General features: G+C 45.5%; 2 protein-coding genes across 5 annotated transcripts; one reads left to right on the top strand and one right to left on the bottom strand.

Annotated features, from left to right (window-relative positions):
• The first annotated feature begins 5,305 nt into the window (after positions 1–5,305).
• nipsnap2 (nipsnap homolog 2) lies at positions 5,306–65,171 on the top strand. The gene is made up of 10 exons (XM_072469438.1): positions 5,306–5,477; positions 34,306–34,445; positions 34,533–34,578; positions 37,724–37,818; positions 38,468–38,538; positions 40,531–40,671; positions 43,559–43,590; positions 59,428–59,522; positions 63,228–63,311; positions 64,175–65,171. The coding sequence occupies exons 1-10, from the start codon at positions 5,359–5,361 to the stop codon at positions 64,237–64,239; spliced, it is 888 nt and encodes a 295-aa protein (XP_072325539.1). The 5' UTR covers positions 5,306–5,358; the 3' UTR covers positions 64,240–65,171.
• Positions 65,172–80,141: 14,970 nt separating this feature from the next.
• psph (phosphoserine phosphatase) lies at positions 80,142–114,327 on the bottom strand. 4 transcript variants are annotated; one of them, XM_072469435.1, is made up of 8 exons: positions 114,062–114,327; positions 108,464–108,640; positions 102,005–102,160; positions 98,977–99,111; positions 95,632–95,777; positions 81,402–81,550; positions 81,087–81,190; positions 80,142–80,965 (listed from the first exon to the last, which is right to left on the bottom strand). In XM_072469435.1, the coding sequence occupies exons 2-8, from the start codon at positions 108,481–108,483 to the stop codon at positions 80,962–80,964; spliced, it is 714 nt and encodes a 237-aa protein (XP_072325536.1). In that variant the 5' UTR covers positions 108,484–108,640; positions 114,062–114,327; the 3' UTR covers positions 80,142–80,961. The 4 variants fall into 4 exon arrangements, with proteins under 4 accessions (XP_072325536.1, XP_072325534.1, XP_072325537.1 ...); XM_072469433.1 differs by lacking the exon at positions 108,464–108,640 and having other exon boundaries at positions 114,062–114,326; XM_072469436.1 differs by lacking the exons at positions 108,464–108,640; positions 114,062–114,327 and adding an exon at positions 113,724–113,876.
• Positions 114,328–118,587: the final 4,260 nt, after the last annotated feature.

The following is a 118,587-nucleotide window of genomic DNA, read 5'->3' as shown; positions in this document are numbered from 1 at the left end:
ATAACTGGGTGGCTTCCATCCAATCCATCCTTTTCAACCCCACCCTGACCTACACGGACAGTGACATGAGATGAATTGAAAATGTTAAAACCGAGTGATAATTTTGTCAGGCAGGATGTTAAGGGATTTGAAACCAAGCAGGTCAATGGAACTGAAGTACAAGTCAGCCATGGTCTAATTGAATCGTGGAACATGCTTAAGTGACTGAATGGCCTACTGTTACTGCTGTAAAACAAAATTTCCCATTTGGAAATATCCATCCTTCATATTCTTTAAAGCCCAATTGCAATGGACTTTAAATCCTAGAAAAGAGACCGCACTACAATTGCAATATTAGAAACTCCAAGTTACTGTAATTATTTGGAGTTGAAAATCAAATGGATAACCATGTTGATCCAACATTTAGAAAAAAAAAAATATGGCCGAATAGCTAAAGATCACAAGCAGTAATTTAATCTGAGTTCAGATACCTAGACAACCATTTATGTTTTCCTCTTTTGAATATGTGAATAGAAAATGTCTCCAAAGGACATGGCTGGTTAAATCACTGGAGAACATGATGTTCAATGATGTTTTAACAAACCAGTTTATTTGAATAAAAGCTGATTTACCAAGTGTGGGCAAACCTTTGAAAGTTATTTTTCCCCTTTAAAATTTTCATGGGCATTAGTGTTGGTTTCAGGTTTGCTTTTAGGTGCGTAAGAGAGGGATGAGGTTTTACCTTCATAATTGGGAAGCAGTTGGCCACCTCCAACACCATATATATTGTCAACTCAAGGGTGACAATTTGTGTAAATAAACTTTGTTCACTTATGAGCCATTAACTATTGCATCATCGTGCTACCAAATAAATCTCTTTACAATTAGTTAACTTGGAAATTTGCATCAAAGAAGCTTCTCCCTCAAACCTTCATCGTTGACAAGACTTGAAGTATTTTGTAACATTTTGTGTAGCACTGAACTCTGCTTTTATTAACTTTCAATCAAAATGAAATATTAGGTAAAAGCAAAATACTGCGGATGCTGGCAAACAGAAATAAAAATAGAAGTGCTGGATATACACAGCAGGTCTTGCAGCATCTGTGAAGAGAGAAACACAGTTAATGTTTCAAGTTGAATAAGAGTCTTTTTCAGAACTCCTATTCGTTTCAAATTGTTAACTCTCTCCAGAAATGCTGCCAGATCTGCTGAGTATTTCCATCACTTTCTATGAAGGCGAGTCTTCATAGCTGGAAAGGCTGGAAACAATTATATGTGAAATTACTATTACAAAATGGCCAGCACAAGTGGAACCATGTTTCGAGCGGTCATCATCTGCAAGCGAAGCAAAGAAAGTTGGAGGAAAGCAAAAGCCTGGAGCAGAACTTACGCCTGAGGAGTCACATGCTGATTTATGAAACTTTCCTGTTATACTGTACTCCAATTTAAAGATCATGAGAGGAAAAAAAACACCATTCATCACCCCACTTTAAGTATTGTGCAGTGTGTATTTTTGTGTGCCTACGTAAGTGTGCATGCTTGTGCAGGTTACTTTGGGCTTTATTTCTCAGTGAACAAAGTAGATTGAAAAAAATTATAGTGACAACCGGAGAGCCAATTTATAACTCCTAACGTGTGAAACCACTACATGATGTAAGTGGGAGGTTTCAAAAAGCACCAGGAAAATAAGATACTTGATTAATCAGCATTTCCCTTCCTTCGCTAAATTGCCTTTTTGATCAGAATGTACATAAGTTCCAGGCCATGATCTAATAGAACAGTGGAAAAGGCAAATGAGACTCGATTGCCTAGTGCTATATCTACAAAGCAAAACTTAATTTCAGCGCTCCGAAAGCTTGTGATTTCAAATAAACATGTTGGACTTTAACCTGGTGTTGTGAGACTTCTTACTGTGCCCACCCCAAATATGCGCCGGCATCTCCACATCAAGTTTACTACAGGTTAACGACAATGTTTGACAGTTTAGATTACAGTATATGAGAGACCAAGTTAGTTATTTTCTTGCAATGACACCTGTATTTTCACATTGAGTCAGAAGGCTTTGGGCTCCAATCCCATTCCAAGACTTCCATGCAGAATCCATAGAATCTCTAAAATGAAGGAGGCCATTCAGCCCTTTGAGTCTGCATCTATTCAAAACAAAGCACTCTAGCTTGGCTCATGACTAATCCACCTAACCAACAAATCTTTGGGAGGAAATTGGAGCACCTGGAGGTAACCCACACAGACACGGGGAGAATGTGCAAACTTTATGCAGTTACCCAAGGTCGGAGTGGAACCAGGTCCCTGGCTCTGTGAGGCAGCAGTGCTAACCACTGTGCCACTCTATTGCAGTTCAGAGTGCAAGAGGTGGTATCTTTTCAAAGGTTTTCCAGGTGAACAATAAAGATTCTATGGGCTTGTAGAGCTTCAATACTTCTGAAATTTTATGTTATCTTCTTAGACAAATCTGTAGCTTGTGTCAGGCTCTGGAATGTTCAAAGTGAAGGCTATGGTTGCTGTAATTATTAATAGTTATTTTATCTTACCAATAAGCTAAGCAAATGATGCACCTCTGTCTGAAAATTCTGTATGGTGACAACAAAAAACTTTTTCAACTGTATTATTGAAAATAAGCACTTAGCTTCTGGACCATAAGTGGTAAACTAACTAAGACCTAAATCTAATCAGTCAAATCTTCATTTTTATCTAAGAAACCTTTCATATCAACTTGAGCATTTGTACTATTTTCTTTTACAACACAATTGTACTACATTTTTAATTACATACTTCTACTTGATCCAACATTCTTCACACACATCTGTCTTTAAAACTTTTCAAATAGTATTTACATCTGTTAAACATTCCCCTCACTTCTGTTCAAACCTTTCTCAGACGCACTTATGCAAAAACCTTCCGTTTTAAGTTATTTTTCTGAATGAAAAAAATGAATTTAATAGCCAATTAAGCTTTCTCCTCAAGGCTAAGATTTTAAGTTAAGCTTTCAAAGCCAAACCACAATTCATTAGCATTTTAATGTCAACAATGCACTAGCTGTTTTTGATAGATTCAAGTTCACTTTATCTTGTCCTGTGCAAAGAAGTTAACCCAGCAGTGTCCGTTTTGCTACAGTCCTCTTGCTGCTCAGACTTGAACAACTGTAAGTACAATGGAGATGTGTTTGTTTGATGACGGGAAGGAAATACATTTTAATTTCAATAGTAACAAACATGATTGATGCTCGATCAATAACTCCAAAAGTGAGATTGGATGACAATTGAAGGCTTTATTGGACTAGATGTTTCCCCCAGCAGCGCAGGTACAGAATGCTGCTGCTAGGGAGACACAGACTCTTATACTCCGCCTTATTGGGCGAACCCAGTAGGCAGGCTTCACCAATGATCTTCATGCCTCAGGTACCTCCCACACCAATGGCCTTACAGCCTCAACCTAGGTACTGTAATATCCCTAATACAGACTACCACAAATTGTTTTTGATTCTTCTTGGATATTTTAATGATCAGGAAGTCAGCAGTTGGAAGAACATCAATTTTAATTAAGTTAACATAAAAAGTCTGCCCATGGCAGCAAACTATTTACACTTCACAGTCCCTGCTTGTGCCGGCTTTTATACTGAATCTTACGATCCTCAGCTGGGTGGGCCACTAGTAGGGAAGCTCGTATTCCACGAGCCCCTCGGGGAGATCAATTACAGTTTCCCCATGGGTCTCGTGGGGGTTATTATAGATATAATAATCCTTGTATTATTACAGTGCCTCCAATGCAGTAAAATATTCCAAGACACTTCACTGGGTGTCAAACTTATCAAAGTTTGACACTGAGCTATATAGAGGAGATATTGGGACAGATGACAAAAACCTTGGTCAAAGAGGTAGATTTTATGGAGTGTCTTAAAGGTGGAAAGAAAGAGAATTCTAGGGCTTAGGGCTTTGTCAGCTCATCACATCGCCACCAATGGTGGGATGATTAATATGGATGCTCAAGAGGCCAGAATTAGAGAAGTACAGATACATCAGGCGGTTGTGGGGCTGGAGGTAATTACAGAGATAGGGAGAGGTGAAGAACCATGGTGGGCTTTGAAACAAATTTTAAAATTCTCCAATATTAATCTAATCATCATCATATTTGTGAGTTTTGAGATTTATGATCAAAGAGGAAGCGAGATTGTAAACCTAAAAAGCAATATATTAATGTTGAAAATCTAATTTAAAGCCAGAACATTTTAGCAGTACACAGACTAGTTAGCACCTCAAGAAAGACAGATTATGGTTTTAAATAGGTCTGTTCATTAGCTACTTTGTAAACTCACTTAAACATGTGTAGTTTTTATTTACTGTAACCCAAATCGATCTTGGTTATGTTTTCAAACAAAATAATGTTACCTCTTTTTGCACCCTTGGTGGAGTATGATGCTCCAAAATGTCTAAGATGTAAAGCAAACGGCAATTTAAAAATATGAGTCAGTGTTTCCAATTTACATATACAGTACACCTTATGTTGCGATGATATTGATTTAGGTTTGAATGAATTCTCATCAACAAAGGAAACAGCAGAACTTAAACAATAACACTACTCTCTGCTCCTTGCCCCTTCTAGTTTTGCATTCGGCAACATTGAACTAAAACAAATGACTTCATAGTCCTGTAGTGCAATCTGGTGCTCAAACCAATAGTCCTGTAATGCAATCTGGTGCTCAGAGCAATAGTAAAACATAGCATTCTTAGTGCAGAAGTCTACTTGTCCCATTGAGCCTGCACTGACCCTCCAAAAGAGCATAGCACCCAGGCGCACTCCCCCACCCCAAACCCATAACCCCATATAAACTGCACAGCCCCGGACACCAAAGTACAATTTAGCATGGCCAATACACCTGCGCATCTTTGGACTGTGGGAGGAAACCCATGCAAACACGAGAACAGGAAAAACTCCACATGGACAGTCACCCGAGGCTGGAATCGAACACTGGTCCCAGGCGCTGTGAGGGCAGTGGTGCTGACCACCGTGCTGTAACACAATCTGGTGCCCAAAGCAAAGGCCATCACAGGCTGGCCTGAGTTTTATCTGGTTTGAATTTTTAATGCAGATTTTTGACAGGGCCCAGCCATAGGGGACAAATCTTCAATCAGAGCACGGAAGGTCAAATGCCAGCAACTTGAAATATGCACAGATTTAATTGTTCCTCCCCCCTCCCCGTGGAGATGAACAGGGAACCTATTCCTGGAATAAATGATGATGTGTTTTTTTTTTAGCCGAGCAGCCAAGGCCTGGAGCCACTATTGCTAAGGGCGGCAGGCGGGCGAGCCTGCGGCGCATGCGCACGTCACTCGGCGCCGGGGTGAATGTCACCTCCACAGCAAGATGGCGGCCAGAGTTCTTGGTAACATTGTGGCCGCTGCGAGGAGGGCCGCAGCCCGGGCGCAGGGCCGGGCTCTGGCAGCAGCCGCTGCCAAGAGCAGTACAGCAGCCATAACCACCAGGTCAGTGTCCGCGCGCGAGGCCTCGCCCTTCTTTGGCTCCAAATGTTGCCGGAGGTGGGTTGAGGTGAACTGAGGTAAAGTTTCTGTCCGCCGGGCCCTCGCTTCCTTCCCTCTTCGCGGAAAGTCATGTGTCACAGCTGCTTTCTGTCTTTTAGTTCCACAACGCAGTTGCCAGCGGAGCACGATTTAGACGTCCCGCTTAGCAGGTGTCCTGAGTGAACTGCTGGCAATTGGCCGCAGATCTTTTTCCAGGCTCACCCCGAAGTTTATTTTGTGTGGAAAAACTCGCACTTACGGATTTGCATGTTTGTCAAGGTTTTATCTTTAGCCATTTTAATAACTGCTCAAAGTGTTGCTCGGGTTGTTCGTTTATCCATTCTGCTTAACGTGAAATAAATCTTTTGGGTAGGTATGGCAATTGGATCTCGAAAAACTATTTAAACATGTCTCTGAATTTGTTCATTTCGAACAAAAAAAACAGACATTGGTTGGAATGTATGGCGACCAAAATTGCATTAATGTATTACTATCAGAGTAGGGGTAAAGTAAGACAATTACTAACATTAAACCTTAGGTTAAAATCTTCCACAAAAATGCCATTTTTTTGTATGTTTTCAAAACTGAATCGTAGTATCGAGTTCCATTGGTGGCGACAACAGAATGATGAAATTCTGGTCTTATATGACAATTTGTTGATTGTTTTAGCAAGCAATTGTATGTTGCCAAAGTAACATCCTAAGATGGGACAGGAAAATGTTACTGCTGAGAAATTGGAAAATCTCTAAGTGTGATCATGAGTTTTATTTTCCACCAATGTTGGAAGGGAGCACAACCTTATCTGGTTGTGATGAAATGGCACAATTGTACAATCTAAAAAATATTTAGAAATATGACCACAAGGCAATTTTGCTCCATGTGAGAATAGGAATGTAAAATTGGGTACCTAAAATGAAAATTCCATAAAACCAGTGCACTATACAAACTCTGAATCACTTCTTGAATGTATGCTCTTCTCTGACTAAGCATTTAAATATCCTGTTTACTCTCCTGTTGTTCCTACATTATACTAATAAATTCAGTTGTCCAAAATGTTCGCGTGAAAGTGAGAATACTAGCCATCAGGTTAAACATGGGCAAGGAACCATCCTGCTGGTTACCACCACCACCCCCCTTAGCTGATGAATCAGTACTCTTTGAGGAAGCATTGAGGGTGGCTAGGGCACATAATGAAATCTGGGTGGGGGACTTCAATATCCATCACCAAGAGTAGCTCAATAGCACCACCTGACCAAGCTGGATGAGTCATAAAGTAAGAAGTCTTACAACACCAGGTTAAAGTCCAACAGGTTTGTTTCGATATCATTAGCTTTCGGAGCGCTGCTCCTTCTAAAGGGCAGAACTGCAAAACCAGGTCTGTGGCAGGGACACCTTGACTTTGTCCTCCCCAATCTACCAATAGCAGATGCATCTATCCATGGCAGATTCCTCATGGAGACAAGGTCCCATCTTTACATTGAGGACCTCCTCCATCCATCATGTTGTGTGCACTACCACTGTGCGAAGTGGGATCGATTTTGAACAGATCTAGCAACTCAAAACTGGGCATCCATGAACTCCTGGGGGACATTAGCAGCATCAGAATTCTATACAACCACAATCTAACCTCATGGCTGGCATATTCCCTCACTCTACTGTTATTATCAAGCTAGGGAATTAACTCTGGTTAGATGAAGTGTACAGGATGGTATGCCAGGAGCAGCACCAGGCATATCTAAAAAGTTGAGGTGTCAACCTGGTGAAGTTACAACACAGGACTACTTGCATGCCAAACTGTGGAAACAGCATGAGATAGACAGAGCTAAGCAACCCCACAACCAACAGATCAGATCTGAGCTTTGCAGTCCTGCCACATCCAGTCAAACAGTGATGGACAATTAAACAACTAAGTGGAGGAGGAAGCTCCACAAATATACACTCCTCAATGATAGGGGGGTCCTGCACATCGGTGCTAAAGACATGTCTGAAGTATTTCCATTCATCTTCAGCCAGAAGTGCTGACTGGATAATCTCAGCTTCTTCCTGAGATCCTCAGCATCACAGATGTCAGTCTTCAGCCAATTTGATTTATTCCATGTGATATCAAGAAACAGCTGAAGGCACTGGTTGCTACAAAGGCTATGGGCCCTGCCAATCCTGACATTCCAGCAATAGCACTGAAGACATGTACTCCAGAATTAGCCATGGACCTAGCCAAGGTATTCCAGTGTAGTTACAACACTAGCATCTACCCAATAATGTGGAAAATTTCCTAGGTATTCCCTGTTCATGAAAAGCAGGACAAATCTAACCCAGCCCAATACCACTCCATTGGTCTCATTTCAGTCATCAGCAAATGATAGAAGGTGGCATTGACAGGTGCTATCAAGTGTCACTTACTCAGCAATAAACTGCTCATTGACGCTCTGTTTGGGTTCCACCAGGGCTACTACTCACCTCCCAACCTCATTACCACCTTGGTCCAAATATGGACGAAAGAGTTAATCTCGAGAGATGGGAGTGATTACCCTTGATATCAAGGCAACATTTGACTGAGCGTGGCATCAAGGAGCCCTGGCAAACGAGTCAAAAAAAAGTGGGGAAACTCTCCGCTGGTTGGAGCCATACCTAGCGCAAAGAATTTGATTGTTGAATGCCAACCACCTCAATCCCAAGACATCACTGCTGGAGTTCCACAGGGGAGGATCCTAGGCCCAGCCACCTTCAACTGCTTCATCAATGACCTACCCTCCATCAAAAGGTCAGAAGTAGGATATTCGCTGTTGGTTCAGTGATGTTCAGCACCATTCAAAACTCCTCTGATATGGAAGCAGTGCCTATGTGCAGCAAGACCAGGAAAACATTCAGACTTTGGCTGATGTGTGGTGCGAGTTACTTGCCACTTAAGTGCTCGGCAATGACCATCTCCCAACAAGAGAGAATCCAACCATCTCCCCTGATATTCTGGGGAGACAGTGGTGTACTGGTATTGTTGTTGGACTAGTAATGCAGAGACCCAGGGTAATGCTTTGGGGACCGGTTTGAATCCCGCGTGGCAGATGGTGTCGTGGAAATCATAATAACGACAAATTCCTCGAGGTTCGATTTAAGGAAATTTATTATCACAAATATATTTGCGGAGAGGGAGTGTTCTAGCTGCAAAGCCAGGGCACCACACTTTAAGATTCGATTGAAGACAGCATGTTTTTATAATCTGAAGTAAACAGGCATGTTTATATTAAATAGACCTTGGAAAGTACGTACGATGAAATACGTAATACATATGTTCTTGCCCTTGGCTTTGATATCTTTCGGAGGGCAATGTGTTTTCATAATAAGGCGGAAATCAGAATATTTCAGCAGTATTTCATTTATGTTAATTTCTCTTCCACAATTCTCTCCGTTGATCTTTTGATCAACACCTTTTAGTAAATTATCGTGTCCTCCGTAGAGAAGGGTGGTTTATAATGTAAGGAGAACGGACATATAACAGTTCCCTGCGTGTTATGAGTCTGGTGGCAAGGTGGCTAGGGCTGTTCCCATGTTCGTACAATAAAAATATCTTGCGCAACATTAAAACAGTAACCATACGACAATCAAGATTACAATGGCGATTATAATCCAGAACATAATCCTCTGCCCTGACAATCCTACCATCCAAAGCAAAAGTCCCATCCCTCATTTTCATGTTATCTTGTCACCTCTCTACGAATGTGATCCATCAGATTATCAATTTTTCTGAGTTATCAGGGATGTACGTGCAACAGTCACTTCCTATCAGGGCACACGTTCCTCCCTTTTCAGCAAACAAGAAATCAGGAGCCATTCTATTCTGCAGGGCAACCGCTTTTACAGCAGTCATTGTGGGCAGCACGGTAGCATGGTGGTTAGCACAATTGCTTCACAGCTCCAGGGTCCCAAGTTCGATTCCCGCTTGGGTCACTGTCTGTGCGGAGTCTGCACGTTTTCCCTGTGTGTGTGAGTTTTCTCTGGGTGCTCTGGTTTCATCCCACAGTCCAAAAATGTGCAGGTTAGGTGGTTTGGCCATGCTAAATTGCCCTTAGTGTCCAAAATTGCCCTTCGTGTTGGGTGGGGTTACTGGGTTATGGGGATAGGGTGGAGGTGTGCGGTTGGGTAGGGTGCTCTTTCAGAGAGCCGGTGCAGACTTGATGGGCCGAATGGCCTCCTGCACTGTAAATTCTATGATAATCTATGATCTCAGTTTCTATCTGGTTTACAGCTTCTGCAGTGTCATTAGCTACCTACTCAAGGATGTCTCGTTCACGTAGTTTGTATGCATTAGTGGCTATTCCTAATGGTGGTATTATTCCCAGCATTTGTGCCCATGTCATAACACTTTGTGTCGTCCTGTGATGGGGATGGCCTGCAGTTGCTTAATGTGATGCACATAAGGGACTACCTATCCCAAATAGGAGGAGCCTTCCCAATTTTCTGGTATGGCCACAGATAAAATACATGCCGTTATATGCGGTCACGTTTCCTTTACTATCAGTCATCATTCATCTAATCAGATCCCTTCCCAGGAACCTCCACTAGTTCGATTTTCAACTCTTGACTAATCAAAGATGAATAATCCTTTAACTGTAAGGTGGGACATAGGGGGTTGCCAATTCAAGGTCTGATCACAGTGACTCGTGCCTACTGAGTGGGTCTCATATGTTTTATGATTCTTAAAGCATAGACTTCCTTTTGGGACTCCAGTATAATTGGGAAGGATCAACCAGGACGGTTGATGTGTTACATTAAACCTCGGCCCCCACCATTCCTCAAACCTATTCATATCCTATCCAGCTAATCTCCAATCTAACATATCCTGTGTGTCTTCACCACGTCCTGTACTATTTTGTCTTCGAGCCCATTCTGCTATCTCTTTACTGATGAATGGGATAGGTCGCACAGAGAAGCCCTCTCCTGAGCATCTGGGAATTTGTGTACAAACCCAACAACTGAATTTATTTACCCTCTCTGTGTATGAGTGAGACATGTATATTAAAGTGTTAGTATGCAGTTTACCCTCTGCATGATGTTGGATTAATATGATAATATAAAAACATCAACGCCGTCATTCTTTTCAGGTTTCGTTTGTACTCTCAAAGTTCCGTATGATGTCGTTTACACGAGTTGCGTGGATCCCATCTGGCTTTTCTTTTACTTTAACGGCTGTTCGGGTTGTTAGCAGCACTTGATAGGGTCCATTCCACCTAGGAGAAAAATAATCTTTGTTTAGTGCTTTCACATATACTTGATCTCCAGGTTTAAAGGGTGTGTATTTTCCTCTTTTGGATGTATCTGAGCCTGTCGCACCTTTTCATGCTTTTTTGTTTTCAGCGGCTTCACACATGGCCTGGGCATATTTTAGTGATGCCTCATCTGCCCATATTAAGGCTACTGCCGCTGGAGTCATTGGGGTTTAGTTCCAGTTGTCATGGGACGTTCCATTAATATCTCATACGGGGTTAAGCCCGTATTACGGTTTCTCTGATTTATCAGTGCATACATTACTATGGGTATGGCATCTGGCCATAGCAGCCCATTTTGTTGACACACTTTTGTAACTGCAGTTTTAATTATTCCATCCGTCCTTTCCACCATTCCTGAAGATTGTGGCTGATATGGGATATGCAATTTCCAATCAAATCCCATGGCTTCTGTTAAGGCTTTGGTCAATTTGCTAGTGAAATGAGTTCCCCTGTCACTGTTAATACCTATTGGTATCCCAAACCTAGGTATTATTTCCTTTAACAGAATATTTACCACTGTTCTGGCATCATCCTTTTGGTTGGAAAAGCCTCTACCCACCGTGAAAACATGCCCACTATCACCGATTATTCCTTTGACAAATCATACATGCACTTCAACTTCATCTTCACTCTTTGATTTCTCCTCTTATCTTAACCTGTGACTTTGCGACCTTGTTACTACACAGTCCGGAAAAATCCCAGGATATTTGTCCTTCAACACTTCAGTTGTCTGATTTTCCACTGGCTTATCAACCACAGTAGGCATCACTCCCACCTGCGATCCAGCTATATCATTACCCAAGATAAACTGTATTCCTGGACAAGATAGTTTCTCTATTACTCCTACTACCACTTCACCACTCTTCACTGGACTTTACAACCGTACCTTATTCGGCCGCTTGAGCAGACGTTCCCGAAGGCAGAGCAAAAGCTTCCACTATCTTGAATGCAGTTACTATTGCATAGCCAGCCAGGAGGGTCATATCATTTGGTCGGTTTGCTGACCCTTTGGTGAGAAAGTTGATGTCTGGATTTTCTCGTGGGTGACTCAATAAATCAGGTCGAGGGGTTGCGGTGGCTTCAACCAATTGTAAACCGCCATGATCATACATATGTTCTGCTTCCGAAGGCGCGGGTAAGAGTGTTGCAGGGTTGACAGCTGGCGCTCGCTTGTAGGCAAAATTGGTTTAAGAGAGGATTACTTCGTACCCAGTGTGTCGAGCTGCAGTAAAATGCTGTGTTGCGGATGAATTAAGCAGCAGCAAAACTGATTTTTTTTTCTACTATGGCCGCTGTGGCTGCCTACTGCTCTTAAGCAATTTGGCATACCCTTTACCACAGCACATAGGGCCGCCAAGTAATAGGCAAGGGGTCTTTTCCCTCCTCAATACTCTTGCACTAGGACCCCTGTTGCAAATCCCCCTGCTTCATTCACATAAAGAGTAAAGGGCTTGCTGAAATTAGGAAGTCCCAAGGCAGGGGCGCTAATCATGGCTTGTTTCAAATTACGAAATGCTTGCTCCCTCTCTGGGATCCAGGTAACAGCTGAAGGGGCATCCTGTAGGGTAGCCTTGCGCAGTACTGCGTCCATCTCCTATAGTCCGGTATCCACTGCCTGCAATAGCCCACCATTCCGAGGAAGGTAAAAGTTTCCTTTTTCGTGTGTGGAGTTGGAACCCTTGCTACAGCCTGTACGCTTTCCTTTGCAGCTGAAATCCCAAATACTGAACTGTCTCCTGACAGAATTGCAGCTTGTCCATTGAGACCCTATGCCCTCTTTCGGTCAGATGTGATAATAACAAAAGGGTATTCTGTTGACAAACTAACCCTCCCTCTGAGGCTATCAATAAATTGTCGTCATATTGAGGGAATGTTGAACCTGCAGACAACTGGCACTCGTCCAAGTCTCTTTTAATACTGTTAATTCTGATATGTAAAGGCAAATAGATATTGACTTTCTGGGTGCAAAGGTATGGGGAAAAAGGCTGAGAAAGTATCCGTCGTTGGTGGTATAGAAGACAAAATGACATTTGTGTCCGGCACCAATGGAGCAATGGTGATAACAATTTTATTGATGGCTCTAAGATCTTGCACAAACCACCACTCGTTGTGTGTTCCTACCTTTGAAATGGGGAGTATAGGGGTGTTACAGGGGCTTTGTGTTCTCTTCAGCACCCCTTGCTAAAATGATGCATTGATCACTCCCTCTATCTCTTTTTCAGCTTCCGATGCCAACCTGTATAGTTTTAAGCAGGGCAGGGCAACTTTCTTCTGTAACTGCAACCTATGTGCTGGAGCAGAATGTACTTTTCCAACATGATTTTTATGTTGGGCCCATAGATGTGCCAGTACCTGGGCCAGGATTGAAGGGAGTAAATGCTGGCTCTCTCGGGGAGGTTGTTGTCTTTCAAATATAGCTCCTCATTCCAGGTCGCTTTGCCCTCCTGTTTGCCATAAAATTCTATCAGGCAATTTCGTCCGTCCATTTCAATATAAATCCCATGTATTTTTTCCTTTGGCCTCTTTGATCACTTCCCCTATTTGCTTTGCCTTAGCGGGGTGTCTTACGGCCAATGTTAAATGAAGTTAAACCCATCCTAAAAAGGTTCCTCTGTCTATGGGTCAACTGTACTAACATTCCTAATCTCACAACACCGAAAAATGAAAACGAATGACAATGCAATGAGGTCTGCTTTCCTAAGTGACTTTGTGTTTGTAAATTGTTTGCGTGCTCATCCTCACGAGCATACCAAGCCATGCAATAGGTCACCATATTCTCTCATCTGGACTCTATCAGGTGTTTTAATAGCTGTGCCCAAGGGTGGATAGGTACATGGATTACGGTTAAATGATATAGTGTAGATTTATTTGTTCTCAAGGGCAGCATGGTAGCATTGTGGATAGCACAATTGCTTCACAGCTCCAGGGTCCCAGGTTCGATTCCGGCTTGGGTCACTGTCTGTGCGGAGTCTGCACGTCCTCCCCGTGTCTGCGTGGGTTTCCTCCGGGTGCTCCGGTTTCCTCCCACAATCCAAAGATGTGTGGGTTAGGTGAATTGGCCAATGATAAATTGCCCTTAATGTCCAAATTGCCCTTGGTGTTGGGTGGAGGTGTTGAGTTTGGGTGGGGTGCTCTTTCCGGGGGGCCGGTGCAGACTCGGGGGGGGGGGGGGGGGCTGAATGGCCTCCTTCTGTACTGTAAATTCAATGATAATCTATGATTAATCTAGGACAAAGGTTCGGCACAACATCGTGGGCCGAAGGGCCTGTTCTGTGCTGTATTTTCTATGTTCTATGTCATTAATCTTTTGTAAGACTTCATGCAGTTTAAAAAAAAATTTTTTTAACAGTGGTACTGTGAGGGTTAACATTCAGCTGCCAGCATACAACATAGACACAGAGCGATCGGGCGCAGGCTCAGAAGTTATTACATTTTGCAGCTGGTGAGCTCGTTTTTGAGACAGTTCTATAAACATTCCATTATCAATGCAATGTATTACCGCTCCTAATTTGCAGAGTGTCTCTGCCTAATAGAGGAAGGTGTCGCGAGGTGGAGTACATCCTTCCTGGGGGTTAAGTGCTTCTTGGCCCCTTGCATGATAGCCCCTTTCCCTCTATTTTCTAACCAGTGTTCGAGGGACTCATTTCCTTCATTCAAATGGGATTAATTCAATTCAAATTATTGGGAACCCAGCCCCCATTTATGCCTGTTGGGACTGTAATACCAAAGCTTGAAAGCTGATCAAGATGCACCATAAGAGTATTTTAGAAGCAGCAAAATATCCACCGGGAGGGAGCTATAAATAGCACACATTTAAGTTAATTTCCAATGATTGATTTTATCGGTGTTAGCTATTCTTAGAGACGTATATTTTTTCTTTGTCAATTCAGAAAAGATCAAATGTCTGCTGAAATGGTTAATGTTTCCTGCAGAATCTAAGGGACGGAGAATTATGCATGATGCCATTTACGTCTTTTCACGTAATCTCAAAACTTATATTCAATTACTTTTATTCGTAAAGGCACTTTCTTTTAAACTGATTTTAATTTCCAATGTTTTCGTTCATTAGAGAAATCTCAACAAAAATCACTTAAGTTATAATCTCTGACTCACAATGACAGACAATAAAAAATACAACCCACTTCATGCTTTGACTAAAATTAATTGGTTAAACAAAACACACAGATTCTCACAGCTCACAAATCTCACAGTTAACAGTTAGTCTTATCTCGCACACACATCTGAATTTCCTTTTTCTATTCTGTTATGCTTTTACTTTAATCTTCTATTTACTTTTACTCCTCTTTTTTTTTTCGAGAGGGGGTCAGCTTCATTAGATTCCTATGCGGGACATATAGGTTTTCCTACCTCGTGGATGAAGGTAAAGCAGTGGATGTAGTGTACATGGATTTTAGTAAGGCATTTGATAAGGTTCCCCATTGTAGGCTTATGCAGAAAGTAAGGAGGCATGGGATAGTGGGAAATTTGGCCAGTTGGATAACGAACTGGCTAACTGATAGAAGTCAGAGAGTGGTGGTGGGTGGCAAATATTCAGCCTGGAGCCCAGTTACCAGTGGTGTACCGCAGGGGTCAGTTCTGGGTCCTCTGCTGTTTGTGATTTTCATTAATGACTTGGATGAGGGAGTTGAAGGGTGGGTCAGTAAATTTGCAGGCGATACGAAGATTGGCGGAGTTGTGGATAGTGAGGAGGGCTGTTGTCGGCTGCAAAGACACATGGATAGGATGCAGAGCTGGGCTAAGAAGTGGCAGATGGAGTTTAACCCTGAAAAGTGTGAGGTTGTCCATTTTGGAAGGACAAATATGAATGCGGAATACAGGGTTAACGGTAGAGTTCTTGGCAATGTGGAGGAGCAGAGAGATCTTGGGGTCTATGTTCATACATCTTTGAAAGTTGCCACTCAAGTGGATAGAGCTGTGAAGAAGGCCTATGGTGTGCTAGCGTTCATTAACAGAGGGATTGAATTTAAGAGCCGTGAGGTGATGATGCAGCTGCACAAAACTTTGGTAAGGCCACATTTGGAGTACTGTGTACAGTTCTGGTCGCCTCATTTTAGAAAGGATGTGGAAGCTTTGGAAAAGGTGCAAAGGAGATTTACCAGGATGTTGCCTGGAATGGAGAGTAGGTCTTACGAGGAAAGGTTGAGGGTGCTAGGCCTTTTCTCATTAGAACGGAGAAGGATGAGGGGCGACTTGATAGAGGTTTATAAGATGATCAGGGGAATAGATAGAGTAGACAGTCAGAGACTTTTTCCCCGGGTGGAACAAACCATTACAAGGTGACATAAATTTAAGGTGAATGGTGGAAGATATAGGGGGGATGTCACAGGTAGGTTCTTTACCCAGAGAGTAGTGGGGGCATGGAATGCACTGCCTGTGGAAGTAGTTGAGTCGGAAACATTAGGGACCTTCAAGCAGCTATTGGATAGGTACATGGATTATGGTAGAATGATATAGTGTAGATTAATTTGTTCTTAAGGGCAGCACGGTAGGATTGTGGATAGCGTAATTGCTTCACAGCTCCAGGGTCCCAGGTTCGATTCCGGCTTGGGTCACTGTCTGTGCGGAGTCTGCACATCCTCCCCGTGTGTGCGTGGGTTTCCTCCGGGTGCTCCGGTTTCCTCCCACAGTCCAAAGATGTGCAGGTTGGGTGGATTGGCCATGATAAATTGCCCTTAGTGTTGGGTGGAGGTGTTGACCTTGGGTGGGGTGCTCTTTCCAGGGGCCGGTGCGGGCTCGGTGGGCCGAATGGCCTCCTTCTGCACTGTAAATTCTATGAACTATGATTAATCTAGGACGAAGGTTCGGCACAACATCGTGGGCCGAAGGACCTGGTCTGTGCTGTATTTTTCTATGTTCTATGTTCTATTCCGTTGCTTTACAATTGTTTCTTTTCATTTTCTTACTCATTTTGACTCTCTTATCTGTCCTCTTTAAGGATATCTTTACCGAGGCTTCGACCTGGTGAGGGGGCGTGGAGTTTATTGCAAAATACTTCAGAATATATACATAACAATAACAACGACTGCGGAAATCATTTGCAAAATACTTCAGGGAGCGCACACCGGTGTTTATCCTTTCACGAACCTCAAAAGCTTTAAAAAAAACTTTAGTCTCGATGGCACCTTTTTCTTCCCATGCACCTATCATTAATTTATTAATTAAGATAACTCTCAGCATGAATCACCGGCCAGTAATTAAGGCTACCGAGCCGCAGACCCCCCCTTTCAGCTGGGGTCGCGCTATGGCTCTCTCCCTTTCAGCTGAGAGAGTCCTGTTTAGAAATTCGTTTCGGGGTTCACTTCCCGTTAAATTAGGGAAACTGCAACGACTACGCCAATTTGTCGTGGAAATCATAATAAAGACAAATTCCTCGAGGTTCGATTGAAGGAAATTTATTTACACAAATATATTTGCAGAGAGAGAGTGTTCTAGCTGCAAAGCCAGGGCACCACACTCCGAGATTCGATTGAAGACAGCATGTTTTTATAATCTGACGTAAACAGGCATGTTTTTATTAAATAGACCTTGGAAAGTACGTACGATGAAATACGTAGTATGTATGTTCTTGCCCTTGGCTTTGATATCTTTCAGAGGACAATGTGTTTTCATAATAAGACCGAAACCAGAATATTTCAGCAGTATTTCATTTATGTTAATTTCCCTTCCACAGATGGTGAATTTTGAATTCTATAAAAATAAAATCTGGAATTAAAAGTCTAATGATGACCATGAAACCATTGTCGATTGTTGGAAAAATCCATCTGTCCTTTAGGGAAGGAAATTTGTTGTCCTTATCTGGCCTGGCCCACCTGTGACTCCAGATCCACAGCAGTGTGTTGACTCTTCATTGCCCTCAGGGATGGGCAATAAATGCTGACCCTGCCAGCAATGCCCACATCCCATGAATAATTTCTTTTTTTAAACATCAGTGGCGTTAGCATCACTTAATCCCCCACTGGATCATTGAACAGAAACTCAACTGAACCATATAATTACTGTAGCTACAAGAGCAGGTCAGAGGCTGAGAGTAATGTCAAGAAACTCACCTCCGGATGCCCCAGAGCCTGTCCACAATCTACAAGGCACAAGTCAGGAGTGTAATGGAACACTCCCCACTTCCTGGATGAGTGCAGCTCCAACAATTGTCATGTGAAAGTACCTTTAAGAAATGGGTGTTTATAAATGGGTATGTATAAACATATCCGTAGTGAGAGTACCTTTAAGAAATGGGTGTTTATTACTGCAGTGATAGCAGAGAGTGGGTGGAGCTGGGCTGTCTGTCAGCTTTTTACTTTTGTTTTAGGCTGTTTGCTGCAGGGTGTGTTTTAGTTTCGGTTTCAGAGCTGGATAGCTGCATTCACAGCCAGAAGGTGTATTAGAGTCTCTCTCTGTAATCTAAAGACTGTAAATCGATCCTGGTGATTTAAAACTAATAACAGTAGTGACTTTAACCTGATGTGCTTCTGGTAAAAGGTGTTTTAAGTCTTATGGATGTTAAAAGGAAAGCTTAAAGGATTACTTAGTGTTGTATTCTTTGGGGGTTGTATTTGAATTAATGGTTGCTAAGATATTCACTATGTTTTAAAAAGGTTAACTTGAGTTCATAGAATAAACATTGTTTTGCTTTAAAAAATACTTTTCCATTTTTGCTGTACCACACCTGTAGAGTGGGCCGTTTGCTCCCCATACCACAATCTGTTAAGAGTTGTGGGTCAGGTGAACTCCATGATACACTTTGGGGTTCTCTAATCCCTGGCCCATAACACAATACTTATGCTTAACACCACCCAGGACAAAACAACCCACTTGATTGGCACCCCACCCACTGTACATCATCTATTCTTTTTTTGAAAATATTTTAATTCTGTTTTTAACATTTTATACATAAAACAGAACAAGCCACACCTCTCATCAATCAAGCAACACACCAAAACACTGAAAGAATAGCCCCCCCCCCCCAAACTAACCCTCCTCCAAGAGCTGACCGTAACCAACTCTTCAAAATGAAGAATAAATAGATCTCATCTCTTGTGGGACTCCTCAATCATCCCCTCAAGGTAAACATAACCTTCTCCAAATGCAAAACTCCGCAATCGAGAATGCCGCGACTGATTGCTCCGTGACCCTCACCACACCCGCCTGCAAGTGGTGGCCCATTTGAAAAACCCAGATCTATAAGATGCACTGTAGTAAGTCACCAAAGCTCCTTCAACAGCACCATCCAAAACTGCAACCTCTACCACTTAGGAGGGCAAGGGTAGCAGATGCATGGGAGCACCACCATCTGCACATTGCTCTCCAAGTCACTTACCATCCTGACTAGGAAGTATATCACCATTCCTTCACTATAGAACATAGAAAAATACAGCACAGAACAGGCCCTTCAGCCCACGATGTTGTGCTGAACCTTTGTCCTAGATTAATCATAGATTATCATTGAATTTACAGTGCAGAAGGAGGCCATTCGGCCCATTGAGTCTGCACCGGCCCTTGGAAAGAGCACCCCACCCAAAGTCAACACCTCCACCCAACACTAAGGGCAATTTTGGACACTAAGGGCAATCTATCATGGCCAATCCACCCAACCTGCACATCCCTGGATTGCATTGCAATATGAACAATTACAACCCCTCTCTCTCTTCCTGAGTTACCTTTCCAACCACCTGATACTTGTCTTCCATGAGATCCATTAGTTAGCTTTACCTCTTTATTGTTCTTGCTATTATTCTCTTGCCTTTAATTCTATTTCCTTTGTTTCCTTATACAAATGCTGATTTTGATATTCTCATGGTTTCAACTTAATGTTCAGCTTAATTCTAAGCATTAGTCAATGGATCAAAACCCTGAAACTCCCTCCCTAACAGCACTATGGGCGTTTCTACAAGACATGGACAGCAGTGGTTCAAGAAGGCAGCTCACCACCACCATCTCGAGGCAGTTAGATTCTGGCCTTCCAAGTGATGCCCACATCCCATGAAAGCATTTTGAAAACCGTGCTATTAGAGCAGTTGGGCAATAAGTTGAAATATAAAGAGCATCTTGAGGTAGAGTTGAAGAGGTGCAGGGAGGAATTCAGACTTTAGAACTTAAGCAGCTGATGGTGCAACCAGCAGTGGTGGCCCAATTAAAATTGGGAATGCTTAAGAGGTCATAATTCGATGAGTGCAGTTACGGTGGGTCGTGAGGCTGGAGGATATTAAAAAGATGTTTATGGAGGCATTTGTAAACGAGGATGAGAATTTTAAACCCAAGTTATTGCTTGACTGGGAGCCAACGTAGGTCAGCAAACACAGGTATGATAGGTGCACTGGCTGTGGTGCGATTAAGGACATGAGCATTAGAATTTTGGATGACTACAAGTTTATGGAGGGAACAATGTGGGAGGCATGCTGGGATTACACAGGAATAGTCAAGTTTGAATGTGACCAAGACTGTACGCAGTTGATTAACTGTGACAAGGGCGGATCAGGTGAAATTATGGCGATGAAAGTAATAAAAGGATTTTTTTAAGCACATGTGTCAAGAAGGTAATTACAGTTGAGGTAGTGCCACCAAAAGATGAAGAAAGAAAGCTGGGCGTGAATTGCAAATATAGTAAACCACTCAGTTTTTTCAGAGAAGGTTAATATTGAGATTGTAGAATAACCAGGCAGATTAAGATTATTTTTCATATTGAGATAGTGCGGAGTAAGTTACTTAGATATAGACAAATAAATCAACTGAAGGAACTCTGGCAACTTCGGCAAAGATTGTGAGATCTGACTCTAATTTTCCAGAATTGTGGCACGTGGTCCCCCAAGCAATTCCACAATTTGAAAAATAGACTTGTCTGGTGCACAGTCAGTTTAGCTATTATTGCCATGTCTGCTTCGGCAATGTGTATGTTAACTGTTTCTCTGCCACAACATCACTCTTTTACTATACACTCACTCTAGCCCTGAGCTCTCTTGTTTCTTGTGCCCACCACCCTTCAAAGATAATCTCATTCATGGAACTCACCTCCTGCAGCCTTAACCTTATTCTCCCTCACATGTTGACCAATCAGTATTATGAGTTTTGCAGCACAGAAAGAGGCTCTTCGGCCCGTCCTGTTTGCATCGGCCATCATTGTTCAATTCTGTTTTATATTGAAAATGATTTTCTCTTCTCATGCTATCGCCCTGCTCCCTTTCAAAACTTCCATTATTCCTCTGTTTAAAAAGCTTGTCCTTGACCCCTTGGTAACCACCACTAGATCTCTAAATGTCCTTTCAAGTCCTTGAGTGCTTCAGATACAAACCTAGATGTGTATGTTTAATAGATATGTATAGGTATGGTGGCATAATGATTGTGTTACTAGACTGATAATCCAGAAACAATGGAATAATGATCAGGAGATACTGTGTCCTATCTGGGGACTTCAAAATCCGATATTAAAATAAAATGTTAAATGGGACAGCACGGTGGCGCAGTAGTTAGCACTGCTGGCTCACAGCACTGAGGACCTTGGTTCGATCCCAACACGGGTCACTGTCCGTGTGGAGTTTGCACATTCACCCTGTGTCTGCGTGGGTCTCACCCCCAGAGCCCAAAGATGTGCAGGGTAGGTGGATTGGCCACGCTAAATTGCCCCTTAATTGGAAAAGAAATGAATTGGTAAAAAGTTTTTTTTTAAATAAAAAGCTAATAACAGCAACCATGAAACTACCAAGTGGTTCTATCTGATTTATTAATGTCCTTCAGGAAGTAAATCTGCTGTTTTTACCTGGTCAGGCCAACACGTGACTCCAGGTCCACTGCACTCCAGTTGACTTTAACTATCCTCTGAAGTAGCCTAGCAAGCTGCCAAAAGACATAGTAAGAACAAAATCAACTGAGAGAGTAAACACAACAAAAACTGCCCCAGCCCAGTCAACCCTTCAAAGTTCTCACTAGCATTGGGGAATTGTCCCAAAATTGGGAGGACTCAACCTCTCTAATCAAGCAACAGCCCGGCACTCTTAACACACACACAATCTACACTTTTTCCCATGTCCCAGACTCCTCCATTATCATCCCTGGGCATGTCTTATCCCACTGACAGGACAGCCACACCAGAGGTAGTGGTATAGTATTGGGGTTGAATGGCACCCGGAGTTTCCAATGTTGACTCTGAACCCCATGAAGTTTGAGGACCTCGGGTCAAACATGGATATGGAGACCTCCTGATTAGCATCTGATTCCTAGTAACACCCTGATTAATCAGTACTCCTCAACATTACTGGAAGCACTGTGAGGGTGGGAAGTGCACTGAATGAACACCAAGTCATTGTTAATCTCTAGGAGTGGCTGGGGACCACCACTAACCAAAATGACTTGAGGTCTGAAGGGCATATCTGCCAGATTGATCTTGTGGCAGGCATGAGCGAAACAACACCAGTGAAAAGGCATACATGACCTCGTCCTCACGAAACTACACAGCACTATTGCATCTGTCCATGACCATATTGGTAGGACTGACCACTGCAAAATCCTTGTGGAGACAAAATCTTCTCTTTACATTGAGGACACCCTCCCATCATTTGGTCTGGCACTATGACTGTGTAAAAATGCGATACATTTAGAACAGATCTAGCAATTCTAAACTGGGCATCCATAAGATTGTGTGTCGTCATTAACAACAGAGTTGTATTCTACCACAAGTTGCAAACTCAAAAGCCTAACCCTGATTGTATCATAGAATTCCTCCCGTGTAGAAGGAGACCATTTGGCCCATCAAATAGCAAAGAACATTACAGCTCAGGAACAGGGCCTTTAGCCCACCAAGCCTGCACCGATCCAGATTCCTTATTTAGACCTACTAATTTCCCAAACGATCTGTATCCCTTCATTCCCTGCCCGTTCATGCATTTATCAAGATACATACATGTTAAACATTGCTATCGTGCCACCACCTCCACTGGCAACACGTTCCAGGTACCCACCATCCCCTACGTGAAAAGCTTTCCCTACATGTCTCTCCTAAACTTTCTCCCCCTCATTATAAACTGTGCCACTTGTAATTGAGTCTTCCACATTAGGAAAAAGCTTCTGACTATTCACCCTTCCACATTGGGAAAAAGCTTCTGACTATTCACCCTATCTATACCTCTCGTAAGTTGGCAGACCTCAATCAGGTCTCCCCTGAGCCTCCGTCTTTCCACCAAAAACAATCCGAGTTTATTTAACACCTCCTCATAGCTAACACCCTCCAGACCAGGCAACATCCTGGTAAATCTTCTTTGCACTCTCTTCAGAGCATCCATGTCCTTCTAGTAGCGTAGTGACCAGAACTGCATGCAATATTCCAAATATGGCCAACTAAAGTTTTATACAACTGTAACAAGACCTGCCAACTTTTGTACTTAATGCCCTGGCCAATGAAGATGAGCATGCCATATGCCTTTTTGATACCTTTCCACCAGCATTGCCACTTTCATGGAGCTATGGACCTGAACACCAAGATCTCTCTGTATGTCAATGCTCCTAAGGGTTCTGCCATTTACTGTATGATTCACACCTGAATTTGATCTTCCAAAATGCATCATTTGTCTGGATTGAACTCCATCTGCTATTTTTCTGCCCAACTCTCCAATCCATCTATATTCTGTTGTATTCTCTGACAGTCCCCTTCACTATCTGCAATTCAACCTATCTTGGTGTCATCTGCAAACTTGCTGATCAGACCATCTACATTTTCCTTCAGATCATTTATTTATATATATATATATATATATATAAATAATGCAGCTTTACCTTTTGTACCAGTCTGCCATGAGGGACCTTGTCAAGCGCCTTGCTAAAGTCCATGCAGACGACTCCCATATCAATTAATTTTGTCACCTCCTCAAAAAACAAGACATTATCTTCTCTGCACAAAACCATGTTGCCTATCACTAACAAGTCCATTTGCTTCCAAATGTGAATAAATCGTGTCCCTCAGTATCTTCTCCAACAGCTTCCCCATCACTGAAGTCAGGCTCACTGGCCTATAATGGCCTGAATTATCCCTGCTTCCCTTCTTAAACAAAGGGGCAACATTGGCTATTTTCCAGTCCTCTGGAACCTCCGTGTCGTCAAAGATGATGCAAAGATATCTGTTAAGGCCCCAGCTATTTTCTCTCTTGCCTCCCACAGTAACCTGGGATATATCCCATCCGGCCCAGGGGACTTGTCCACCTTGATGCATTTTAAGATATCCAACACTTCCTCCTTCATTATACTGATGTGTCCTAGAGTATTCATACACTCATCACTAACTCAACATCCGTCATGTCCCTCTCCTTGGTGAATACCAATACAAGTACTCATTCAGGATTTCACCCACTTCCTCTGACTCCATGCATAACTTCCCTCCTTTGCCCTTGAATGGGCCTATTCTTTCCCTAGCTACCCTCTTGCTCCTTATATACGTGTATAAGGCCATGGGATTTTGCTTGACCCTGCTTGCCACAATTGTCTCACAATTTCCCCTGTCATCCATGGTTCCCTAATCCTGCCATTTCTATCCTTCATTTTCGCAGGGACATGCCTGTCCTGCACTCTGAATGAACTGGTCTTTAAAAGATTTCCACGTATCAAATGTGAATTTACGCTCAAACAGCTGCTCCCAATCCACTTTCTCCAGCTCTCGCTGAATTCTGTTGTCGTTGGCTTATTCCCCCCCCCATTTAGCACCCTCACTCGAGGACCACTCTTGTCCTTATCCATGAGTATTCGAAAACTTATGGAATTATGATCACTATTCCCAAAATGTTCCCCTAATGAAACTTTGGTCACCTGGCCGGACTCGTGCCCCAATACCAGGTCTGTAGGGATCAGTTCTGGGTCCTCTGCTGTTTGTAATTTTCATTAATGACTTGGATGAGGGAGTTGAAGGGTGGGTCAGTAAATTTGCAGACGATACGAAGATTGGTGCAGTTGTGGATAGTGAGGAGGGCTGTTGTTGGCTGCAAAGACACATAGATAGGATGCAGAGCTGGGCTGAGAAGTGGCAGATGGAGTTTAACCCTGAAAAGTGTGAGGTTGTCCATTTTGGAAGGACAAATATGAATGCGGAATGCAGGGTTAACGGTAGATTTCTAGGCAATGTGGAGGAGCAGAGAGATAGAATCATAGAATCATAGAAGTTTACAGCATGGAAACAGGCCCTTCGGCCCAACCAGTCCATGCCGCCCAGTTTTTACCATTAAGCTAGTCCCAGTTGCCCGCACTTGGCCCATAACCCTCTATACCCATCTTACCCATGTAACTATCTAAATGCTTTTTAAAAGACACAATTGTACCCGCCTCTACTACTACCTCTGGCAGCCCATTCCAGACACTCACTACCCTCTGAGTGAAGAAATTGCCCCTCTGGGCCCTTCTGAATCTCTCCCCTCTCACCTTAAACCTATGCCCTCTAGTTTTAGACTCCCCTACCTTTGGGAAAAGATGTTGACTATCTACCTTATCTATGCCCCTCATTATTTTATAGACCTCTATAAGATCACCCCTAAGCCTCCTACGCTCCAGGGAAAAAAGTCCCAGTCTATCCAGCCTCTCCTTATAACTCAAACCATCAAGTCCCGGCAACATCCTAGTAAATCTTTTCTGCACTCTTTCTAGTTTAATAATATCCTTTCTATAATAGGGTGACCAGAACTGCACACAGTATTCCAAGTGTGGCCGTATCAATGTCTTGTACAACTTCAACAAGACGTCCCAACTCCTGTATTCAATGTTCTGACCAATGAAACCAAGCATGCCGAATGCCTTCTTCACCACCCTGACCACCTGCGACTCCACCTTCAAGGAGCTATGAACCTGTACTCCTAGATCTCTTTGTTCTATAACTCTCCCCAACGCCATACCATTAACTGAGTAGGTCCTGGCCTGATTCGATCTGCCAAAATGCATCACCTCACATTTATCTAAATTAAACTCCATCTGCCATTCGTCGGCCCACTGGCCTAATTGATCAAGATCCCGTTGCAATCCTAGATAACCTCCTTCACTATCCACTGTGCCACCAATCTTGGTGTCATCTGCAAACTTACTAACCATGCCTCCTAAATTCTCATCCAAATCATTAATATAAATCACAAATAACAGTGGACCCAGCACCGATCCCTGAGGCACACCACTGGTCACAGGCCTCCAGTTTGAAAAACAACCCTCTACAACCACCCTCTGCCTTCTGTCGTCCAGCCAATTTTGAATCCAATTGGCAACCTCACCCTGGATCCCGTGAGCTTTAACCTTCTGCAACAACCTACCATGCGGTACCTTGTCAAAGGCTTTGATAAAGTCCATGTAGACAACGTCTACTGCACTGCCCTCATCTACCTTCTTGGTCACTCCCTCAAAAAACTCAATCAAATTTGTGAGACATGATTTTCCACGCACAAAGCCATGCTGACTGCCCCGAATCAGTCCTTGCCTCTCTAAATGCTTGTAGATCCTGTCTCTCAGAATACCTTCTAGCAACTTACCTACTACAGACGTTAGGCTCACCGGTCTGTAGTTCCCAGGCTTTTCCCTGCTGCCCTTCTTAAACAAGGGCACAACATTCGCCACTCTCCAATCTTCAGGCACCTCACCTGTGGCTGCTGATGATTCAAATATCTCGGTTAGGGGACCCGCAATTTCCTCCCTAGCCTCCCACAACATCCTGGGATACATTTCATCAGGTCCCGGGGATTTATCTACCTTGATGCGCTTTAAGACTTCCAGCACCTCCTCCTCTGTAATATGTACACTTCTCAAGACATCACTATTTATTTCCCTTAGTTTCCTAACATCCATGCCTTTCTCCACCGTGAATACCGATGAGAAATATTCATTCAGGATCTCACCCAACTCTTGTGGCTCTGCACATAGATGTCCTTGTTGATCCTTAAGAGGCCCGACTCTGTCCCGAGTTACTCTTTTCCCCTTTATGTATCTGTAGAATCTCTTTAGATTCTCCCTTGCATTATTTGCCAAAGCAATTTCATGTCCCCTTTTTGCCCTCCTGATTTCCCTCTTAACTCTATTTCGACAATCTCTATACTCTTCAAGGGATCCACTTGATCCCAGTTGCTTATGTACGTCATATGCCTCCTTCTTCTTTTTGACCAGAGTCTCAATATCTCGAGTCATCCAGGGTTCCCTACTTCTACCAGCCTTGCCCTTCACTCTAAAGGGAATGTGCTTACCCTGCACCCTGGTTAACACATTTTTAAAAGCCTCCCATTTACCAGCCGTCACTTTGCCTGCCAATAGTGTCCCCCAATCTACCTCTGCAAGTTCCTGTCTGATACCATCAAAATTGGCCTTGCCCCAATTAAGAATTTTAACTCTTGGGCCAGACCTATCATTCTCCATAGGAGATCTTGGGGTCCATGTTCATACATCTTTGAAAGTTGCCACTCAAGTGGATAGAGCTGTGAAGAAGGCCTATGGTGTGCTAGCGTTCATTAACAGAGGGATTGAATTTAAGAGCCGAGAGGTGATGATGCAGCTGTACAAAACTTTGGTAAGGCCACATTTGGAGTACTGTGTACAGTTCTGGTCGCCTCATTTTAGGAAGGATGTGGAAGCTTTGGAAAAGGTGCAAAGGAGATTTACCAGGATGTTGCCTGGAATGGAGAGTAGGTCTTACGAGGAAAGGTTGAGGGTGCTAGGCCTTTTCTCATTAGAACGGAGAAGGATGAGGGGCAACTTGATAGAGGTTTATAAGATGATCAGGGGAATAGATAGAGTAGACAGTCAGAGACTTTTTCCCCAGGTTGAACAAAACATTACAAGGGGATATAAATGTAAGGTGAATGGTGGAAGATATAGGGGGGATGTCAGAGGTAGGTTCTTTACCCAGAGAGTAGTGGGGGCATGGAATGCACTGCCTGTGGAAGTAGTTGAGTCTGAAACATTAGGGACCTTCAAGCAGCTATTGGATAGGTACATGGATTACGGTAGAATGCTATAGTGTAGATTAATTTGTTCTTAAGGGCAGCACGATAGCATTGTGGACAGCACAATTGCTTCACAGCTCCAGGGTCCCAGGTTCGATTCCAGCTTGGGTCACTGTCTGTGCGAGTCTGCACAGCCTCCCCGTGTGTGCGTGGGTTTCCTCCGGGTGCTCCGGTTTCCTCCCACAGTCCAAAGATGTGCAGGTTGGGTGGATTGGCCATGATAAATTGCCCTTAGTGTTGGGTGGGGTTACTGGTATAGGGTGGAGGTGTTGACCTTGGGTAGGGTACTCTTTCCAAGATCCGGTGCAGACTCGATGGGCCGAATGGCCTCCTTCTGCACTGTAAATTCTATGATAATCTATGATTAATCTAGGACAAAGGTTCGGCACAACATCGTGGGCCGAAGGGACTGTTCTGTGCTGTATTTTCTATGTTCTCCCTGGTTAGACTATCAACATACTGTTTCAAAAACACCTCCTGGACACACCTAACAAATTGCTCTCCATCCGATCCCCTGGCACTAAGGGAGTCCTAATCAATATGGGGGAAATAAAAATCACCCACCACAACAACCCTGATATTTTCACATCTTTCCAGAATCTACATATCTGTTCCTCTGTATCCGGCTGACTGTTGGGAGGCCTATAGTACAACCCCAACATTTGTTCCCTAACCAGTAATGCAACTCACCCCACCATTCTGCTCTGCCCTCTGTCTCGTCTAAAACATCGGTATCCCGGAACATTAAGCTGCCAGTCCTGTCTCTCTATAATCGTGTCTCCGTAATAGCAACAATATCATAATTCCCCACATTAACCCAGGCTCCAAGTTCATCCATCATACCTATTATACTTCTTGCGTTGAAGTGAATACACTCCAGACCACCAGGGTCTCTGAGTTCAGCGAACTCTCCCTGCCTGCTCTCCCGGTTAGCTATATATGTCTTAGTCTCAAGCACTTCCCAAGCCTCTACACTTGCTAGCCTATTGCTCTGGTTCCCAGCCCCCTGCCATCACATTAGAAACCTCCCGGCCAGGATATTGGCGCCCCTCCAGTTTAGGTGCAACCCGTCCTTCTTGTACAGGTCCTGCCTTCCCTGGAAAACATCCCAAAGATCCACATATCTGAAGCCCTCCTCCTTACACCAGCTCTCTAGCCGCGTGTTCAACTGTAGTATCTCTCTGTACCTAGCCTCACTAGCATGTGGCACGGGGAGTAATCCTGAAATTACTATTTTAGAGGTCCTTTTTAGCTTACTACCTAACTCCCTGTAATGTATTTGCAGGACCTTGCTACTCTTCCTGCCTATCATTTGTACCAATGTGAACAATGACATCTGTCTGTTTGCCTTCCTGTTTCAGGATGCCCTGTACCTGCTTGAAACAGCCATGAACCTGGTACCAGCCTCCCCGAACAGGCGCCGGAATGTGGCGACTAGTGGCTTTTGACAGTAACTTCATTTGAAGCTTACTTGTGACAATAAGCGAATTTTCATTTCATTCATTTCATTCACCAGGGAGATAACACACCATCCTGGGGTCTCTTTCGTGACCACAGAAGCACCTATCTTCGCTCCTGACTATTGAATCCCCAATTAGTTTTGCTCTATTATGCATTGCCCCCCCCCCGCCCTCCTCTCTACAGCAGAGCCAGCTGTGGTGCCACTGCTCTGCCTACTGCTGTCACCTGATGGGCTATCCCCCTCATCAGTATCCAAAAGGGCATACTTGTTAGGGGCACAGCCACCGGGGAACCTCTGCACTGACTGCCTGCCCCTTCAAGCAGTCGCCCATCTATCTTCCTCTCGTTTGGGTGTGACCAGGTCTCTATAACCTCTATCTATGAGGCTTTCTGCCATTTGGTTGCTCTTTAGTACCTCCAACTGCTGCTCAAATCGATCCATTCGTTTAGTCAGCAAGTGCAGTTGGATACTCTGCCTGCAGATGGAATTGTCAGGGATGCTGTCAGCATCCATGATTGACCACATCTCGCAGGCGGAACACCAAGCCCACCATCTGTCATGACTAACCCTCCGTTAAATATTAAATTACTTTAATAGATTGAAAATACTCACGAGGACTTATTCACCAATCAGCTGCCTTATTAAATCCACACTCCGAACAGTGTCCCTCGCAGGTCTGGTGCTCTCTTTAAGTACTGTTTCTTCCCCCTCTTTTTATTCCTTGGTTTGAGGAGGAGGGAGGGATGGATGGAAACACCACAGCAATCAACATCCTGGGGATTACCATTGATCAGAAACTGAACTGGACAAGCCACATTAATACTGTGGCTACCAGGGCAGGTCAAAGGCTAGGAATCCCACGGCAAGTAACTCACCTCCTGACCGTCCAAAGCCTGTCCACCATCTACAAGGCACAAGTCAGGTGTGTAATGGAATACTCTCTACTTGTCTGGATGAGTGCAGCTCCAATGACACTCGGAAGCTCGACACCATCCAGGAAAAAGCAGCCCACTTGATGGGGCTCTCCCTTCCACCACTGACAAACAGTGGCTGCCTTGTGTACCATCTCCAAGATGCAATGCAGTAATTCTCCAAGGTTCCTCAGACAGCACCTTCCAAACCCACAACCACTACTGTCTAGAAGGACAAGAGCAGCAGATACCTGTGAATCCCACTACCTGGGGTTTCCCCTCCAAGCCACTCACCACCCATGGAAATATATCGCCATTCCTTCACTGACACTGGGGCAACATCCTGGAGCTCCCTCCCTAATAGCACACAGTGGGTGTACCTAGACCTCAAGGACTGCAGCGGTTCAAGAAAGCAACTCACCACCACCTTCTGAAGGGCAACTGGGAATGGGCAATAAATGCTGGCCTAACCAGCGACGCCCACATCCTGTAAAATGAATTTTTTTTTAATGTATTGTTTTGGGCTAGTCCATTCATTGGCAGTAGGTCCTCCTCAATCTCCTTCCAATCTATGGTGACTGTGCTGATTTCTCCCAGAATGCTTCTCAGTACCACTCTCTGGTGGATATTATTACTCCTGTTGAGTGCAAGGGTCCTGCTCCTCACTCCGCTTCCAAGTTGCAGTGACTGTGCTGATTTCTTTCAGAATGCTTCTCAGTACCACCCTCTTTGAGCCTGCACTGACCCTCTTGTTTGAATTGTTCCAATTTTCCTTTCTTAACTTACACATATGGAACAAACTTGCGTTTATTAAATACCTTTCATGACTGTAGAACATCCTAAAGCACATCACCAGGTCCTACAAACAACAAAGCGATCAATAACGAGGCCATCCATTTGTGATAATGGATGAATGTTAGTCAGGAGACCTGGTCATAGACTGAACCCCTCGGGTGTCCCAGCAAACATTCTTACATCTTTGTCCATTCATTTGAATGCTTTAATTTTTCTGTAACCTCAACAATTATTCTCCTCCGTGTTATTATGACCTCCAATTAACTACTGGGAAGATTGGAGCACATTTTGTTTTTGTTTTCCCAACCCTACCCCACAAGCTCTGCTCCCATGCCACCAACTTCATCCCTGATAACAGTTGCAAGGCAAAACCAGACTGTTCACAGCCTCTATATCACATTTGACCCTAAGATAAGCTTACGACCAAATTTCCATGTCATCACCATCACTTCCATAATACTGTCCAACTCAGGATTTTTCAAATGCAGCATCGCGACCTGCGGGCGGGTGTTGGGAGGGTCACGGAGTTCTAAATCGCGGGAGAAGCGACCAACGGCAGTGACCAGCCTTTATATAAAATGATGGAGTCTTCCTGCCAGAAGAGATGGCAGAGAGCAGGTCAGGCGCCTGGCAGATTGGATTGGATTTGTTTATTGTCACGTGTACCGAGGTACAGTGAAAAGTGTTTTTCTGCCTGCAGCTCAAACAGATCATTTGTACATGAAAAGAAAATACGTAATAGGGCAACACAAGGCACACAATGTAAATGTACATGCACACCGGCATCAGGTGAAGCATACAGGAGTGTAGTATTAATCATATCAGTCCATAAGAGGGTTGTTTAGGAGTCTGGTAACAGCGGGGAACAATCTGTTCGTGCGTGTTCTCAGACTTTTGTATCCTGCCCGATGGAAGAAGTTGAAAGAGCGAGTAAGCCATTCACATGTCCGTGCTTTGGGTGCAAAATCATGGGAGGAAAGATTCCTCCATTTTGTAGCTGCCAGCAAACGAGCAACAGGACTGTGTGAAGAACTAAGATGATCAGTTAAGGCGGCAAGAGGCTGCCAGGAAAATTATGCAGATGTGGGAATCTGGGGGTGGGTTGGTCTCTACCCCATAGAAAATTAATAAAGTGTTTTCCTTTTATGAGGGGTTTGCAGGTCAGAGCTGCCAGAGAATGAGTAGGAGATGGTTGAGTTTTTGGAGAGCTTGGAGTTTCCTCTGGTGAGAGATGGGTTGCATGAGACATTGGAGGTGCTGATGGGGTTGGAGGAGGTCCGCAGGACTCGACATAAGATGCAGGTGGGGAAGGCGTCGGGGGCCTGATAGGTTCCTAGTAGAATTTTACAAAAGGTTCACGGACCAGCTGACCCCATTGGTATTGGGGATGTTTAATGACTCATTGGCGCGGGGTTCCCTTCCGGAAATGTTGAGGCAGGCATCCATCTCCCTCCTTCTGAAGAGTGTGGGTCGTACTGCCCAATCTCTCTGCTTATCATGGATGTTAAACGTTTGGCCAAAGTCTTAGCGTTGAGGCTGGAGCCTTGCCTCCTGGAGGTGGCGGAGGAAGACCAGACGGGGTTTGTAAGAAACTGTCATCCAACATGAGGCGGCTACTTAATGTACTTCTTACACTGGCAGTGGGACCAGAACTGTAGATTATTGTGTCTCAGGACGCCGAAAAGACGTTCGATCGGGTCGAGTTTAGCTACTTGTTCGCTTTTTTGGAGAAGTTTGGGATTGGTCCTCGGTTTGCATCTTTGTCCTGCTGTTCTATGAAGTGCCGGCTGCTAGTGTTTGAAATAGGAACATGAATTCGGGGTCATTCAGGCTCCACAGGGGGATGAGGCAGGGATGCCCTATGTACCCGCTGTTGTTCGCATTGGCAATCAAACCATTGGCGATTGCTTTGAGGGCCTTGGAAAAGTGGAGGGGGATTGTCAGGGGTGGAGTAGAGCACAGAGTATCCCTGTACACGGACAACCCCTGTACTGTATGTTAGGATTCCAGGGCCAGTTATGGGGAAGATATTGCAGAGGTTTGGTCCCTTTTAAGGATATAAACTAAATGTTGGCAAGAGTGAATATTTTATGGTTAGCCCTCTGAGGGGAGGTGCTGGGTTGGGGGATTGCCATTCCGTCTGCCGGCAACCAGTTTTCGCTTTTTGTGGGTTCAGGTGACCCGGGATTGGTCGCGACTTTGCAAATTGAATTTTACAACCTTGGCGAGCTGGGTGAGAGCGGACTTGCAGAGGTGGGACAGCCTTCCACTGTCACTGGTGGGCCAAATTCAATCTATTAAGATGAACATTTTATCGCGATTTGTGATCTTATTTCAATGCCTCCCGGTTTTTTTGCCAACGTCTTTTTTTCAGGAGATGAAGCGACTCATAACTGGCTTCATATGGGTGGGGAGAACTCCTCTGATTTGGAGACAGGTCCGATAGTGCATGAAATATCTTTCAAAAAGCATTTTCAGTGATTTAATCGATTTACAACAAAACCTATTTTTAAAATGTTGATATATTTTCCATGATAAATTTTAACATGTTTAGGACCATGCGGAGCCTGCACGTTCTCCCTGTGTCTACGTGGTTTTCCTCCGGGTGCTCCGGTTTCCTCCCACATGTCCCAAAATATGTGCTGTCAGGTGAACTGGACCTGCTGAATTCTCCCTCTGTGTACCCAAATAGGCGCCAGAGTGTGGTGACTAGGGGCTTTTCGCAGTAACTTAATTGCAGTGTTAATGTAATCCTACTTGTGACAATAAAAATTATTATTATATATGATTCTCCCATTATATATGTGCAGAATGTAAGATTTGTGGGCAGAAACTGATCACTTGCACAGACTTTTATTACTGTATTTATAATTTTGCAGTTATCTGTGGGGGCTCTTCTAACTCGATTCTTAACTTCTGTGCGATTTTTATAATCTCAAACTGCTGTGCTGCCTGAGCTTTAAGACATTGGAATAATCTCATTTTTTGCAGTTATGTGTTCCTTTCAATTTTGTCCATACCTGTCTTTTCCCTTCAGCACCTATTCTATAGCCTGTTTTAAGCATTTCTAAACATGACCTTCCCACCTTCAAAAGCGAAATAACGTGGAGGTTGGAAATCGGAAATAAAAACAAATAATGCTGGAAATACACAGCAGGCAACCTGACCTGCTGAATATTTCCTGCACTTTGTTCTTCCCTGCTCATCTTCAATATTTTTCCTTACAATGGCATTACCCAGTCCAATGACATAACCCTGATCCCCAAAGCGAGTGCCTTGCTGAAGTTTAATGTTTCTATTGTATTCATCCTCTTTTCCATCATATGCATAACCTTAAGAGTCAACAGGATTATGTCACTTGCTACAATGCTACCTGACTGACTCTTCTATCGTAATTATGTTTCCACACAGGGCGTTATCTGCAACTTCTTATAACAGCAGGGAGGATAGCTGGTTTAAATCGCTATTTGTTAGAAAGGTGGATCCACGCAAAGATGCTCATTCAAACTTGCTATCTAAGAAGGAAACCAGCAGCCTGTACAAAATTCAGTGTAAGTATTTACAATATTTTAAAAACTGTTTAGGAATGTATTATTTTCACATTGTTTCCGTGTATAATTTTAAAAATTTCTTTCCAGTTCACAACGTAAAGCCAGAATGCCTGGAGGCTTACAACAAACTTTGGTAAGGTTTAAAAAAATCTGATGTCTTTATTCAGCCCTTTTGGCTAAAGAAAGCTAATATTTGATTTATCTGGAATACACTTATTCATTTTTGGTTTCTCTGTTCAGTTTTTATAAAAGCCTCATTGTATGCCATATTAATCTGCACCATGAATTTCATAACACCATAATACAATATATACTTTATTAAAATCCTTATGTGATTGACAACCAGCAGCATTTATTTTTAATTTTACAGCAGTGACCTTGAAATTGTTTTTAATTATTGTAGACATAAGAGATTAGAAACGTTTATGACCTCTTTAAGAAAATGATTTATTACATCATAGCTATTACTGAATGTGGAAAGTTTAAGCTTAACGGTCCAATATTTAGATTAACATTACACTTTATTTTGGTAAAAATAATGCGATCAGCATGTACTAACCAAAAGTCACAATCATGGGAACATTACAAAGTCATCACTTTAATGCTGTAAACTGAAAACAAAGGGCCTTGTCTGCTACTAATGTAAACTATTGCTCCTCATCCTTCTCAACCTGTTTGCAACCTTTAATGTTGTTGACCACTGCACATTTCCAACACCTTTAGTGCTGTCCAGCTGGGTGAAAGTGTACGTTTTGGTTCATTTTTAATCTTCCAATCAAGGCCAGTAAATCGACTATAATGGTTTCTCTTACAGCTTCTGCACCATTACTTCTGGTGTTGAGCAAGGACCTATCCCAGACAGCTCTCATTATCCTCCTCACCCAACAACATCATCAAAAAAAAGTCAGATTTCACATATATGCTGATGAGACTCAGCTCCATTTTGCCAACTGTAATTTCCTCCTGCCCCACAACCCCCCCCCCCCCCCAAAAAATAACTGTGCTACTATAATTCTGGCCTCTGGCAAATCCCAATTGCTCGACTGTTGGTGGCCTAGCCTTCTTGTCCCCGAGCACTAAGCTTTGGAATTTCCTTTCCAAACCTGACTTTTCTTTCTTTAAGATGCTCCTTAAAACCTACATCTTTGCCCAAATTTCTGGTCACCTGCCCTAATATTTCCTTATTTTGTGAAACTCCTGTGAAGCACCTCGGATAATTAATGACATTAAAGGTTCTCTATAATAATATACAAGGTGTGTCATACTTTCTGTCAACAACAGCTTTATCCGCCTCAGGGATGTTTGCTTGTATCAAAAACAACACTGAAGGCACTCAGCAAGTCAGGCAACATCCATTGGGAAAACACAGACTGTTTCAGGTATAAACATTTCTTAGAATCCTTCACCTGACTATTGTCTTTTGGAAGGATGTTGCCTGATCTGCTGAGTGTCTCCTGCATTTTCTGTTTTAATTTCAGATTTCAGCATCTGTGATAGTTCCCTTGTTCCACTTTTTTGTTTGGTTAGAGTCAAAATAATTGCAATCTTTGCCCTGTGCATCCTGGTCATCTCTATATAATTCATTTTGAAATTAGTTTTATGTCATTGGAAAGGACCTTCTCCAATTTATTACAAACATATTTATCAACACAGCTTACTTGATATCCAAAGGATACATTTTATGGGTTTCCTCCCACAGTCCAATGATGTGAAGGTTAGGTAGATTGGCCATGCTAAATTTCCCCCAAGTGTCGAAAGTCTATGGGGTTACAGGGATTGGGCATTAGTTGAGTGGTCTTTCAAAGGGTTGGTGCAGACTTGATGGGCCGAATGGCCTCCTTCTGCACTGTAGGGATTCTATGATTCTAGGGATTTGATGTAGCTTAACATTTAAATATTGACTCCACCAATTCAACATAAAGTTAGTAACCAAATAATTGCATAGCTGGAAGGTTGGGTGGAACTGTTAATTTTGTTTGTAAGTAGCTTTTATTTTTGTTTAATTTCATACAATTGGTTATTTTTTATTTTACATTCTTCCATTTAAGTTTAATTTCACTGAAAATGTTCACCCATTCTCTGAATTATGAGTAGTAAAGGGACCTTTGCCTTGCACTGCTATTTCAACTCTGAATTATGGGTCACAGTAATAAAACTGGCACTCCACATTTATGCACATAGATTAAATCAATTAATAAGCACACTAATGCCTACCCATATCCATTCAATGATGTAAGCCCTGTTTGTAATTTAAATTTCTAGGTAGGTGATAAAAGACCTGGGCCAATTTCAGGAATTTGTATTTCCAAATCACATTGAATACAACACAGTGGGTTGATGGGCAGCGTTTTATACAGTAAATCAGAAATCGCCAGAAAATTGTTTCTAACAGCAAATAGCAATGGCATGTAATTTATTAAGCTAAAATAGAGCTCAAGTTTATTTTGTAACACATTTTTGGTCTGCACTAGAAATCCCCATATGTCAAATAGTTAAAGATCCTGAAATGTGAAACTATGGAAGGGCTGGGCCACTTTGAGACAACCAACCTATTTCCTCTTGGCATTTTAATTGGGTCAATCAAACAGTTTTATTGGCATGGTTTGTGTTTAAGCAGAAATGCATGTAAAAAGATAGATGTGGGTAAGGATCAAGGCACAATAATAGATGCAATAGGTAGACAAGAGACTAGTATTGTTATAATTTTTATCCTTTGTTTATACAGGAATGCTGAGGCCATTTCTGTAATGCTACATTAGAAATTAATTAATTTTGCAACACATTATCAAATTAAATGAAACCTATGTCAACTTTGGAAGTTACTGTTAAGCACATTAAAAACTGAAATTAATCAAGTCCATCGACCATTTACAATGGGAAGTCGGGGGGGAAAAATGCTGGTGTTTTCCTTTCTCTTCCCCCTTTCCTTCTCCTCTTCTCCCCCAACATATCCCAGCCCTTGTTTCTTGACAGAAGTCGTAGTTAGTTGAAATTCTGATAAACAGTTGTACAAATGGAACTCCAAGTCAATAAGCCAACCATGCACATCTTACAGGTGATGAGTGTACAGTGGTGCAGCAATGAGATTGGGGTGATCTAATTCAATTATGTGTATAACCTGGTGTATTTCAAATATCCAAATACCCTTCCCAATGCTCATCACTAATTCTTCAGTTTTATGTGTCATAGACTTTAGCCCATTTATGTAAAGTACAATAAATTAGAAACTTTCTCAAGTTGTAAAGTGCCTGAAATAAACATTTGTTTGTTCTTTGCAGCATAGAGGTACTACCAAAAGTTCATAAAGACGAAAACTACCGATGTGAGCTTGTGGGAACGTGGAACACGTGGTATGGAGAGCAGGATCAAGCTGGTATGAATACTATTAAAGCAGAATAGCAAGGTGTATTTTATGAGTAGGTGCTTTAAATAGGACTTTCTTATAGTTGTATAGTGCTCAAATTACATTTTCTGTATTAAGTTTTTTTTAAAATTAGGTGAATTTAGTTCCCTGTTGCCAATTAAATTTGTACCTGTATTTTATTTAAGATACATAAACCATTCCGTAATTTGGTTTTCAATCTTTATTTTGTTTACACATAATACATAATTCTGAAGCTATTTGTTGCTTTTCATGGAAAGTTAAAGTTAACCTTCATATCTTTATACCAACTTCCATTTTGTGACATTCATCAAATCTTCTGACTTCCTTTGAAAGACCAAAGTGCTCAGAAACAACACTGTGTCTGATCATATATCTGTAAGTAATATACATACAAAGGTAATAAGTGGCTTCATCTCAGATTCTTGAGCATGGTACTGGTGTAGGGGGTAATTAGTTATAATTATCAGTTCTACTAGCCAGAAAATTAAAAGTTCACTGTGTGCAGTATCTAAAAATAAGCATATTCATTGACCACTTAGTATTTTAATTAGCTCAAACCAGTATACGCAGCACACTGACTCACAACATGACATAGAGAAGACTTGCTATTCTGTTATCCTATTTCTGTCTTTTTCAGTCCACCTCTGGAAGTATAGTGGAGGTTACCCCACGCTTACTGAGGTGATGAGTAAGCTCAGACAAAATAAGGTAACACCATTAAAAGGGTGTATTTTAGTTCTAACAAAATGATGGAAGATCTTGTTTTTATAGTCTTTTACTTTGAGTAACACATGCATAATATGTATTTGTTACCTTATATATTCACTAGGACAGACAAATAAAAGTTGGAATGAGAATTTGGTTTTGGCTTTGTTTATATTTCCTCTGTTTTAAAGGGAACTGAAAATCCAATTGCAAAATGCGAGGAGAAAATATATCTGAAATGATACAATTTTAGCACGGCAACAAACTATTTGGCAGGAAGAGAAAATTTAAAAATTACTAAATATTGCAGCGTTTGGAAATTTTAAGCATTTTTACAGTCAAATTAGCCAACTTTTTGCAGAATGGAGCAAAATTGTAAACTACATGTTTAAAAACATAAATTTTAAGCTTTTATTTCTGGGATGCATTTAAAAGAGCAAACTTTGGGCAGCACGGCGGCATAGTGGGTTAGCCCTGCAGCCTCATGGCGCCGAGGTCCCAGGTTCGATCCCAGCTCTGGGTCACTGTCCGTGTGGAGTTTGCTCATTCTCCCCATGTTTGCGTTGGTTTCGCCCCCACAACCCAAAGATGTGCAGGCTAGGTGGATTGGCCATGCTAAATTGCCCCTTAATTGGAAAAAATGAATTGGGTACTCTAAATTTTAAAAAAAAAGAAGACCTTGATCGGGGGCTGCAGTGTATTATAAATATGATATGTCCTTGCAACAGGAATTGGCCTTTTCAAGGAGCAATTTTGTTCCAGAAACAAAGATTTTTAAGTTGTAATAATAATTTGACATGTATAGGAGTAGGGTTTATTCAATTGTTGTTGGAAGTTAGAGAATTTGAGGTATGCAGGAAGGCTGACTGTTTTGTAAATGGGTGTAGAAAACTGACAACATCCCAAACAGCATATGCTGGTCATGGTCACACTATACGCTCACTATTGCATCAGCAGTCTTAAAGGAGGAATGAGAAATAGAAAGGCAGGGAAGTTTAGGGAGGAAAAGCTGAGGGCACGTCTTCAAGTGGTGAAGCAATTAAAATCACGGATGTCCAAATGGCTGGAATTGGAAGAGAGCAGAGATCTTGGGCAGCTGTATTGAGTACAGTTTGGGTTGAATCCTAGGCAGACTGTATGAATATAAATGAACTGATTCATTACTTTAATATACGCGACAAAGACATTTCACTACATTTACTGGTATGAATTCTCCCTGACATTTATTCACTTTATGCTAAACCGGCTAATTGATTGATCATTCAAACATTCTTGGAGTGGTAACATTAATTATTCTAAGTTCATATGGGCTCTTATTTTTAAAATTCTCTCCGGCTACTTGACTGGGTTCGCAGTATCTGTTGCTCTGACAGTCTGGAAACAGGTTATCCCCTATGTTGCTTTTGGACTGTGGTCTGGGACGAAAGCTGACTGCTTTAATACCTTCAATTAGGTTTTATTGTATAGTGTTAGAACATGGACAGTTCAGTGTCATCAGAAACTAGTAATTGGATGAAAAGAACTGCTTCTAAGCTACATCATCAAATTAAACATTAAATGATAATCTAGGTAGATGAGGGCAAGGTTCAATATCTCCATTAGGAAGGAGCAGCGCTCTGAAAGCTAGTGACATCGAAACAAACCTGTTGGACTTTAACCTGGTGTTGTAAGATTTCTTACTGTCCATTAAATTAGTTTACAATAATTTCCTTTACTATTTTAAGATGTCAGATTTGGCCGTAATTGTTGAATGAATGAATGTTTTTTAATAGAAGAGCTGACTTTTTCTAAGGCTAATTATGGCATTGTGAACAGTAAAGTTTATTTCTGTACATTAGAGCACCAGGATATTACTTTAGAAAAATATGCTGGGTGCAATGGAATTCTACTGTATCATATTAATAGCAGGACACTTTTATTGGCATTGATTACATTACTAGGCTAGATGAAAATGTAACTTTCCTGCTAGTGAAATATATACCTTTTTATTTTCAGGAGTTCATGGAGTTCAGGAAGGAGAGGGGTCAAATGCTGCTGTCTCGAAAAAACCAATTGCTTTTGGAGTTCAGTTTCTGGAATGAGCCAGTGCCTAGGTCAGGACCTAATATTTATGAACTCCGATCCTACCAGCTCAGGGTAAGAAACATGTGTTTCTTGTATTTATTTATTTTTTATGTATGCGTTCTGTGATTGTTGGTTTTGTCAGAATTTGTATACTCAAATCGCTTTGAAATGTGATAGTGGGTAAACCCACTCTAAAATACTTCAATATTTCGAGTTTGTAACTTGAGAATGCAATAATAATGTCCCAATTGCAATATAATATGACTAACAAAGCAAAACCTACAACTTATGGTAAGTTAAGTGGACTTATGAGTCTCACTTGTGCTTTGCTCTCTCACTGTTCCTCCACTCTTTTTCAGGCTAGAATTAAATTCTGTCTCCATTCTTGTGCTTGGCCATTGCCTCTGTGCTTCCTGGAGCTGGTTGTTGATGCATGCTTGTTTCTAACTATAAAAGGAAAAGTTTTAAGAGTTAAAAGCAAAGAGCAAGGCGTTTTCTTCATATATTTCTTCAAAATTAAAAAATATTATTAAAACTTTTGGACACAATGGTAGTTTTAAGGTTCCCTTCACCAAAATATCAACTAAAAGAATTAAAAGTAAAAAGAAATAAAACCAATGGGGACAGCGTACCAGCAAAGTGTCACAGAAGACTGTAGACCGTTGAGTTTCCATTTGAACTCTTAAGTTAACTTTCTTATCCAAATAGCTGGAAGGCAAAAGAAAATTCTCCTCCGAACCACCGGCATTAAGCTAGTAGGTGGAATCTGCTGGAGTATTTCAAGATTATGATGAGGTAAATCATGGATTGTTTCCATATGGTGACGAGGCAAGGATAATACAGGAAGAATTAAAAGGAAGATTAGAGACAGTTTCTTTAGATGCAGGGTAAGAAAATGTGGAATTCTCTGCCACAGGCCATTGTTGAAACAAAGTTCCCACATTTTTCTAAAATGTAATTGGACAATTGCTTGATAAACAGTCATGTTAAAAGGGCATGGGCCGCAAACACAAGTGCGTAGTTCATTTCGGTGGCTGATGTGGATAAAAACCTCAGGGTCCAAATGGTCTGTTCCTGTGCAATTATATTTTGTTTCTAATCTGGGCTGTCCATACCTTTAATTCATGGGACACATAGGTGTACATCATGGAAACTTGGGATTACATAAAGTTTATGTCCAAAGTTCATATTCATTTGAATGCATCTCAAATTGAAATCTTGGTGTTCTGATGGTATTTCTCATTGGAGGCAACATTTTAAAACAACACCTTCAATCCCATGAAATGCAACAATGTTGATAAGACTGAGTTACCTGGCTTCAAGGGCTGATTGCCAGACTTGTGCCCAGATATAATTTGAACATGAAGACCTATTACTCCCCACATTCCATTTCAAAGCCAGATTGATGACAGATCTTTCTTTCTGGTCTTTTGCATCCTTATTCAAGGCAGCTTTGCACTTATTCTTGCCAAGTGGCTGACAATGTTTGTATCATCACCGTACCAGTGCAATACATCTTTCTACTCTTTTCCAAGTGCTTTGACTTTGACCACAGTATTCTATAATTGGTTTCAAAATTTGTGATTTAAATAGTGGACAAAGGAATTTAATGTGAATTTTGCATTCAAGTAGAACAATGCCTAGACAAATTTGAGGCAGTATTTTCCATGCTTGCCAAATATACTACTCTGGGTTCTGACTTATTAAGCTCTGAATAATTATCTTGAGTTTTACCAAGTTTTACCTGTGACTCCATCTGAGACATGCACCGTTATGCAAGAGAGAGCAATTTTCTGGAGCTGGCTTCAAGGTTAAGCATTCAAGTAGGAATGTAAAATTATTGGGCAGCACTGTGGCGCAGTGGGTTAGCCCTGCTGCCTGTTCGATCCCAGCTCTGGGTCACTATCCGTGTGGAGTTTGCGCATTCTCCCCGTGTTTGCGTGGGTTTCGCCCCCACAACCCAAAGATATGCAGGCTAGGTGGATTGGCCACACTAAATTGCCCCTGAATTGGAAAAAATGAATTGGGTACTCTAAATATTTTTTTAAAAAGGAATGTAAAATTATTTTGGGTTTCGCTAAATCATTGTTACATTTTAGATCAAATTCTTTGGAGCAGCATCACCTTGAAGGAAATGGAAATGTTGGAAAAATCAAATGAAGGAAAAGCAACATTTTGTTTTATGAGCTACTTTATTTAAAGTCGCCATAGTTCCAGATGACCATAAACTGCTTTCCCCTTTTGAAGGGGGAGAGCTGACTGCTTTCCCCCTTTGAAGTGGTGATTCAACCTGAGAAATCACCACACCTCAGGTGAGGGGCAAGGTTGAGAAGACAGGCCTTCTGATTATAAGGATAAGACAGTTGAATTTGTTTCAAAGAGGAAAATACTGCAAATGCTGGAAATTTGAATAAAAGCAGAAATGCTGGAAATACATGACTGATCTGGAGAGAGAAAACGGCTTAATGTTGCATGTAAAGATACTTGTCAAAACATTATTTGCCACCCAACCTTGTGAGCCTAGGGATCTGAAATAAAGTCCATTGAGTACTAAATGCACGTATACCTCCCACCATGTTATCCTATACTTGCTGCCATGGGCACACAATAGTCGACCTCTAGCCCTTGTGCCCAATTGAACAGGTCACCTATGCCCAATGCACCGTGTTGTGGTGCGAAGGTTCACTTTGCTATAATTAAAAGAGTAAGGAAGGATGCACAGACTATATGAGTTGAAAGGAAAATATGAAAAACATTGGAAAATCTAAGTTATATCTAACGGGGCAATTCATACTTTGTTTAAACAAAATGGCTTTACTTTGCATAAATTAATAAACAAAATAAATCATAACACATTTACTGTCTGAAAAATTATCCTATCACTGAAAACTGAGATCCTGTACATAATATTTGTAAATTTTGTTTTGACTGTTGTTTAATGTTGGTATCATTTTTCCAGCCAGGAACAATGATTGAATGGGGTAATAACTGGTGAGTGGCATATTAATGCTTTTGTACAATTTAGCCGGCATGTACTGTATGTACAGTGGTGACATTTGCATTGTAAGGTTATTTGCCGGTGATGAATTGGGAGTGTTGTTCCATTAACACTTTGATATCTGAAATCATTTGGATACCCTGATCTGTTTTCTTCCGAAAAGCTGACATTCTTAACTGGTCCATTTACGTATGCACTATTCCCCAACCTTCAAAACTGTTCCTTTTGTGGGGGGGAAACGGTTATCCCTTCACGAGAAAGCCTGTCCTCAACACCTGCCACCTATAGTCTATCCTCTCTGAGGTTTATGAACCCACTCTTAGCTTCATTTTCCCACTGAAACACTTCAGTCTGGTTTCTACCTTATCCGCACCACAAGTTACCAGTTTGGCCCCATGTGACCAGCTGTTAAATGTTATCCAGCCTGTCCATCACAACTGCTCTATTCTGCTCTAAAATCTCTCCATTGTTCACTGTCATGGGGTAACCCTCCCTTGGTTCCACTTCTACTTTGTCCAGAGTAGCTACCACATTTCTAGTAGTATCTTCTGTCATCACTCCATGGTGAACTCAGGAACACCTTGAGGTTCCTTCTTTTTCTGCTTTATATCTCATTCGTCAGCAACGTTATCATAGTTATGTGGTCAGTTTTGACATGTATGTTGAACAAACGGCTCTACCTCTCTGGAGTATACTATACGGAAGTGTGAAGTTATTCACTTTGGTCGTATGAATAAAAAACAGTATTTTTTCGAAAGCTGAGAAACTTGGAGGTGTTGATGTTCAAAGAGACTTGCGTGCACTTGTACAAGGAACGCAAAATGTTAACATGCAGGTGCAGCAAGCAATTGGGAAGGCAAATGGCATGTTAGCCCTTATTTGAAAGAAATTGGAGTACAAAAATAAATAATGTCTTCCCACTTGTATGGGGTTTTGGTGAGACCGCATTTGGAGTACTATGTGCAGTTTTGGTCTCCATATTTAAGAAAGGATATACTTGCATTGGAGGTCGCACACTGTAGGTTCACTAAACTGATCCCTGGGATGTGGGTGTTGTCCTAAGATGAGAGGGTGAGTAAACTTGGCTGATATTCTCGAGTTTAGAAGAATGAAAGGAAACCTCATTGAAACCTACAAAATTCTGAGGGGGTTTGATGGGGTGGACGCTGAGAGATTGTTTCTGCTGTTCTGTGACCTAGTCTCAGGATAATGGGTCAGTCATTTAGGAATGAGATGAGGAGAAATTACTTCACCCACTCGTGTTGAAATTTTCTACGCCAAAGGGCTGTGAATGCTCCATCATTGAATACATGTAAGGCCAATCTGATAGACAGATTTTTGGTATCTCAGGGAATGAAGAGGGTAATGGGAGCAAGCAGGAAAATGGGCCGTGATCCTATTGAATGGTGGAGCAGGCTCGCTAGGCCTCGAGGTCTACCACTGCTCCTTTTTCTTGTGTTCGCTCATCACCTGTGACTCCATGAACACCTGCCACCAGCGATGTCCACATCCCTTGAATAAATGAAAAAGAACCAACACTATTTACACCCTGGATGAGTTTGACTCCCATGTCCCAGCATCATCAATGCTGCTGACTTTACCTCTGCTTTATGACTTGAGTTTGCCCCTGTTTCATTCCCTGACCCAACTGGAAGCCTTTCAGTTTAATAATTTTGAAAGGAAGTTGGTTATAAACTTGAAAAGAAAATAGTTTACAGATCTATGGCAGATAGATACGGGAGAGATATTAAATGGATAGCTCTTTCAAAAGGGCTGATGCAGATAGATGGTTTGAATGCTTTGAGTCACTTCTCTAATTTTCTATTACTGGTTTCTTCCTGTTTCTCCTTCATGAAGAGCTTGGGAATTTTTTACTAGTTGAAGGTACTATACACGTGCAAGCTGTTGATGAATAAATGCCACAGTGAACCTCTCACAAATAGACTCTGGATTTAAGTCAGCCAGAATTGGCAGAAAGAGCCACATTGAAATTGACATGGTAGCAGGAGACAGGGTATTTTGCTTGAAATTAACTTAAAAGAGACATTTGGAGAATCAAATGGATATGTCAGGAGTGATTGTAATAATTTTTAATCGTTATCTGACCCCAGCTATTTGTTTCTTTAAGAAATTACACACTGACTTCCGGTTGCGGCTATGCGGAGCTAAGCCGCACGAATCGGCAGCTCCCGCGAAGATGGACTTTCGGGCTCAATAGAAGAGCCCCAACGGGACTTTTCACACAGCCAACCCATGGGGAAGAGAGGAGAGAGGTCCCCCACTAACCTGTATGGACCAGACCCGCAGCGAAACGGCCAAAAAACGGCACTGGAGCAGCGGGAGAAGAAGGGTAAAATAAACAAAATGGCGGCGGCCGGGGACAAAGAATAGATGCAAGAATTCATCAAGTGCTGCTTCGAGGAGCTGCGCAAGAAGATGGTGGCGCCGATGCTGGCAATAATTGAAGGACTTGGGGCAACCCAGAAAGCCCACGAGGTGAAGATCCAGGAGATCCAGGACAAAGTGAGTGAGAATGAGGATGAGCTCTTGGGCCTGGCGGTGAAAGTGGAGCGGCAGGAGGCGCTACACAAGACGTGGGCGGGAAGACTCGAAGACCTGAAGAACAGGTCGAGGAGAAACAATTTGAGGATCCTGGGTCTCCCAGAAGGAGTGGAAGTGGCCGACGCCGCGGCATATGCGGGCACAATGATCGGGGCGCTGATGGGCGTGGATGCCCCCCCCCCGGGGTTGCTGGAGTTGGAAGGGGTGCACCGGGTGCTGGCGAGGAAGCCCAAAGCAAACGAGCCGCTAAGGGCGATGGTGGTGAGATTTCAACGGTTTACGGACAGAGAGAGGGTCCTGAAATGGACAAGAAGGAGCGGAGCAGCAAGTGGGACAATGCTGAGATTAGAATATACCCGGACTGGAGCACGGAGGTCGCTAAGTGGAGAGCGGGTTTCAACCGGGCCAAAGCGGTGCTGCATCGGAAAGGAGTGAAATTTGGAATGTTGCAGCCAGCGCGATTGTGGGTCACATATAATGGCCAACACCACTACTTCGAAACGCCCGAAGAGGCGTGGCCCTTTATATTAACTGAAAAGTTGGACTCTAATTGAGGGTTTGTGAGGGTGGGGGGTATTTGAGGGTTGAAGTATGATGGCGGTTGTATATAGGGGGGCAAGCATGCGCAGGGAATGTTATATGGGCTGGGGACGAGAGACCAGGCTGCAACAGAAGCTGCGTCAGGGGGGGCGGGCAGGCTCTGGAAAGCGCGGGGTTTTTCTCCCGCGCACAGGAAGAAAGGTGGGGGGGGGGGAGCATAGGAACGTCTACTGATGGGGAGATTCCCACACGGGTGGGGGGGGGGGGGGGGGGGGGAAGCCGGGGTCAGCAGGCGTCAGCTGACTTACGGGAGTGATATGGGGGGGGGGAGCAAAAAAGCTAGACAGGGGTCTAGCGGGGGGGAGGGAGGGGGGGAAACAGGGTTGCTGCTGCACTGGCCGAAAGGGAATGGGACACCGAAGAGGTGGGACGGAGGTGAGGGAGACGCGGACACGGGACTGGCCCAGAAAAGGAGATGGCTAGTCGGCGGGGGTGGGGTGTGTGTGTGAGAGCCCCTCCAATCCGGCTGATAACATGGAATGTGAGGGGCCTGAACAGACCGGTGAAGAGGGCTCGAGTGTTCGTGGACTTGAAGGGACTGAAGGTAGACGTGGCTATGCTCCAAGAGACACACCTGAAGGTGGCGGACCAGGTTAGGTTAAGAAGGAGATGCGTAGGACAGGTATTTCACTCTGGACTGGACGCGAAAAACAGGGGTGGCAATTCTGGTGGGAAAACATGTGTCATTTGAGGCCAAGACTATCGTAGCGGCAATGGAGGGAGATACCTGATGGTGAGTGGTAGGTTGCAAGGGACGTGGGTGGTGTTGGTAAATGTATACGCCCCAAACTGGGATGATGCTGGACTTATGAAGCGCATGTTGGGGCGCATCCCGGACCTGGAGGTAGGAGGACTGATAATGGGAGGGGACTTTAACACAGTGCTGGACCCAGCACTAGACCGCTCCAGATCAAGGACGGGTAAGAGGCCGGCTGCGGCCAGGGTGCTCAGGGGGTTTATGGACCAGATGGGGGGAGTGGACCCATGGAGGTTTGCAAGACCGCAGGCCAGGGAATTTTCTTTCTTCTCCCACGTGCACAAGGCATACTCCCGGATAGACTTCTTTGTGCTGGGCAGGGCGCTCATCCCGAGGGTGGAGGGGACGGAGTATTCGGCCATAGCCGTTTCGGACCATGCCCCGCACTGGGTGGAAGTAGGGCTGGGAGGGGAGAGGGACCAACACCCGCTGTGGCGGTTGGATGTGGGACTATTGGCAGATGAGGTGGTGTGTGGTAAGGTAAGGGGGTGTATTGAAAGGTACTTGGAGGCCAACGACAACGGGGAGGTGCGAGTGGGGGTGGTATGGGAGGCGTTGAAGGCGGTGATCAGGGGAGAGCTAATCTCCATCAGGGTTCCTAGGGAGAAGACAGAGCGCAGGGAAAGGGAGAGGTTAGTGGGGGAGATTTTGCGAGTGGACAGGAGATACGCAGAGGCCCCGGAGGAAAGATTACTTGGGGAAAGGCGACGGCTCCAGACGGAGTTTGACCTGTTGACCACGGGGAAGGCGGAGGCACAGTGGAGGAAGGCGCAGGGGACGACCGACGAGTACGGGGAAAAGGCCAGTCGGATGCTGGCACACCAGCTCCGTAAGAGGGCGGCAGCGAGGGAAATGGGGGAGTCAAAGATGGTGGGGGAGCCATGGCCCAGAGTGCAACGGAAATAAACAAGGTATTCAAGGCCTTCTATGAAGAGATGTACAGATCCCAGCCCCCAGGGGGAGAAGAGGGGATGGGAAGATTCCTGGACCAACTGCGGTTCCCGAGGGTGGAGGAGCAAGAGGTGGCTGGTTTGGGGGCACCAATCGGGTTGGAGGAGCTGAGTAAGGGTTTGGGGAGTGTAGCGCACAATGACTTAAGAGAGAGACGAGTAGAGATGAAGTCGATGAGGCTTTATTAAGCGAGACTTGTCCCCAGCAGTTCAGCAACAGAATGGAGCGGCGGGGAGAAGCTCGGGTTCTTATACTCCGCCTTCAAGGCGTAGCCAGGAGTCAACAGCCAACCAGGACCCGGGATCTGTCAGCCAATAGCATCACGGCTTCACAGTCCCACATGACCCCTAATACATACTACCACATACACCCCTTGTTAAAAATGAACCCGGCGGGGTGGTGGTTCGCATGGTGGTAGGGGTTTACAAAGCTGGTCCTGGGAGGAACATTTCGGGCATGTCATTACAGTTTTAGCCCTACACTGGGCTATGTACAAGGTTTGTGAAACTATTTACAATATTAGTAAGAGAAAAATTTTTGTTACAGTCCCAACAACATTCTTGGTGTCACGCCGATGCCACGAGTCGAGCGGGCGGTCTGGTCTTCCTCGTCGATCGCCTCAGCCCCGGTGGTGGTGCAGGTGCTTGTGTGCTCGGGGGTGTGTGTGTGTTGCCGGCGGGTGCCAGGTCTCGCAGGGAGACCGTGTCCTGTCGGCCGTCGGGGTACGCCACGTAGGCGTACTGCGGGTTCGCGTGGAGGAGGTGAACCCTCTCGACCAACGGGTCCGACTTGTGCGCCAGCACATGTTTCCGGAGCAAGATGGGTCCTGGGGCCGCCAGCCAGGTCGGCAGCGATGTTCCGGAGGAGGACTTCCTGGGGAAGACCAGGAGGCGCTCATGAGGCGTTTGGTTAGTGGTGGTACACAGCAGCGACCGGATGGAGTGGAGAGCGTCCGGGAGGACCTCCTGCCACCGGGAAACTGGGAGATCCCTGGACCGTAGGGCCAGTAGGACGGTCTTCCAGACCGTGCCGTTCTCCCTCTCTACTTGCCCGTTCCCCCGGGGGTTGTAGCTGGTTGTCCTGCTCGAGGCTATGCCCTTGCTGAGCAGGAACTGGCGCAGCTCGTCACTCATGAAGGAGGACCCCCTGTCGCTATGGATATATGCGGGGCAACCGAACAGTGTGAATATGGTGCCAAGGGCTTTAATGACTGTGGCCGCTGTCATGTCGGGGCAGGGGATGGCGAAGGGGAAACGGGAGTACTCGTCCAACACATTCAGGAAGTATGTGTTGCGGTCGGTGGAGGGGAGGGGCCCTTTGAAATCCAGACTGAGGCATTCAAAGGGGCGGGAAGCCTTGATCAGGTGCGCTCTATCCGGCCTGAAAAAGTGCGGTTTGCACTCCGCGCAGATGTGGCAGTTCCTGGTGACTGTACGGACCTCCTCCACAGAGTAGGGGAGGTTGCGGGACTTTATAAAATGGTAGAACCGAGTGACCCCCGGGTGGCAAAGGTCCTTGTGGAGGGCTTGGAGACGGTCTATTTGTGCGTTGGCACATGTGCCACGGGATAGGGCATCGGACGGCTCGTTCAGCTTTCCGGGACGGTACAAGATCTCGTAGTTGAAGGTGGAGAGCTCGATCCTCCACCTCAAGATCTTGTCATTTTTAATTTTGCCCCGCTGTGCATTATCGAACATGAAGGCTACCGACCGTTGGTCGGTGAGGAGAGTGAATCTCCTGCCGGCCAGTTAATGCCTCCAATGTCACACAGCTGCCACTATGGCTTGGGCTTCCTTTTCCACTGAGGAGTGGCGGATTTCTGAGGCGTGGAGGGTCCGGGAGAAAAAGGCCACGGGTCTGCCCGCTTGGTTAAGGGTGGCCGCCAGAGCTACGTCGGAGGCGTCGCTCTCGACCTGGAAGGGGAGGGACTCGTCGATGGCGCGCATCGTGGCCTTTGCGATATCCGCTTTGGATATGCGGCTGAAGGCCTGGCGAGCCTCTGTCGACAAGGGGAAGGTAGTGGTCTGTATTAGCGGGCGGGCCTTGTCTGCGTACTGGGGGACCCACTGGGCGTAATATGAAAAGAACCCCAGGCAATGTTTCAGGGCTTTGGAGCAGTGGGGGAGGGGAAATTCCATGAGGGGGCGCATGGGGTCGGGGCCTATTATCCCCTTGCGCACTACATATCCCAGGATGGCCAACTGGTTTGTGCTAAAAACGCACTTTTCCTCGTTGTATGTGAGGTTCAAGGCGTTAGCGGTCTGGAGGAATTTTTGGAGGTTGGCGTCGTGGTCCTGCTGATCGTGGCCGCAGATGGTTACATTGTCGAGATACGGGAACGTGGCCTGCAACCCGTGCTGGTCAACCATTCGGTCCATCTCCCGTTGGAAGACCGAGACCCCGTTCGTGACACCAAATGGGTCCCTTAGGAAGTGGTATAGACGCCCGTCTGCCTCGAAGGCTGTGTACTTGCGGTCACCTGGGCGGATGGGGAGCTGGTGGTAGGCGGACTTGAGGTCCACGGTGGAGAAAACCTTATACTGCGTAATCCGATTTACCATGTCGGATATGCGGGGGAGAGGGTACGCATCTAGCTGTGTGTACCTGTTGATGGTCTGGCTATAGTCTATGACCATCCTTTGCTTTTCCCCGGTCTTTACTACTACCACCTGGGCTCTCCAGGGACTATTGCTGGCCTGGATTATGCCTTCCTTCAGCAACCGCTGGACTTCAGACCGAATAAATATCCGGTCCTGGGCGCTGTACCATCTGCTCCTCGTGGCGACGGGTTTGCAATCCGGGGTGAGGTTTGCAAACAAGGACGGCGGTTCAACCTTGAGAGTTGCGAGGCCGCAGATAGTGAGTGGGGGTATTGGGCCGCCGAATTGAAATGTTAGGCTCTGCAGGTTACACTGGAAATCTAATCCCAGTAATGTGGGCGCGCAGAGTTGGGGAAGGACGTAGAGCCTGTAGTTTTTAAACTCCCTCCCTTGCACCGTTAGGTTCGCGATGCAGAACCCTTTGATCTCTACGGAGTGGGATCCTGCAGCTAGGGAAATCTTTTGCGTACTTGGATGGATGGTCAGAAAACAGCGTCTTACCGTGTCGGGGTGAATGAAACTTTTGGTGCTCCCGGAGTCGATCAGGCATGATGTCTCGTGTCCGTTGATCAGCACCGTTGTTGTCGTCGTCTGGAGCGTCCGGGGCCGTGATTGATCCAGCGTCACCGAAGCCAGTCGTGGTCGTAGTGTCTCGGCATCTTCTTCGGACCCCGTGGAGCCGTCGATGCTGGGGTCCTTTGTTGTCATCCAAGATGGCAGCGTCCATGAATCGCACGCGGCCGGGGGTGGACAAAATGGCCGCCCCCATGGATCGCACGTGGCTGGGGAGTCACAAGATGGCGGCGCCCATCCTCCCCTCGTGGTGCCCGGGACCCAAAATGGCGGCGCCGCGGGTCGCACATGGGGCGCTGGGGGGGTTGGAGAGCGTTTGGGATGCGCTGGGCTCGTTCTTCTCCGGGGATTGCGGCGACCCCCCGGGACCGGCACACAGCCGCGTAATGGCCCCCCTTGCCGCAGCTTTTGCAAATAGCTGCGCGGGCCGGGCAGCGCTGCCGGGGGTGTTTCGCTTGCCCGCAGAAATAACAGCGCCCCCCCCCCCCCCGGTATGATCTGGCGCTTTAACCGCGCAAGCCTGTGAGGGAGGGGGGGGGTTTGTCGCGACGGGGGTCCACGGAGCCCAAGGGGCTGCCGCGCGGTCGGGGCCGTAGGCGCGGGCGTTTTGCGAGGCCACATCTAGGGAAGCTGCAATGGCCCGTGCCTTAGAGTCCTAGCGACTCTCTTTCTAAAAGTCTTTGGCGAATTTGGGGAGAGTTCATACCTGCCACAAACGCATCGTGAATTAGCATGTCCGTGTGTTCAATCGCGTTCACCGCCGGGCAGCTGCAGCCCCGTCCCAAAATTTGCAGCGCGGCGTAGAATTCCTCTAACGATTCTCCGGGCCTTTGCCGTCTCGTTGCGAGTTGGTAGCGTGCGTAGACCTGGTTCACGGGGCGAACGTAGATGCTCTTCAGTGCTGCGAGCGCCGTCGGGAAATCCTCTGCGTCTTCTATGGGAGGGTAAATTTCCGGGCTTGCCCTCGAATGCAGGACCTGCATTTTCTGGTCTTCTGTGATCCGGCCGGGGGCTGTTCGGAGGTAGCCTTCAAAACAAGCTTGCCAGTGTTTAAAAACTGCTGCCGAGTTCGCTGCGTGGGGGCTGATCCGCAGGCATTCCGGGGCGATCCGGAGCTCCGTAGTCCTTTAAGCTCGCTTAATAAATTGTAGCGCACAATGACTTACGAGAGAGACGAGTAGAGATGAAGTCGATGAGGCTTTATTAAGCGAGACTTGTCCCCAGCAGTTCAGCAACAGAATGGAGCGGCGGGGAGAAACTCGGGTTCTTATACTCCGCCTTCAGGGCGGAGCCAAGAGTCAACAGCCAACCAGGACCCGGGATCTGTCAGCCAATAGCATCACGGCTTCACAGTCCCACATGACCCCTAATACATACTACCACAGGGAGCATGCAGGCGGGGAAGGCCCCGGGGCCGGACGGGTTCCCGGTGGAGGTCTATAGAAAGTATGCGGACCTGTTGGCCCCTCTACTAGTGAGGACCTTCAACGAGGCAAGAGAGGAGGGGTCCCTGCCCCCGTCAGTGTCAGAGGCGACAATTTCCTTGATTCTGAAGCTAGACAAGGACCCACTGCAATGTGGATCATACAGGCCGATTTCGCTCCTTTAATGTGGACGCTAAGCTATTGGCAAAAGTGCTGGCCACGAGGATTGAGGACTGTGTCCCGGGGGTGATACATGAGGACCAGACGGGATTCGTAAAGGACAGGCAATTAAATACGAATGTGCGGGCGCTCTTAAACGTGATAATGATGCCATCGGAGGAGGGAGAGGAGGAGATAGTGGCAGCCATGGACGCAGAAAAGGCCTTTGACCGAGTTGAGTGGGAGTACGCGGACGACCTGCTGCTGTACGTGGCGGACACAATGGAGGGGATGGTGGAAGTCATGCAGATTTTGAGGGAATTTGGGGAGTTCTCGGGCTATAAGCTCAGTGTAGGGAAGAGCGAGCTTTTTGTACTACAGGCAGGGGACCAAGAAAGAGGGATAGGGGACCTACCGCTGAGGAGGGCGGAGGGGAGTTTTCGGTATCTAGGGGGCCCTACACAAACTGAATCTGACGAGGTTGGTGGACCAAATGGAGGTGGACTTCAAAAGATGGGACATGTTGCCACTCTCGTTGGCGGGTAGAGTGCAGTCGGTAAAAATGGTGGTCCTTCCGAGGTTTTTGTTTGTGTTCCAGTGCCTTCCCATCGTGATCACCAAAGGCTTTTTCAGGAGAGTAGGTAGGAGTATTATGGGGTTTGTGTGGGCGAACAAAACCCCAAAGGTTCCTGGAGCGCAGTAGGGACCGAGGAGCGCCAGCGCTGCCAAACCTAGGGAGCTACTACTGGGCAGCAAACGTGGTGATGATCCGTAAGTGGGTTATGGAGGGAGAGAGGGCGGCATGGAAGAGGATGGAGATGGCGTCCTGCAAAGGAACGAGCTTGGGGGCGCTGGTGACGGCACCGTTGCCGCCCTCGCCATCAAAGTACACCACGAGGCCGGTGGTGGCGGCAACGTTAAGGATCTGGGGCCAGTGGAGACGGCATAGGGGTGCAGTGGGAGCCTCGTGTGGTCCCCGATCAGGGGTAATCACCGGTTTGTCCCGGGGAAGATGGACGGGGGATTCCAGGGCTGGCACCGGGCGGGGATTGGAAGAATGGGGGACCTGTTCATCGACGGGACATTTGTGAGCCATGGGGCACTGGAGAAGAAGTTTGAGCTACCCCCAGGAAATGCATTCAGATATATGCAGGTGAGGGCTTTTGTGAGGCGACAGGTGAGGTAATTCCCGCTGCTCCCGACACAGGAAATTCAAGACAAGGTGATTTCGGGTGTATGGGTCGGGGAGGGCAAGGTTTCGGCAATACACCAAGAGATGAAAGAAGAGGGGGAAGCGCTAGCAGAAGAGTTGAAAGGTAAATGGGAGGAGGAGCTGGGGGAGGAGATCGAGGAAGATTTGTGGGCTGATGCCCTGGGTAGGGTCAATTCCTCCTCCTCATGTGCTAGGCTCAGCCTGATACAATTTAAGGTGGTTCACAGAGCGCACTTGATGGGGGTGAGGTTGAGTAGGTTTTTTGGGGTAGAGGACAGATGTGGAAGGTGTTCAGGGAGTCTGGCGAACCATGTCCATATGTTTTGGTCATGCCCGGCACTGGAGGGGTTCTGGAGAGGAGTGGCAGGAGCAATATCTCAGGTGGTGAAAGTCCGGGTCAAGCCAAGCTGGGGGCTAGCAATATTTGGAGTAGTGGACGAGCCGGGAGAGCAGGAGGCGAAAGAGGCCGGCATTCTGGCCTTTGCGCCCCGGTAGCCCGGCGAAGGATCTTGCTAATGTGGAAGGAGGCGAAGCCCCCTAGCGTGGAGGCCTGGACAAACGACATGGCTGGGTTCATAAAGTTGGAAAGGATTAAGTTTGCCTTAAGGGGGTCTGTGCAGGGGTTCTACAGGCGGTGGCAACCGTTCCTAGACTACCTCGCGGAGCGTTAGAGGAAGGTCGGTCAGCAGCAGCAGCAACCCTGGGGGGGGCGGGGTAGAGGGGGGCGGGGGGACGAGAGATTGCTTGAGGGGACGGACGAGCGGGGGATAACATGGAGGGTGGGGGAAACTGGCACGAACGGGCGAGAGCCAGTGTATAAAGCTCTGTAAATATATCATCTTACCATGTATATATCTTGCTCAGGGCGATTTTGTGTTATTTTGTTACGGGGGTGGGGGGGTTTATTGTTTGTAAGGGGAAAAATTGTTTTGTTTTGTTAAAAAACTTTAATAAATATATTTTTTTAATAAAAAAGAAATTACATAGTAATGTTCGTATGGGAGGGTTTTTTTCTGAATTTAAAGTACCCAATTAGTTTTTCTCTAATTAAGGGGCAATTTAGCATGGCCCTTTGCTGGATGATTTGCCCCACAGAACTCTCAAAAATCACAATTTGCCATCAACCTCCTTGTGAGTGTTAAGCAATTTCTGCATATGTGTAGTAAATACAAATGAAAGGTGCTGCAGCAAGTTAGGCCTGACATATAAAGACACATCGGTGATGAGATTTTTTTTCTGCATACCACTCAACCTCTCTGGCCCAGAAAGGAAACAAATTAATGGAGTCTCATTCCTGTAAGTAGCAAAAGGAACTTGGAGATTTTAAAATGTAATTTTTAAAAACCTTTTCCTTTGTTTCTTTTTTTCTTCTTGTTTATTTTAGTCCAATCTCTCCTTCCATCACTATTTCTCATTCCATTAAATTATCCTTAAATGTCACTGATTAAGGAGGTAGTTTATTGATCCCATCATAATTTGCAATGCAAAAATGGCATAACCATGATAATTAAGGATATTTTTTCTGCGAAAAGTGTTTTGGTTCTATGCATTTCTCTACTACTTCTTTGGACTAAGTATTCTGAATATTTGTCTATCAGAATAAATTAATTCTGAATGTACAACAAACATCATTAAAGAAAAAAGATAAGTTCAGCATTTAATTGCTTTGCAATTCACCAAGCGCACAATGCAAATTATAATCAGAATTTTTAAAAATTGTATTGCTCTGTTGATCTTTTTCTGGGTTACATGTCATGGTTAATTTCTATTATGGTAAATAATTTTAAATTGAGAATTCCACTGCACGTGCACAGTCCATCTCCAAAGTGCTTACTGCAGAAACTACTAATTTGACAAGAATGTTCACTTTTGGGGCTGCACGGTGGCCTAGTGGTTAGCACTGCTGCATCACGGCGCTGAGGACCCGAGTTCAATTCCAGCCCCCGGTCACTGTCTATGTGGAGTTTGCACATTCTCCTCATGTCTGCGTGGGTCTCACCCCCAAAGCCCAAAGATGTGCATGATAGGTGGATTGGCCACGCTAAATTGTCCCTTAATTGGAAAAGAATAATTGGATACTTTAAATTTATAAAACAAAACATCATGAATGGTTTTGATAAGAGTAAATTAGAGAAACTCTTTCCAGTACCAGGAGGGTTGGTAACCAGAGGATATAGATTTAAGGCAGAAGATCCAGAGGTGAATTGAAGAAAAACTTTTTCTCAAAGTTGTTATCTGGAATGCGCTGTCTGGAAGGGTGGTCGAAGTAAATTCAACAGTAACTTTTGTTTATAAAATATTTTTATTCTCCATTTTCACATTTTCTTCAGAATTTACACCCCACCAACAAGCAGTAAACGGTAACAAATACAAAGTCAATCCCCTTATCGATAACAACGATCCCATCCTCCTCCCACCACCCCAAACAACGGCCCACCTGACAATATAAGCCTCAAATAAAACAAACCCTCCCATGATGGGAAAAATAAAGGAAAAAAAGAAAGAAAAAGGAATCGTGAATCGCCTATGATCACCATTGCCCTATAGAGTCCATCCGCCCCTAACATTCAATGCCATCCAATCCCCGAAAGAGTACTGTAAATGACACCCATGAATTGTAAACCCCCTCCCCGACCCCTCCACTTCCTCTTATAAAACTCTTCCCCCCCCCCCCCCCCCCCCAACCTCTGTTCCTTCCCCCCCCCCCCCAACTTCCCACCCCGGCTAGACTCATCGGAACCGGTTCTGCCAGGCTCCGATGGCCGCAGTCCCTCCCCCCACCTCACTCCCGTTCACTGGCTGGCTTAAACCGGCCAGCGAGGAGGCCCCTGCCCGGTTCTCTTTCCCCCTTGCCCGGTCCCAGGAAAACCAAGAAATCCCCTTTAGCACACAAACCCCGCATACACACCCATGCCCCAAAGAACCATCATTGCAAGTGAAAGTCCCATCTACTCTTCCCTTGTCCAAATATATACAATGTTGGCTCATTTAGCACATACACCAACACACAGTGAAAAAATACAGTTACATGAGGCTACATCGGTACATGACCATTTCTCAATTCAGCCACAGTCCTTCTTCCTTCACAAACTCCTCTGCTGCTTCCGCCATTCCAAAATAAAAGTCATTGGATTTGTAAGTCACCCTCAACTTAGCTGGGTATACAATGCCGCACTGCACCTTACTGATATACAGTGCCTTCTTCACCCGGCTGAAGGCAGCCCGCATCTTCGCCAGCTCCACCGTAAAGTCCTGATATATGCGTATACCAGCTCCAGCCCACTGCACCACACGCTTCTGCTTTGCCCAGCACAAGACCTTCTCCTTCACACTGTACCTACGAAAACACAGTCACTACTCTTGGCGGCTCACTCTCCTTTGGTACAGGCCTCCACGACCGATGAGCCCGATCCAGTTCATATCGGGAGGGATCATCCCCCTTCCCCAATAGCTTCGCCAACATCATGGCAAAATATTCAGTCGGCCACGGGCCTTCCATTCCTTCGTGCAGACCCACAATCCTCAGATTCTGTCGCCTGGATCTTTTTTCCAAGTCATCCATTTTGGCTCGCAGGCCCTTGTTGATCTTTATCACCTTCTGCATCTCCTTCCCCATCGAGGTAAGTTGATCACTGTGCTGCAATAATGACTCTTCCACTTCCTTCAGCGCCTCACCTTGCTCCTGCATCTCTGCCACTGTGCTCAATACCGCTGCCCTCACCGGGGCAATCGCCTCCTCCACCAGCACTTGCAATACCGCCCCCATCTCCTTCCTCATCACCTCCATGTGTTTTGTGAACTGCCTTTCGAGTTCCACGGTCATCACCTTAGTCATTTCTTCAGCCGTGGGCAATGCGGCCTCCCCAGGTGCCCCAGCCTCCACTTTTCTTGCCGGCCCCGCGGTGACATTTCCACTCCCCGCCGGACTTCCATCCGCTTTTTTCACGGACGTTTTTAAACTTATTTTTGACATTTCCCTTCACTGTGCCTTCCCCCCCTACTTTTGCCGCCTCCGTTGCCCCTGGGATAGGGCGTTAAACCCCGAAAATGCCATTCCCGAACAGGAGCCCTCCAATGTGCGGCTGCCTCCTGCCCGCCGTCACCGGAAGTGTCAATTCAATAGTAAATTTTAAGAAGAAATTGTATCAGTGAAGATAAAAAAGCTTGCAGGACTATGGGAAATGAGTTAAGGTGTGGCACTGAAGGGACTACCTTTGAATGAGATGTCAGAAGCACAATGTATGACTGGAATATGTTGTTATTCCAGTACTACAAACATGATCTTACTGTACTTATTTACGTTGTACAAAAGTTTAGAATTGACATTTTGAGAACCAAGAGGATTGGATCCCAAAATCAACAAGTTAATCCTCCAATTTAACTGACTATATGTAGGAATCCAGTTCCCTTTTTAAAAAAAAAAATATTGACATGACTATAAATATAACCTACTCCAATATTATTCCAGTTGTCCATGATGCCTGAGTCTTCCTGTTACAAGTACACACTAAATATTTTTGCCCATTTGATGTGGTGAGCAGAAATATACTTCAAAGTTGGAAAATCCTGTTTTAACTGTTCAAAAATTTAATGTTGCAGCTGCTTTTATGTTTGAGGATTTTGATTGGGTGAAAGGTCATTGAGTTGTTGAGCCAGTCTCCACTCAAAATACTGTAAGTGTTTGTGCAAATTGTTATTCGTGCAAAGCAATCAAACTTGAACTTTAATTTGTGCAAACCCAAACTGATTATGAAAACTGCATGTCAAATAACTTGAAATTACATGTAAATAGTTTCCACTTCGTATTTGAACTTTGAGAAGCAACTGAGATATATTTTGTGATTCAAATTTCAACTGTCGGATATTTTCACAAAACTGAACAATACGAGAATCAAAGAATGAGTTCTTAAACCCTAATTGCTTGAAATTAGTAAATTATTGATATATCAATTTGTAATTTTATTTAGTTTTGATTCATTTATTTTTCACAGGGCTCGTGCTATTCGATACAGACAAGAGAACAATGAAGCAGTTGGTGGCTTCTTCTCTCAGATTGGCGAGCTTTACACTGTGCATCATCTTTGGGGTAAATAAATCCCATCAATCAATTACTACTATCATATTTCTTTGTAGTTTTTTTGGCCAGTTGTACTTAGTCTGAGCTGGATGCTAAATGCATTTAATCTTCCTGACAAAAACAATCTAAAATTGAATGAGATGTAGTTTCATGCAGTAATCCTTCTTTAATAGTACATGTAATACAGTATTAGACTGCAATGATGTTCTGGAAATGACTTCAGTTGCCAGTATTACACAAATTTACTGCTCATTAGCTGCGGAAAATGTGCAACTTCCCTCCGAGGATGGACATCTTCAGATAAGAGACTTTAAAAAATGGACAATTACTTAATTTGCATGCTATTCACTCAGGTAAGGAACTCTATCAAACAGAATAATTGCTACAACGTCATTGGAATAGTCGTTAGGTTCATCAAGGTAATGTATGGGATTAGTAAAGCCCACTTTTGATCTATCTGGTGGCCCCAGGATTTGGAAACAAAGTATGCTAATCATTTTCTATGGTTATCTTGCCAGATACGTACCCAGTTCTTTAAAATTACAGGTTGAGCACCCGTTATCCGAAATTCTGGAAATCAAAAATTTTGAAGTCTGCACTTTTTTCGAGCGCCAGTGTGACATTGCAAGTCCCTGGGTGATGAGCAGTTCCCAATGCCCATCACACATGCGCAGTTCCCAACGAGCTGCTGATGCACATTATATTCCAAAATCCGAAAAATTCTGAAATCCGATACACACTCAGCCCCAAGCATTTCGGATAAGGGATGCTCAACCTATACTTAGTTACTTCCCTAAGTAAACTGTTATAAAATATTCACCAATGTCTGTGTTAACTAGTTGCAACTAATCCCTCTTCTGAGCTGCAAACCATGGACTTTCATTTATTTCATTTCCATGATGAACAAGGATTCAACTTGTTTCCTGTAAGATTTTGAATTGTTCAAAAAAATCTCTTCTGTCGCATTTACCATTTCAGTCTGTCCTTTAATTTAATCAATTGAAGCTAAGTATCAAAGGAATATAACTTGTAGAACCATAGAATTCCTACAGTGCAGAAGGAGACCATTCGGCCCAACGAATCTGCACCGATCATAGATACATAGAAGATAGGAGCAGGAGGAGGCCTTGAGGCCCTTCCAGCCTGCTCTGCCATTCATCACGATCATGGCTGATCATCCAACTCAATAGCCTAATCCTGCTTTCTCCCCATAGCCTTTGATCCCATTCTCCCCAAGTGCCATATCTAGCCGTCTCTTGAATATATTCAATGTTTTAGCATCAACTACTTCCTGTGGTAATGAATTCCACAGGCTCACCACTCTTTGGGTGAAGAAATGTCTCCTTATATCTATTCGAAATGGTTTACCCTGAATCCTCAGACTGTGTCCCCTGGTTCTGGACACACCTATCATCGGTAACATCTTTCCTGCATTTACACTGTCTAGTCCCGTTAAACTTTGATAAGTCTCTATGAGATCCCTCCTCATTCTTCTGAACTCCAGTGACAACAATCCCAACCTAGTCAATCTCTCCTCATATGACAGTCCCGCCATCCCTGGAATCAGTCTGGTAAACCTTTGCTGCACTCCCTCAAGAGCAAGAACATCCTTACTCAGAGAAGGAGACCTAAACTGCACACAATACTCCACGTGTGGCCTCACCATGGCCCTATATAATTGCAGCAACACATCCCCGCTTCTATACTCGAAACCTCTCGCAATGAAGGCCAACATACCATTAGTCTTCTTTACCGCCTGCTGCACCTGCATGCTTACATTCAGCGACTGGCGCACAAGGACACCCAGGTCCTGTCTCTCCTCTCTCCCAATTTGCAACCATTCAGTAATAATCTACCTTCCTGTTTTTGCTTCCAAAGGGAATAACCTCACACTTATCCAAATTATACTGCAAAATCAGATCCTCTGAAAGAGCACCCTACCGAGGCCACCCGCCCCGCCCTATCTGCTTAACCCCACCGAACCTGCATATTCCTGGACACTAAGGGAAAATTTTACATGGCCAATCCACATAACCTGCACATCTTTGGATTGTGGGAGGAAGCACCCAGAGGAAACCCATGCAGACACTGGGAGAAAGTGCAAACTCCACACAGTCACCCATGGCTGGAATTGAACCCGAGTCCCTGAAGCTGTGAGACAGCAGAGTAAGCCACTGTGCCGCCATGCCACCCCCTCTTGGTATACAACCCTTTAAAGTGGCATGATCTCCCTGCTATAACATGACAGAAGTGAAACAGATGGAGAAGTCTTGAATAGTTTCAGAAACGCATCTTGTGAATTGTGTTCTGTTCCATGCACAATATAATTCACGATCCTCCTGGCTTTATTTACCATTACTGCATACTGTATAGCTTGTTTCAATGAACTGTTGACCAATGTCTGTGCCTTTATTCTGGTGAACATTAGGTACCTTGCATGGTGGGAAATTACTTTTGTACATTATTGACTCGGATCTAATTACAACTCTGAGATCATATAAACTGTTGACAAAGACCGTGCCTTTGTACATTGAAAGTTTCTTTCACTTTGCCAAGACTGAACGCCAACTTTTTTGCACCTAACTCAATCTTGCTATTGAATAGCAAACCACCATTTTTGAGACTGTTCTAATTGCATCTCTTCTTGATGTCTTTATTCTACAGATTGATTCTATTCAGATTGATCTTAAACCCATACAATGCACTACTACCTCTTCCCTAGATTAAAAATAATAGGACTCCCCTATCCACTGAACTAATTTCCTCTTACCCGGATTCTATTATTTTTCTCTATTAGTCCAGTCCCACTTTATCTGTGTCATCTCATTCCTTTCCCTCTTTTTTTTCCTCTTTCAACTTTACTAGCATCCATGTATATCTGTCTCTGATTCTGATTAAGGCTACACATCTGAAATGTCACATCCTTTTCTGTTTGCAAATGCTGACTGCCTTTTGTTGTTTCTTCTATAGTTTCGGTGTTAAAGTTAGATTTCCAGAATTTGTACTTTTCCTCTTTGTTTCATCATTGCTGACAGTCTCTTTCAGACTTGATTTTAAAAATAAATTTAGAGTACCCAATTCTTTTTTTTTCCAATTAAGGGACAGTTTAGCGTGGCCAAACTACCTATCCTGCACATCTTTGGGTTTGTGAGGGTGAGACCCACGCAGCCAGAGGGAGAATGTGCAAGCTCCACACGGACAGTGACCCAGGGACGGGACCAAACGCATATTCTCAGCGCCGTGAGGCAGCAGCGCTAACCACTCCGCCACTTTGCCGCCCCTTCTTTCAGACTAATGGAGTTATGAGTGAAATTAACTTGACTTTCAGTTCCAAGAACCAGCTGTTCATATGTCTTGGTTCAAACCATGATGGTATCTCCCATTGTCTGTTTGGCATACCCCTCACAGTCCAATAACCTTCCAGTAACATTTATCATTTATTTAACACATCCGGTAAATAATGTCTCTTTTCCCATTAAATACCACAAAAGAAGCAGTTGGAATTGTAAATTCACATAATTTGCTATCTGGATTGTCTAGCCATACGATGCTTAACTGATGGCAAAATATGATTGACAATGAAATATGATTGACAAAAATCACGTTTATTATAAAGTGAAAACGGTATAGATTTTAATTTATATAAAATGGATAATAAATAAGAGTTACAAACTTAATTATTTATTTCACCTGTGTTAATCTATTTTTTAAAAGCTTACAAGGACTTGCAATCAAGGGATGAAACACGAAATTCAGCATGGCAGAAACCTGGCTGGGATGAATGTGTATATTACACAGGTATTTTATTGCATATTTAGTGTACTGTGAACTCTTTGAAGTGACTAGAAGAGCTGTCTAGGCTAAAAGATACCACTTACATTACCCAAACTGCTGATCTAAGTCAGGTCTGTAACAAGTGCAACAGCTGCCTTTGGCATGTCACTGGTGAATGGGTCTGCAGGTGAGATGAAGAACAAAACAAGGATATCTTCCATATTCTGAATGCTAATGGCGAAACATAAACACTGTCTAATTTTCAAAATCCCTTCATCTCTTACTGCAGACCCATGTACCAGAGCCAGTGACATGTGGCAACTCTTTCCCCACCACCACCAAAAACCCTTATTTCTGAGAAATTAATGTTTTTGAGTGGCAAGGGTCTTTGAAGGCTGACAGCGACATCCTCTTTAAATGTAACATTGTTTTTAAACAATGACTGAGGCTAATCTTTGCTTTGTTAGCCTCGACGTTGAATAGAAATTCAAAAAAAGACTCTGACTCTATTGCAAAAATACACTTTCGCAATATTGATCCATGGTTTGTTTTTCCTTAGTCTAATTTCATCAGTGCAACACTAGTTTCAGATTTAAATTTGTTAACTTGTTGGAGGATTAGAGTTGCATTTCCACATCATATTTACATAGTCAGTATATTCTGAATGCTTGCTCATTGAATCAGTCTTCCAAATAGTAAAAAAGTTTTGCTTTTTTAAAAAAAAAAACTTCAGTTCAAATGTTCACTTATAAAATTATCTCTAGTTAATGCCAGAATTTGGCTTGCAATATTCAGAATTTGATGCACAACAGGTTGCACAATAACTAGGTAGGTGTGCGTTTTCAAATATAGACACAATTAATTACAGATGGTCTTTTTTTGCACAGTGCCACTCATTCAGCGCATGGATTCCAGGATTATGATTCCACTGAAGATTTCACCACTTCAATAGAGCTCAACTTGTTACACCTTGAAAAGGAAATGAATGACTTGTGTTTTGTCTTAATACATGAGGAAAACGTCAACGGGTTACTGACATGAGTCTGTACTTGTAATGAATTAAATAAGTATTTTAACTTAAAGGACTTTTATTGAATTTACAAAAACACTTCTGAAGCTAATTGTCGGTTATTAATAGCAATATTTTATTTCGGAAGCACTAAGTAGAATTATAATTGTTAGATGTGTAAAATCCTGAATGTTCATCTTCAGTTTTAGTGTCCTATTTCTGTTGCACTGCCCTCCTCCCCATTTGGACTGAACCACGAATGGTGGCATCTTCCTTACTTTACCTGTTCCACTCATTAGCCAGCAGGAATGATTATGAAGGTAGCAAATTTAAGGTATTCTTTTTGTGTGTGTGTGTGTGTGTCCCATTGAGCAACATCATGACAATTTATGGCTGGATCTTGCAAGAAGGAGCAATCAGAATTTCCTTCCCAAAATATTGACAATTTCCCATTTTAATAAGGGACTCATCAGTTGTCACAATTTCTAATGTGGTTAGTCAGGGAATTACTTTTTAAAACAAAATATTAGTTTTTGGAGGTAAAAATAGTACTCTTGTGCTGTTTTCAAATATTAGGGATTCAGTTCTGTCTAATACAAGAAGAGGTTATTTGTGTTCTTTTGGGTTGCTTTATACTGCTGTAGGTGATGCATGTGAAAATCACTGTACAAAATTGTACGCTTACAATGACATTTTTTAAAACTGTTTTGTCGTGTGCTTGTTTTTAAAATGGCACCATTATGTATAGTTTCTAGGATTTACAGTAATTAAGTAAATCTAATTAATGAAAGAAATTTGTTTCTAAGTCATTGGTCAACTGTCAGGCTACAATACCCGGCACAGTCTGCGGACTGTAATAAACTTGATTTGCAACATTTGTGTTTATGTTGTCTACTCATTATGTCAGGTAAGTAAACAAAAATCGAGTTTAGCAATTATGTTTACAGTCTAATATTAGTAAATCATTCACAATATCCTCGTTGTGGGGAAAAAGGAAACTATCAAATCCTTCCAAGTTAAGTAAATTTATCTTACTATTTTAAAGTATTAAATCTGTGAACTCCTTTGTAGATAAAAAGTGAATAATGATTGCTTAATGACTAGAGGGAACAAAATAAACTAACCGGTTCAAAATGCATAAATCCACTGGCAAAATATATGCAAAATAACAGCTGATGCAAGGAAAAATGAGGAGCATGATTTGAGCCACCTGTTTGGTGCCTGGATTCCAAGAAGTCCTATAGTCTGCAAAAAACTAGCAAGTTGAAAGTAATGATATCCACTTAATGAGTTGATAGGGATAGAGTAGGCGTTGAGTTTGTCATCTGATAGCTGGTGCAATATAGTTGATGTGAACATTCTTAGTGCCTCGTCTACCTTTCTTAGCAGGGAGCGAAGTCACAACACAAAAAAGATTGGGGGTAGTGACTTGGCACGGATTGTTTTATTAAATGAAAAGTATCAACAAATAATTTGCGTCACAGGAGGAGGCTTTTTTGGACCATGACATCTAAGGTCTTTAATCGATAAATTCTAAACTCATTTTTCTGCCCTGATCTTTCCCATAGTCTGGTATCTTCCCCTGTTTCAAATACGTTTCTCTTCCTTTTCAAGATACAGTGGTCAAAGTACCATGCTGCAACAATTTAGTGGAACAGAATTATTTAAAACTGCCCTTCTGACTGTGTGGCTATTCTAAATTGATGACACCCTTGTGCGAGCAGATTGGGTAAAAGGTTAACCTGACATTATTTGAATTGGATGAGTGGCTTAGAAAACTGAATTCCGGACTTCCGGGTGCGGCGATGACCAGCTGAGTCGCACGTTTTGGCAGCTCCCGGTGTAACGGACTTTTGGGCTCTTAATAAGAGCCCCAACGGCAATTTTAACGGCTAAAAGTACTGTGCGGTGAACCAGAAGGGAATCCCCCCTGGATACGGATGGAAAAAGGAGAGGAAGGTGGCCGGATTGCGGTGGATCCTTTAGAGCAGCGGCAAGGAAGGCAAGCAAAAACCAAGATGGCGTCGGAAGGTGGCAGTTTAATATGGGGCCCTGAACAACACGAGTTTTTGAAACGCTGCGTGGAAGAACTCAAAAAGGAAATGAAGAAGGAGCTGTTGGCCCCGATATTACAGGCGATCGAAGGGCTAAAGGAGGAGCAAAAGACCCAGGAGCGGGAGCTTCGGGTCGTGAAGGCAAAGGCTGCCGAGAATGAGGACGACATACAGGGCCTGGTGGTGAAGACGGAGATGCACGAGGCACACCATAAACGATGTGTGGAAAGGCTGGAGGCGCTGGAGAACAACGCGAGGAGGAACAACCTAAGGATTCTTGGCCTTCCTGAAGGTGCGGAGGGAGCGGACGTCAGGGCATATGTGAGCACGATGCTGCACTCGTTAATGGGAGCGGAGGCCCCGGCGGGTCCGCTGGAGGTGGAGGGAGCATACCGAGTGATGGCGCGAGGACCGAGAGCAGGAGAAATACCTAGAGCCATAGTGGTGAGATTCCTCCGTTTTAAGGACAGAGAGATGGTCCTTAGATGGGCAAAGAAAACTCGGAGCAGTAAGTGGGAGAACGCGGTGATCCGCGTATACCAAGACTGGAGTGCGGAGGTGGCGAGAAGGAGGGTGAGCTTTAATTGGGCCAAGGCGGTGCTTCACAAAAAGAAGATAACATTCGGAATGCTGCAACCGGCAAGACTGTGGGTCACATATCAAGGGAGGCACCACTACTTTGAGACGGCGGGTGAGGCGTGGACTTTTATCTTGGAAGAAAAATTGGAATGAGCGGGTTATTAAAAAAAAGAACGTTTGAAACAAAGTGGTGGGGCGAAGAAGGGGGGAAAGAGGAGTTTTATGTTATTAATCCTGCGATGTGGTAACTTTTCTCTCTTCCACAGGAGGTGGTGGGGGGAGGAAAGGAGGTGGAAGAGATGGGGCGTTGGCCATTGGGGGCGGGGCCAAGGGGGAAGCGCGGGCTCGGTTCCCGCGCTATGATAATCATGGCGGGCATAGGGAAGCAGGAAGGAGGGGGCATCGCACGGTGCGAGCCGAGGTCACGGGGGGAAGCCGAGGTCGGCCAGAGTTTGCTGACTTCTGGGAGCAACATTGGGGGTGTAACTACGCTAGTGGGGGATCTAGCGGGGGGGGAATTATTGGGCTGCTGCTGCTGGGGAGAGGGGGGAGCTGGTATGGGGTGGGATGGGCGGGGGGGGGCACCGCCTGGGGGGGACACAGCTGCGTGGGAACCGGGTGAGGAGCTGGAAAAAGGGGATGGCTAATCGACAAGGGGGGGGTTAAAAAGCCCCCCAACCCGGCTGATCACGTGGAACGTGAGAGGGCTGAACGGGCCGATAAAGAGGGCACGGGTACTCGCACACCTTAAGAAACTTAAGGCAGACGTGGTTATGTTACAGGAAACGCATTTGAAACTGATAGACCAGGTGAGACTACGCAAAGGTTGGGTGGGGCAGGTGTTCCATTCGGGGCTAGATGCGAAAAACGGGGGTGGCTATATTAGTGGGGAAGCGGGTAATGTTTGAGGCAAAGACTATAGTGGCGGATAGCGGGGGCAGATACGTGATGGTGAGTGGCAAACTACAGGGGGAGACGGTGGTTTTGGTAAACGTATATGCCCCGAACTGGGATGATGCCAATTTTATGAGGCGTATGCTAGGACGCATCCCGGACCTAGAGGTGGGAAAGTTGGTAATGGGGGCAGATTTCAATACGGTGTTGGAACCAGGGCTGGACAGGTCGAGGTCCAGGACTGGAAGGAGGCCGGCAGCAGCCAAGGTGCTTAAAGATTTTATGGAGCAGATGGGAGGAGTAGACCCGTGGAGATTTAGCAGACCTAGGAGTAAGGAGTTTTCGTTTTTCTCCTATGTCCACAAAGTCTATTCGCGAATAGACTTTTTTGTTTTGGGAAGGGCGTTGATCCCGAAGGTGAGGGGAACGGAGTATACGGCTATAGCCATTTCGGATCACGCTCCACATTGGGTGGACTTCGAGATAGGGGAGGAAACAGAAGGGCGCCCACCCTGGAGAATGGACATGGGACTAATGGCAGTTGAGGGGGTGTGTCTAAGTATGAGGGGGTGCATTGAAAAGTACTTGGAACTCAATGACAATGAGGAGGTCCAGGTGGGAGTGGTCTGGGAGGCGCTGAAGGCAGTGGTTAGAGGGGAGCTGATATCAATAAGGGCACATAAAGGAAAGCAGGAGAGTAGGGAACGGGAGCGGTTGCTGCAAGAACTTCTGAGGGTGGACAGGCAATATGCGGAGGCACCGGAGGAGGGACTGTACAGGGAAAGGCAAAGGCTACACGTAGAATTTGACTTGCTGACAACGGGTACTGCAGAGGCACAGTGGAGGAAGGCACAGGGTGTACAGTACGAATATGGGGAGAAGGTGAGCAGGTTGCTGGCCCACCAATTGAGGAAAAGGGGAGCAGCGAGGGAAATAGGGGGAGTGAGGGATGAGGAAGGAGAGATGGAGCGGGGAGCGGAGAGAGTGAATGGAGTGTTCAAGGCATTTTATAAAAAATTATACGAAGCTCAACCCCCGGATGGGAGGGAGAGAATGATGGGCTTTCTGGACCGGCTGGAATTTCCCAAGGTGGAGGAGCAGGAAAGGGTGGGACTGGGAGCACAGATTGAAATAGAGGAAGCAGTGAAAGGAATTAGGAGCATGCAGGCGGGGAAGGCTCCGGGACCGGATGGATTCCCAGTTGAATTTTACAGGAAATATGTGGACTTGCTCGCCCCGCTACTGATGAGGACCTTTAATGAGGCAAAGGAAAGGGGACAGCTGCCCCCGACTATGTCTGAGGCAACGATATCGCATCTCCTAAAGAAGGAAAAGGACCTGCTGCAATGCGGGTCCTATAGACCTATTTCCCTCCTAAATGTAGACGCTAAGATTCTGGCCAAGGTAATGGCAATGAGGATAGAGGATTGTGTCCCGAGGGTGGTCCATGAGGACCAAACTGGGTTTGTGAAGGGGAGACAGCTGAATACGAATATACGGAGGCTGCTAGGGGTAATGATGATGCCCCCACCAGAGGGGGAAGCGGAGATAGTGGTGGCGATGGATGCCGAGAAAGCATTTGATAGAGTGGAGTGGGATTATTTGTGGGAGGTGCTGAGGAGATTTGGTTTTGGAGATGAGTATGTTGGATGGGTGCAGCTGTTGTATAGGGCCCCAGTGGCGAGTGTGGTCACGAATGGACGGGGATCTGCATACTTTCGGCTCCATAGAGGGACAAGGCAGGGATGCCCTCTGTCCCCATTACTGTTTGCACTGGCGATTGAGCCCCTGGCAATAGCATTGAGGGGTGCCAAGAAGTGGAGGGGAGTACTTAGAGGAGGAGAAGAACACCGGGTATCTCTGTATGCGGATGATTTGTTATATGTAGCGGACCCGGCGGAGGGGATGCCAGAGATAATGCGGACACTTCGGGAGTTTGGAGAATTCTCAGGATATAAACTGAACATGGGGAAAAGTGAGTTGTTTGTGGTGCATCCAGGGGAGCAGAGCAGAGAAATAGAGGACTTTCCGCTGAGGAAGGTAACAAGGGACTTTCGTTACTTGGGGATCCAGATAGCCAAGAATTGGGGTACATTGCATAGGTTAAATTTAACGCGATTGGTGGAACAAATGGAGGAGGACTTCAAGAGATGGGACATGGTATCCCTGTCACTGGCAGGGAGGGTGCAGGCAGTTAAAATGGTAGTCCTCCCGAGATTCCTCTTTGTGTTTCAGTGCCTCCCGGTGGTGATCACGAAGGCTTTTTTCAAAAGGATCGAAAAGAGTATCATGAGTTTTGTGTGGGCCGGGAAGACCCCGAGAGTGAGGAAGGGATTCTTACAGCGTAGTAGGGAATGGGAGGGGGGCTGGCACTACCGAGCCTAAGTGAGTACTACTGGGCCGCCAATATCTCAATGGTGAGTAAGTGGATGGGGGAAGAGGAGGGAGCGGCGTGGAAGAGATTGGAGAGGGCGTCCTGTAGGGGGACTAGCCTACAAGCTATGGTGACGTCCCCATTGCCGTTCTCACCGAAGAAATACACCACAAGCCCGGTGGTGGTGGCGACTTTGAAAATTTGGGGACAGTGGAGACGGCATAGGGGAAAGATGGGAGCCTTGGTGGGGTCCCCGATAAGAAATAACCATAGGTTTGCCCCGGGGAGAATGGATGGGGGATTTGGAATATGGCAAAGAGCAGGAGTAACACAACTGAAAGATCTGTTTGTGGATGGGAAGTTCGCAAGTCTGGGAGCGCTGACCGAGAAATATGGGTTGCCCCAAGGGAATGCATTCCGGTATATGCAACTGAGGGCTTTTGCGAGGCAGCAGGTGAGGGAATTCCCGCAGCTCCCGACGCATGAGGTGCAGGACAGAGTAATCTCAAAGACATGGGTGGGGGACGGTAAGATGTCAGATATATATAGGGAAATGAGGGACGAGGGGGAGATTATGGTAGATGAGCTGAAAGGGAAATGGGAAGAAGAGCTGGGGGAGGAGATTGAGGAGGGGCTGTGGTCGGATGCCCTAAGTAGGATAAACTCATCGTCCTCGTGTGCCAGGCTAAGCCTGATTCAATTTAAGGTGTTACACAGGGCGCATATGACTGGAGCACGGCTCAGTAGATTTTTTGGGGTCGAGGATAGGTGTGCGAGATGCTCGAGAAGCCCAGCGAATCACACCCACATGTTCTGGTCATGTCCGGCACTACAGGGGTTCTGGGTGGGGGTGACAAAGGTGCTTTCGAAAGTAGTGGGGGTCCAGGTCGAACCAAGCTGGGGGTTGGCTATATTTGGGGTTGCACAAGAGCCGGGAGTGCAGGAGGCGAGAGAGGCCGATGTTTTGGCCTTTGCGTCCCTAGTAGCCCGGCGCAGGATACTGTTGATGTGGAAGGAAGCCAAGCCCCCGGGGGTGGAGACCTGGATAAATGACATGGCAGGGTTTATAAAGCTGGAACGGATTAAGTTCGTCCTAAGGGGATCGGCTCAAGGGTTCACCAGGCGGTGGCAACCGTTCGTCGAATACCTCACAGAAAGATAGAGGGAATGGAAAAGAAGAAGGCAGCAGCAGCAGCCCAGGGGGGAGGGGGGGGGGGGGGAGGAACCAGAAGGAGTCTCAGGGTTATTAATATATATGTATAATATGTATAGGTCGTTGCTATAAATAATTGTATATTGGATTGTTAAACCATATTTTTGGAGAGTGTTTATCTGAGACAAGGCAGTTGCCATTTAGTTTTAGTTTTTGTTATATATTATTTATTCTTTGTTTATAAAACAGGTCATTGTTATTTATACTGTTATATTATTGTGTAAAGGATACACAATGTACTGTGATGGTTGACCAAAGATTTTCAATAAAATATTCTTTAAAAAAAAAGAAAACTGAATTCCTAAGTCAATGTCCTAGCTATAAAATAAGTTTGTATTATCAAGAAGTTTCTTGAGTTGCAAAAGGGTTAATTAGAATGACATACTGACAGTTTTTGGATGAACTGAGAGAAGATAATGAAGTGAATTTGTTCAGTGCTTCAACAGAGTGGACTTAACTGCAAAATCAAGAGGATAAGTGAAAATTAGTTTGGAAGAATTAATACAGGACTGTGTCCGGAGGGTAGCTCCCCTGCCCTTCTTTGAAATAGTGCCAAAGAATCTTTTATATCCAACTGAGAGGGCAAGATGGGTGCTCGAGTTAATATCTCATCCAAAAAAAAAGGCACCTCTGACAGTGCAGCATTCCCTAGGTAATGTACTAGTGACACAACCTAGCATTTTATTCTCGAGCCCTGGAGTACGACTTGAACCTACAATCTTCAGAAAGGGAGACAAAAACACTATCAGTTGAGGTATGGCTTACAGCTTGCATCAGTGCACTGTTTGTAAAATAAGTAATACATTTTCACGGCACAGTGGGTAGCACACTTGTCTCACAGTGCCAGGGTCCCGGGTTCAATTCTGACCTCGGGTGAGGGGTTGACTGTGTGGAGTTTGCACGTTCTCTCTGTGTCAGCATGGGTTTTGTCCTGGTGCTCCAGTTTCCTCCCACGGTCCAAAGATGTGCAGGTTAGGTGGATTGGATATGCTAAATTGCCCCTATAATATGTTGCAAGATGGGGGATTGGGCCGAGGTTAGGGTGCTCTTTCAGAAGGTCGGTGCACACTTGATGGGCCGAATATCCTTCTGCACTGTGATTCTATGATCTATCCATAGTGTCTCTTGATGTTAAAGGCACTTGGTTTAAAAAAATAATTGATGATGTATATCCATTCACCAGGCCTACTGAAGAAACCTTTTCATCAGGTGCATAATGAATTTGTAAAGGCTTGTCTACTGAGCTAAAATGTGTTGTGGAGAAAATACCAATCTTGTTCAGTTTTTTTTTAAACACCCAATTTGTTACTTGCTCTGCACCAGCCAGCTTCAGGACCTTGGATAAAGCTGACTCTTAGCTGTTCAATTCCCGCTTGGGTCACTGTGTGGCGTCTGCACGTTCTCACCGTGTCTGCGTGGGTTTCCTCCGGGTGCTCTGGTTTCCTCCCACAAGTCCCTAAAGACGTGCTATTTAGGTGAATTGGACATTCTGAATTCTCCCTTTTGTGTACCCGACCAGGCGCTGGAGTGTGGCGACTAGGGGATTTTCGCAGTAACTTCACTGCAGTGTTAATGTAAGCCTACTTGTGACACTAATAAAGATTATTATTAAGCAACTCAATAAACATTTGAAAATAAAATGCAAGCCTATGGGGAAAGCGCAGGGGTTGCAGGGTATGGATTAAATAGTTCCTTCAAGGTGCCTGTATCGCTATGATGGACTGAATGGCCTTTCTCTTTCCAAGGTACTCACCCTCACACAGATGGTATTCAGTTAAATCAGTCCGTTCAATGTCAAAGATTTTTTGTCCAAATTTTTAGTTAATGATTATTGTACATACACATGGGGTGCGATTAAGCGGACTCAAGTTAAAGCCAATAATAAAGATTATTATTATTCACATTGTATAAACCTCTTTCCCCCATAGCTATATTTGTCTTCTAAACCTTTTTGTGATTAAAATTAATACCACTTGAAGATGGTTTAGACTTTTTATAGGAAATCTCTCCCTCCTCCCAACCTCTGCACTCCCAGTGCATTGTACAAAGCATGCAGGTACCTTGACAGTGGAATAATGGGGTGCACATTGCAACATGTAAGGTGCCCCTATGTCAGCAAGGCATTGGGAACACAGCTTTAGGCCTAAAGTTATTTTGTGTCTCTATGAGTGAACCCATGTTGATCATGTGTCCTGATGCAGATCTTAGACATTGTTCCTTTAACCAGTCAAGCACAGACAATAGGAAAGGATCATTGAGTGAATACTGGTCACTGAAGAATAGGGAATGGAACAGTAGAAACAGACACTGCAAGAACCACACCATAAGGATGAGAAAAATATATTTTACAATCACGTAGGTAGTTGAAAAACATTAACAGAAGTTTTGGACAGGAACCAGGAAAGAATAAATAAAGCACAATTATTTGGAACTTGCAGCGAATTCACCATCGGAAGTAGAGGAAAAATATGTGAATAATCAATAAAAGACAAATTTTGAGAAGGGAAGAAAGTTCTGTGAAGTTGCAGGGAAACAGAATTATGATTATAATGTGTTTTCAATATCAATAATTTGTAAAGTATTGAGTCAGTAATATATATTTTAATATAAAGAGTGTTCGAGCTATCTCCCGAACTGCTTTTGTGTTTAAGCTCTAGGATGTAATGACTAACATCAGAGACAGCATTCCCTTTTCACACCATTCATCGACCAACAGGACACTTCTGCTCATAGCCATATGGTGTGAAGAAACTGTTGCTCAACTTGTGAATTGATTATTTTTCCCCTTCATTTCGATAGACACCTTCCTCGGGGAGCTCAGTTAGACTTGGAATTTCCCATATTGGAACCTGTACCTTGTGCTTCATCAAATTAAAAATAAAGCTAGCATTGTTGGATTTGGTTATTGTCATGTGTACTGAGGTACAGTTAAAAAGTATTTTTCTGCGAGCAGCTCAAATAGAAAATAAATGAGAAAATACATAATTGGGCAACACCAAGGTACATAATGTAAATACATAGACACCGGCATCAGGTGAAGCATACAGGAGTGTAGTATTAATCAGGTCAGTCCATAAGGGGGTCATTTAGGAGTCTGTTAACAGTGGAGAAAAAGCTGTTTTTGAATCTGTGAATTGTGAATTAGCAGAAATGTAAAAGACTCAAAAATGATTATCAGTTTAGAAGAAAGGTATTTTAAACATTATCTTTAGGCTGCTTGAATTTTAATTTTGAATGAAGTCAAGTCCATATTAAAGGCCAAGTCGGTCTAGATGTAAACCTGTGGTTAATCGACAGCTGTGAAAGCCCAAGTTTAATTACCTTCTGATAGTTCATCTATTTAAGGACAGAAACTTTCTGTTGTAGAAAAAATAATAAAAGTATGTTACAGCCAGCATGGATTTATGAACTGCATTTTTGGACTGTTAAGAGATCATGTGATACTGGAAAAATTGCAGTTGATAAGCCAACTTACGAACATTTTATTGTCTGAGGCTAAAAGGTTTTCACTGGACAGTCTATTTTTCAGATCTGGTCAATATGCGTTTCCAGCATTTTCCTGTTTACATTTATGATTGCATGCACCAACCTCCTCCACACCTCCATCTGTAGCTCAAGTTCAAAGCTTCTGGGTTCAATCTTCACCTGCAGATGGACACTTCATTGTCGTTCAGTGATTGATGCACACTGTCAACAATCCTGCTTTTAGCATGACGAGTAAACCCACATACCTACTCTGGTGGATGCAAAAGACCTGACAGCAAGTGAAACAGATTAATTGGTCGATAACATCATTGTTAGTGTTTACCAGTGAATAGGCTTCAAAGTAATTAATAGCTGTGAAATCCTTTGGAATGTGGAAAATGCGAGATAAATGCAAGCATGTTCTTTTTGTGGCATGCCTGTTCTCAAGTCGTTTCACCATCTTAGCCACCTGAACATTATTTTGATGCCTCTCCATACCTCGTTGAGATGATGTTTTATAGCATCTATCAATATTGGATTTCTTAATTTATGGGTCATTCAACCTATTAATTCCTGCTATGTATTTGGAGCAGTTGTATTCTCCTCTTCTGCTGATCTTTCAGTTTTCCTTTCCAAAAAAAGGGATATACACAAAATATTTTCTCTTTATGGATGCTGACAGACCTGTGTCTTAATTTCCTATTTTCAACATTTGCACTTTCATTTTTGTTCTCCATGTGGAGGTACTAATGTAATTACAGGAAGAAGTTAAAGCTATATCATAGGGAAATGGAACACAATGTTTTGTATCCAACAGAGAAGAAAAAGGTACTATTGAACTAGGGGCATGCCTTACTTGGTCCACAGTTAGTATATTGTGTTAGGACTTTTCCATTCGGGTCAAGAGGTTTAACAGAAATATGACGAAGACTTCAAAATTATACAGTACACTAAATAGTGTTAAGATTGTTTCTACTGTTTGGTGAAACAAATAACACTTGGAGCAGAAATATGGGGGGTTTGTCAGAACTCTGGGTCAGGTGGAAATTCTGGAGCTGTTTCACATCAGGAAATAAAAGGATTTGAATTCCTATTATTAAAAAAATATTAAAAAGTTTGGTGAGACAGTGACAAGAGGGGACAAATTCAATGATAATCCTGAAAAAATAAATGGCATGTTAGCAAATATATCTTTGCAGGAAGTGTGGAATTTCTTGCCACAAACCACTGCTGAAACACATTCTTCAATTTAAATTGTTCTCTGAAGAAAAGGTGCATTAAAGAATATGGGGAGGAACCAGGAGTGTGTGATTTGGTACGGGGGCTTATGTCGAGAAAAATATTGCGATGGAGCTGTTGAGCTGAATGGCCTGTCTTTGTTTTGTAACATTCTATGACTTCAATTTTCCAGGTCGCTGGACAGAAACTACTGCCTTGGATTTTCCTTGGAAACACAATCCCTACCCCAAATAATTTCCAAAGTTATTACAATTTGTATCATTTGGGTGAACTCCAGGCAGTCCGATTGCCCCTTGTTGGAAACTTGTTCATTTTAAGGCAGGAAATAAGGAAAGGCAAGTTGGTTAGATTCCAGATAGTATAGAACTTAGTATTTAAATTGTACATATAACATTCAATAGTATAACAAGTCTATTATTATCACGCAGAGCCAATTTCTTAATAATGGGAATTCAAATCCTTTTATTTCCTGATGTGAAACAGCTCCAGAATTTCCACCTGACCCAGAGTTCTGCCCCCCCCCCCCCCCTCATATTTCTGCTCCAAGTGTTATTTGTTTTTTTTCTGATTATGGGGCAATTTAATGTGGCCAAACCACCAACCCTGCATATCTTTTTGGGTTGTGGGGGTGAGACCTGTGCAGACATGGGGAGAATGTGCAAACTCCACAAAGTGACCCAGGGCCGGGATCGAGCCTGGATCCTTGGTGCCATGAGGCAGCAGTGCTAACCACTGCACCACCGGTGCCGCCCCCAAGTGTTATTTGTACATGGGAGACAGGAACTCTGTGCTAGGGTGTCATGTCTAATGTGGTTAAATACTTGGGAAGACAAGCATCTGGAGAGGAAATCGGCCATCTGCTTGATATATAGTTATATACACAATATGGTCAAGAGATTTAATGCCAATGCTGCAATCTCTGCATTAGCTGTCCTCAGCATTAGCACAGGTTATTAACAATTACTCTGCCATGGAAAAATTAATCCTCAGCGATTGTGTGCTATCTGCCGCCTGTTTTCTGCAATGGGAAAGAAAATCAGGCATGATTGTAATCAGTGAAAAGTTTTATAAGATCTTTATGTTGGAAGTGTCTTTAACTCAAGGTAAAATGAAACTGGAAGAGGATTATCAGATCTGTTGAGTTCTGCCTGACGAGAAGTCTGTGGCTTGGTTGCCACAGAGGCCTGGAGGGCCAGGTTCAGATCTGCTGAGCATGGGGCAAAGTTCTCACGTCTGAAAACAAAGACAGAAGCAGCTGGGGCTGACTGGGCAGACTGTCTCCAATATTTTAGACAGAAGGGAAGGTCTCACAGAGAGACAAAACTAGTATGATCAGCAACTAGTATGATCAGCAGAGTGTAGCCTTTCTGTGGACCACCACGCAGGATGTGGGAGAGGGGAGAAAGAGAAAAGAGTCAGCTGTGTGGATTCTGATGCTGCTATTTGGTCCAGGATTTTCCAAAAACTGAGAAGTCCCTTTTGATGGTCACTCCACATTACTACGTGACAAGATGGCACCGTGGTTAGCACTGCTGTCGCACAACGCCTGGGACCTTGACTGACTGTGAAATTTGCACATTCTCCTCGTGTCTGCATGGGTTTCCTCCCACAGTCCAAAGTTGTTTAGGTTAGGTGATTTGGCTCGGGTTAATTGCTCCTTAGTGCCCAAAGGGGTAGGTGGGGAAGTGGGCCTAGGTACAGTGCTATTTCGGAGGGTTAGTGCAGATTTGATGGGCTGAATGGCCTCCTGCATTGTAGTGATTCTGTTTCGAAGGGGATAAGAAGCAAATGTGTGGACTGGTTCCTGTAAAAACTGCAATTCTAAGAAGGGTGGGCAGTGATGTATAACAGTGGCATAGCAATTCCGGCCATGTTAAGATTCAAAGGACGGGTATCTTATCTAGTCTAGAGTATTAGCTGTTTCCTAAATGGTGTTTTGTGTCTGTGTTGATTTTTTAAAGTTAGTTTGTTGCAGTCAGAATCTTAAAACTTGAAATAGTCATAAAATTATTTTCAATTGGATATTGGGAATTAAAATTTCTTCTTTAAAGTTATCGGGACCGTAACATGATATAATGCAGTTGACTGATTAGTTATTGCCTGATTTGTGCTATCACTGAAATCTTATTTCATCACCATATTCCCTTACTTTAATCTAATTTACAAGTTCCAGCTCTCCAACATGCAGCTACATTTTAGTTCACCGGGTCTATCCACTGTGACTTTGCCTCAGAGCTGAGACTATGTAGAAAATGGAATTGCTCAAAGAAGGCTACATTTCCTTCACTCCTTTTAATAAAATGTTGACTTTCATGGCCTTTAATCAAAATTAGTTAAAATAGAAGAGGTGCAAAATCCAGGCTCACAGCTCACCTCGATGGAGGACCAAGTTATGACAGGTTAGGAAAAATCTACACTCCATTCTTGCAACATAACCAATAAGGTGGCACGTTAGCACAATGGATAGCACTGTTGCTTCACAGTGTCCCAGGTTCGATTCCCGGCTTGGGTCACTGTCTGTGCGGAGTCTGCATGTTCTCTCTGTGTTTGCGTGGGTTTCCGCCGGGTGCTCCGGTTTCCTCTAAGTCCTGGAAGACATGCCTGTTAGCTGCATTGGACATTCTGAATTCTCCCTCTTTACCTGAACAGGCGCGAGAGCATGGTGACTAGGGCCTTTTCACAGTAACTTCATTGCAGTGTTAATGTAAGTTTACTTGTGACAAATATTATTATAAAAGGAAGTGTGCCATTTTTCATGAGATGCACAGATATTAAGTAGCATTGAGCTAGAGTGAAAATAAAAATACAGGGTGAGAACATTGGTGTAATCTGGGAAAGGAGGAGTTAAAAATTAGATCTGGAAGACCTCTTCACGTACAATGATTAGTATGTAGATTGGTCTTCTAGATAAGGGAGTGACGGGGAAAAAACATTGTTCAAGAGACAGGCCTCATCGGTTATTTTTGTGATGGCTTTCTAGTGGGGCATTAAGTGTAGTTGCTAGGAAAGAAAGAAATATGGCAAAAGTTAAAGTACAGCTTGAGTGTTTAAGATCTTCACTGTAATGCAAACCATCTGCAGGACTGCCACCATGAACTGAGACAAGATGCACAAAAACTATGGGCACAATTCTACCATTACATCATGGCGGGTGAATTGCAGGAGGCCCAAATTATTTAAATACACGCAGTCATCTTGGAGTCACCGGTCACACTGGCGAGGCCTCAACTGGTCGCACATTAGTACTGGTCTCCACAAGCGGAGACCGGTTATGATGACCACTCAGGAGACTCTGAGACCATTAGAGCCCCCCCCCCCCCAGGTGGTTAGGGGCAGGCCAGTCCCGTGGCACTTCCAACTGGGCACCCTGACAGTGCCAACCCTGGTACTGCCAAGGTGACAGGTTGGCAATACCCAAGGATCAGAGTCTGAGGGGGGCCATGTCCATGAAAGGGAGTGAAAATGAGGGAGGCCCTCTGAAACCCCATAACGGGGTGTTCACACTGGGGGGGTTAAAGCACATATCTGCAGAGGATGGCATTGCCCATGAGATTGGGGGACACTCAAGCTCACTTGAGAGATCAGGACACCCTTTCATAATGGTGTCCTGATCACAAAGGAGTCTGCTGCTGGCAAATTCAGCCCCCCACTGCTTAGAAGTTTCAATATGTGGGCTAGACCAGGGAGAAACTCACCGAGGCCCAAGAAAAATGACTAGGTGTGGATGAATCCAGGTCTGGATCTCACCCAAAACAATAGTGGGAAACACCCCGTAAACCTGCCCCAAATGGCACTTGTGCTTGAATAGCACCCTACATTTAGTTTTTATGAATCGCTTTAGGGTCCTTCAAATTAAGACATCCCAAATCACTTCAGCAGGAGGACTGGTGGGGTGTGCCTCACTTCATGATTAAATACAAACATTAGCAATTATGATGAGAATCAAGGTTTACTGATCCATCTGAACAAAATCACAGCCAACAAGCAACATATGTAAAGGCGGAAGATATGTCAGTCACATATCGGATGAATGTAAATTAACTTTTATTCCATTTCTTTTTTCTATGCCAATAAAGTGACAATTCTGCTCAAGTTCATGCCAACTGATTGTTAATTAAAAAAATGTAATGGGCAATTACAATCCTTGTAATAATTTGCCCCTCTTGATTTTCTGGGCTTCATTCAAACATAGGCTCACGGGGTAAAAAGGATAGTGCTCCAAAAGAGATTGCAAGCAAAACTTTAGTTAAATTAATAAAAGTATTTATCAAAACTCAACTGAGCAATGCTGTGTTTCAGTATATTTAAATATTTCCGATAGAACACTATTCTTATATATTTTACAGTACATAAATCAATAAAGCTTGAAAAGAATATGAAATGCCCTCACAGGGTGGGTTGCTGTCTCAGCACAGCTTAGGTGAAAGGGGAGGGAGGATGAAATAGAGAGTCCAAGCTTACTGGGTAACCAAGGTTGATAGGAAAAGGACATAAGGAGAGCAGTTGAAGCTTTTGTATAGTGTTCCTCCTGAGGTCACAGTGAATATGGCCTGGGGATCTGCCTACCTCCTCACTTTGAATATGTAATATTAAGAAGGGGGAATACAATACATAATAAAGGTTTTCTTGACACCATAACGATCATGGGGTTGAGTTTCAAAACTGAGCAGGACTCAATTCTTCCAGCCATACGAGAAACTTCTATAATTTCACTGCTGGGCATTAAGTTGGGAGTCTTCCTCCAGTGGCGGATGGAGAATCTGAGACCCATCTTGTGACACTGGCAATGGCGCTCATGGTGATCTTGAACCCAACTGCACCTCCTTTCCAGCTAGAGAAGCCAGAGGCTAACTGGGAAGGGATCAAGAAGAACAATTAGTGAGTTCAAATCAATAAAACATTCGGAGAATTTTCTCTTCACGTTGGTCTTATATTTTTGTTAAAGTATACAATTTAATTTTTAAAAAATTACTTTTTCAGTTCTTCAATAATTTCTTTAAAGCTTGTGACAAACCACTTGGCTTTCTCTTTTACTTGCTGACGGACAATATTTCCACCAAATCCGATAAATGCACCCTAAGATAGGAAACCAATAGTTAATTGGACATTTCTATGAAAGTATTATTTGATACATACAAGCAGCAGTCAGAATCTAACGCAAGGCTGAATGTTTACCATTGGGCTCATTCTAGTACTAGACAATGAAAAGCTTAAACTTAAATTTATTAAATGTAAACACAAATTACACCTTTTGAAGTGACAAATTAAGTACTAGATCTGTACGTACTGCAGGAGGGCACGCCTCCAAGTCCGTGGCTCCATCTCCAATCATAACAACCTTCTTAAAGCCTCTTTCTTCTTTTAGAAGACTTATGATCCGGCCTTTTCCACCAGATTCTGCCGTTGGCTGGTTTTCATCAAAACCAGCGTAATCACCTAAAATGAACCAAGATCAACGCATGTATAGCCATTATACCTTGTATTGTAGTCAATGAGGCGCCCGAAAAAGGTAAGTGAAAAGTAATTTATTTTCTTCCCAGTTAGGAAATACAGCAACTAAACAACACTCCAAGTATCAGCCAGGACCATCCAGAGATGCCAGCTCGTATCTCGGGCAATTAACAAGGCCCACTGTTGGGCCTCTGCCCCTTAGCGGCGGAGCTCGTATTCCACGAGCCCCCCCCCCCCCCGGGGAGATCGATCGGGTCGTTCCCGTGGGGCTGATCACACCTTGTTTCATCAGTGAGTTTTTATTCACTGACACAATTTGGAGGTGGAGTTAAAAAGAGGAGGGGCACAAATTCCACACATCATGAAAGCCTGTGCCATCTGACCTTAAAACATCTCCCACCCTTGTTTTCCAGACCTCTCATAACGTGGTGGGAGCCCTGAACATCTCGACAACACACACAAATCTTCTCAGCTGCTAGGTGTGACCCAGAATTGTCACACAACCAGGCCAATATCAAGAAATGGTCACATGGGACAGTTCAAGTGCAAAAAACATCAGCAGATGCCGACTGCAAGTCAACGTGCTAGCTGCTTAGCTTGATTAATGTAAACTATTTTTACTTGAAGTTAGTTATGAAAAATAGGATTTAACATGATCTTAAGTTTCCCATCCCAGAACATCCAGAGTTCCAGCCTACTATCAAGTGTGTGCATATAAATTAAATATTTGTGATAGAAATAAATGAATGGCCTACTCTATGAGAATTAAGTGGAGATGCCGGCGTTGGACTAGGTGGGCACAGTAAGAAGTCTTACAACACCAGGTTAAAGTCCAACAGGTTTATTTGGAATCACTAGTGATTGCAAATAAATCTATTGGACTTTAACCTGGTGTTGTAAGACTTCTTACTGTACTGTGTGAGAAGCATATGTAAAAATGTTGAACTTCCTCATCTAGAGGGAAAGCCCAACAACTTGCTACAATTCAATGAATGAAATTGGATTTTTTTTTTTAAAGGGTCAAACTGTGTTCTTTGTTCACCAAACAAAAAGCTTGAATCCTATTTGAATGGGACGGAGCCTTGAAGGCGACAGGAAGAATAGTTTTTATTTGAATGCATCGAGTGGTTATGATCCAAAATACACTGGCTGAAAGGCAGTTTCAATCGATGCTTTCAAAAGGAAATTTGATCCTATCATGTATAGGGAAAAGAAATGTAGGGCTACAAGGAAGGGGACGAGGCTGTGAGACTAGATGGACTGCTCTTTCAGAGAGCCTGCACAAACTCAACTGGCCAAATGGCCTCCTGTGTTGTATCTATTCCATTATAAGTGCGTTCCTTTGGGTTTTCTGCACAAAATGTACTGGAAGTGGCTACTATTCTCCTTCTGTAAGGTTGGAAGAGGATATCTCTGCAACTCCAGACTCCATTGGGCCTGCTCATTTCCTAGTCCAAGTGGGGTGACTGGGTAGCATAGATCCGAAAGCATTTCAGTCATTCCCACCTCCTCTGCCTGCACCCTCTTTCTATTGTACACACAGCGTTAACATGTTTGATGTAAGGCAATCCAGGCAGCCACTGTGAATCACTGGAATCACAAGTCAACAGTAGGGCTCTGTCGTCCATTCTTACACTTTACAAAGTCATGGATAATTCTGTTCAAGGTCTGGACAAAATCTCTGTGTATGGATTGCCACAAGCATCCAACATGCTGTCCAGGTCTGTTTGTTAGTAACTTCATTGAACCATAGAAAGGTTAAGATGCAGAATGAGGCTGATGCACAATCAATTACCTCAGAAACGAGATTGGAGACAATTGAAGGCTTTAATACGCTAGATGTTTCCCCCAGCAGGGCAGTACAGAAGGAAGCTGCTGGGGCAGCATGGGCCCTTAAACCCCACCTTGCAAAGCGGAGCTAACATGCAAGCTTATCCAATGGAACAAGTACATTCTTCACCAATGATATTCCGGCATTACTAGGTATCGTAATCCTCCTAACACAGACTACCACATTCACCCCGTTAAAAAAAGAGTCCGGCGGGGGTGGTGGCTTCGTATTACAACATGGTAGAAGTGGTAGAAGTTATAGTTAAGGTACCTGTGGTAGTATGTATTAGGGGTCATGTGGGACTGTGAAGCCGTGATGCTATTGGCTGACAGATCTCGGGTCCTGGTTGGCTGTTGACTCCTGACTCCGCCCTGAAGGCGGAGTATAAGAACCCGAGCTTCTCCCCGCCGCTCCATTCTGTTGCTGAACTGCTGGGGACAAGTCTCGCTTAATAAAGCCTCATCGACTTCATCTCTACTCGTCTCTCTCGTAAGTCATTGTGCGCTACAATTTATTAAGCGAGCTTAAAGGACTATGGAGCTCCGGATCGCCCCGGAATGCCTGCGGATCAGCCCCCACGCAGCGAACTCAGCAGCAGTTTTTAAATACTGGCAAGCTTGTTTTGAAGGCTACCTCCAAACGGCCCCCGGCCGGATCACAGAAGACCAGAAAATGCAGGTCCTGCATTCGAGGGTAAGCCCGGAAATTTACCCTCTCATAGAAGACGCAGAGGATTTCCCGACGGCGCTCGCAGCACTGAAGAGCATCTACGTTCGCCCAGTGAACCAGGTCTACGCACGCTACCAACTCGCAACGAGACGGCAAAGGCCCGGAGAATCGTTAGAGGAATTCTACACCGCGCTGCTAATTTTGGGACGGGGCTGCAGCTGCCCGCCGGTGAACGCGATTGAACACACGGACATGCTAATTCGCGTTGCGTTTGTGGCAGGTATGAACTCTCCCCAAATCCGCCAAAGACTTTTAGAAAGAGAGTCGCTAGGACTCTGAGGCACGGGCCATTGCAGCTTCCCTAGATGTGGCCTCGCAAAACGCCCGCGCCTACGGCCCCGACAGCGCGGCAGCCCCTTGGGCTCCGTGGACCCCCGTCGCGACAAACCCCCCCCCCCCCCCCCCCTCACAGGCTTGCGCGGTTAAAGCGCCAGATCATCCCGGGGGGGCCCGCTGCTATTTCTGCGGGCAAGCGAAACACCCCCGGCAGCGCTGCCCGGCCCGCGCAGCTATTTGCAAAAGCTGCGGCAAGAAGGGCTATTACGCGGCTGTGTGCCGGTCCCGGGGGGTCGCCGCAATCCCCGGAGAAGAACGAGCCCAGCGCATCCCAAACGCTCCCCAACCCCCCCAGCGCCCCATGTGCGACCCGCGGGCGCCGCCATTTTGGGTCCCGGGCACCACGAGGGGAGGATGGGCGCCGCCATCTTGTGACTCCCCAGCCACGTGCGATTCATGGGGGCGGCCATTTTGTCCAACCCCGACCACGTGCGATCCATGGGGGCGGCCATTTTGTCCACCCCCAGCCGCGTGCGATTCATGGACGCCGCCATCTTGGATGACAACAAAGGACCCCAGCATCGACGGCTCCACGGGGTCCGAAGAAGACGCCGAGACACTACGACCACGACTGGCTTCGGTGACGCTGGATCAATCACGGCCCCGGAAGCTCCAGACGACGACAACAACGGTGCTGATCAACGGACACGAGACATCATGCCTGATCGACTCCGGGAGCACCGGAAGTTTCATTCACCCCGACACGGTAAGACGCTGTTTTCTGACCATCCATCCAAGTACGCAAAAGATTTCCCTAGCTGCAGGATCCCACTCCGTAGAGATCAAAGGGTTCTGCATCGCGAACCTAACGGTGCAAGGGAGGGAGTTTAAAAACTACAGGCTCTACGTCCTTCCCCAACTCTGCGCGCCCACATTACTGGGATTAGATTTCCAGTGTAACCTGCAGAGCCTAACATTTCAATTCGGCGGCCCAATACCCCCACTCACTATCTGCGGCCTCGCAACTCTCAAGGTTGAACCGCCGTCCTTGTTTGCAAACCTCACCCCGGATTGAAAACCCGTCGCCACTAGGAGCAGACGGTACAGCGCCCAGGACCGGATATTTATTCGGTCTGAAGTCCAGCGGTTGCTGAAGGAAGGCATAATCCAGGCCAGCAATAGTCCCTGGAGAGCCCAGGTGGTAGTAGTAAAGACCGGGGAAAAGCAAAGGATGGTCATAGACTATAGCCAGACCATCAACAGGTACACACAGCTAGATGCGTACCCTCTCCCCCGCATATCCGACATGGTAAATCGGATTGCCCAGTATAAGGTTTTCTCCACCGTGGACCTCAAGTCCGCCGACCACCAGCTCCCCATCCGCCCAGTTGACCGCAAGTACACAGCCTTCGAGGCAGACGGGCGTCTATACCACTTCCTAAGGGTCCCATTTGGTGTCACGAACGGGGTCTCAGTCTTCCAATGGGAGATGGACCGAATGGTTGACCAGCACGGGTTGCAGGCCACGTTCCCATATCTCGACAACGTAACCATCTGCGGCCACGATCAGCAGGACCACGACGCCAACCTCCAAAAATTCCTCCAGACCGCTAACGCCTTGAACCTCACATACAACGAGGAAAAGTGCGTTTTTAGCACAAACCAGTTGGCCATCCTGGGATATGTAGTGCGCAAGGGGATAATAGGCCCTGACCCTGAACGCATGCGCCCCCTCATGGAATTTCCCCTCCCCCACTGCTCCAAAGCCCTGAAACGTTGCCTGGGGTTCTTTTCATATTACGCCCAGTGGGTCCCCCAGTATGCAGACAAGGCCCGCCCGCTAATACAGACCACTACCTTCCCCCTGTCGACAGAGGCTCGCCAGGCCTTCAGCCGCATCAAAGCGGATATCGCAAAGGCCACGATGCGCGCCATCGACGAGTCCCTCCCCTTCCAGGTCGAGAGCGACGCATCCGACGTGGCTCTGGCGGCCACCCTTAACCAAGCGGGCAGACCCGTGGCCTTTTTCTCCCGAACCCTCCACGCCTCAGAAATCCGCCACTCCTCAGTGGAAAAGGAAGCCCAAGCCATAGTGGAAGCTGTGCGACATTGGAGGCATTACCTGGCCGGCAGGAGATTCACTCTTCTCACCGACCAACGGTCGGTAGCCTTCATGTTCGATAATGCACAGCGGGGCAAAATTAAAAGTGACAAGATCTTAAGGTGGAGGATCGAGCTCTCCACCTTCAACTACGAGATCTTGTACCGTCCCGCAAAGCTGAACGAGCCGTCCGATGCCCTATCCCGTGGCACATGTGCCAACGCACAAATAGACCGTCTCCAAGCCCTCCACGAGGACCTCTGCCACCCGGGGGTCACTCGATTCTACCGTTTTATAAAGTCCCGCAACCTCCCCTACTCTGTGGAGGAGGTCCGTACAGTCACCAGGAACTGCCACATCTGCGCGGAGTGCAAACCGCACTTTTTCAGGCCGGATAGAGCGCACCTGATCAAGGCTTCCCGCCCCTTTGAACGCCTCAGTCTGGATTTCAAAGGGCCCCTCCCCTCCACCGACCGCAACACATACTTCCTGAACATGGTGGACGAGTCCTCCCGTTTCCCCTTCGCCATCCCCTGCCCCGACATGACAGCGGCCACAGTCATTAAAGCCCTTGGCACCATATTCACACTGTTCGGTTGCCCCGCATATATCCATAGCGACAGGGGGTCCTCCTTCATGAGTGACGAGCTGCGCCAGTTCCTGCTCAGCAAGGGCATAGCCTCGAGCAGGACAACCAGCTACAACCCCCGGGGGAACGGGCAAGTAGAGAGGGAGAACGGCACGGTCTGGAAGACCGTCCTACTGGCCCTACGGTCCAGGGATCTCCCAGTTTCCCGGTGGCAGGAGGTCCTCCCGGACGCTCTCCACTCCATCCGGTCGCTGCTGTGTACCACCACTAACCCAACGCCTCATGAGCACCTCCTTGTCTTCCCCAGGAAGTCCTCCTCCGGAACGTCGCTGCCGACCTGGCTGGCGGCCCCAGGACCCATCTTGCTCCGGAAACATGTGCGGGCGCACAAGTCGGACCCGTTGGTCGAGAGGGTTCACCTCCTCCACGCGAACCCGCAGTACGCCTACCCCGACGGACAGGACATGGTCTCCCTGCGAGACCTGGCGCCCGCCGGCAACACACACACACCCCCGACACCGATCATCCCCTCCCTGCCACCGGCGCACCCCGCGACCGCCCCCTTCCCGGGATGATCGGTCCTCCTCCAGTGTCCGCCCAGGAGTGAAACAGGAACAAACACCGAAACGCTCCCGGAGACGACAACGCCGGAACAAGCACCTGCACCACCACCGGGACTGAGGCGATCGACGAGGAAGACCAGACCGCCCGCTCGACTCGTGGCATCGGCGTGACACCAAGAATGTTGTTGGACTGTAACAAAAAAATTTTCTCTTACTAATATTGTAAATAGTTTCACAAACCTTGTACATAGCCCAGTGTAGGGCTAAAACTGTAATGACATGCCCGAAATCTTCCTCCCAGGACCAGCCTTGTAAACCCCTACCACCATCCGAACCACCACCCCGCCTGGTTCATTTTTTAACAAGGGGTGAATGTGGTAGTATGTATTAGGGGTCATGTAGGACTGTGAAGCCATGATGCTATTGGCTGACAGATCCCGGGTCCTGGTTGGCTGTTGACTCCTGGCTCCGCCCTGAAGGCGGAGTATAAGAACCCGAGCTTCTCCCCGCCGCTCCATTCTGTTGCTGAACTGCTGGGGACAAGTCTCGCTTAATAAAGCCTCATCGACTTCATCTCTACTCGTCTCTCTCGTAAGTCATTGTGCGCTACAATTTATTAAGCGAGACTTGTCCCCAGCAGTTCAACAACAGAATGGAGCGGCGGGGAGAAGCTCGGGTTCTTATACTCCGCCTTCAGGGCGGAGCCAGGAGTCAACAGCCAACCAGGACCCGGGATCTGTCAGCCAATAGCATCACGGCTTCACAGTCCCACATGACCCCTAATACATATTACCACAGTACCGTAATGCCTCTGTACAGCGTTTTGCCTCATTACAACTTTTAACTATTTACAACAGTAATGTACATTTCAAAAGGAAGCAATTAGTCGATAGGGGGCCCTGGTCATCCTCTGCGATCGTCGTAGCTTTGGTGGTGATGTCGGTGGAGGTTCAGGCGTCTGTGACTCCAGGAGCGTGGTTTTGGCTTCTGCGGCGGCTTCATCACCCCTAGACGTGGCTGGCGGAATGGCCGACTGGCCTGGGACAGGGGCAGCTGTGGGGTGCGCCGGTGGGCAGGGCCTAGACGGGGCCAGTGGAAGAACCAATCCACCTGGGAAGGGGGCAGCTGTGGGGTGCGCCGGTGGGAGGGTGTGTGTGGGGATCCAGCGGGCGCCAGGTCCCGTAGGGAGACCGTATCCTGTCGGCCGTCGGGGTACGCCACGTAGGCGTACTGAGGGTTAGCGTGGAGGAGATGGACCCTCTCGACCAATGGGTCCGATTTGTGCGCCCGCACGTGTTTTCGGAGCAGGACGGGTCCGGGAGCTGCCAGCCAGGTCGGGAGCTAGGTCCCAGAGGAGGATTCCTGGGGAAGACAAGGAGACATTAGTGAGGTGTTTGGTTGGTCGTGGTACACAGCAGTGACTGGATGGAGTGGAGTGCATCCGGGAGTACTTCCTGCCAGCGGGAGACTGGGAGATTCCTGGACCGCAGGGCCAGTAGGACGGTCTTCCAGACCGTTCCGTACTCCCTCTCTACCTGTCCGTTTTCCCGGGGGTTGTAACTGGTTGTCCTGCTCGAGGCAATGCTCTTGCTGAGCAGGAATTGACGCAGTTCGTCGCTCATAAAGGAGGACCCCTTATCACCGTGTATGTAGGCGGGGAAACCGAACAGCGTAAAGATACCATGGAGGGCTTTTATGACGGTGGTTGCGGTCATGTTGGGGCAGGGTATGGCGAACCGGGAGTATTTGTCAATCACGTTCAGGACGTACGTGTTGCGGTCGGTGGAGGGGGGGGGGGCTTTGAAATCCATGCTGAGGCGTTCAAAGGGACGGGGAGCCTTTATCAGGTGCACTTTCTCTGGCCTGTAGAAGTGCGGCTTGCACTACGCGCAGATTTGGCAGTCCCTGGTGGCTGTCCTGACCTCCTCGATGGAGTAGGGCAGGTTGCGGGTCTTGATGAAGTGGAAAAATAGAGTGACCCCCAGGTGGCAGTGGTCCTCGTGAAGAGCTCGGAGGCGGTTCACTTGTGCATTGGCACATGTGCCGCGGGATAGGGCATCAGGAGGCTCGTTTAGCTTCCCTGGACGATACAAGATCTTATAGTTGTTGGTGGAGAGTTCGATCCCCCACCGTAGGATCTTGTCGTTTTTCTTCATCTTGCCCCGCTGTGCATGTGCATTATCGAACATGAAAGCAACCGACCGTTGGTCAGTGAGGAGAGTGAATCTCCTGCCGGCCAGGTATTGCCTCCAATGTCACACAGCTTCTACGATGGCCTGGGCCTCCTTTTCGACTGAAGAATGGCGGATTTCGGAGGCGTGGTGGGTGCGTGAGAAGAAGGCCACGGGTCTGCCCGCTTGGTTGAGGGTGGCTACCAGAGCTACGTCGGATGCGTCGCTCTTATAGAACATAGAACATAGAACAATACAGCGCAGTACAGGCCCTTCGGCCCACGATGTTGCACCAAAACAAAAGCCATCTAACCTACACTATGCCATTATCATCCATATGTTTATCCAATAAACTTTTAAATGCCCTCAATGTTGGCGAGTTCACTACTGTAGCAGATAGGGCATTCCACGGCCTCACTACTCTTTGCGTAAAGAACCTACCTCTGACCTCTGTCCTATATCTATTACCCCTCAGTTTAAAGTTATGTCCCCTCGTGCCAGCCATATCCATCCGCGGGAGAAGGCTCTCACTGTCCACCCTATCCAACCCCCTGATCATTTTGTATGCCTCTATTAAGTCTCCTCTTAACCTTCTTCTCTCCAACGAAAACAACCTCAAGTCCATCAGCCTTTCCTCATAAGATTTTCCCTCCATACCAGGCAACATCCTGGTAAATCTCCTCTGCACCCGCTCCAAAGCCTCCACGTCCTTCCTATAATGCGGTGACCAGAACTGTACGCAATACTCCAAATGCGGCCGTACCAGAGTTCTGTACAGCTGCAACATGACCTCCCGACTCCGGAACTCAATCCCTCTACCAATAAAGGCCAACACTCCATAGGCCTTCTTCACAACCCTATCAACCTGGGTGGCAACTTTCAGGGATCTATGTACATGGACACCTAGATCCCTCTGCTCATCCACACTTTCAAGAACTTTACCATTAGCCAAATATTCCGCATTCCTGTTATTCCTTCCAAAGTGAATCACCTCACACTTCTCTACATTAAACTCCATTTGCCACCTCTCAGCCCAGCTTTGCAGCTTATCTATATCCTTCTGTAACCTGCTACATCCTTCCACACTATCGACAACACCACCGACTTTAGTATCGTCTGCAAATTTACTCACCCACCCTTCTGCGCCTTCCTCTAGGTCATTGATAAAAATGACAAACAGCAACGGCCCCAGAACAGATCCTTGTGGTACTCCACTTGTGACTGTACTCCATTCTGAACATTTCCCATCAACCACCACCCTCTGTCTTCTTTCAGCTAGCCAATTTCTGATCCACATCTCTAAATCACCCTCAATCCCCAGCCTCCGTATTTTTTGCAATAGCCTACCGTGGGGAACCTTATCAAACGCTTTGCTGAAATCCATATACACCACATCAACTGCTCTACCCTCGTCTACCTGTTCAGTCACCTTCTCAAAGAACTCAATAAGGTTTGTGAGGCATGACCTACCCTTCACAAAGCCATGCTGACTATCCCTGATCATATTATTCCTATCTAGATGATTATAAATCTTGTCTCTTATAATCCCCTCCAAGACTTTACCCACTACAGACGTGAGGCTCACCGGTCTATAGTTGCCGGGGTTGTCTCTGCTCCCCTTTTTGAACAAAGGGACCACATTTGCTGTCCTCCAGTCCTCTGGCACTATGATGACATAAAAATCAAAGCCAAAGGTCCAGCAATCTCTTCCCTGGCCTCCAGCTCTTGACCTGGAATGGGAGGGACTTGTCAATGGCGTGCATCGTGGCCTTTGCAATGTCTGCTTTGATGCGGCTGAAGGGCTGGCGGACCTCTGTCGACAGGGGAAAAACTGTGGATTAGATCAGTGGACAGGCCTTGTCCGCATTGTTGGGGACCCACTGGGCATAGTAAGAAAAAAAGCCTCGGCAGCGCTTCAGGGCCTTGGAGCAGTGAGGAAGGGGGAACTCCATAAGGGGGCACATGCGTTCAGGGTCGGGGCCTATCACTCCATTACGCACTACGTAGCCGAGGATGGCTAGGCAGTCGGTGCTAAACACACATTTATCCTTGTTATACATTAGGTTAAGGATTTTTGCGGTTTGGAGGAATTTTCGGAGGTTGGTGTCGTGGTCCTGCTGGTCGTGGCCGTGGATGGTGACATTATCGAGGTACGGGAATGTGGCCCGTAAACCGTACCAGTCAACCATTCGGTACATCTCTCGCTGGAAGACTGAGACCCCGTTAGTGACACCGAAGGGAACCCTTAAGAAGTGGTAGAGCCGCCCATCTGCTTCGAAGGCAGTGTATTTGCGGTCACGAGTGCGGATGGGGAGCTGGTGGTAGGCGGACTTAAGATCCACCGTGGAGAAGACCTTGTAATGCGCGATCCCCTGTTGACCAGGTCGGATATGCGGGGGAGAATGCGCGTCGAGCTGCGTACACCTGTTGATGGTCTGACTGTAGTCGATGACCATCCTATGCTTCTCCCCGGTCTTTATCACCACTACTTGAGCTCTCCAGGGGCTGTTGCTAGCCTCAATGACACCTTCCTTCAGTAACCGTTGGACCTCTGACCTAATAAAAATCCGGTCCTGGGCACTATACCGTTTGCTCCTGGTGGCGACGGGTTTGCAATCCGGGGTGAGGTTTGCAAACAGGGAGGACGGATCGACCTTGAGGGTCGTGAGGGTGCAGTGAGGGGGGGGGGGGGGGTATAGGGTCACTGAATTTGAAAGTTAGACTTTGGAGGTTACACTGAAAATCCAACCCTAGGAGTGTGGCCACGCAGAGGTGGGGAAGGACGTGGAGTCGGTAGTTTTTGAACTCCCTTCCTTGGACTGTGTGGTTAGCTATACAAAACCCTTTGATCTCTACTGAATGGGATCCGGAGGCCAGGGAGATTTTTTGATTAATGGGGTGGACGGGGAGAGAACAGCGTCTTAGCGTGTCGGGGTGTATGAAGCTCTCCGTGCTCCCAGAGTTGATTAGGCAGGATGTTTCATACCTGTTGATTAGCACCATCGTCGATGCAGTCAATAGTGTTCGGGGCCGAGACTGCTCCAGGATCACCGAGGCTACTCGTGGTGGCAGTTGAATGTTCTCTTCGGGCGCTGTGTGGTCAGCCGAGCTGGGGTCCTGGGAGCCCATCCAAGATGGCGCCGCCCATTGGTCACACATGGCCGGGGTGCACAAAATGGCGGCGCCCATCCATCGCAGGTGGTGTCCATGGGACAAGATGGCGGCGCCCGGAGGCCGCACGTGGCCCTGGAGGAGGAAGATGGCGGCGACTGCTGGCCGCACAGGGATCGTGGAGAGGGTTGTGGTGGCGGTCCGCAATTGCCACCGGAGACCGCAGCGACTGCCTGGGCCTGGCATACGTCACGAAGTGGCCCTTTTTACCACATCCCTTGCAGGTGGATGCGCGGGCCGGACTGCGCTGTCGGGGGTGCTTGGCCTGCCCCAAAAAATAGCAGCGGGGCCCCCCGGGGTTGCCAGGCCGTCTTGCAGCACAAGCTTGTGGGGGGAATGCGATTTGGGAGGACAGCATACCTGCAACGAAAGCGTCCCGGATCAAAGGTTCTGTGTGGTCGCTCGCCGAAACTTGTGGGCAGCTGCAGTTTCTCCCCAACACCAGGAGCGCACAGTAGAATTCTTCCAGCGATTCCCCAGGGATTTGTCGCCTCATCGCTAGCAGATGTCGAGGGTAGACCTGGTTTACCGGGCGAATATAATGTCCTTTCAGCAGCTCCATTGCTGCATCGAAGTCGTCCGCGTCCTCGATGAGGGTGTAAATTTCTGGGCTCACCCTCGAGTGCAGGACATGCAGTTTCTGTTCTCCCGAGAATCCGTTAAAACACGCCAGCCAGTGCTTGAAGGTTGCCGCTGAGTTTGCCGCGTGGGGGCTGAGTTGCAGACACTCCGGCTTGATTCGGAGCTCCATTCTTTTAATTCTAGCGTATTAAATTGATGCACAATCAATAACCTCAGAAACGAGATTGGAGACAATTGAAGGCTTTAATACGCTAGATGTTTCCCCCAGCAGCACAGGTACAGAAGGAAGCTGCTGGGGCAGCACGGGCTCTTATACCCCGCCTTGCAAGGCGGAGCTGACATGCAAGCTTATCCAATGGAACAAGTACATTCTCCACCAATGGTATTCCGGCATTACTGGGTACCGTAATCCTCCTACACAGACTACCAGAAAGGCCATTCAGCCCATCGTGCCTGCACCAGCCAAAATAAAAGAGGACAAGGAAACTAGCTGCTCATTTTAATCCCATTTTGCAAGATCAGGTCTACCACCTTGCAGAATCCAGCACATTCAGATGCAGATCCAGGTACCTTTTAAATGAGTTGGGCTTTTCAGCCTCAACCACCAACTTAATCAGTTCATTCCAGACACCCACCACCCTCTGGTTGAAAATGCTTGAACTTAAATTTGGTCAAGTCTGAGAAAGATAGGGCAGCACAGTGGCGCAGTGGTTAGCACTGGGACTGTGGCGCTGAGGACCTGGGTTCCAATCCCGGCGCTGGGTCACTGTCCGTGTGGAGTTTGCACATTCTCCCCGTGTCTGCGTGGGTTTCACCCCCACAACCCAAAAGATGTGCAGGTTAGGTGGATTGGCCACGCTAAATTGCCCCTTAATTGGAAAAAGAATAATTGGGTACAAGTCTGAGAAAGCTGCTTACATTAAGCTGCTTTAGCTTCATGCTGATGCTGTCAGAATACCTGTCTCTGCTGGACTGGTCTCCGAGCTCCTGCCCCTTAATGGTGACTGCCAAACTCCCTCCAACCTGTTTGAATGGAATCCCATCCACACACTCTACCACTGATGAACAGTGGCAGCAGTATTTACCATTTACAAGGGGCACTTCAGAAACTCACTAAGGCTCCTGAGACAACCCCTTCCAAATCCACTACTACTACCATCTAGAGGGGCAAACACAGCAGATACATAGGAATACCACCACCTGAAAGTTCCACTCCAAGTCACTCACCATACTGACTTGGAAATATATCGCCGTTCCTTCACTGTTGCTGGCTCACAATCCTGAAGCTCCCACCCTGACAGCACAGTGTGTGTATCTACATCACATGGACTGCAGCAGTTCAAGAAGGCAGCTCACCACCACCTTCTCCAGGGCTTTTAGGGATGGGAATGAATGCTGGCCTAGTCAGCAATGCCCATATCCTTTGAATTAATTAAAAATCAAAATTAACTGAGGTGAGGTAGAGTCAGGTGACATTACATAGGTATTTTTGCAGATGGTTCAAATGTGTTGTTGGATGCTCATCTTGGGGCCAAAAACAATACCATGTTTCAAACACACCGGTTGAGCCTGAGAGGGTGGCCAGGGAGAAGGAAGGAGTGGGTACCTCGAGAACTGAATTTATAGGAGACACTGAAGACAATGGGCGGGTTTCTCCCTTAGCCATCGGGATTCTCCGTTTCGCTGGCTGGTCAATGGGGTTTCCCATTGTGGAGCAGTCCACACCGTTGGGAAACCCCTGGGCTACCGGCAAAATGGAGAATCCCAACAGCAAAGAATTCCGCCCAATGTCTTTGTTGGAAGGAATGTCTGCTAATCTGATAGTTGACGTCAGGTTGCATGACAAAGTAGAGGCAGTGAAGGGATTGATATTGGAGACAATGCGGTAGAGCAGTGAGGTGTCGGTGTCCAATCCTTGCACCAATTTTCAGCCCTGCTTTTCTTTGTTCCCCTTTGTGGTGCTCCCTTCTACGCCTGGTCAGCAGTTCATTTCTTACTAAGCGGAGAAGTTTCTGATCTAGAAATGGCCAATTCCCATCCTCGTGATCCTTACCATTGAAGTAAAACTTCAGCTTGTTTGCATAAACATTGGATAAGGGAACATTTATCTTTGCTGCTACATGTTCCACGATGCACCTAAATCCACCCGATATCAGGAAGACTTGCACACCGTGCTGCTGAAGATGATCAACCAGGATCCTGTTTTAAAAATAAAAGTTCAAAGAAAGAATTGTGCCTTGATGGGATGAAAACTAAACAGATTATTTGATAACACGGACACATTCAACTTTGAAAATTTTTTACATCAGATCAAGCCTTCGCTATTGCGACTCCTTTGAAACTGACCGCAACTTCAGGATTTAGCACAAGTACCAATTGATAAGGAAATCACGAAGTTGCGGTCTATCTTTCACAGCTCTATCATAGGGTGAGCTGCAGATTCTCCCTGCCCTGTCAGAGCCTGTGAAGAGTAAAATCAAATACATTTGGGGAGTATGTCCCTTGCTTCATACTCATACCACTACTAGAAACCCCATGAAAAGCTAAGCCTTGTTCATTGTGGCAGAACTGGATTTTTAAATTGTAAACAAAGTAATAACTACTGCTGAAGAACCAATCTGGATCTGAAAAAAAAAAATCATAGAATGTTGTATCCCAATTATGCTAGTGACAAGATTTTTACAATAATTATTACTTTAAAGTTTTTTTTCATATTCCACCTTCTAACTTACCCTGTGTATGTTCCAATCTTCTTTTTCTTTTCTAAAATTAAAAAAAGGGGATACTTTCCATTTCCTGGTTGTTTGTCTGTGAGAATTCTTTAACGTGATTGGTTGCTTGGACAGCTTGCTGACATCATTGCAGCTCAATGGTGGGAATCCCCTTTAAAGAATGCTACAATGAATCCCCATTAAAGAATGCTACAATAAGGAGAGGGAACTTAATGCTTAATGTATTACCTCCAAATTTGCAGATGCAGATGATACAAAGTGGTGGGAGGGTTGTTGCTAATTGTTTTTCTCTTTATTTGGCTCTGAATATGGCGGTCAATATGGTCCCATTCCTTAATTCTAATTACGTTTTGCTCTAGAGTCACCAGGTATTTCTTGATACCGCCACAAGGTTCAAACCGAATACTGATCAAAGACTCGATACACCAGTTAGTTAGTTCAAAGTCAAATGCTTATTTATTTACACACAGTTAAATATAATCATGTACAAATACTACAGACTAAACTATCACTACTGCTGAAGCCTATACTTAGCTTCGGGCGCCCACTCAGTCAGAGGAACAATGGCCGTTGTTCGGTTCTGAGGCTGCTGGGGTGGAACTGGTACGGGATAACAGCTAAGGTCGTCTGTCTGGTTGCGTGCGTTGACCTTGGACTTACTTGTTCTGGTGCAGCTTTTGGGCAGGTCTCTCCTCAGTGAGAGCCGGAGCCAAGAGAGCGATTCTCTCTTGGGGGATCGTTCTTATACCCAAAGGGGCTTCGCGCTTTTGGGCGGGCCTTGAAATTGGCCCCAATTAATTGGGCCGTTTCTCGATTGTTCCTATTGATTTCCTCCAATAAAGGGGTGGGTGCCCTGATGGCTGGGCGTGTCCTAGGTGGCCGTTGGCCTGCTTTGTTCTGGCCTCCTCTGGCGCCGGGGTGTCTGCCTTAGTATCGTTTACTTAAATGTTACTCTTTTGTCCCCGAAGATGGACCATTAGTATGCTAATGGGTTTGCAGTTTTGGTCTTATCTGGGAGCTGCGGCTCCAATATGCAGACAAACCCTGAACCTGCTTGTTTTCTCAGTATTGTCCATTTTCCCTGCAATCTTTGCAAAGTATCCATTTTGTAATCGGGAAGTGGCCATGAGGATGCAGAGATGCTTCAGCAGAATTTGTACAGGCTGAGTGAGTGGGCATATGCATGGCAGGTGCAGTATAATGTGGATAAATGTGAGGTTGTCCGCTTTGGTAGCAAAAATAGGAAGGTGGATTATCTGAATGGTGTAAATTGAGAGAGGTGGGTACTCAGCAAGACCTTGGTGTCCTCGTGTATCTGTCGTTGAAAGTTACCTGCGTGTTAAGAAGGCAAATGGTATGTTGGCCTTCATAGTGAGAGGATTTAAGTATAGGAATAGGGATAGGGATGTTTTACTGTAATTCTATAGGGCATTGGTGAGGCCACAACTGAAGTATTGGTGTCCTTGTCTGAGGAAGGATGTTCTTGCTTTGGAGGGAGTGCAGCGAAGGTTTACCAGGCCGATTCCTGGGATGGCAGGGCTGTCACACGAGGAGAGACTAAGTCGATTAGGATTATATTAATTGGAGTTTAGAAGAGTCAGAGGGGATTGCCAAATTTTGCCACACAGTATAGGGAGTAGTTCAGAAGAACGAGGGGAGAATCCCATAGAAACTATAAAATTCTAACAGGATTAGGCAATATAGATTCAGAAAGATTGTTCCCAATTGTGAGGGAGTCCAGAATTAGGGGTCATAGTTTGAAGATAAGTGGTAAATCTTTTAGAACTGAGAGGAGGAGAAATTTCTTCACCCAGAGAGAGAATGGTGAATCTGTGGAATTCACTACCACAGAAAGTAGTTGAGAACAAACCGTTGTGTAATTTCAAGAAGGAGTTAGATATGGCTCTTGGGGCTAAAAGAATCAAGGGATACGAGGGGGTGGGGGGCAGGATCTCTGAACTCGATGATCAGCCATGATCATAATGAATGGCGGAGTAGGCTAGAAGGGCTGAATGGACTCCTCCTGCTTCTATTTTCTATGTATGGTTTCCATGAATGTAAGGTTCTCACCACAGAGATCATTAGAGCTTTCAGCCTAGGTTTTATCAAGGTCAACGGGGAGTTTTCTTGCTTCACCGCTGACTGGAAAATCTGAACTAGTGCTCCTTTCTCCTCTATCCCAAGCCCCACTTTACAGGTTATTTCTCTTCAATCCCCAAGCAAGAAAATAACCCCTAGCTGGTTCGAAGTGTGGATGACACATGTAGTATTGAACCAGTGAGCCCAGAATGGCAGGGGGAGGGATGCAAACTCTGCTTGCTGCAATTCGACTATCTTGAGCAATGCTGATCCTGCAGCTATAATTTACACCTCACGATCTCCACTACAGAAAACAGGGTCTGTTTATGTGTCGGCAGAGATGATTGGACCACTCTCCATTCGAGGCACCAGCACAAAAAAATAGTCCCCATGATGAGCATCAGTTCATTGCCTGAAGATTTCTACACAGCATGAGTATCAAAAAAAGGAGAAATAAAAGAAAGTTTTTCTAAGCTTTTAAAAAAATCTTACTATATAAATGAAAGTAATTTCTTCCTTCTTGTTGCAACTACACCACTATGATAACTTTAACCACCTGAATCACGAGACTGCGTCCAATGACTTACTTAATGTCCTCTGTTAAATGAGGTGGATGGTCAGTTATTAATTTGTTCACTTGTTCGCGTGAAGGTCGTATTATAGCTAGTCGCTCTGTTAAAGCCTTCATAAATGGGACTGCTCCTCCCATTGCATTTCGAGTCCTGTAATAAATTTAAAGAAAGTCAATTGGAAAGAGTCACTGAATGTGACAACGTACTTCAAAAGAAGATATCCTCTGTGGAACAGCATGGTACTGTGCTCAGCTAGACAAAAACGGTACATCTAGCAACTTCACTACGCATTTATGAGGTACGATGACCAGAATGGTCATTTCATAGTGCTAATTTCTCCCATTGCTCAATCACAGTCAAGTTGAGACACCAGCCCCAGTATATTGGCAGCACGGTAGCACAGTGGTTAGCACTCTTGCTTCACAGTGCCAGGGTCCCTGGTTCGATTCCCAGTTTGGGTCACTGTCTGTGCGGAGTCTGCACGTTCTCCCTCTGTCTGCGTGGGTTTCCTTCGGGTGCTCCGGTTTCCTCCCACAAGTCCCGAAAGTCGTGCTTGTTCGGTGAATTGGTCATTCTGAATTTTCCCTCTGTGTATCCGAACAGGCACCGGAATATGGCAGCATGGGGATTTTCACAGTAACTTCATTGCAGTGTTAACATAAGCCTACTTGTGACAATAATAAAGATTATTATTGCAAGCTGTAAGGGCAGGTCAGGAACAGCACCTAACGTACTTTAGACTGAGGTACCAACAGAGTGATGGGATTACATTGAGCTATCTGCATCCTAAAGAAAATAAGATGGTCAGATAACCAATGGGCAACAACAAAAACCAATGGGCAACAATAAAACTCTCTGGACCTACCATGTCCAGTGAAGAATGGTGGTGGAAATGCAGAAAATGAACAGATGGAGGAGATTCCACGAGCATTGTCATCCTTAATATGGTGGAAACCAGCATATATGGTGTAGACAAGCTGCACATGTTCTAGAAGTGTTGATCCTACTCAGGAGGAATAAGGAAAGGGAGGGTGGCACGGTGACACAATGCAGCCTCACAGCTCTGAGGACCAGGGTTCGATCCCGGCCCCGGGTCACTGTCCGTGTGGAGTTTGCACATTCTCCCCGTTTTTGTGTGGTCTCACCCCCACAACCCGAAAAGATGTGTAGGGTAGGTGGATTGGACATGCTAAATTGCCCCTTAATTGGAAAAAATAGAATTGGGTACTCTAAAAAAAGGAATAAGGAGAGGCAATGTAAACTGAAAGGCTTTAAGAGAATGGCTTACTGGTTCACACATACAAAAATCATGAAGGTAGCTGGACAAGAGAAGCTTAAGGAATCCTTAGTGTATAAATAGGGTACAAAAGGAAATAAGTTACACCAAACCTTTATATAACACTGATTAGGCCTCAACTGAAGTATTAAGCTCAATTCTGGACATTACATTTTAAAAAAGGAGGATGTAGAGATATTACACAGGAATTAAACTCTAGATGTAGGAATTCATTTACACAATGACACTGGGAAATGTTGGGATTGTTCTCCTTAGAACAGTGTTAGGACTGAGTGTAATGACGCATTCAAAATTATAAACTATTTTGATAGAGTAAAGATTGAGAAACTGTTCTCACTGGAGGGGGGGGGGGGAGGAGGAGGAGAATCAATAATCAGAGGATACAAATTGCAAAAGAACATGGAGCAAAGGAGATTTTTTTTCAATGTAGCGAATTGTTAGGATCTGGACTACAATGCCGGACAGGGAAGCTCGTTCAATAGTAACTTCGAAAAGAAACTCTATAAACATTTGAAAATGAAAATAAAATGCAAGCCTACGGGGATAGCGCAGGGGTTGCAAGGGTCGAATTAAATAGTTCCTTCAAGGTGCCTGTATGGACTGAATAGCCGTTCTCTTTCCATGGTGCTCACCCTCATGCAGGTGGATGTTCCATCAAATCAGTCCATTCAATGTCAAAAGCACTTCATTTTCTTGTTCCAAATTCTACGTTAATGATTATTATACATACACATGGGGCGCGATTCAGCGGACTCAAGTTAAAGTCCGCTGAATGGCCCATTTAGCAGGGTGCTTCTCGCTGGCTGCAGCGCTCAGAAACATCCTACTATCCAACAGCCCTTTGCTGGTGTTTTTTGGCCTCAAGGAGGAGGCTCCCCGCCGAGGTCGCTCTAGAGAGTTCCTTTTGTCCAGCAGACCCAATTCACCCCACACACCGTTCTTTTGATCTTCCCTCACCCTCCCCAACTTTGGGGAGGCCCCCAGTAACTCTCCCTCTGCCCCCTCTACCTGGCAAGGTCGCCAGGTCCCGACCCCTGGCAGTGCCAACATGGCACCTGGGCACTGCTATTTTGGCACCCTGACTGTAACTAGGTGCCCAGGAGTCAGGGTGCCACCCTGCCTTGTCCCTGACCATTTGGGGGGTCTCCAATGGCCTGAGATCTACCCCCCTCCCCCAGGTGGCATTACGACTGGTTCAAGTTTGTGCAGACCAGTACCCAGGCGAGGTCTCACAGACATGGCAAGTACCCACGCGAGGTCTCACAGATATGGAAGGTGAATCCCAGGCGGCGGATGAATCCAGTGTCTGGTATTTAAATGAGCCATAAGGCTAATTTAAATATGCAGATCTGGATCTCGCCCAGTGAGGTTTCACACCCAGCACGGAGCCCAATTTGGGGCTCGCACGCGATTCACCCATCGTGCCTGAATCTGCACCAGGCGTAAGAGGGTCGCTGAATTGAGCCCTTAATATATCGGCTGGCTTTTTTTTTTAACTGCATAAGTCTGTACAGGAACGACTGCATTCTACTTTATTACCAGTGAAGCATACTTGCCAAAGACATCATTGTGATTTACAACATAATTAAAAGTATTCTCAGATCGCCGGTCATCCATAACTTGGGAGAACGAGAATCTAAATTGAAGGAATGTATGTGAAATATTGCTCAAAATAGGCAAGGACAGTTGACTGATGGTACTACAATGGACTTCCGATTATTAAAAGCAAAGACCATGAACACCTACATTTCTGCTACATCATCACCGACTCCACAGAACTTTGCGAGTTCATCAATTCCTTCTTCTTTTATCACCGTGCTGTCTACATCGAAACACACTGCATCGGCACTGTGAAGGATTGCTTTTGTTTCAGCAAGTGTAGTCATATTGCTTTGCAAATCCCTGTAGAAATCCAAAAAAAGGCAAAATTACAATCCTTTAGCACCCTGCACAGACAAAAGCTAAGGTGGCTAGACCATAGGCGGGCCACATATACACAACGCAGAATATGACCGCCTTTGGGTCAGATTGTGGTACGTTCCTTCAGATTCCCCTCTCTGTTCATTACTAATTTCAGTCCTTAACCTACTAACAAATTTTAATTGCTATCCTCATCCTCAGCAGTCCAGCTATGACCAAAATTCCAGAGACAATGGGATAATTAAAAAAATATTCTTTCACGAGACGCAAGCACAGTTGACAAGTTTAGCATTTGTTTTCCATCCGGTAAAAACACCTTCAGGAGATGGTGGTTAACTGCCTTCTTGAACCACTGCAGTCCATCCGGTGTAGGTTACACCTACAGTGCTGTTAGAAAGGAAGGGAAAATGAAAAAATGAAAATGAAAAGGGAGTTTTTTTGACCCAGTGAAGGAACAGCGATTTTGTTCCAAAGCAGAAGTGTGTCGCTTGGCAGGCTCCTTGCAGGTAGCAGCATTGTCATACTTCTGCTGCTGTAGTCCTTCTAGCTGGCAGAGTTTGCGGGTTTGGAAGGTGCCAAGTGATGGAAGTAGATTGTTCAAAGGCAGCGAGCGGCAAGTCAGCTAATTCAAAGTTTTTGTGGGCGTTTACTTCAAGTATCACGCAGATTCAAATCAAATTGGGAATTAACTAACCTGTGATCCCATTTCCTTGGAATCGGTCACCCAGCTTAAGGACTGCCCTGGATCCAAAAGATTTCCATCTAGTTCTTCCTTGCCCTGGTCTTGTCCAGAGGTTAATTGCAGAGGGTACACAACTCTTGGCTCATAACTGTCTAATTTTAGTCTTAACTCTCTAAACTTCCTTTAATAAACCTACATCTTTCCTCTGATGCAGAGATCAAATTTGAATATTGCAATCCAGGCTTTATACTCAATGACATTTATATAAAAGCAAATTACTGCGGATGCTGGAATCTGAAACGAAAGAGAAAATGCTGGAAAATCTCAGGTCTGGCAGCATCTGTAGGGAGAGAAAAGAGCGAACGTTTCGAGTCCGATGACTCTTTGTCAACATATTTATATAGCACCTTTAACATAATGAGGGCCTAAGGCACTTCACGGGAGTATTATAAAACCAACTATGACACCAAGCCACATAAGGTGATATTTGATGACCAAATGTTTTATCAAAGAGCTCGGTTTTAAGGAGCATCTTAAAAGGAGGAAAGCAAGATGGAGAGGAGGTGAGATGTAGGGAGGCTTTTTAGCTGCAATTCTTGTATTGGAAAACTGCATTCTAATTTATTACCAGGAGTTCAAAACTATTCTCAGGTCACTGGGGAATTACAACTTGGCAAAACTGGATTAAATTAAGGGGCCAATATTGCTCAAAATTGGTACTGCCGTAAGATTTATGGCATGCACCAGCACCATAGTGGTCAACTCGGTCTTGTGCATCACCTGGTGTAGCTCCAGAGCCCACTCTGGCAAGGCAGCTTCTGCTGTTATTTGCTGCAGAGGACGTTGCACGATTCTCTGGCCCCTGTTCTCTCCAAGCCCTCTTCATGGCCAGGTTAACTGTCCCTTTCAGCTTGCCTCTTCCACTGCCCTTCCAGGCAGTCAGCTCCAGAGGTCATGGCCATCGGTTGTCAGCATCAATGTCCACCATCTTCATATCTCGCTTGAAGGTGTCTCATGTAGCAGAGGTATGGATATCCTAGTGGCCAGTTCACTGTAACAATATGGTTGTCATCCATCTGATGAACATGGCCTAGCTAACGTTGGTTTAGCAATGAGTGTATACTGATGTAATTAGCACACTCCAAGACCTCAGAGCTGGTGACTTTGTCCTTATAAGCGATGCCCAGGATCTGTCTAAGAGAGTGACAGTGAAAACTGTTCAATCTTTTTTCCTCCATAGTATATGTTGTCCAGGTCTCACCACTGTTGACTGAGGACTCAGGCTTGTAAACTTACAAGTTCTCAGTCAGGTTGCTGTTGTTTCACACTCTTACTAAGCTTGGACATAAAGGCTGCAGCTGCGATGCGTGTGTTGATTTCAGCATCAAGTGACAGATTGCTGGTGATTGTGGAACTTAGATATGTAAAGATATCAACAACCTTCAAATGAAGAGGCCTTGTGGCTTCACTCAGTTGGTTGGACAGCTGTTTCGTGATGCAGTGAGGCCAACAGCGTGGGTTCAATTCCTGTACCGGCTGAGTTTTCATGAAAACCCCGCCTCTTCAAACTTGCCCCTCGACCGAGGTGTGGTGATCCTCAGGTTAAATCAACACCAGTCAACTCTCCCCTTCAAAAAGGGTAAAGCAGCCTCTGGTCATTTAGGACTATGGTGACTTTACATTATTTAACCCATCAACCGGCCATTTGAAAGATCTGCTGCTTCTTTCAAATGTCGGCGCATGCCTACCCATGATGGAAACAGATGACTCTTGCTACAAGAACATCAAGGATATATTGGCAGTAGAGAATGACGTAGTCACAATTCTGTGTTTTCATCAGCTGAACCAGAAGGTTCTCCATGATGATACTAGCTAAGCGGTAAAGTCCAGAAAAAGGCATGTACCATGCAACAACAGCATAGTGATTAGATTACTGGACCAATGACCCAGGTATGTTATTCTCTAAGTCTGAATAAAGATTGTAGATTTCCAGTTAACACAAATACTTTATTCAGTGGGTTCGTTCTGTTTCCAGAGCTTAATTAGATATAATACAGTCAAGAGGTATGACCAGTGCCTATGCTGAGCTGTCGCTGTGTGCTGCTGCTCACTAGCCCTGTGCTTCTGAAAGAGGCGGATCCTCCCTTGGGCTGGATCCTTTATACCTGTCTCTGATGCTGCCCTCTAGTGATGCTGTGACTGTTACATCTGTCTGTAGTCCCTGGTGTATGTGCAGATGTATGTACATATGTACAGATCAGTACATTTCCCCCCCCCCTTTATTTGTCATGTTTTCTAGACTGGCCTCAAGAAAACTGTACATAACAAGTAGTGAGAATATGCAAATCTTCACACTGTGAAAATGATAAAAGTAATACAGAAGCAATTAACTGTGTTGTGAGTCCATCGTGAGAAATGTCCATATTCGTCTTGTGCGAGTGTTGAAGTGTTGTTACAAATCTAGCCGGTTGGGTGCCTTACGGCTTCTGCTGGAGCGTCTTAACGGTGATAGTAGGGATGATGGTTTGATGTCCTCAAGAATATTGTCTGGCATTGTGTGGTGAGGAACGTCCTGTGGACAAATGGACTCGGTCAAGTCCAGTGTGGGAAATACTGGTGTTGTAGGTCAAATCTCTAATAGATCCGGCGGTTACGGCGAAAAAGTACTCCCGCAGACGATTTGATAATATAGGACCGCGGTGCCTCCCGCCTTCAGGGTCCCTGATTCTGATGGTGTCACTTATTGTCAGTGGCTTGAGTGGGATTGCATGATCGTAGTATAGTTTTTGTTTGGAGCATAGTGCACGCATGTCATCGAGAACTGGTGCGTTGCCGGGGTCTCGGAATTGCTTTGCCGGTAGGGTTGTCTGGATGATTCTGCCAAAGAGCATTTGCGCTGGCGACAGTCCTGTGCTCAATGGGGTTGCTCAGTACGATAACAGAGCTAGGTTGATGTCAGAACGTGTCTCGGCTGTCTTGCTGATGAGTCATTTAATGATGTGGACACCTTTTTCCCCTGTTCTATTTGATTGTGGGTAACGATTCTGCGTCGCACCATTGTCTGACCTCGACTTTTTACTGTGTTTGTGGTATTGATTCTATGTCATCGTTCGTGAAAGCTGTTTTGCTTGTTTGTTCTGGAGGAGATGTGAATTCGTGAGATTCTTTATCATGCCATAGCATGTTTGTCGTCTTGTCATTGTTTTGCAGTGTGCTGTGGCGTGGTCCTTCACGTGCAGAATTGTACCATGTTGTACAGGTCATTGTTTCATTGTTGTTGTTTCTGTCGTGTCTGTCTTTGTTGCTTTCGTTGTCGTTCTTGTTGTTTTTGTCGTTTCTGTCTTGGGTGTTTTCGTTGGCGTTCTTGTTGTTGTCGTTCTGGTTGTTCTTTTTGTTGCGCTTGTTTTCGCTTTTATTCTTGTTTTTTTTTTGTTGTGCTTGTTGTTTCTGGGATGCTTCTTGTTGCTTTTGTCTTTCTTGTTGTGCTGCATGTTGTTTTTGTTGTTGCTGTTGTGGTTTCTGTTGCTCTTGATGCACTCAATGAATGTGCCATGTGGATGATTTGAGTCATTGTCACAGTTATTGTTGTCAGTGTCCTTTGTGGTACCTGCTACATTGAGCGTTTCTTCTTGAGAATTGAGAGAATGATCTGATGTTGGTGACATCAGTCATTTGTGGTGAATTCGATTCCTCTTCTTTGCTTACTTGGTACTCCTCTTCTAGAGTCATTTCTGGTTCACTTGAATCATCATTGATTTCTAGGTGCTCCTCTTTTGGAGTCATTTCAGGTTCATTTGAATCATCTGTGATCTCTTTGTGCTCCTTTTCTGGAGTCAAAATCTTCACGATTTCATTTTGTTGTGGGTTATGGTGCTCCTTTTCTGGAGTCAAAATCTTCAAGATTTCTATTGACGTGGTCTCTCCAGAATCTTGGTGCTCCTCTTCGGGAGTCAAAATCTTCAGGATTTCTATTGACGTGGTCTCTCCGGACTCTTGGTGCTCCTCTTCTGGAGTCAAAATCTTCAGGACTGTTGGTGCACCTCTTCTGGAGTCGAAATCTTCAAGATTTCAATTGACGTGGTCTCTCTGGACTCATGGATGGCCGTCCTCTGATTATTGAGTGCTTCTGTGCAGACGAGCTGAGATATATCAGTCTCGCTGTGATCCTGCACATCCTGTATGGGAATTGTGACTTCTTCGTCACTTGTCTCACATACAGTGGGTAGACATTCAGTGTCTTCTTCTGGTGGCTCAAATAAGCTTGATAGATCTTCATGGTCTTGTACATGCATGGTGTTCGCTATGGAGTGTTTGCTTGCTTCCATTTTTGAGTCTGTCACCAAGCTGTCTGTGGATGCTTGCGTCACTCTCTTTGTGGAGGCTTGCGTCACTCTCTTTGTGGAGGCTTGCGTCACTCTCTTTGTGGAGGCTTGCGTCGCTCTCTTTGTGGAGTTTGTCATCGCTCTCTGTGAAGTCTGTCATCTCACTCTTTGTGGAGTCGTGCAGTGTTCTCGCTGTAGAGTCGATCTGTGCTCTCTCAACGGAGTCGTTCTCAACGGAGTCGTTCTGTGCTCTTTGTGTGGTGTCATCTTCGTCTTGGGTATTGCTGTCATCCAATGTATCGACGATCTGCCATGGCATTGGATTCATCTACCATGAGAAGAGTCGTATTCAGCTGTTCAACCGTGTTGCTGATGTTGTGATCAGGATCTCCGAATAGCTCAACCATGTCTCAGCAGTATTGTGCGATAGACAAATCATTGCTTTCTGTTTCGGAGTTGTGATCGTTCTCTTCATGTTCAATGAACAAATCATCTTCTTGTGTGGAGGCTGGGAACCTTTGTGGTGCGTGGACCACTCTCTATTTCTTGGCGTCAGGCCGCAGCATAATCCTGCACTCACAAGTCGGGATGTCATATATGCTGGGCTGAAGATTGCCCATGCGCACTCCGAGTTTCCTTGACTGTGCGCTCTTTTCGCAACTGCGCATGTGCGGCTCCATTCTCAAGATGGCTGCCGCTCAGAACCTCCGTCTTCCTCCGATTCAACCCTGCCTCCGCCTCGTGGTGAGTGTTCGCGCCATTTTTACCGATTTTGTTCTCTAACTAATGTTTCTGTGTTTGTAGAGACTCAAAGTATTGATTTTGTTCTTAAGCAAGGCATTTTTGTATAGCCATTTCTAGAGTTAGATACTTATTTTGTGAAAGTTCTTCCCTCAAATTTTTATCAAATAGTCCAGAAATTAATTGATGCATTATCAGTGTCTCGGAAATCAGCATAATCACAGCCTTGTGGTATTAACTTGAGATTTGTAATTAAATCAGAGATGGGCCCTCCGTTTCTCTGACAAGAGTTAAATCTTTCCAGCATCTCACCAGCCTGACCGTTACAGCGTTCATCAAATTTTTTGAGTATAATTTCGACTTTGGTGTTGTCCTCACCTTTTAAGTAATTAAAGCAATTATAGATTTCTCTAGCTTCATGCCCTCCTGTTGAGAGTAGTAGGGCTATTTTTGTTGCGTCAGAGGCAGTGCTTAAATCATTAGCTGTGATCAATATTTGGAACATCTGTTCAAACATTTTCCAGTTATAACTTAAATTACCGGTTGTTTCCAGCCGCCATGGAGTTCCAACAAGTTCCATCGAATCAGTTAGTTGTCAAGGATCCATTTGCTACGAAGTCTTCCACAGTCGAACATCCGGTTTAAGTTTTTCTTCTCTTGCTGGTGTCTAGCTAGCTTTCTGAAATCACTCCTGGTATCATATGTTATTCTCTAAGTCTGAATAAAGATTGTAGACTTCCAGTTAACACAAATACTTTATTCAGTGGGTTTGTTCTGTTTCCAGAGCTTAACTAGATATAATACAGTCAAGAGGTATGACCAATGAAGCCAAGGTAAACTGCCCATGCTGAGCTGTCTCTGTGTGCTGCTGCTCACTAGCCCTGTGCTTCTGAAAGAGGCGGATCCTCCCTTGGGCTGGGCCCTTTATACCCATCTCTGATGCTGCCCTCTAGTGATGCTGTGGCTGTTACATCTGCCTGTAGTCCCTGGTGTATGTGCAGATGTATGTACAGATGTACAGATCATGACACTAGGGACATGTTCAAAACCCAATATAACAGCAGGGGAATTCAAGTTAAAATTAACAAAATGAATTTGGAATTGAAAAAACTATTACTGCTGATGAGTATGTAAATGATGTGACTGTCAGTAAATACCCATCACTAATGTCCTTCGAAGCATCCTTAGCAAGGAGGCGGTGGCATAGTGGTATTGTCACTGGACTAGAAATCCAGAGATCCAGGTCCTGGTTTGAATCCCACCTGGGCAGATGGTGAAATTTGAATTCAATAAAAATCAATTAAAAGTCTAATGATGAGATAACAAATAGGTCAGACCAAGGAGAGCCAACGGATGTTATCTATCTTGACTTCCAAAAGGCCTTTGATAAGGTGCCTCACGGGAGACTGCTGAGTAAAATAAGGGCCCATGGTATTCGAGGCAAGGTACTAACATGGATTGACGATTGGCTGTCAGGCAGAAGGCAGAGAGTTGGGATAAAAGGTTCTTTTTCAGAATGGCAACCGGTGACGAGTGGTGTCCCGCAGGGTTCAGTGTTGGGGGCCACAGCTGTTCTCTTTATATAGTAACGATCTAGATGACGGGACTGGGGGCATTCTGGCTAAGTTTGCCAATGATACAAAGATAGGTGGAGGGGCAGGTAGTATGGAGGAGGTGGGGAGGCTGCAGAAAGATTTAGACAGTTTAGGAGAGTGGTCCAAGAAATGGCTGATGAAATTCAACGTGGGCAAGTGCAAGGTCTTGCACTTTGGAAAAAAGAATAGAGGCATGGACTATTTTCTAAACGGTGACAAAATTCATAATGCTGAAGTGCAAAGGGACTTGGGAGTCCTAGTCCAGGATTCTCTAAAGGTAAACTTGCAGGTTGAGTCCGTAATTAAGAAAGCAAATGCTATGTTGTCATTTATCTCAAGAGACTTGGAATATAAAAGCAGGGATGTACTTCTGAAGCTTTATAAAGCATTAGTTAGGCCCCATTTAGAATACTGTGAGCAATTTTGGGCCCCACACCTCAGGAAGGACATACTGGCACTGGAGCGGGTCCAGCGGAGATTCACACGGATGATCCCAGGAATGGTAGGCCTAACATACGATGAACGTCTGAGGATCCTGGGATTATATTCATTGGAGTTTAGGAGGTTGAGGGGATATCTAATAGAAACTTACAAGATAATGAATGGCTTAGATAGGGTGGATGTAGGGAAGTTGTTTCCATTAGCAGGGGAGACTAGGACCCGGGGGCACAGCCTTAGAATAAAAGGGAGTCACTTTAGAACAGAGATGAGGAGAAATTTCTTCAGCCAGAGAGTGGTGGGTCTGTGGAATTCATTGGCACAGAGGGCGGTGGAGGCTGGGACGTTGAGTGTCTTTAAGACTGAAGTTGATAAATTCTTGATTTCTCGAGGAATTAAGGGCTATGGAGAGAGAGCGGGTAAATGGAGTTGAAATCAGCCATGATTGAATGGTGGAGTGGACTCGATGGGCCGAATGGCCTTACTGCTGCTCCTATGTCTTATGGTCTTATGACCAATGAAACCGTTGTCGATTGTCGTAAAAACCCACCTGGTTCACTAATGTCCTTTGGGGAAGGAAATCTGCCGTCCTTACCCAGTCTGGCCTACATGTGACTCTAGACCCAAAGATGGTTGACTCTTCACTATCCCTCACTGAAATGGCCGAGCAAGCCACTCAGTTCAAGGATAATTAGGAATGGGCAACAAATGCTGGCCCAACCAGCGACACCCACATCCCAAGAACGAATAAAAATGCTGGTACGATCGGTGTGTGAATCCAGACCCACAACAATGTGGCTGATTCTTAACTGCACTTGGGACATGCCAAATAAACCACTCAGTTGCCAAGCGCATCCCACAGCTCTAAACATTTCAGGTAATATCCAAGAGTAATTAATATCTTTACTCCCATTTATCTCATGCAGATATCCTTTGCCCCCCTGTTCCAACCCCACCCAGCAACTAACCAACCCCACCCAGCAATCAACCAACCTAGTGATACAAGTTACAACAACCTGATGTGTCTGTTGCCATGTTTTACTGGCTCACTGGCCTCCAGTTTAATTGGTTGTTCTTCAGATATAAATATTGAGAAACTAACTTAAAAAGAAGTTTCCACCAGGATACCCAAGTCTTTAAAAATCTGAGAAGACATACATATGCCTAATACTGTCAATAGTGTTAACTGGTCAGTCTGCTGGTGTCTTTATACATGCAGATGATGATGGAAATTGTCACAGTCAGCATGCAGGAAGTTTATTGTCCCTTTCTCACTAGTCAAAGTTTCCACTAAGTCCACCATATTACACACTTGTGAACTCTCTCATTCGGCACAGAGGGGCATGAAGGTTGCCCCATTATTATTTTGTCGGGGGGAAAAATTGTTACTTCTGATTAAACTTCCTTTCGTCTGTTTAAGCATAAAATTCTCCTGCAGTTTGATAATTAGTCTTTGGGGGCCGGTTAGCTCAGTTACGTGGACGGCTGGTTCGTGATGCGGAGCGACGCCAAAAGTGCAGGTTCAATGAGCTGCAGTTACCCCACCACTTCGCTCAAATTATTTAACTTCTTCAGCTGACAGGGTAGCCTCCATCCAGAATAGAAACAAATAAATACCCTTAACAACCAGCCCTCGTCCAACTTTAACAAATCAATAAAATAAATAAAAAGAAATAACACACATCCCACACAAGAAAAAGAAAATACAAACTGGTACAAGAAACCCCAACAAGTCCCCATAACCATATGCCCTCCCCAATAATACCAAGACCCCATACAAAATACAATTGACTCGGCCCCTGTCTACGCTTCCTAACAAAAGCATCAGTCTCCTCCGGCGCATCAAAATAATAGTCTTTCGAGTCATAAGTCACTCAGAGGCGAGCAGAGAATACCATCCCAACCAAACCCAACTTTTATACCTTAGCTGTAGCCTTGTTAAATGCCGCCTGCCTTTTTGCCAACTCCGCTCCCACAACTTGATTAGAGCCTAATGGCATGGCCTTCCCATTTGTAGTCTCAGTTATCCTTTGCCAACCTCAGGACTCGTTCCCTCTCCTGGTAACTATGGAACCTCTCGATGATTGCCCGTGATGGTTCACCTGACGGTGGGCTCGATCCAGTTCGGGAACGAACGTTGATCCACCCTCCCCCACCATCTTCCCAATCATCTTCGATATTAAATGAGTTAGATTTGGGCCCTCCACTCTCTCCGACCGCCCCATGATTCTAAGGTTCTGCCCTCTGGGGTGATTTTCCAGGTCATCCACCTTGGCTCGCAGTGCTTTATTAGCACTGGTCATCATCGCCATCTAGAAACAATCCGATCACTCTGGTTTAGAGCCACCTTCGCCCCTCTGTAGCACTGCGCCATGCGCTTTTACCATTTCATCAGTCTTGGCCGTAGCCGATGTTGAATGGGAGCTATGGTCACCTCTATTAAATTGTGGAAGTCCCTGTTGAATTGTGGAGGTCCTCAGAGACAGCCTGCTGCAGTTTCTTAAATTCCACTGCCAAGGTGCCTGTAAGCATCGCGATCACCAATGAAGTGACCTGAGTCGCTGTAGCGGCCTCCGTCGCTTTCTCAGCAGATGAGCCCAAAAAGGCTTCTAAATCGGTCGACAACTTGCTGGCTTCTTTGACCTGGACTTTTTGGGTATTTCTCTTTAATGGGAATCTTATCTCATCGAATTATCCAAGTTTTAACCCCCCCCCCCCCCAAATAAAACCGGGCGAATAAGCTAAAAATAACGTACCCAGGCATGTGCAACTACTCCGTACATGCCGCCACCGGAAGTCCTGGCCTCGCCTTCTCAACCATGCCCCAGGTGTGGTGACCCTCAGGTTAAATCAACACCAGTCAGCTCTCTCTGTGAAAAGGAGGGCGCAGCCTATGGTTCTCTGGGACTATAAGCACTTTCAGTTCATTTCAGTAACTAGACTCAAATAATTTCTCTTTGATCAGTTTTAAAAAAAAAAAGAGTAGAAGCCACATTTTGGGAGGTTGACAATAATCTCACAATTATCTTGCTCACATAATTTATTAATGCAAATGTTGGGCTTCCATAGACATTGATGCCTTGCAAAGGGTTTTTGGAGTTATAACAAAATGGATCAGTCCCTACCAAGCTGCCTGCGAGAAGTTTCAAGCTGCAGAAGAGATGATTTTAAATAGTCCCATTTTCCTGCTTTCTCCACTTATTTCATCCTCTCCCCCTACCCAGAAAGAAAATTATGACTTCCTGAAGGCTGTAACAGTACATAATCAAGCACCACATACGAATAAATCTCTGGAAAAAAGTTCCTCCTAATTCCTTCCTGCATGCAACTAATTGATGACATCCTGATCTTCAATCAGGGGTTTGATAGTTTTCTGAACACATTTGTTCGTTTCCTGGGGAACTGGTTAGCGCTTTGCACATCTCGGTTAGTTCCTTGGGGAACTGGTTAGCGCTTTGCAAACCTGTTAGTTCCCTGGGGAACTGGTTAGGGCTTTGCACATCTCTTGGTAGTGCCTTGGGGAACTGGTTAGGGCTGTGCGCACCTCTGTTAGTTCCCTGGGAAACTGGTTAGCGATTTGCAAATCTCTGTTAGATCCCTGGGGAACTGGTTAGGGCTTTGCACATTTCTTGTTATGCCTTGGGGAGCTGTTAGTGCTGTGCACACCTCTGTTAGTTCCCTGGGGATCTGGTTAGCGCTGTGCACATTTATGTTAGTGCCCTGGGGAACTGGCTAACTATCTATGGAAAGAACACTGGCGCCTTTACCGTCACTCTCCACAGCTGTAGCATAGATGCTTAAAAGCTCCCTGTTGCCACAACTCGGGGTCCCGGAGTAAACAACCACCACCACCCAGTCAGTCTCCCCGGCTGCATTCTCCTGGAGCCGGGTATTTCAGCAGTCAGTTCGGGCCTTCGCAGCGGACTCACAGCAATCCAACTTCACCTCGGGTAATTTGCGGCCACCGCGTCCGCGATCGCCCCGCCGCCGGCGCGACCTTCTCCTCGGCCCCGAGATCAGACGACACCCGCGCACTGACAGGAGGGAGCCTCCCCGCAAACCAGCCCGGCTCCCAGATTCCCACCCTGGCCGTCCTGCCACTCACCTCCCGGGTTCGAGCAGGCTTCCAGCGCCGACCATTCAAACGCCGGCACTTCCACTTGTCTTAATCTGGCCGCGAAAAATACTTAACAAGCTGTCCGGCACAAAGATCGCGTGAGATTTCTTCCCTGGTCGAATGTTTCAAAGCGATTTAATCTTCCCCACAAAACAGCGACACGTCACTAAGCTCTATGGAAAAGCACCCCCCATGAATCACAAGATGCGGCGCCGCTTTAACCAGAGCACAGCCACCAGCGTTTGACACCAATAGACGCCTTCCCACGCTCCGGGAACACGCAGTACTTCTTTAAAGGGGCAATATTAGGGTCTTGCTTGTTCCCCGGTGGTGTGCCCCACCGTACAAGTTATTTTGTATTAAAAGACCCCCAACTCTCGTGGTGCTATCCTCTACAAAAGGGGAGGACCACAATGTTCGCTTTATGAACTATATTTAAGGGTCATCGGAATTGGGAGCACAATTCAGCCCTTTGAGCCCGCGCCGCCATTCATTCAAATCGTGGCTGATCTCTTCCTGGTCTCAAAGCCACCTCGCTACCTGTTCCCCCTATCCCTTTAACCCGTTTATTTTTTAAATCAGAAATATATCTATCTCCCTCTTGAAACCATTTAGTGATTCGGATCCCACCACACTGTGGGGCAGAGAGTTCCACAAATTCACCACCCTCTGCGAGAAGTAGTGGCTCCTCATCTCAGTTTTCCATCTACCGCCTTTCAACCTAATACACTGAGGAAGTTTGAAGAATGCATTTTGATAACCAACCCCTCAATACAACCCTGCATTTTCTATCACTGCCCTGTGATCATATCATGTTGCAACTGTAGTGTAAAAACAAAGGTTTAATGAACTATGTTGGGGGGGGGGGGGGGGGGTGTGGTTAGTGATAGACATCAAGAAGATGTAAGATAAGATCATAAGAAATAGAAGCAGGAGTAGGCCATTTGGTCCATCAAGCCATTCAATAAAACCATGGCTGATCACATTGTGGCCTTAACCCCACCCTCCTGTGTGCCCATCAAAAACTCAACCTTGAATATATTCAATGGTTGAGTCTCCACTTCTCTCCATGGGAGAGAATTCCAAAGAATCCCAATGGCTCCTCTAAGTTAAGAAATTCCTCCCCATCACTGTCTTAAACGGAAGATCCCTGATTTTTCAACACTGGCCCCTGGTTCTAAAAGAAACAGCCACACTGCTAATCACACAAGCCCCCTCTGAATCTTATCCAGCTGGTTCAGCAGAGTTGTATCACCCAGGAATACACTGCCTAATAGAGTGGTGAAAGTAGATTCAGGGGTAACTTTCAAAGGGGAATTGGATAAAGCCTTGAAGGGAAAACAATTTCAGAGCGATAGGGACAAACCAGGAGTTGGACAGCTCTTTCAAAAGCAGCACCACAGGCATGTTGAACTGAATGGCTTCCTTGTATGTTGTGTAATAAGATATATATTTTTTAAATTGAGAGTACCAATTATTTTTTCCCAATTGAGGGCCAATTTAGCATGGCAAACCCACCCAGCCTGCACATCTTTGGGTTGTGGGGGCGAGACCTACGGAAACATGGGGAGAATGTGTAAACTCCACATGGACAGTGACCCGGGGCCGGGATCGAACCCGGGTCCTTGGCGCCGTGAGTTGTACAAAAGATGACTTTCCATTCTTATAAACTCCAATGAGGATAGGCCTGACCTGCTCAACCTTTACCCATAAAACAACCTTTCATTCTAGGAATCAGCCAAGTGAACCTTCTCCGAAGTGCGTCCAGTGCAAGCATAGCCCACTTTAAGGAAGAAAACTAAAACTGTACACTGTACTGTGGAAAGAGCGGGGAGTGACATAGGAACTTTAATGAAGAGAAGTGTGAAGTGATATATTTCGGTAGGAAGAATGAGCATAGGTAATCTAAACAAAAGGTACGATTACAAAGGGGCTGCAAGAGCAGAGGAATCTGGGATACATTTGCAGAAATAGGAAGATAGGGTGCCAAAACAAGGATATGATGATGAACATTTATAAAACTTAATCTCGAATAAAATATTGTGTCAAATTCTGGACTCCACACTTTAGGAAGGATATGAAGAATTTAGAGAGCATGCAGAGCAGCACAGTGACACAGTGGTTAACACTGCTGCTTCATAACGTCTGGGGCCCCGGTTCACACCTTGAGTGACTGTGTGGAGTTTGCACATTCTCCCCATGTCTGCGTGGGTTTCCTTTGGATGCTCTGGTTTCCTCCCACAGTCCAAAGATGTGCAGGTTAGGTTGTTTGGCCATGGCTAATTGCCCCTTAGTGTCCAAAAGGTTGGGTGGGGTTATGGGCATAGCGCGGGGATGTGGGCTGTTTCTTTTAGAACCAGGGGCCAGTGTTGAAAAATCAGAGATCTTCCGTTTAAGCCAGTGATGGGGAGGAATTTCTTAACACAGAGGAGCCATTGGGATTCTTTGGAATTCTCCCATCTTTCAGCTTTCCGGGACGGTACAAGATCTCGTAGTTGAAGGTGGAGAGCTCGATCCTCCACCTTAAGATCTTGTCATTTTTAATTTTGCCCCGCTGTGCATTATCGAACATGAAGGCTACCGACCGTTGGTCGGTGAGGAGAGTGAATCTCCTGCCGGCCAGGTAATGCCTCCAATGTCGCACAGCTTCCACTATGGCTTGGGCTTCCTTTTCCACTGAGGAGTGGCGGATTTCTGAGGCGTGGAGGGTTCGGGAGAAAAAGGCCACGGGTCTGCCCGCTTGGTTAAGGGTGGCCGCCAGAGCTACTTCGGAGGCGTCGCTCTCAACCTGGAAGGGGAGGGACTCGTCGATGGCGCGTCGTGGCCTTTGCGATATCCGCTTTGATGCGGCTGAAGGCCTGGCGAGCCTCTGTCGACAGGGGGAAGGTAGCGGTCTGTATTGCGGGCGGGCCTTGTCTGCATACTGGGGGACCCACTGGGCGTAATATGAAGAGAACCCCAAGCAACGTTTCAGGGCTTTGGAGCAGTGGGGGAGGGGAAATTCTATAAGGGGGCGCATGCGTTCAGGGTCGGGGCCTATTATCCCATTGCGCACTACGTATCCCAGGATGGCCAACCGGTTTGTGCTAAAAACGCACTTTTCCTCGTTGTATGTGAGGTTCAAGGCGTTAGCGGTCTGGAGGAATTTTTGGAGGTTGGCGTCGTGGTCCTGCTGATCGTGGCCGCAGATGGTTACGTTGTCGAGATACGGGAACGTGGCCTGCAACCCGTGCTGGTCAACCATTCGGTCCATCCCCCGTTGGAATACCGAGACCCCGTTCGTGACACCAAATGGGACCCTTAGGAAGTGGTATAGACGCCCGTCTGCCTCGAAGGCTGTGTACTTGCGGTCACCTGGGCGGATGGGGAGCTGTTGGTAGGCGGACTTGAGGTCCACGGTGGAGAAAACCTTATACTGGGCAATCCGATTTACCATGTCGGATATGCGGGGGAGAGGGTACGCATCTAGCTGTGTGTACCTGTTGATGGTCTGGCTATAGTCTATGACCATCCTTTGCTTTTCCCCGGTCTTTACTACTACCACCTGGGCTCTCCAGGGACTATTGCTGGCCTGGATTATGCCTTCCTTCAGCAACCGCTGGACTTCAGGCCGAATAAATATCCGGTCCTGGGCGCTGTACCGTCTGCGCCTAATGGCGACGGGTTTGCAATCCGGGGTGAGGTTTGCAAACAAGGACGGCGGTTCAACCTTGAGAGTTGCGAGGCCGCAGATAGTGAGTGGGGGTATTGGGCCGCCGAATTGAAATGTTAGGCTCTGCAGGTTACACAGGAAATCTAATCCCAGTAATGTGGGCGCGCAGAGCTGGGGAAGGACGTAGAGCCTGTAGTTTTTAAATTCCCTCCCTTGCACCGTTAGGTTCGCGATGCAGAACCCTTTGATCTCTACGGAGTGGGATCCTGCAGCTAGGGAAATCTTTTGCGTACTTGGATGGATGGTCAGAAAACAGCGTCTTACCGTGTCTGGGTGAATGAAACTTTCGGTGCTCCCGGAGTCGATCAGGCATGATGTCTCGTGTCCGTTGATCAGCACCGTTGTTGTCGTCGTCTGGAGCGTCCGGGGCCGTGATTGATCCAGCGTCACCGAAGCCAGTCGTGGTCGTCGTGTCTCGGCGTCTTCTTCGGACCCCGTGGAGCCGTCGATGCTGGGGTCCTTTGTTGTCATCCAAGATGGCGGCGTCCATGAATCGCACGCGGCCGGGGGTGGACAAAATGGCCGCCCCCATGGATCGCACGTGGTCGGGGTGGACAAAATGGCCACCCACATGAATCGCACGTGGCTGGGGAGTCACAAGATGGCGGCGCCCATCCTCCCCTCGTGGTGCCCGGGACCCAAAATGGCGGCGCCCGCGGGTCGCACATGGGGCGCTGGGGGGTTTGGGGAGCGTTTGGGATGCGCTGGGCTCGTTCTTCTCCGGGGATTGCGGCGACCCCCTGGGACCGGCACACAGCCGCGTAATGGCCCTTCTTGCCGCAGCTTTTGCAAATAGCTGCGC

Source organism: Scyliorhinus torazame, chromosome 12, assembly GCF_047496885.1.
Source record: "Scyliorhinus torazame isolate Kashiwa2021f chromosome 12, sScyTor2.1, whole genome shotgun sequence".
In the NCBI taxonomy this organism is placed as follows: Eukaryota; Metazoa; Chordata; class Chondrichthyes; order Carcharhiniformes; family Scyliorhinidae; genus Scyliorhinus; species Scyliorhinus torazame.
The sequence above is the reverse complement of the archived record's forward strand: the minus strand, read 5'-3'. Positions and strand labels throughout refer to the sequence as shown.

What these genes read in the sequence shown, in the direction of transcription:
- nipsnap2 (XM_072469438.1), top strand. Translation starts at nt 5,359, where the DNA reads ATGGCGGCCAGAGTTCTTGGTAACATTGTGGCCGCTGCGAGGAGGGCC. An exon ending in GAGGCTTACAACAAACTTTG is followed by an intron (nt 34,579 to 37,723) that starts GTAAGGTTTAAA and finishes TGTTCTTTGCAG; the next exon opens with CATAGAGGTACTACCAAAAG. An exon ending in GTAAGCTCAGACAAAATAAG is followed by an intron (nt 38,539 to 40,530) that starts GTAACACCATTA and finishes TTTTATTTTCAG; the next exon opens with GAGTTCATGGAGTTCAGGAA.
- psph (XM_072469434.1), bottom strand. Translation starts at nt 114,096, where the DNA reads ATGGTCGGCGCTGGAAGCCTGCTCGAACCCGGGAG. An exon ending in AGCCTGCTCGAACCCGGGAG is followed by an intron (nt 102,161 to 114,061) that starts GTGAGTGGCAGG and finishes GGATTTCTACAG; the next exon opens with GGATTTGCAAAGCAATATGA. An exon ending in TGGAGGCGTGCCCTCCTGCA is followed by an intron (nt 81,191 to 81,401) that starts GTACGTACAGAT and finishes TTCCTATCTTAG; the next exon opens with GGTGCATTTATCGGATTTGG.